This window comes from Theropithecus gelada, chromosome 19, assembly GCF_003255815.1.
Source record: "Theropithecus gelada isolate Dixy chromosome 19, Tgel_1.0, whole genome shotgun sequence".
In the NCBI taxonomy this organism is placed as follows: Eukaryota; Metazoa; Chordata; class Mammalia; order Primates; family Cercopithecidae; genus Theropithecus; species Theropithecus gelada.
In genome coordinates this window covers 10,372,190-10,512,349 of record NC_037687.1, presented here as the reverse complement: position 1 = coordinate 10,512,349, position 140,160 = coordinate 10,372,190, and the positions used below count along the sequence as shown (strand labels likewise).

The 140,160-nt window shown below is 51.3% G+C and overlaps 4 protein-coding genes and 1 pseudogene across 20 annotated transcripts in view; all 5 read right to left on the bottom strand.

Moving 5' to 3' along the window:
- Window positions 1-13,718, bottom strand: part of DNM2 (dynamin 2) — a 106,484-nt gene extending 92,766 nt beyond the window's left edge. For all 8 annotated transcript variants that reach the window (XM_025366076.1, XM_025366068.1, XM_025366070.1 and 5 more), the window contains exon 1: window positions 13,316-13,718. In XM_025366076.1, coding sequence (XP_025221861.1) covers window positions 13,316-13,476 — 161 coding nt within the window. In that variant the 5' untranslated portion in view covers window positions 13,477-13,718. The remainder of the gene's footprint in view (window positions 1-13,315) is intronic.
- Window positions 13,719-18,495: 4,777 nt separating this feature from the next.
- On the bottom strand, window positions 18,496-30,667 carry QTRT1 (queuine tRNA-ribosyltransferase catalytic subunit 1). The gene is made up of 10 exons (XM_025366083.1): window positions 30,406-30,667; window positions 30,098-30,166; window positions 29,861-29,999; window positions 24,927-25,005; window positions 24,692-24,807; window positions 19,567-19,705; window positions 19,231-19,306; window positions 18,992-19,101; window positions 18,819-18,906; window positions 18,496-18,742 (listed from the first exon to the last, which is right to left on the bottom strand). Exons 1-10 carry the CDS (start codon window positions 30,646-30,648, stop codon window positions 18,590-18,592), a joined length of 1,212 nt encoding a protein of 403 aa, XP_025221868.1. The 5' UTR covers window positions 30,649-30,667; the 3' UTR covers window positions 18,496-18,589.
- Window positions 30,668-41,645: 10,978 nt separating this feature from the next.
- LOC112612047 lies at window positions 41,646-42,975 on the bottom strand (annotated as a pseudogene). The gene has a single exon (XR_003116801.1). The product of XR_003116801.1 is annotated as an uncharacterized LOC112612047 (transcript).
- ILF3 (interleukin enhancer binding factor 3) lies at window positions 41,646-82,566 on the bottom strand. Of its 5 annotated transcripts, none has more exons than XM_025366063.1 (20): window positions 81,066-82,566; window positions 64,346-64,435; window positions 63,784-64,013; window positions 62,573-62,750; window positions 56,717-56,864; window positions 55,320-55,411; window positions 54,838-54,933; window positions 54,107-54,218; window positions 53,592-53,689; window positions 52,908-53,019; window positions 52,709-52,819; window positions 51,849-52,048; window positions 51,320-51,487; window positions 50,763-50,900; window positions 50,484-50,660; window positions 50,238-50,391; window positions 50,057-50,110; window positions 46,324-46,686; window positions 45,347-45,475; window positions 41,646-44,843 (listed from the first exon to the last, which is right to left on the bottom strand). In XM_025366063.1, the coding sequence occupies exons 2-20, from the start codon at window positions 64,346-64,348 to the stop codon at window positions 44,710-44,712; spliced, it is 2,697 nt and encodes an 898-aa protein (XP_025221848.1). In that variant the 5' UTR covers window positions 64,349-64,435; window positions 81,066-82,566; the 3' UTR covers window positions 41,646-44,709. The 5 variants fall into 5 exon arrangements, with proteins under 5 accessions (XP_025221848.1, XP_025221849.1, XP_025221850.1 ...); XM_025366064.1 differs by having other exon boundaries at window positions 44,177-44,843; window positions 50,763-50,888; XM_025366065.1 differs by lacking the exons at window positions 41,646-44,843; window positions 45,347-45,475; window positions 46,324-46,686 and adding an exon at window positions 48,274-49,620 and having other exon boundaries at window positions 81,066-81,292.
- Window positions 82,567-90,478: 7,912 nt separating this feature from the next.
- Window positions 90,479-139,348, bottom strand: SLC44A2 (solute carrier family 44 member 2). Of its 5 annotated transcripts, XM_025366077.1 has the most exons (23): window positions 114,062-114,474; window positions 113,435-113,483; window positions 111,947-112,020; window positions 111,737-111,821; window positions 108,019-108,103; window positions 107,776-107,886; window positions 107,626-107,686; window positions 107,412-107,535; window positions 107,211-107,294; window positions 107,006-107,118; window positions 101,334-101,465; window positions 101,148-101,247; window positions 100,968-101,060; window positions 100,708-100,792; window positions 99,649-99,911; window positions 99,478-99,572; window positions 98,484-98,587; window positions 98,302-98,375; window positions 98,138-98,208; window positions 97,589-97,677; window positions 92,599-92,683; window positions 92,028-92,152; window positions 90,479-91,768 (listed from the first exon to the last, which is right to left on the bottom strand). In XM_025366077.1, the coding sequence occupies exons 1-22, from the start codon at window positions 114,096-114,098 to the stop codon at window positions 92,031-92,033; spliced, it is 2,136 nt and encodes a 711-aa protein (XP_025221862.1). In that variant the 5' UTR covers window positions 114,099-114,474; the 3' UTR covers window positions 90,479-91,768; window positions 92,028-92,030. The 5 variants fall into 5 exon arrangements, with proteins under 5 accessions (XP_025221862.1, XP_025221864.1, XP_025221865.1 ...); XM_025366079.1 differs by lacking the exons at window positions 92,028-92,152; window positions 114,062-114,474 and adding an exon at window positions 139,227-139,348; XM_025366080.1 differs by lacking the exon at window positions 92,028-92,152 and having other exon boundaries at window positions 92,595-92,683.
- Between the last annotated feature and the right edge of the window lie 812 nt (window positions 139,349-140,160).

Here is a 140,160-nt window from a genome sequence, read left to right as displayed (position 1 = left end):
GAAACCCCATCTCTACTAAAAATAAAAAAAATTAGCCAGGCATGGTGTAGATGCCTGTAATCCTAGCTACTCGGGAGGCTGAGGCAGGAGAATCGCTTGAACCCAAGAGGCAAGGTTGCAGTGAGCTGAGATCGCGCCATTGCACTCCAGCTTGGAGGACAAGAGCAAGACTTGGTCTCAAAAAAAAAAAAAAAAAAAAAAGAGAAAACAAAAGCCAAACACCCTTGGAGGCACTAAATATAGCAGGGACTTGGTGCAAGACTGTCACATTCTGTTGAGACTTTGGACTGTGGAGTGGGAGTGTTTGTTGCTAGACTTACAGGCTCACTGGTTGGATGAGTAGGGGGTAGTCACACCTAGAAATATTAAAAAAAAAAAAAAAATCTGGCAAGAGCCACACACTGCTAGAGGTTGTTCCCCTGCAAAGGACAGCCTTACTCTGTGCAATTCCAGACAGGGTGAACTGTTTTGTTTTTTTTGTGTTTTTTTTTTTTACAACGAGTAAACAGTTGAATAACTCCTTTAACAGAAAAGAGTTTAAAAATCAAGCTGGTGCAGGCCGGGTGTGGTGGCTCATGCCTGTAATCCCAGCACTCTGGGAGGCCGAGGCGGGTGGATCACCTGAGGTCAGGAGTTCAAGACCAGCCTGGCTATGGTGAAAACTCGTCTCTACTAAAAATACAAAAAATTAGCCAGGCGTGGTGGTGCGCACCTACAATCCTAGCTACTCGGGAGGTTGAGGCAGGAGAATCGCTTGAACCCAGGAGACGGAGGTTGCAGTGAGCCGAGATTGCACCATTGCACTCCAGCCTGGGCAACAAGAGTGAAACTCTGTCTCAAAAAAAAAAAAAAAATCAAGGCTGTGCATCAATTTTCACCCAGTGCTAGGAACACATTCCAGGTGGGACCTTCCCACCTCAGAAAGCAGCCTGCCCTGAGCTTCCCAGCACCCTGTGTCAGGCCACCAGGGCAGGCACTGCAGACGCTGGGCTTCCGTCCGACTGGCTTCCGCCCAGACGACGGGGAACTCAGTGTTGCAAGACAGAGAGATACATCAACCCAAACCACAGGAAGTCTTCCTCAAGCTGAGCCAGTGGCTTGTGGCCTCTCTCAGTCACTGTCCCCTGATGTTGATGTAGAAAAGAACAAGCTGGGGGTCAGGCACGGTGGCTCACGCCTGTAATCCCAGCACTTTGGGAGGCCGAGGCAGGTGGATCACCTGAGGCCAGGAGTTCGAGACCAGCCTGGCCAAGATGGTGAAACCCCGTCTCTACTAAAAATACAAAAAATTAGCCAGGCATGGTGATGCACACCTGTAATCCCAGCTACTCAGGAGGCTGAGGCAGAAGAATCGCTTGAACCTGGGAGGTGGAGGTTGCAGTGAGCTGAGATCATACCATTGTACTCCAGCCTGGGCAACACGGCAAGACTCCGTCTCAAAAAAAAGAAAAAAAAGAAAAAAAGAAAAGAACCTGGAAAGGCAGTATCCTGGTGGCTGCAGGATCCTGGCTGCGCAGCCAGCTGGGAGGCCTCCCGGGGGTGGAGGCTGCGACCCTCTAGAAGGACCCTGTGTATCCATACAAAAGACAGAGGTCTCATGGCCAGGACAGCTGTGTCCCTCCCTGATCCGCCCTGGGGGCTTCCCCCAGGGCTGGCCTGGTTGTGCCAGGGCGTATCACCCGGCAGGCGGGGTCACCCTGGCTGGGGCTGCTCCTGCCCGCTTGACTGGCCCGCCAGGATCGCAGCCCTAAAAGGCTCTCATCACTGCGAAAGTGTGTCACAGGGCAGGCTCCAAGTAGCTTGCTCCTCCTTCGTCTGGGCGTGGAGGTGTCACCAGGGCCTGGGACAGCGCTGCTGGCCTCTTGTCTACCACCCCATATGTCTGCAGTGGGAGTGGGTTCAGATTTATCCAAAGCAGATCTCTTGTAACAGAAAGAGCAGTGGTGCTTGCCCCTGCCAGGGCCACTGAGCAGCCAGGCAGGAAGCAAAAGTCAGAGGGGGCACCCCGCAGGTTGCCATGCAGGGCCTTACACCCTGGAAGGGACGCTGCTGGCCCCACCTTACGGCCCTCAAAGCCAACCCAGAGAGACACCCACGCAGCCCAGCCTCAGGGTCTCAGCCTATTACTGTTATTACTCTTTGTACAGATGGAGCAAATCTCCACTTGCCACCCTCCTCCAAAGGACGATGTCCTTGCTTCAGGGTCCCGGCATCCACAGGCAGGCTGTAAGTCTCCAAAACCAAGACCCAGGGCTGCCCTCTGCCCAGCCCCCTCCGTGACTGTGCACTGAAATTCACTCAATTCTGGTTTTTAGCTTTTTTTTTTTTTTTTTTTTTTTTTTTTTTTGAGACAGGGTCTTGCTCTGTCACCCACGCTGGAGTACAATGGTGCAATCTGGGCTCACTACAACTTCCACCGCTACCCCAGCTCAAGGGATCCTCCCACCTCGGCCTTCCGAGTAGCTGGGAGTACAGGCATATACCACCATGCCCGCTAATTTTTGTATTTTTGGTAGAGACGAGGTCTCATCATGTTGCCCAGGCTGGTTCAAACTCCTGAGCTCAAGCCATGTTGCCTCAGCCTCCCATAGTGCTGGGATTACAGGCGTGAGTCACCACTTCCGGTCTTTAGCTACCTTCATTCAACAAATATATGCACATGGCTGGGTGAAGTGGTTCATGTCTGCAATCCCAGCACTTTGGGGGGCCAACGTGAAAGGATCGCATGAGCCCAGGAGTTTGAGACCAGCCTTGGCAACGTAAAGAAACCCCATCTGTACAAAATATTATAAACATTAGTTGGGCATGGTGGCATGTGGTTGTTGTCCCAGGTACTCAGGAGCCTGAGGCAGGAGGATGGCTTGAACCCAGGATGTTGAGGCAGTGGGCTATGACTGTGCCATTGCACTCCAGCCTGGGTGACAGAGTAAGACCTGTTTCAAAAAAAAAAAAAAGCACCACCCATAATAGTGCCACGTATTCTCTATAGGTACCAGCATGTACCTAAGTACAGAAGCACCAGAGGGGTCTGGCTAGATATACCCTGAAGTGACCGTGGTGCTCCCAGGTGGAGCTGGAGGAAGGGATGGGCTGGGCAGTGTGCTCTTCCTCACCTGTAATGGTTCCCCTTTTCCCAAGAACACTGTCTCCACGTTCTACTTGTGTAATTCAAATTTAGAAAAGTCAGCATTCCACGGGCAGTGTCCTAACTCTCATGTGCCTACTGGTCCTTTGCAGTCTGCAGTGGGCACTCAGCTGGTCGGGCCTCTGCACCTGCTGTTTCCCTGGCTTTCGATGCTGTTCCCCCAAGTCCTGGTGGGGCTATTCCACTGCAGGACACCCATCCCAACAAGCCCCACGTGAAGCAGCCCCCTACAGTCATTCCCCCACCCAATGTAGTACAGGGCAAACCGCTTCTCACGCTTCAGAATATTTTTGTTTTTGTTCTTTTTGAGATGGAGCTTTGCTCTCGTTGCTCAGGCTGGAGGGCAGTGGCGTGATCTCGGCTCACTGCAACCTCTGCCTCCCGGGTTCAAGAGATTCTCCTACCTCAGCCTCCTGAGTAGCTGGCATTACAGGCGCCCGCCACCACGCTCGGCTAATTTTTTGTATTTTTAGTAGAGACGGGGTTTCATCATGTTGGCCAGGCTGGTCTCAAACTCCCACCTCAGCCTCCCAAAGTGTTGGGATTACAGGTGTGAGCCACCATGTACAGCCTTTTTTTTTTTTTTTTTTTGTCACCGGGTCTTGCTGTTACCCAGGCTGGAGTGCAGTGATGCAATCATAGCTCAATGTAACCGTGAATTCCTGAGCTCAGGAGATCCTCCCACTTCAGCCTGCTAAGTAGCTGGGACAAGAGACACGTACCACCCTGCTCAGCTAATTTTTGTATTTTGGTAGAGATGGGGTTTCGCCATGCTGGTCAGGCTGGTCTCAGACTCCTGGCTTCAAGTGATCTGCCTGCCTTGGCCTCCCAAAGTGCTGGAATTACAGGCGTGAGCCCCTGCGCCTGCCCCAGAATGTTCTTGCTCATTTAACTGTTCACCTGTCCTGTCCGTACCAGTCCCTGTTGGTTCCCCATCAACTGGTGTAGAGTGGTTGCTGCTTACAACACGCCGGTTGGACACACAACCAACAACCTCGATGCATCCCCAAAGCCACAAGTTGCTTGCTCCCTCTGTAATCTCGGCCCAACCCTCAGATACAAATGCCATGGTGTTCACCATAGCCCTGCTCTCAAGAGCCAGGCCCACACCTTCCCACCCCTGAGGCCCCCAGATGTTTGGCTCTAGGGGACCTACATCCAGTTCAATTTCCAGCTCCTGTGTCCTCCCCACTGTGTGACTTCAGGCCAGTCTCCCTCTCTGGCCTCAGTTTCTCTACCTATAAAGCAGGGATGCTAAGAGCAGCAGCTGCCACCCCTGGGCAGAGAGGACACTGGTCAGATTTTGCACATGTAGCACATGGTGATTCTCCATAAACATTGGCTCTTAAATGTCCAGCAGCAGATGAAACTGAAAACAGTCATCCAGCTCCTGGTTCAAGCTACGGGTGACGCCACAGGGGAAAATTTCCCACCGCCCAGCAGGGACCTAGTTACCAACATTCACAGAAACCCAAAATGCACCCGGAAACAGGCGTCTTTCCTCTCTTTGCCGTCCTGCTTCAGACGCAGGACCACATCTTCCCTTTATTCAGATGGTAGCTAATGCCCTATAAATATCTCATTATTGGCTTGGATTTTTCCAAAGCTTTAACACAATAAGGGCTTAATTACAGCATGTAGTTGGCAACCCCAGTAAATTACGGTTTACATGATGTTCTCACTTTTTTTCAGCAGTCGAGGAGCCTATAATTTCAGCATTTTCATTCAAATCGGGCAGAAGTTTGCCAGATGTGGCTCTGAGCCAAATACAAATGCTGAGAGAGAGCGAGAGCGAGACAGGGTTCCATTCAAAGGCCAGCCTCTACCCACTAAGGCAACTCTGAAAACTCTAAATCTAATCTAGGCCGGGTGCCATGGCTCATGCCTGTAATCCCAGCACTTTGGGAAGCTGAGGCAGGAGAATCACTTGCGCCCAGGGGTTTGAGACTAGCCTGGGCAAAATATAACGAGACTCCACCTCTACAAAAAAATTATTATTATTATTTTTTTTTTTTTTTTTGAGACGGAGTCTTGCTCTGTCGCCCAGGCTGGAGTGCAGTGGCCAGATCTCAGCTCACTGCAAGCTCCGCCTCCTGGGTTCACACCATTCTCCTGCCTCAGCCTCCAGAGTAGCTGGGACTACAGGCGCCCGCCACCTCGCCTGGCTAGTTTTTTTTGTATTTTTTAGTAGAGACGGGGTTTCACCATGTTAGCCAGGATGGTCTCGATCTCCTGACCTCGTAATCCGCCCGTCTCGGCCTCCCAAAGTGCTGAGACAAAAAAATTATTAAAATTAGCTGGGGGCAGTGGCGCACACCTGTGGTCCCAGCTACTTGGGAGGTTGAGTGGGAAGATCACTTGAGCCCGGGAAGTTGAGGTTGCTGTGAGCTATGATCAAGCCACTGTATTTCAGCCTGGGCAACAGAGTGAGACCCTGTCTTGAAAAGAAAAGAAAAGAAAAAAAAAGAGAAAGGGAAAAAAAAAAGAAAAGAAAACCTCCTCTAAATCTAGAACTGTCCCCAAGGCCATCTTCCGTCCACAACCAGAAACAATCCAGGTTATTACCAGGGGATTTCAATGTTATGAACCTATCAAGGGCCGTTATCCGTCAATAAGTAGCTCTGAGAAAGCACTTGGACAGCCTAGAGCGAAGCTTTGGAGAAATCTGTCTTCCTGATTATAAACCTAATCCCCAAACCAGCAAAAACAGACCAAGAATCACATGGGGAGACAATTCACATGTGGGGTTAGGGCAGAGTATGTCTTTCCGGTCTTTTCACTGAGCAAATACAAACAATTGTTTTAAACAAGACAGGATCCCACAGCCCATTTCATCTGGTACCTAACAGGTCTTGTGCAGCTTTCTGGGTCACTAAAGATTCTTCTAGATCCCTCTGAGTAGCGAGTTGATAGTCGGTTGTCTGGACAAGCTTACCTGGCCAAATCCTCTATCACTGGGCTTTTCTTTTTTTGAGACAGTCTCGCTCTGTTGCCCAGGCTGGAGTGCAGCGGCGCAATCTCGGCTCACCGCCACCTCCATCCCCCAGGTTCAAGCAATTCTCCTGCCTCAGCCTCCCGAATAGCTGGGATTACAGGTGCCTGCCACCACGCCCAGCTAATTTTTGTATTCTTAGTAGAGATGAGGTTTCACCATGTTGGCCAGGCTGGTCTTGAACTCCTGAACTCAAGTCATCCGATGCTGGGCATTTTTTCTCCCAATTTCTCACCACCATACACAAAATGGGTGTAAATAATTCTCACAGCCAATTATTTGTTTGCAGCCATGATTCCCACTTAGAAAGGAACCAGGAACAACCTCTGGTCGATATTTCAGGATCTGGGGAACAGGGCGTGCCTGCGTGTCCTGGTCCTGGCTCTATCCCCAGAGCTAGAACACTGCCTGCACTGATAGGCGCTCCATTTATATCAACAGAGTAATGATGAGTTCCTTCTCTTTAAGGAAAAAGAAACTAAGGCCAGGTTCGGTGGCTCACACCTGTAATCCCACCACTTTGGGAGGACAAGGCAGGAGGATTGCTTGGGCCCAGTAGTTTGACACCAGATTGAGCAACAAATTAAGACCCTGTCTCTGCAAAACAAAAACAAAAAAAAAATTTTCCTTTTTTTTTTTTTTTGAGACAGAGTCTCACTCTATCTCCAAGCTGGAGTGCAGTGGCGCGATTTCGGCTCGCTGCAACCTCCGCCTCCTGGGTTCAAGCAATTCTCCTGCCTCAGCCTCCCGAGCAGCTGGGACTACAGGTGAGCGCCACCACGCTCTGCTAATTTTTGGAGTTTTAGTAGTGACAGGGTTCCACCATGTTGGCCAGGATGGTCTCGATCTTCTGACTTCGTGATCCGCTCACCTCGGCCTCCCAAAGTGCTGGGATTACAGGTGTGAGCCACCGCACCCGGCCAGAGGGGGTACATTTTAAATAGGGAAATTGGTGACATTTGAGCAGAGCCTTGAAGGAGGCAACGAAGCAACCCCTGGAGACTGGGGAAGAGAATCCAGTGCAAAGGTCCTGATGTGGGAGGATGCCCGGAGGCCAGTTTAGCAGCCAGTGGAGGGAGATCAGATCTGGGAGGTATTAGGGTGGAACCAGGACTCTAGGAACACTGGGGGCAAGGGAGGCTGTCTGAGCAGAGGGAAGGAAAGCTGGTGGCGCTGCTACTGTCCCTCTGGACCTGGTCAAGCTGAGGGCTCTCTCCTTGGATTTCCAGCTTTAACTCAATTTTCTCAGTGAGCAGACTCCAAAGGCATGTAGGCACCCCGTGCCATTTTTCTTTTAATAAGAAGCAGCTATGCTGGGGATACTAGCATTTCCAGCTGCGTTTTTATTTGGCCTTTGGTGATGTATCCCTCCAGGGAGAAGTGGACGAGCCGCGGGGACACTGTCTGTGCCTCAGTGGGTGCCGCACCCGTGCACATCGGATGCCCGTTGGCTCCTGTCCCTGACAGATGGAGGGGCACGTGATGTGCTCCTTGGGCTGATTTTAACGGATCTTATTAGTTTAGAGTCACCTGGAAATGACGTCTTCTGTTTCCAGTGACTTTCCTTTTGGGTAAAGATAAATTGCTTCTTAAAAAGGCCACACATGGCCGGGTGCGGTGGCTCACACCTGTAATCCCAGCATTTTGGGAGGCTGAGGCAGGCAGACCAAAAGGCTGGGAGTTGGAGACCAGCCTGGCCAACATAGTGAATCCCCATCTCTACTAAAAATACAAAAATTAGCCGGGTGTGGTGGCGCATGCCTTTAGTCCCAGCTACTTGGGAGGCTGAGGCAGGAGAATCACTTGAACCCAGGAGGCGGAGTTTGCAGTAAGCGGAGATCACGCCATTGCACTCCAGCCTGGGCGACAGAGTGAGACTCTGTCTCAAAAAAGAAAAAAGAAAAAAGGACCATGCAAGGCTCGGTCAGGGTGGTCTGCAGTGCTGGGCCTGCTGGAATTGGTACAGTCCAGGGGCATCTTTGGGAATATGCAAGGCTTGGTGCTGCCACACACTAAAAGAGTGATCTCACTTCTCTGGGCCTCAGTTCGCTCATGTGGAAAATGGGAACGTGGTGGTCTCTGCCTCCTGAGAGTGGACTGAGAATCACACAGCAAATCGTTGTGAAACAGGCAGCATTTGTGATCTCACTGGTTGGCTCTTGTCTCCTTTTATCTGGGATCAGGACTCTGATGACAGTTGTAGGTTTCTTTTCTCTTGCTCTGTCCCCCAGACTGGAGTACAGTGGCATAATCATGGCTCACTGCAGCCTCCAACTCCTGGGCTCAAGTGATCCTCTCACCTGAGTCTCCTGAGTAGCTGGGACCACAGGCGTGAGCCACCACACCCTGCTAATTACAAAAATATTTTTTCAGCAGGGCACGGTGGCTCACACCTGTATCCCAACACTTTGGGAGGCCGAGGCGGGTGGATCACGAGGTCTGGAGATGGAGACCATCCTGGCTAACACGGTAAAACCCCGTCTCTACTAAAAATACAAAAAAATTAGCTGGGCATGGTGGTGGGCGCCTATAGTCCCAGCTACTCAGGAGGCTGAGGCAGGAGAATGGCGTGAACCCGGGAGGCAGAGCTTGCAGTGAGCCGAGATCGCACCACTGCACTCTAGCCTGAGAGACAGAGCGAGACTCTGTCTCAAAAATAATAAAAAAATAAAATAAAAATAAAATGTACCCCCTCCAACTGTGATCTCTCCCTCATCCTGCTCCCTGATCCTTTTTTCCATCATACTTATCACCTTCAACCATGTTTCTCCTTTTTTTTTTGAGAGGGAGTCTCGCTGTGTCACCCAGGCTGGAGTGCAGTGGCCGGATCTCGGCTCACTGCAAGCTCCGCCTCCCAGGTTCACTCCATTCTCCTGCCTCAGCCTCCTGAGTAGCTGGGACTACAGGCGCCTGCCACCTCGCCCGGCTAATTTTTTTGTATTTTTACTAGAGACAAGGTTTCACCATGTTAGCCACGATGGTCTCGATCTTCTGACCTTGTGATCCGCCCGCCTCGGCCTCCCAAAGTGCTGGGATTACAGGCATGAGCCACCGCACCCAGCAATTTTTTTTTTTTTTTTTTTTTTTTGAGACGAGGTCTCGCTCTTTTGCCCAGGCTGGAAGACAGTAGCGTGATCAGAGCTCACTGCGGCCTTTAAATCCCAGGCTCAATCCATCCTCTGGCCTCAGCCTCCTGAGTAGCTGGGACTACAGGTGTCACCATGCCCAGCTAATGTTTTTTAATTTTTGTAGAGACGGGGTCTTACTATGTTGCCCAGGCTGGTCTCCAACGACTGGGCTCAAGTGATCCTCCCGCCTGGATCCCAAAGAGCTGAGATTGTGGGCCTCAGCCACTGAGCGGCCCATGTTTCTCCTTTATCTGCTTCCTGCTGAAAGGCCAGCTCCTCCAGGGCAGGAGTACTGGTAACTTGCTCAGGGCCATGTCCAGGCACCCAGCAAAAGTGCTCAGGAAACATTTTTCAATGAAGAAACAACACCTAATGTTGTAAGCACTTCTTTCTTCTATGCCACACATGCCTGTAGTCCTAGCTACTTAGGAGGCTGGGAGGTAGGAGAATCGCTTGAGCCCAGGAGGTCAAGGCTGCAGTGAGCAGAGATCGTGCCACTGCACTCTAGCCTGGGCGACGGTGTAAGACCCTATCTCAAAAAATAAAAATAAAGTGGAGGGACTGAGTCCCCTGCCCAAGGTTTCACAGGTATGCAATGACTGGCACCAGGTGACTTTACCTGCCCTGTGAGTTGAAACAGATCAATCAGATCTGTCAGCAGCCCTATTTCCTAGCTGAGGAAACTGAGGCTCGCAGAGGTAAACCTCACAGGACCAGGCCCATCCCTATGCAATTGGAGCTGGAGGCCTCGGCCTCTTCCTGCCCTTCTCTGGCTCAGGTGTGGTGGCTCGTGACTGTAGTCCCAGCCCCTGAGGCTAAATGACAAGGGTCCCTCCTTTCTCCTTAGGGTCAAAGTTCTATCTGCTGGTGCAGGGCAGACAAGCCAGGGGTCTCAAACTCAAAGGTTCTAGGGTCAGGAGGCTCCAAGCAAATACGAACTAGGCCTGGGTAAGTGCTAGGGAGTAGTGGGGACTGTGGCAGCTCGAGTGGCCACTCTTAGTCTTATGGGACAGTGACTGCTGCTTCTGAAATCGAAGTCATTAGTGCCACAAAGGTCAAAGGCTCAGCAAGGCCAGGTAATACTGATTACAACAACAGCAACCATGCCTATAAGACCCATGCACTCGACATGCATCACCCATCCAGGCCCCAGGGTACCAGTTACCACCCTCAGCTTACGGAAAAGGAATCTGAGGCCCAGAACACCAAATCCACGTGGCCGAGTCGCACAGCCAAACGTGGTGGAACCAGGCCTTAGGCCCACAGCCTGTGCACCACAACTCCAAACTCTATAGATCTGAGTGTCTCAGCACCACAAGAAATCCAGATATTGACTAGAAATCTAACATTGGAAAACCTTATGAAAAACAAAAGCTATGCAGGTAAAACAAAAGACCCAGCAGGCAGGCCTTGGCCCCCAGAGCCAGTGATGTGGACCTCCAGCTACAGGGCTGAACTAACTGGGCTGTTCCCACTCGGACCACATCCTTAGAAAATCCAGGCTCGGCGCAATGGCTCACACCTGTAACCCTAGTGCTTTTAGAGGCAGAGGCGGGAGGATCGCTTGAGCCTAGGAGTTCGAGGCTGCAGTGAGCTAGGACTGCACCCCTCCACTCCAACCTCGGCAACAAAGAGAGACCCTATCTCTCACCAAAAAAAAAAAAAAAAAGTAAGCCTTGTTTGAGCCCGTCATAACCAAAGAGAAGCCTTTTTTTATGCCGCCCTCATAAGGCTTAAGTGTGTAACATGAAAGCACTTTCATTCTGGTTAGCTTTTGTCACTGACAGCAAAGGAACCAGCCAGATAAACAACAACAGCCCTATCCATGTAGACTTACTATGTGCCAGGCACTGCATTAGGTCAGCACTTCCTTTTCTTTTCTTTTTTTTGAAACAGGATCTGGTTCTGTCACCCAGACTGGAGGGTAATGGTGCGATCACAGCTCACTGCAGTCTGGACATCCTGGGCTCAAGCAATCCTCCCAGGGCTAGCCTCGTGAGTTGCTCGGACTACAGGTGTGGGACTACTACCCTACCTGGCTACTTGTTTTATTTTTTGTAGAATGGTGTCTTGTCATGTTACCCAGGCTGGTCTTGAACTCCTGGGGCCCGACCTGGTGGCTCACGCCTGTAATCCCAGCACTTTGGGAGGCCAAGGCGAGAGGATCACTTGAGGTAAGGAGTTCGAGACCAGCCTGGCCAACATGGTGAAACCCCGTCTCTACTAAAAATACAAAAATTAGTTGGGCATGGTAGTGGACGCCTGTAATCCCAGCTACTCGGGAGGCTGAGGCAGGAGAATCGCCTGAACTCGGGAGGCAGAGGTTGCAGTGAGCCAAGATCATGCCACTGCACTCCAGCCTGGGAGACAGAGCGAGACTCTGTCTCAAAAAAAAAAAAAAAAAAAAAACTTGTTTAGGAGGGTCAACCAAGACTCAGAGAAGCCAAGACAACCTGTGCAAGGTCACAAGGCATGTGAAAGAGACAGAGCTTTGCAAACACTGTGGTAAGACAGAAGGCAATGAGCCAGAGACAAGGTAGCAAAGGAGGAAAGCCCCAAGGCTCTGGGATAGCAGACACAAGGCTTTACGCCAGCCTGGTGGCCTTGGGAGAACACAGTCCCTTCTAAGCCTCCCAGCTCAGCTAAGGTGGGGATGATAACACAGCCTCCACCCCACTCCTTACTTGGGATTCAAGATGTTGAATCAAGAAAAACATTATCCCTTGACACTGATAAAAACAATAACAATGACAATAATGACAGGAGGAGGATGTTATCATTTGGCAGCCACACCACTACAAATGAGTAGTTCCTGGAATGGAGAAGTGGCCGCCCATCTGGGAGACAAGAAAGGCAAGAGGGGTTGGTGGGAGGGAGAGGTGGCTGCACGGGCTGTTCTCATTCATTTGCTTCCTGAATCCTGGAAACAGCCCAGAGAGTGGAGTCTGCCCACTGGACAGATGGGCACACCGCGGCTTCTCAGGGCTGTCCAGAGAAGGCTACATCCCAGGGCTAGCCACTGAGGCCTGGTCACGCAAGAAGCCCCTTCCCAGGCTCCAAAGGAGGGCCCCCAATTGGCAGGCTGTAGCTGGGAGGCGGGCCCTGTGTTCTAGCACCCTGAAAGGAATCCTGAAGTAAGGTACTCCCAGGGTCCTCCTTCTAGCTGACAGGGGAAGTAGGGTTCAAACCTCATCGTTCAGCTGTATTCTCCCCTCTACCCTCCTGCCACCCACTTCCAGAGGCGCTGGGCCAGACACTCAGGGGTAGTCATGCGCAGAACAGGAGATGGCCAGACAGACAGAAGAATGACGGAAGAGAGGACCAGCGCTAGGCAGGGACTAAGCTCTAAGAGTCAGCCTGAGAGAATCAAACAGGGTCCCCTAGGAGTCAGCTAGCCAGTCAGACAGTGGAGGCCAGCTGGTGTCACCCAACAGAGGGACTGCTCAGTGTTAAAGTCTGTGAGGGGCACGGATGGGCGGCCAGACAGCAGAGGTCACCCTTTACAGCTAGCCAGACAGCAGGGGGCTGCCAGGTGGGACTGGACAGATGGACAACCAAATGGTTGTGGCAGGGAGGCTTGCCCAGGACAGAGAGACAGCCAACCAGATGGCGGGGGCAGCCCCAGATACAAGAACAAGCCAGCCAGACCGCAGGGGTCGCCCCAGTAGATATCTAGATGGCCGGTTTCACCTCTGATAAACAGCCCGAAAGAGCGGAAGAGGGATCTACCCCAAACCCACGGGCAACCAGACGGCAGAGTTCACCCACGAAAGCTGGGACCAGATGGACCGCAGGATTCCAGCACACCTCCGGTCCTACGGCCCCCCGGCCCATGACGCCGCCCCTGGGGCCCAGGCCCGCTCCCGAGCCCCTGCAGGGAGTCCTCTGCCCAGGGCGTCCCACAGGGCCCGCCTCCCCGACCCCGTCCGGTTCCCCGCCGCCGGCACGCAAGCGCCGCAGTTACGCCGGCGGCGCAGGGAGCGCCATTCCCGGTCCGCCCTCCGCGCCCTAGGCCGCCGCCCGCCCGCGATCCCTGCCGCGCCCGCTTACCGGCCCACGAAGTTCTCCAGCACCGAGCTCTTGCCGGCGCTCTGGCCGCCCACCACAGCGATCTGCGGCAGGTCCAGGTGGCAGCTCTGGCCGATGGAGCTGAAGGCGTCCTGCAGCTTGTTGACCAGCGGGATCAGCTCTTCCATCCCGCGGTTGCCCATGGCGCCGGCCGCCCCCGGCCCGAGCGCCCTGCGCTCCCCGCCGCCGCCGACCCTCAACGACCTGGCCCCGCGGCGTCTGTAGCCGTTGCTCCCCGCCCGCCCGGGCCTCGGCAAGACGCCCGCTCCCGGCTCGGCCTCACGGTCGCCGCCTCATCCGGTTCTCAGGCTACACCCGACCCAAGCGACCTCCCGCCCCGGCCCCAGGGCTGCGCACAAATCACTCGCGCCGCACGCGATTGGCCTGCTGCGCCGCCACTCGGGCACACTAGCCAATAAAAACGAGGCACAAGCCAATGGTTGAGTAAACCTTCCCCCTGAGGACCGTCTTGCTGGTTTATTGGACAAAAGAACCGTCACCGTTGTGCAAAAGCCAATAGCGGCAGAAAGCAAGTTGTCAAGAGAGGAAGGAGGTGTTTCAGAAAAATGCACGTTGGCTCCGCCCATTGGCGAGGTTACACCATCTTATTGGCAGACAGACGTGCCAGTCGACAATGTGGACCAATGATGTTAGGGATTGAGCGACTACCTAGTTCCCTAAGAATTTCCCATTGGTTCATATAAATATCACTTCGTTGCTCCAGCCAACCAGGCAAAAGAGGGCGGGGTGTAACATCCGAATCTTCACTATGATTGAGAACCATATCTGTCAATCAGAAAAACTCGCGTTCTTCCCCTGTGATTGTTGGATGTCTGCAACAGTCTTCTGAAGTACAGGATAGGTCCCACCGTACTCGCTCAAGGGCGACACCTCGTGGTGGGATCCGATGTCTCGATTTTTGAGTTTCCTGGCTCTGAGGAAAACTACAAGTCCCAGAACGCATCTCAGTGCCCAGAATGCAAACCAACTCTGGGACCAGGGTCCCAATGCACTCTGTAAATGGGTAAGGCCAAGTCATTGCTTCCTAGAGACAGAACGCAGTAAAATCACTCCTCCTCCACGCCTTTGCAAATACTGTGCCCTTTCTGCTCACGCCCGATCTTGACGCCGCTAACGCTCCAAAGTTTTTTCCCCGGCTTCTTCAACTTTAGCAGAGCATGAATCTTTTTTTCTTTTCTCTTTTTGAGACGGGGTTTCACTCTGTCACCCAGGCTAGAGTGCAGTGGCGCGATCTTGGCTCACTGCAACCTCCGCCTCCCCAGTTCAAGCAATTCTCCTGCCTCAGCCTCCCGAATAGCTGGGATTACAGGTGCAGGCCACCACACCCAGCTAATTTTGTATTTTTAGTAGACAGACAGGGTTTCACCATATTGGCCAGGCTCATCTCGAACGCCTGGCCTCAAGTGATCTGCCCATCTTGGCCTCCCAAAGTGTTGGGATTACAGGCGTGAGCCACCGCGTCTAGCCAATGAATCTTCCTTTCCTAGAGACTGGGTCTCGCTCTGTTGCCCAGGCTGGAGTGCAGTAGTGGACTCATAGCTCAATTCAACAAGCACTCGGGCTCAAACGATCCTCCCGCCTCAGCGTCCCAAGTAGCTGGAACCACAGGCATGCCCTGAGTCAACTATGCCCAGCTAATTATTTTTATTTTATTTTTTATAGAGACAGGGTCTTGCTGTGTTGTCCAGGCTGGTCTCAAACTCCTGGGCCCAAACGACTGTCACAGACCAGCCTCCCAAAAGTGCTGGGATTACAGGTGTGAACCCCCCAACTGGCTTTGGATCTTTTTGAATACCCACTAAAACTCAACGAATCCTCTCCCCGTGAAAAGATACACTATTTTGTAGGCAAAATTGGGGTTCTGGGAACTGGAACTCCTGACAATGGACAGAGACAAATAGGATTTGAAGTGTTTTGATCCCTCTGGAGACAAATAGGCCAGAGACCAGGAAACCCAGTGAGGAAGCAGGAGCAGGTAAGTGCTCTGACCTGAGGCAGCACAAGAAGTTGGAGAAAGAGGAGGAGAGTGGTTCATGGCATTTGCCTGTTTTGTGACCCAAAACCCCAGGTCTCAAAGAAATAGACAAAAAGGGCCAGGTGCGGTGGCTCATGCCTGTAATCCTAGCACTTTGGGAGGCTGAGGCGGGTAAATCGCCTGAGGTCAGGTGTTTGAAACCAGCTTGGCTAATATGGTGAAACCCCATTTCTACTAAAAATACAAAAAATTAGCCAGGCGTGGTGGTGCGTGCCTGTAATCCCAGCTACTCCAGAGGCTGAGGCAGGAGAATCGCTTGAACACAGGAGGTGGAAGTTGCGGTGAGCTGAGATCACACCACTGCACTCCAGCCTGGGCAACAAGAGCAAAATTCCGTCTCAAAAACAAATAAACAAACAAACAAAAAATGTTGAGGAAACTCTTCATGTACTGAAGTATAAATAATTTGAGATATACTAAGAGGAAAAAACAAGCAAGGTACAGAATTGTGTGTGAAGGATGCTGACATGCATGAAAACCATATGTACACATGGAAAATTCCTGGAAAATACACAAATTGATAAAAGCAGTTGCACTTTTGATGTGATTTGAATTGTGGATTATATACATGTATTACTTTTTCACTTTTTTTTTTTTTTTGAAACAGAGTCTTGCTCTATTGCCCAGGCTGGAGTGCAGTGACACAATCTCAGTTTACTGCAACCTCTGCCTCCCAGGTTCAGATGATTCTCCTGCCTCAGCCTCTCAAGTAGCTGGGACTACAGGTGCATGCCACCATACCCGGCTAATTTTTGTGTTTTTAGTAGAGACGGGGTTTCACCATGTTGGCCAGGCAGGTCTCAAACTCCTAACCTCAGATGATCCACCCTCTTGGCCTCCCACAGTGCTGGGATTGCAGGTGTGAGCCACCGCGCTTGGACTTTTTTTTCTTTTCTTTTTTTGAGATGGAGTCTTGCTCTGTCACCCAGGCTAGAGTATAGTAGTGCGATCACGGCTCACTGCGACCTCTGAGTCCTGGCTTCAAGCGATTTTCCTGCCTCAGCCTCCAGAGTAGCTGGGATTACAGGCATGTGCCATCACGCCCAGCTACTTTTTATATTTTTAGTAGAGATGGGGTTTCACCATGTTGGCCAGGCTGGTCTTGAACTCCTGACCTCATGATCTGCCCTCCTTGGCCTCCCAAAGTGCTGGGATTACAGGTGTGAGCCACCACGCCCGACCTTTTTTTTTTTTTTTTTTGAGATGGAGTCTCGCTGTCTCTCAGGGTGGAGTACAGTGGTGCAATCTTGGCTCACTGCAACATCCATGTCCTGGGTTCAAGTGATTCTCCTGCCTCAGCCTCCAGAGTAGCTGGGACTACAAGCACGTGCCGCTACACCCAGCAAATTTTTGTATTTTTAGTAGAGATGGGATTTCACCGTGTTGGCCAGGCTGGTCTCAAACTCTTTGACTTCAAGTGATCCGCCCGCCCACTTGGCCTCCCAAAGTGCTGGGATTATAGGTGTAAGCCACTGCGCCTGGCCTACTTTTTCCATTTCAAAAACTTCATTTTTGAAGAGCACTGGTTTTTGTTTTTGAGACAGAGTCTCACTCCGTTGCCCAGCCTGGAGTGCAGTGGTGCAATTGCGGCTCATTACAGCCTCAACCTCCTGAGCTTCAGCGATCCTCCCACCTCAGCTTCCTCAGTAGCTGGGAACACAGATGCACACCACCTGTATTTTTTGTAAAGATGGAGTTTTGTCATGTTGCCCGGGCTGGTGAAGATCACTAGTTCTGTAACTGATCATATCTGGCTTAGATCCTGGACCTGTTTATCTACTGATTACCATGGTCTGAATGTCTATAGACCAGCCCCTACCCGCTCACCCACCACACCAAGATTAATGTGTGGAAACATAATTCCCCAACATGATGGTAATTGGAGGTGGGGCCTTTGGAAGGCGATTAGGTGATTAGGTGAATGGGATTTGTGCCCTTATGTATTTTTTTTCTTTTCACAAACCTGCTCAGTGTCTCTGTGTGCCCTTATAAAAGAGACCCCAGAGAGCTGCCTTCCGCTACATGAGATTAGAGAAAAGATCGCCATCTAGGAAGTTTGCCATCAACAGACACTGAATCTGCTGGTACCTTGATCTTGAATTTCCCAACCTCTAGAACTGTGATAAATCAATTTCTGTTGTTTACAGCCACCCAGTTGATGGTATTTTGTTATATATAGCAGCCAGAACGGACTAAGAAAGTGACAGTGACCATGTAACTTCATTCCTCTGCACCTCAGTGTCCTCCTCTGTAAAATGGAATACGACTGACTGTACATGCAACATTAAGTTGCAAGAATAATCAACTTGATGATTATAGACCTGGCGTGGCAGCTCCAGATCGAGGCTACAGTGAGCCATGTTTGAACCAATGCACTCCAGCCTGGATGACAAAGCGAGACAGTCTCAAAAAAAAAAAGAGGCTGGGCACTGTGGTTCACGCCTGTAATCACGCTTTGGGAGGCTGAGGCAGGCAGATCACTTGAGGTCAGGAGTTTAAGACCAGTCTGGCCAACATGGTGAAATCCCATCTCTATTAAAAATACAAAAATTAGCTGGGCATGGTGGCACACACCTGTAGTCTCAGCTACTGGGGAGGCTGAGGCAGGAGAATCGTTTGAACCTGGGAGGCAGAGGTTGCAGTGAGCAGAGATCCCACCATGGCACTCCAGTCTGGGTGACAGAGCGAGACTCAGTCTCAGAAAAAAAAAAATAAGAAAAAAAAAAAATAAGAGATTAAGCCTCATATCCATGAGTCAGACTAGGAGTGTATGCCTTAAAGTCAAGATACCATTTCTTTGATGGTGATGATCTTGGGCAAGTTCCCTCCCTTCTCTGGGCCTGCTTCCTCAGCTGCGAAAAAGGAGAGGCCAACAGTACCTCCCTCCAAGGTGGTTGGGGGGCCTGGGCCCCAGGAAGCAGGTGGCAGCTCTCACTCTAGGGGCATGCCCCACACACTGGGCACTGGCAGGTGGTTTCCAGCTATCCGCTGCTGCCACAGTGATGTGTTATGATTGGTGACAAGGGGAGATATTCCACTGCAGTGACGCTCAGACCGAGAGGGGGACCCAGACAGGCCACCTCCCCAAAAAGACACAGACACACTCTGTAAGTTACAATAAAAAAAAACCTTCCAAAAAGAAATCCTCCAATATCTTCCGGCCCCTCCCTCCCTCTCTCCCTCCCTCTCCCAATGCCAGGTCAGCCCAGTGTGATTCCCACAGAGGCCAGAGCATCGGTGGCCCAGGTGGGACAGAGGGTGGGATCCCCGTACATGGTGCCCATGAAGTCCCGCACGAAGTCCGGAAAGCGCTTCTCCACAATGCTGGTGCGGACGGCGCTCATGAGCTGCAGCTGCGGGGAGGGGCGGTCAGCGTGGGGCATATGCACCTAGGACACCCCACCCGCCCTGCCCCAGGCGCTGGCTCACCTGGTAGGCGATATTATGGACCGTGAGGTGGTGCAGTGCGGCCGTGTTGTCGCTGTGCAGCAGTGCGTGCAGGAAGGCGCGGCTGTGCCTGTCGAGCGGCAGGGGACAGCTCAGCACAGCCGGGCCCTGTCCCCTCCATGCCCTGCCCCAGCTCCCAGTACCATCCTGCCTACTTTTGGCACGTGGGGCAGGTGCACTCCGGGTTTATGGGGCCGAAGTCCTTCTCGAACACCTTCCTCCTCAACTGCAGGTTCCCAGTAGGCACCAGGGCAGAGCCAAAGCGCTGCGGAAGAGGAAGAGCGGGAAAGGGGGTCACCCAGGGCTTCATTCTCCCCATCCCCCCAACCCCTAACTTTGCCTCCCTAGTCCCCCACCCATCTCCCACCCTGACTTCCTTCTGCCAGAGCCTCACCGCTGTCCGTGTGGGGAAGACGCAGTCGAACATGTCACATCCAAGAGCCACGCAGACTACCAGATCAGTGGCATAGCTGGGGTTGCAGCCATGGCGGGAGGGGGCAAAGAACCTCAGGGGCTTCCCAGGACCCCTCCCAACCCTCACACTGCCCCAGACTGGGCCATATTCCCTCAGAATGGGACATATTCCCCAAGGGACAGCCATGTCTTCCTAGTCTCCTCAGATCAGAGCTGTGTCCGTTTCCCCCAAATGCCACCCCCCCAAGCAGGGCAGGGGGTCCCCAGGAATCCACTCCCCACAGGTAGGTCTCCGGCTCCCCTATCCACAACATACCCGACCCCCATCAGGTATCGGGGCTTATCCTTTGGCAGCCGAGAGGTGCTCAGCGCCACCATCCGCCAGAACTGCGACTTGCTCTCACCCCCACTCAGGCCCCCGATGGCGAAGCCAGGCACGTCCCGCTTGGTCATCTCTGAGGGTACAGGGTAAAGTGAGGGCTACAGAAAAGGAAATGTGCCTGGTCTACAATCCCAGAACAGACCCTGCCCAGACTTCCAGAGTCGCTCAGGGAGAGAGTCAGAGAAACAGACAGACAGAGAGACAGATAGAGGCAGAGGCAGAGACGGAGACGGAGAGGGAGATGGAGGAGAGGGTCCATCAGTCTGTCTGTCTGTCTAGGGGCTGGGACTGCTGCTGATCTCAGCTAACATTTATTGAGTGCCTGCTGTATGCAAGACCCTTTTCTTCAGTCCTCAGAAGAGGCACAGCCCACAGTCCCTCAGCTAAAACTGTTGGAAGCAGATGTGTTTCGGAATTCGGAATTTTCCGGATTTGAGAACAGTAAATGTCCCACATGCTGAGTAACAACAGCTGTCAGGTCAGGCACAGTGGCTCACACCTGTAATCTCAGCACTGTGGGAGGCCGAGGCAAGCAGATCACTTGAAGTCTGGTGTTCAAGACCAATCTGGCCAACATGGTGAAACCCTGCCTCTACTAAAAACACGAGAAGTAGCCAGGCATGGTGGTGCATGCCTGTGGTCCCAGTTACTCAGAAGGCTGAGGCAGGAGAATCGCTTGAACCTGGGAGGCGGAGGTTGCAGTGAGCCAAGATCTCGCCACTGCACTCCAGCCTGGGCAACAGAGCGAGATTCTGTCTCAAAAAAGAAAGAAAGAAAAAGGACCGGGTGCAGTGGCTCACGCCTGTAATCCCAGCACTTTGGGAGGCCAAAGCAGACAGATTAGAAGGTCAGGAGTTCGAAAGCAGGCTGACCAAGGTGGTGAAACCCTGTCTCTACTAAAAATATAAAAATTAGCTGGGCATGGCCGGGCACGGTGGCTCACGCCTGTAATCCCAGCACTTTGGGAGGCCGAGGAGGGCGGATCACAAGGTCAGGAGATCAAGACCGTTCTGGCTCACACGGTGAAACCCCATCTCTACTAAAAACACAAAAAATTAGCCAGGCATGGTCGCGGGCACCTGTAGTCCCAGCTACTCGGGAGGCTGAGGCAGGAGAATGGTGTGAACCCGGGAGGCGGAGCTCGCAGTGAGCCAAGATCGCGCCACTGCACTCCAGCCAGGGCGACAGAGCGAAACTCCGTCTCAAAAAAAAAATTAGTCCAGCGTGGTGATGGGTACCTGTAGTCCCAGCTACGCAGGAGACTGAGGCAGGATAATCGCTTGAACCCGGGAGGTGGAGGTTGCGGTGAGCTGACATCACCCCACTGCACTCCAGCCTGGGCGACAGAGCGAGACTCCATCTCAAAAACAAAACAAAACAACAACAAAAAAACACCCCCCAAAAACACCCAATAGCCTGTCATCAAACACTGTAATATTTGTGCAACAAGATATGTGAAGACTTGGTGGGGGAAGGGGAGTGAGAGCATTAGGACAAATACATAACACATGCAGGGCTTAAAACCTAGATGACGGGTTGATGTGTACAGGAAACCACCATGGCACATATACAGCTATGTAACAAACCTGCACGTTCTGTACATGTATTCCAGAACTTAAATTTGTTTTTTTGAGACAGAGTCTTGCTCTGTCGCCCAGGCTGGAGTGCAGTGGCCGGATCTCAGCTCACTGCAAGCTCTGCCTCCCAGGTTTACGCCATTCTCCTGCCTCAGCCTCCTGAGTAGCTGGGACTACAGGCTCCCGCCACCTTGCCCGGCTAGTTTTTTGTATTTTTTAGTAGAGACGGGGTTTCACCGTGTTAGCCAGGATGGTCTCGATCTCCTGACCTCGTGATCCGCCCGTCTCGGCCTCCCAAAGTGCTGGGATTACAGGCTTGAGCCACCGCGCCCGGCCTTTTTTTTTTTTTTTGAGATGGAGTTTTACTCTTGTTGCCCAGGCTGGAGTGCAGTGGCGCAATCTTGGCTCACTTCAACCTTCGCCTCCCGGATTCACGTGATTCTCCTGCCTCAGCCCCCTGAGTAGCTGGGATTACAGTCGCCTGCCACCATGCCCGGCTAATTTTCTGTATTTTTAATAGAGACAGGGTTCTGCCATGTTGGGCAGGTTGGTCTCGAACTTCTGACCTCAGGGGATCCGCCCACCTTGGCCTCCCAAAGTGCCGGGATTACAGGCATGAGCCACCACACCCGGCCAAAGTAAAATTTAAAAAATAAAAATAGGGCCGGGTGCGGTGGCTCAAGCCTGTAATCCCAGCACTTTGGGAGGCCGAGACGGGCGGATCACGAGGTCAGGAGATCGAGACCATCCTGGCTAACCCGGTGAAACCCCGTCTCTACTAAAAAATACAAAAAACTAGCCGGGCGAGGTGGCGGGCGCCTGTAGTCCCAGCTACTCTGGAGGCTGAGGCAGGAGAATGGCGTGAACCCGGGAGGCGGAGCTTGCAGTGAGCTGAGATCCGGCCACTGCACTCCAGCCTGGGTGACAGAGCGAGACTCCGTCTCAAAAAAAAAAATAAATAAATAAAAATAAAAATAAAAATAAAAATAGGCTGGGAGCGTGGCTCACGTCTGTAATCCTAGCACTTTGGGAGGCCACGGCGGGTGGATCATGAGGTCAGTAGTTAGAGACCAGTCTGGCCAACATGGTGAAACCCCGTCTCTACTAAAAATACAAAAATTAGCCAGGCATGGTGGTGGGTGCCTGTAATCCCAGCTACTCGGGAGGCTGAAGCAGGAGAATTGCTTGAAACCAGAAGGCAGAGGTTGCAGTGAGCCGAGATGGCGCCACTGCACTCCAGCCTAGACAACAAGAACGAAATTCCATCTTGAAAAGTAAAAAATAGGCCGGGTGCGGTGGCTCAAGCCTGTAATCCCAGCACTTTAGGAGGCTGAGATGGGCGGATCATGAGGTCAGGAGATCAAGATCATCCTGGCTAACACGGTGAAACCCTGTCCCTGCTAAAAAATACAAAAAACTGGCCGGGTGAGGTGATGTGCGCCTGTAGTCCCAGCTACTCGGGAGGCTGAGGCAGGAGAATGATGTGAACCCGGGAGGTAGAGCTCGCAGTGAGCTGAGATCCGGCCACTGCACTCCAGCCTGGGTGACAGAGCGAGAATCCGTCTCAAAAAAAAAAGGAAAAAATAAATAAAAATAAAAATATGTGAAGACTTATAACAACTGGGATAAAAAAATGAGAGATCCAGGTTAGCGATGAAATGAGTTGCAAATTTTTTAGGGCATTCTAAGTTTTTTCTTTTTTCTTTTTTTTTTTTTTTGAGACAGGGTCTCACTGTGTTGCCCAGACTGCAGTACAGTGGTGTCATCATAGCTCACTGCAGCCACCAACCTCTGGGCTCAAGTGATCCTCCCTCCTCAGCCTCCCAAGTATCTAGGATCACAGGCATGCACTCCCATGCTTGCGTGCTAATTTTCTTTTTTTCTTTTTTTTTTGAGATAGATTCTTGCTCTGTCGCCCAGGCTGGAGTGCAGTGACATGATCTCAGCTCACTGTAACCTCCACCTCCTGGGTTCAAGCTCTCAGCCTCCTGAGTAGCTAGGATTATAGGTACCCAGCACCATGCCTGGCGAATTTTTATATTTTTAGTAGAGACAGGGTTTCACCATGCTGGTCAGGCTGGTCTCGAACTCCTGGCCTCGTGATCTGCCTGCCTTGGCCTCAAAGTACTGGGATTACAGGCGTGAGCCAGCGCACCTGGCCCAATTCTCTTTTTTTAGAGACAGGATCTCGCTATGTCACCCAGACTGGTCTCAAACGCCTGGCCGTAAGCAATCCGCTTGCCATGGCCTCCTAAAGTGCTGGGATTCCAGTGTGAGCTATGGCACCAGGCCAATGTTCTGGATTTTTTTTTTTTTTTTTTGAGACGGAGTCTCGCTCTGCCACCCAGGCTGGAGTGCAGTGGCCAGATCTCGGCTCACTGCAAACTCCGCCTCCCGGGTTTATGCCATTCTCCTGCCTCAGCCTCCCGAGTAGCGGGGACTACAGGCGCCCGCCACCTCGCCCGGCTAGTTTTTTGTATTTTTTAGTAGAGACAGGGTTTCACCGTGTCAGCCAGGATGGTCTCGATCTCCTGACCTCGTGATCCGCCTGTCTCGGCCTCCCAAAGTGCTGGGATTACAGGCTTGAGCCACCGCGCCCGGCCTGTTCTGGATTTTAGACTTTCGCTCTGAGGACCTGGATGACAGAGAAGGGGCTGCAGAATTGTACTATTGTTCAACTTGCCTGAAACAAGAAGAAATTGGGGTCTGCAGGGCTTAAACCACTAGTCCAAGGCCACATATGCCAAAGGCTGGACTCAAACCTGGGTCTGGCCTCCAGGCCAGACTGCACTCCAGCTCACTGCACTCCAGCATGAGCAACAGAGTAAGACCCTGTCTCAAAAATAAATAAATAGGACGGGCACGGTGGCTCACGCCTGTAATCCCAGCACTTTGGGAAGCCAAGGTGGGTGGATCACAAGGTCCGGAGTTTGAGACCAGCCTGGCCAATATGGTGAAACCCCGTCTCTACTAAAAATACAAAAACTAGCCGGGCGAGGTGGCGGGCGCCTGTAGTCCCAGCTACTCAGGAGGCTAGGGCAGGAGAATAGCTTAAACCCGGGAGGCGGAGGTTGCAGTGAGCCGAGATCGCGCCACTGCACTCCAGCCTGGGCGACGGTGGAAGACTCCATCTTAAAAAAAAAAAAAAGGAAAATAAATAAATAAATAAATAGGCTGGGCGAGGTAGCTCATGACTATAATCCCAGCACTTTGGGAGGCCGAGGAGGGTGGATCACCTGAGACTCCATCTCAAAAATAAAACAAAAACAAACAAACAAAAAAACCAGAAGACTATTAACTACTGGAATCACGGCCATTCTCTCAATACATTCTACTGCACGTGGCCTGAGAGCCTTCGCTTCAGCTATTTTTTCTAGCACAGTGCCCTTCCACCCATTAGCCATCCAGTTCCACCATGTGCCAAGCCCATGTGGGGACCTCCTCGATGGCCAAGCCCTGGGTCTGCCAGCGCACGGCTCTACCTTCAAGGCAGGTGGCCCGGAGATCTGCGTCCAGCCCACCCTGGATAATGGCGAAGAGGTTCTGCTTGTCCGGCTGCTGATGGGCTGCAATGCACCGGTCCAGCCAGCGGATTGACCTGCAACAGGGCCCCAGTCACAAGCCCCAGGGGCCTGGTGAGGGGGTAGGAGACAAGGCTACAGGGACCAGGATCCCCTCCCCCCACACATCGCCCACATGCACACAGCATGTACACACCTGTACATGGCCTCCTCCACACGTGGCCCAGTCACGGTGCTGCTGACCACGTCATCCAGCTGCATGATGATGTCCGAGCCTGATGGTGAGATGGGGGCAACATCACTGGGAAAGCCCGCAGTGCTTGGGGAAAGCCTCCTATCACATGGGTTCAAGTTGGACTTCCCCAAGAGCATCCCCCCATTCCCCGTCTTGCTAACTCCCACGTGGCTTTCCCAGTCTGTTCATACAACAGCCAGAAGGAGCTTTACAAAATGTGCCTTTGTTCCTGTCTCTCCCCAGCTTACAATCCTATCCTGTTACACAAAATAAAATCCTAAAATGTACAAAGGGATTCCTTGCTATGTGGCGTGCCACAGCAAGACCAGGAAACCAAACTTCCATCAGCAGGGCTCTGCTGGCTGGGCGCGGTGACTAGGCCTATAATTCCAGCACTTGGGACACCGAGGCAGGCAGACTATCTGAGGTCAGCAGTTCAAGACCAGCCTGGCCAACATGGTGAAACCCCATCTCTCCTAAAAACACAAAAATTAGCCAGGTGTGATGGTACGTGCCTGTAGTCCCAGGGCTTGGAAGGCAGAGACAGAAGAATCGCATGAATCTGGGAGACGGAGGTTGTAGTGACCCAAGACTGTGCCACTACACTTCAGCCTGGATGACAGATCAAGGCTGTGTCAAAAAAAAAAAAAAAAAAAAAGATTAAAAAAAAAAGCCGGGTGCAGTGGCTCACGCCTGTCATCCCAGCACTTTGGAAGGCTGACCCAGGTGGATCATTTGAGGTCAGGAGTTCGAGACCAGCCTGGCCAACGTGGTGAAACCCCATCTCTACCAAAAATACAAAAATTAGCAGGACGTGGTGGTATATGCCTGTAATCCCAGGTACTCAAGAGGCTGAGGCAGGATAATCGCTTGAACCCAGGAGGCGGAGGTTGCAGTGAGCTGAAATCACACCACTGTACTCCAGCCTGGGCAACAGAGCGAGACGCAGTCTCAAAAAGAAAAATAAAATAAAGTGCTAAGATTATAGGCATGAGTCACTGCGCACAGCATAGTGGTTTAGTGACATAAAATGAAACCTGATGACCTATAATCCACACACTTTGGAAGGCCCAGGCAGAAGGATCACTTGAGCCCAGGAGTTCGAGACCGGCCTGGGCAACACAGAGAGACCCTATCTCCATTATTAAGAAAATAAACAGGCCGGGCGCGGTGGCTCAAGCCTGTAATCCCAGCACTTTGGGAGGCCGAGACGGGTGGATCACGAGGTCAGGAGATCGAGACCATCCTGGCAAACACGGTGAAACCCCATCTCTACTAAAACTACAAAAAACTAGCCGGGCGAGGTGGCGGGCGCCTGTAGTCCCAGCTACTCGGGAGGCTGAGGCAGGAGAATGGCGTAAACCCGGGAGGGGGAGCTTGCAGTGAGCTGAGATCCGGCCACTGCATCCAGCCCGGGCGACACGGCGAGACTCCGTCTCAAAAAAAAAAAAAAAAAAAGAAAATAAACAGGCCAGGCACAGTGGCTCAAGCCTGTAATCCCAGCACTTTGGGAGGCCAAGACGGGCGGATCACGAGGTCAGGAGATCAAGACCATCCTGGCTAACACGGTGAAACCCCGTCTCTACTAAAAAATACAAAAAACTAGCAGGGCAAGGTGGCAGGCGCCTATAGTCCCAGCTACTCGGGAGGCTGAGGCAGGAGAATGGCGTGAATCCGGGAGGCGGAGCTTGCAGTGAGCCGAGATCCGGCCACTGCACTCCAGCCTGGGTGACGGAGCGAGACTCCATCTCAAAAAAAAGAAAAAAAAAGAAAAGAAACAGATGAAACAAATTAAAATAAAAAAGAACAGGCCAGGCGTGGTGGCTCGCGCCTGTAATCCCAGCGCTTTGGGAGGCCAAGGCGGGCCAATCACTTGAGATCAGGAGTTCGAGACCACCCTGGCCAACATGGTAAAACTCTGTCTCTATGACAAACGCAAAAATTAGCCGGACATGGTGGCGTGCACCTGAAGTCCCAGCTACTCAGGAGGCTGAGGCAGGAGAATTGCTTGAACCTGGGAAGCAGAGGTTGCAATGAGCCGAGATCACGCCACAGTACTCTAGTCTGGGTGACAGCAAGATTCGGTCTCAAAAAAGAAAAAAAGGGGCCAGGCACGGTGGCTCACACCTGTAATTCCAGCACTTTGGGAGGCCAAGGACCAGCCTGGCCAACATGGTGAAACCCCATCTCTACTAAAAATATAAAAACTAGCCGGGTGTGGTGGTGGGCGCCTGTAATCCCAGCTACTCAGGAGGCTGAGGCAGGAGAATTGCTTGAACCCAGAAGACAAAGGCTGCAGCCAACACAGTGCCACTGCACTCCGGCCTTGGCAAAAGAGACTCTGTCTCAAAAAAAAAAAGAAACAAGAAAAAATGGGCGGGGCGTGGCGGCTCATGCCTGTAATCCCAGCACTTTGAGAGGCCGAGGTGGGTGGATCACGAGGTCAGCAGATCGAGACCATCCTGGCAAACATGGTGAAACCCCGTCTCTACTAAAAATACAAAAAAAATTAGCCGGGTGTGGTGGCGGGCACCTGTAGTCCCAGCTACTCGGGAGGCTGAGGCAGGAGAATGGCGTGAACCCAGAAGGCGGAGCTTACAGTTAGCTGAAATGGTGCCACTGCACTCCAGCCTGGGCAACAGAGCAAGACGCCATCTCAAAAAAAAAAAAAAAGAAAGAAAGAAAAAATGGGGGCCGGGTGTGTTGGCTCACGCCTGTAATCCCAGCACTTTGGGAGGCCGAGGCAGGCAGATAGCTTGAGGTCAGGATTGAGACCAGCCTGGCCAACATGGTGAAACCCTGTCTCTACTAAAAATACAAAAAACTAGCTGGGTGTGGTGGCGTGCACCTGTAATCCCAGCTACTTAGGGGGCTGAGGAGAATTGCTTGAGGCCAGGAGGCAGAGGTTGCAGTGACCTGAGATTGTGCCACTGTACTCTAGCCAGGGTGACAGAGTGACACTCTGTCTTAAAATAATAAATAAAAAGGCCGGGCGCGGTGGCTCACGCCTGTAATCCCAGCACTTTGGGAGGCCGAGGCGGGCAGATCACAAGGTCAGGAGATCGAGACCACGGTGAAACCCCGTCTCTACTAAAAATACAAAAAATTAGCCGGGCGCGGTTGTGGGCGCCTGTAGTCCCAGCTACTCGGGAGGCTGAGCCAGGAGAATGGCCGGAACCCGGGAGGCGGAGCTTGCAGTGAGCCGAGATCGCGACACTGCACTCCAGCCTGGGCGACAGCGGGAGACTCCGTCTCCAAAAAACAAAAAAATAAATAAATAAAATAATAATAATTAATAAAAATAAATAAACATAAAAAAATAAACTTACAGGCCAGGCACGGTGGCTCACGCCTGTAATCCCAGCACTTTGGGGGGCCAAGATGGGTAGATCACTTGAGGTCAGGAGTTTGTAACCAGCCTGGTCAACATGGTGAAACCCCATCTCTACAGAAAATACAAAAATTAGCTGGGTGTGGTAGCGGGCACTTGTAATCCCAGCTACTTGGGAGGCTAAGGCAGGAGAATTACTTGAACCAGGAGGCAGCTGTTGCAGTGAGTCGTGATTGCACCTAGGCCTCCCAAAGTGCTGGGATTACAGGCAAGAGCCACTGCACCCAGTCCGGGGCTTCTTTTCTAATAGGGGCTTTTGTTATAGGGGCGTCAGTCATGAATCTAAGAAGAAAAAATATTTCTTCCTCCCTACAGCATCAATTTATTAGAATGATGAGGGGAAGAGAGGTGTTGACCCTATGTTGCCGTGGTTCTTTACAAGGTTGAGAAAATGTTAACCGTCTTTATCAAGAAATGGGGATACTGGGCCGGGTGTAGTGGCTCACATCTATAATCCCAGAACTCTGGGAGGCTGAAGCAGGTGAATCACCTGAGGTTAGGAGTTTGAGACCAGCCTGGCCAACATAGTGAAACCCCGTCTCTACGAAAAATACAAAAACTAGCTGGGCATAGTGGCAAGCAGTTGTAATTCCAGCTACTCAGCAGGCTGAGGCAGGAGAATCACTCAAACCCAGGAGGTGGGGGTTGCAGTGAGCAGAGATCACACCATTGCACTCCAGCCTGTGTGACTCTGTCTCAAAAAAAAAAAAAAGGCCAGGCGTGGTGGCTCACGCCTGTAATCCCAGCACTTTGGGAGGCCGAGGCAGGTGGATCACCTGAGCTCAGGAGTTCGAGACTAGCCTGACCAACATGGAGAAACCCCATCTCTACTAAAAATACAAAATTAGCCGAGCGTTGTGGCGCACGCCTGTAATCCCAGCTATTTGGGAGGTTGAGTCAGGAGAATCGCTTGAACCTGGGAGGCAGAGGTTGCGGTGAGCCGAGATCGCACCACTGTACTCCAGCCTGGGCAACAAGAGCGAAACTCCTCCTCAAAAAAAAAAAAAAAGGAAGGATATTGAGGATATGGGAGGAGCCTAATGCCTCCCCAATCCTCTTGTTGCCACCATTATTTCAACAGGTATTTGTACAATTAATTTGTTTTTTTAATTTATTTTTTTGGTAGAGACAGGGTCTCCCTGTATTGCCCAAGCTGGTCTCCAACTCCCGGCCTCCAGTGATCTTCCCACCTCAGTTTCCCAAATTGCTGGGATTACAGGCATGAGCTTCTACATCCGGTCTTAATTTGCTGAGAGAAAAATTGCAATAATAATACTTAAGCTACTACATGGCTGGCATGGAGATTTACGACATCATCTCATATGTACTTGTCAACAATTCTACCAAAGACCTGCTACTATTTACCCCCGCTTTGAGTTGGTTCAACTGAAGCTCAGCGAGGAGTGACCTGCTCAAAGCCACACAACACCTAAAGAACAGGCCCTGTGTCACCTTCACCCCCTGACAGACAGGGTAAGGGGGCGGCTCCCCAGGGTCCTCTCACCCAGCGCGTTCTGGATCTGCACGGATTTCTCCGGGCTCAGCAGGGTCTCACTGCCGTCGTAGGGAGAGCGGAAGCGGACGCCCTCCTCCGTCACCTCGGACAGAGACACCAGTGACACCATCTGGAAACCGCCGCTGTCCTAAGGGAAACCCCACCGCAAGGCTGTCAGGGGGTGGAGATGGGGGACCCCTCACTCCAGAGAAGCGCCGTAGGACGCCGGCTCTCTCCTCAGCTCACCGTTAGCAGATTATGTGGCCAATTCATGAAGCCGTGGAGACCGTTGGCTTTCTGGATCAGTTCGGGTCCCTGGGTTGATAGAAGAAAGTGTCAGGTTAGGAGTGACAGCGTCCCTGGGGGCCCTTCTTGAGAGACAGAGCTGGCCACCTTTAGTCCCCGCTGCTCTTTCACGCCCAGCACAAGGCCTGGTCATGGGGGGGCGCTCAATACGGCTGGTCGATTGACTTTGGGAGGAGTGTCCGGGCCTGGAGGACGCTCCATGGCTCCCCACGCCTCGCCGCCTCCCCGCGCGGGCAGAGCCCACCCACCGGCCTTAGACCCAGATGGTAGGTATTGCCCAGGCAGATGCGGCAACCCAGAGCGTCCAGCTGCTCTGTCGTGATGCCCTTCATGGTGGCCTGCGTGCCCACTGGCATGAACACAGGAGTTGCCACTGTCCCATGAGGCAGCCGCAGCTCGCCTGCCCGGGCCCTGGAGCGGCTGCATTCGGCCACCAGCCGCATGATCCGTGGGGCCGACTCCAGGGAAGCCTGGGTGGCTACTCCCGCCATCTTGACTGTCGGGACCACGTGGGCCATACCACACAGTGGGCGGCGCCATGTTGGCTGCTGTCACGTGACAGCGCGACCCCGTTCTGGAGCCCGGGAAAGCGTCGGGGGACCATGGCAACGGATTTGAACCCCTGGTCCTGGCTGGGCGCCCACTTAACTCCTACCCGCAACACGCTAAAGCGAAGAATCAAAATTGCGCTGGGAACGAATCCCATCCCTAGCACTTTCGAGCTACAATCAGAGAATCTCTTAGCCATAATTTTCTCTTGCATAAAATGTGGCGAATTACAGCATCTCGGCATAAAGACGTTTTAAGGATTGAATAAAGATGATGTATAGATCTTTACACAGTGCTTGGCCCAGGCTGCAGTGAGTTATTCGTGGCGCTTTTGTTGCATCTTGTTCATTGCTTTGTACCAAGAGATTAGTACAGGACCTAGCACATATTAAAGGTTCAGTTAGCATTAGTTTATTCAATAAAAGAAGGAGGCTGGGTGCAGTGGCTCACGCCTGTAATCCCATCAATTTGGGAGGCCAAGGCGGTAAATCAGTTGAGCCCAGAGCTTCGGGACCAGCCTGGGCAAAATAATGAGACTTCGTCTCTACCAACGAAACAAACAAAAAATTTAGCCCGGCACGCTGGCGCCCTCTGTAGTCTCAGCTACTTGGGAGGCTGAAGCGAAAAGATCACTTGAACCCAGGAGACAGATGAGGCCGTGAGCTGTGATCATGCCAGTGCACTACAGCCTGGGCGACACAGTGAGACCTCCTCTCAAAAAATATAAAAATTAAATAAGGAATCCCAGATTTATAGAAGAGGCTAAGGCTCAGAACCTGGCCACAATTATTATTTCATTCATTCAGTGTATACCTATATATACATACCCGACTAGCGCCAGACTCTATGCAGCAAGGGGAGGAAGGGTCGCAGATTTATTGACTGGTGGTTGTGTTCCATTTATAATAATAATAAATAAAGCCGGGCACAGTGGTTTTCTCCAATAATCCCAGCATTTTGGGAGGCTGAGGAGGGTGGGTCACTTAAGGCAAGGAGTTTGAGACCAGCCTGGGAAACATAAGAGACCCCGTCTCTACAAAAGTAACAAAATACTAGACCAGTGTAGTGATGTGAGCCTGTAGTCCCAGCTACTTGGGAGGCTGAGACAGGAAGATCACTTAGGCCTGGAAGGTTGAGGCTCATGAGGCTGCAGGGAGCTGTAATCTTGCCACTGCACTCCAGCTTGGGTGACGGAGTGAGACTTTGTCTCAAAAACAAAACAAAACAAAACATAATATATAACTATATAACCCCCGGCAGGGGCAGTGGCTCAAATCTGCATTACCAGCACTTTGAGAGGCCAAGGCAGGAAGTGCACTTAAGGCCAGGAGATTGAGACCAGCTTGAGTAATATAGCGAGACCCCATCCATACAAAAAATTTAAAAATTGGCTGGGTGCAGTGGCTCACGCCTGTAATCCCAGCACTTTGGTAGGCCAAAGCAGGCAGATCATGAGGTTAGGAGTTCGAGACCAGCCTGGCCAGCAGGGTGAAACTCTGTCTCTACTAAAAAAACAAAAATTGGTTGGGTGAGATGGCGAGTGCCTGTAATCCCAGCTACTCGGGAGGCTGAGATAGGAGAATCACTTGAACCGGAGAGGCCGAGGTTGCAGTGAGCTGAGATTGCACCACTGCACTCCAGCCTAGGTGACAGAGCAAGATTCTGTCTTGAAAAAAAAAAAAATAAAAAATTAACCAGGTGTGGCTGGGTGCAGTGGCTCTCGCCTGTAATCCCAGCACTTTGGAAGGCCAAGGGGGGCAGATCATGAGGTCAGGAGATCAAGAGCATCCTGGCTAACACTGTGAAACCCTGTCTCTACTTAAAAATACAAAAAATTAGCCGGGCGTGGTGGTGGGAGCCTGTAGCCCCAGCTATTTGGGAGGCTGAGGCAGGAGAATGGCATGAACCCCGGAGGTGGAGCTTGCAGTGAGCGGAGATCGCGCCACTGCACTCCAGCCTGGGTGACAGAGTGAGACTCCGTCTAAAAAAAAAAAAAAAAAAAAAATTAACCGGGTGTGGCTGGGTGCGGTAGCTCACACCTGTAATTCCAGCACTTTGGAGGGCTGAGGCGGGCGGATCACCTGAGGTTGGGAGTTCAAGACCAGCCTGACCAACATGGAGAAACCCTGTCTCTAGTAAAAATACAAAATTAGCCGGGCATGGTGGCACATGCCTGTAATCCCAGCTACTCAGAAGGCTGAGGTAGGAGAATTGCTTGAACCCAGGAGGCAGAGGTTGCAGTGGGCCACTATCACGCCATTGCACTCCAGTCTGGGTAACAAGAGCAAAACTCCATCTAAAAAAAAAAAAAAAAAAAATTAAAAATATTAACAGAGTATGGGCCAGGCACTCACACCTGTAATCCCAACACTTTGGGAGGCCAAGGTGGGTGGATCACTCGAGGTCAGGCGTTCAAGTCCAGCCTGGCCGATATGGTGAAACCTCCCCTTCACTAAAAAAATTAAAAAATTAGCCAGGCGCGGTGGCTCAAGCCTGTAATCCCAGCACTTTGGGAGGCTGAGACGGGCGGATCACGAGGTCAGGAGATCGAGCCCATCCTGGCTAACACGGTGAAACCCCGTCTCTATACAATACAAAAAACTAGCCGGGCGAGGTGGCGGTGACTGTAGTCCCAGCTACTTGGGAGGCTGAGGCCAGAGAATGGTGTAAACCCGGGAGGCGGAGCTTGCAGTGAGCTGAGATCCGGCCACTGCACTCCAGCCTGGGCGACAAAGCAAGACTCCGTTTCAAAAATATAAATAAATAAATAAATAATTAAAAAAATTAAAAAATTAGCCAGACATGGGGGTGCATGCCTGTAGTCCCAGCTACTCGAGAGGCTGAGACAGGCGAATCGCTTGAACCCGGGAGGCAGAGTTGAGTTGAGATCGCGCCACTGCACTCCAGCCTCAGGCAACAGAGCGAGACTTCATCTCAAAAATCAAAAACAAAAGCAAAAAAAAACCAAAAACATTAACATGGTGTGGTGGCATGCCCCTGTAGTCTCAGCTACTCGAGAAGCTGAGACAGGAGGATCACTTGAGAAGAAGAGTTGGAGGCTGCAGTGAGCTATGATCGGGCTACTGTACACCAGGCTGGGCAACAGAGTGAGACTCAAACCCTAAAAAAAGATAATAATAATATACAATATTATACAGTAATTGTTATCATTACAACTGGATCTGATATCTATCCTGGCCAGCAGAGAGCGCTATTGTACCAGAAGACGTCCTTTCAATTGTCAAACTGGGTTACTCTGGCAAAGAGGGTGTCTCCGAGAGCCTCAAGCCTCCTATCCTGTAAGAAAGGCTAAGGATGCCAGTTGCCCAGAGGGTGGGGCATCCTTAGTAAGGCCACACCTGGAAAACACCCCTGACCACCAGCAAGGCAACCTCAGGGCCTTTGCACCTGCTTTTGTCTACAACACTCATCCTTTCTTTACTTTTTCTTTTCTTTTTCTTTTTTTTGAGACAGAGTCTCACTCTGTTGCTCAGGATACAGTGTAGTGGCACAGTCTCAGCTCACTGCAACCTCCACCTCCCGCGTTCAAGTGGTTCTCCTACCTCAGCCTCCCACGCAGCTGGGATTACAGGTGCCTGCTGCCATGCCTGGCTAATTTTTTTTTTTTTTTTTTTTTTTTTGAGACGGAGTCTCGCTCTGCCGCCTAGGCTGGAGTGCAGTGGCACGATCTCAGCTCACTGAAAGCTCTGCCTCCCAGGTTCATGCCATTCTCTGGCCTCAGCCTCCCAAGGAGATGGGACTACAGGCGCCCGCCACCACGCCCTGCTAACTTTTTGTATTTTTAGTAGAGATGGGGTTTCACCGTGTCAGCCAGGATGGTCTTGATCGCCTGACCTCGTGATCTGCCCGCCTTGGCCTCCCAAAGTGCTGGGATTACAGGCGTGAGCCACCGCACCCAGCCTTTTTTTTTTTTTTTTTTTTTTGAGATGGAGTCTTTATCTGGTTGGCATGCAGTGGCACCATCTCGGCTCACTGCAACCTCTGCCTCCTCAGCTCAAGGAGTCTCATGCCTCAGCCACCTGAGTAGCTGGGATTACAGGCAGGCATACATGCCACTATGCCTGGCTAATTTTTGTTTTATGTATTTTTTTTCTTTATAAAAAGGGGGTTGTGCCATGTTGGCCAGGCTGGTCTTGAACTCCTGCCCTCAACTTCCAAAGCGCTGGGATTTAAAATATACTTTTAAGGCAAGGCATGGTGGCTCACACCTGTAATCCCAGGACTTTGGGAGGTCGAGACGGATGGATCACAAGCTCAGGAGTTCGAGACCAGCCTGGCCAATATAGTGAAACCCCGTCTACTAAAAAAATACAAAAGGCCGGGCACGGTGGCTCATGCCTGTAATCCCACGGCTTTGGGAGGCCAAGGCAGGTGGATTACGAGGTCAGAAGATCGAGACCATCCTGGCTAACACGGTGAAACCCCATCTCTACTAAAAGTACAAAAAATTAGCCAGGTGTGGTGGCGGGCGCCTGTAGTCCCAGCTACTCGGGAGGCTGNCTTTTTTTTTTTTTTTTTTTTTTGAGATGGAGTTTTGCTCTTGTTGCCCAGGCTGGAGTGCAATAGCGCGATCTCGGCTCACTACAACCTCTGCCTCCCAGGTTCAAGTGATTCTCCTGCCTCAGCCTCCTGAGTAGCTGGGATTACAGGCATGTGCCACCACACTCAGCTAATTTTTTTGTATTTTTAGTAGAGACAGGGTGTCTCCATATTGGCCAGGCTGATCTTGAACTCCTGACCTCAGGTGATCCACCCGCCTTGGCCTCCCAAAGTGCTGGGATTACAGGTGTGAGCCACCACGTCCGGCTATTTCTTGTTTTTAGTACAGATGAGGTTTCACCATGATGGCCAGGCTGGTCTTGAACTCCTGACCTCAACTGCTGGGATACAGGTGTGAGCCACCGTGCCCAGCTAATATTTTTATTTTTCAAAAACGTTTACCAGGCGCAGTGACTCATGCCTGTAATCCCAGCACTTTGGGAGGCCAAGGTGGGTGGATCATATGACCCCAGGAGTTAGAAACCAGCCTGGGCAACATGGCAAAAAAAAAAAAAAAAAAAAAATTTAAAAAGTTACCCATAATTCCAGCTACTTGGGAGACTGAGGCAGGAAGATTGCAACAGCGCCTGGCCAATATGTGTTTAAATCTGCTTCTTGCCAAGCCTTCTATCTCATTCTGATGCCCACTCAAGTTTCAGAACCACTGTTTTTCACTCTTGGCTGCACATGGAATTACCTGTGGAGTTTTTTTTGTTTTTGTTTTTGTTTTTTGAGACAGAGTTTCGCTCTTGTTGCCCAGGCTAGAGTGCAATAACGTGATCTTGCCCCAGGTTCAAGCGATTCTCCTGACTCAGCCTCCCTAGTAGCTGGGACTACAGACAAGGGCCACCACGCCCGGCTAATTTTGTATTTTTAGAGTATTAGTAGAGACGGAGTTTCTCCATGTTGGTCAGGCTGGTCTCAAACTCCTGACCTCAGGTGATCCACCCGCCTCGGCCTCCCAAAGTGCTGGGATTACAGGCGTGAGCCACTGCACCTGGCCGATCATCTCTTTAAAAAAGAAAGAAAAAAAAAAAAAATCTATGGGGATGACTCAGTCATCAGTTTTCTTTTGTGTTTTGTTTCAAGCCTCAAGGAATTTCTGTGTGCAGCCAATGTTGCCGCTCTGTGGTTTAGGTTTCAAAAACTGCATTTCATTATCTTATCCAATGTGAGCCTCTTTCCTTTCTGGGTGAACTTCTCTTGGAGCTCTGACCTGCTTGCCATTCTTGGTTATCGGAAGCTTCCGGAATGTTGGAGGGAATCCTCTGCATTTTAGAATGCAATCACCATGATTGGATGAATGGCTGATTGGATTAAGGGTTGCCTGGATTTGCTGTTCTGAAGCTAGTATAACCCCTGCTTTTCTTGGCCACCTAACACCTGACCCCCATCATACTCCCCTGCATTGAGAGAATGTCGTGTCTGTTAAGGCTAAGTCTGCCTTTCCATAGAAGTTATAATTGACAGTTACTTTCCCAGCCTGCCCTGCCGCCAGGCTGCACAAGCTCAGGTTCTGTCATTCACAATTTGGATCAAAAGCCAGTGGTAAGTAGAAACAGGCCCTTGGGCTAGAAAACACTAGGGACAGGGATTGGAGGCAGCTACATCCATGCTACAGAGATTCATGAAAATAAGAACAGTTTATCTCAAAACTGAAGCTACACTCAGGAAATTTATAGGTGGTTGCACATCTGGTGTCCAGCCACAGTAATCCTTGTGGCATCAACTACACTCTCTGTACTTAGTCATTGTGACAGAGGCTTCTTCACTGGGCTATGTCTGGGGTGGGCGTTGGGGTACCATCACTGGCTGTGTAGCCCCCAATGCTGGTTCTCTGCCCTTCCTGGAGATCACGGTGCCCCCTGACATTCTTTATTACACACTTTTCAAGCATAGACAAACGTACAGAGAATTGCATAGTTATCACCTTGTAACCAATGACCCGGCTTCAACAATAATCAACAAGAGGCTTAATCCACCCACTTAAAAATATATATATTCTAGTCCGCATGCAGTGGTTCACGCCTATAATTCCAGCACTTTGGGAGGCTGAGGCAGGTGGATTGCCTGAGCCCAAGAATTGGAGACCACCCTGGGCAACACGGCGAAAACCCCGTCTGTACTAAAAATAAAAAATTATACGGGCGCAGTGCTGCACACATGTAATCCCAGCTACTCGGGAGGCTGAGGCAGGAGGATAGCTTGAGCCCGGGAGGTGGAGGCTGCAGTGAACTATGATCGCACCACTGCACTCCAGCCTGGGCGACAGAGCAAGACCCTGTCTCGAAAACACTAAAAATAAAATTATATACATACATACATATATAGAGAGGTCAATGTGTTCAGTAGGACAGGATAGTCAGGGCTGGGCTCACTGAGAAGGTGGGATTTAAGGCCTGAAAGTAGGATGGAGGAGTCATGCCGAATCGGAGAGAGCATTCCAGGTCTTGGGAAAAGTTAACAGCAAAGGCCTGGAGGTGGGAATGTGTCTGGATTGTCAGCTGTGCAGCACAGAGGTCAGTGTGGTTGGAGGCGAGCAGATGAGGGTGTGGAGGTGAGGGCACAAAATCGTGGGATGCCTCGGGTTTCCCTCTGAGCTGGATGAGACAGTAGGGCTTTGTCAGTCAGCGTGGAAGGAAGTGGGTTCTAACTATCACCAACAGATAAACTGGGGATAGGGCGCAGCGGAGGCTTAGTGGCCCCTGTTGGGAGAGCTGGGGGCGCCGTGAGCCTGCAGCTAGAGGCGGTGCTTGGTGTGCGGCTTCAGCACGGTGGACAGCGCCATAGGCGTTGCCTGGAGACCAGGAAAGCGGCCGATCAGGGGGCGGAGCCTGCGTAAACGTCCTATGAGAAGCGGCGCGCTCCACGCAGTGGCACACTCTGTGAGGGCGGGGCCGGCGAGTGCGGCCAATTAGAAGAGTTTGTTGCCGGGCGTGGTGGCTCTTGTCTGTAATCCCAGCTACTCAGGAGGCTGAGGCGGGGGAATTGTTTGAACCAGGCAGTCGGAGGTTGCACTGAGTGAGCGGAGATGGCGCCACTGCACTCCAGCCTGGGCGACAAAAGGAGACTCCGTCTCCAAAAAAAAGGTTGTTGACAACCCCAGGACGAAGAGAATTTATACACAGGGCGGGGCCTGCGAAATCCCATCTGGAGTCGGAGCTTGTTAATTGCGCAAGGAAGGAAGGAAGGCGCGGTGGGCACCCGGAGCCTAGGGACCAGCGGGAAGTTTGGAAGCGGTGGTTTGCAGCTGCTGGGCCTGGGGCGGTTTCCGTGCTCTTCACATGGAGGCTTGCGCAGCATCCCAGGTGCGTGACCGGGGCTGTCAGATCCCCAACCTTGCCTTCTCTGGGATCGCCCGCGACTGCTCAGGGGAGCCCCCAAATAGGGGACTATGTGGTTGGCCTTAGGGAGCGGGTGCTGAGGTCCTGGGTCCAGAATACGGACTTCTGAGCACTGACTGAGGAATACAGAACATTTGGGAGAGGGGAGTTAGGGGTTTTGCTGAATGAAATAAGGGTCCTTGGAGCTCTGAGTTTGGGTGGTCATTTCGGTAACCTGGAGGATTTCTCCAGTTTATTCATCGGACGTGTGTGAACTGTCCTTCTGTGACATTGCCACCCACCTACTGCCCCGTTGCCAAGCAAGATGACCTTAGGCGTCAGATCTTTTGAGAAGACAAACGCACTGGCCCAAGAGTTGGGAGTTCACGGACTTCTTGGTTACTCCGTGGAGAATGATCGTCTCCCTGAGAATGAGATGGGCCCCTTTTCTTTGACATACCGTTTTTAACCCTCGAGTCTGGGAGCGCTTCCCTTATCAAAACCAGTGTACTCGGCCGCAAAAATCACTGTAAACCTCAGCTCTGATGTTCCAGAACTCAAGCCTCTTGTGGTCTCCAGGGCCCCTATTCTCACCTCTCCCACACACCCACTCAGCTAAGCAACCAAAACAACTGTACTGAGGCGCAGTGGCTCACAACTGTTAATTCTAACACTTTGTGAGGCCGAAGAGAGGAAGCTTTGAGGCAGGAATTGGACACCAACCTGAGACCCTGAATCTATGAAGAAAAACATTAGCCAGGCAGTGTGGCCTGTAGTCCTAGATACTCAGGAGGATGAGTGAGCCATGATGGCACTACTGCACACCAGACCAAGACCCTGTCTAAAAAATACTGTTTCAGCTGGGTGCGGTGGCTCACGCCTGTAATCCCAGCACTTGGGGAGGCTGAGGCAGGCGAATCACAAGGTCAGGAGTTCAAGACCAGCCTGGCCAACATGGTGAAACCCTGTCTCTACTAAAAATCCAAAAATTAGCCAAGTGTAGTGGCAGGTGCCTGTAATCTCACTCAACTACTCGGGAGGCTGCGGCTGAATAGCTTGAACCTGGGATGCTGAGGTTGCAGTAAGCTGAGATCACTCCACTGCACTCCAGCCTGGGCAATAGAGCCAGACTCCGCCTCAAAAAAAAAAAAAAAAAGTTTCGTTGGCCAGGCACAGTGTGGCTCACGCCTGTAATCTCAGCACTTTGGGAGGCCAAGGCGGGTGGATCATGAGGTCAGGAGATCGAGACCATCCTGGCTAACACGGTGAAACCCCGTCTCTACTAAAAAAAAATACAAAAAACTAGCTGGGCGTGGTGGCGGGTGCCTGTAGTCCCAGCTACTGGGGAGGCTGAGGCGGGAGAATGGCGTAAACCCGGGAGGCGGAGCTTGCAGTGAGCCGAGATCGCGCCAGCACTCCAGCCTGGGCAACAGAGCGAGACGCTGTCTCAAAAAAAAAAAAAAAGAAAACCAAAAATTAGCTGGGCATGATGGCACACACCTGTAGTTACTGCTTCTCGGGCGGCTGAGGCAGAATTGCTTGAACCTGGGAAGCTGAGGTTGCAGTGAGCCGAGATCGCTCCACTGCACTCCAGCCTGGCGACAGAGCAAGACTCCATCTTAAAAAACAAAGCCTGGGCGACAGAGCCAGACTCCATCTCAAAAAAAAAAAAAAAAACAAACAAACAAAAACAAAAACAAACCAAAGCCTGGCGACAGAGCAAGACTCTATCTCAAAAAATAAATAGCCGGGTGTGGTGGCTCACACCTGTCATCCCAGAACTTTGGGAGGCCGAGGCAGGTGGATCACCTGAGGCCAGGAGTTCGAGACCAGCCTGCCTAACATGGAGAAAACTTGTCTCTACTAAAAATACACTATTAGCCAGGCGTGGTGGCACATGCCTGTAATCCCAGCTACTCAGGAGGCTGAGGCAGGAGAATCGCTTGAACCCGGGAGACGGAGGTTGTGGTTAGCTGAGATCACGCCATTGCACTCCAGCCTGGCCAACAAAATAAATAAATAATATTCTTGGGAAGCCTGAAAGGGCCTGAGGTCTTCCCAGGTCAGAATCCATCCATGGCTCCCCACTGCCCTTAGAAAGCACTCCTGTGCCTGGCCCTCCACTTGGGGGCCCTCAAGATCCCACTGACCTCCAGTCTCATTTCCCAGCATTCCTTTGTTTTGCATCCAAAATGCTCTACCCATCTGACTTCAGCTTCTTCAAGCCCATCCTCATACCCCAGCTGTATTTTTGCTCAAGCTATTCCCTCTGCCTGGCCTCCCCTTCCCTTCCTAACACTCCTGGGTCCAACCCACCCATCCTTTCTCACCTGAGGGGAAACCCTTGACAAGGCACTCCCTGTCCCACTGTGACACAGCCCTCTTTGTGCCTGGAAAAGCCATGTGGGTTGAGAGCAGGTTCCCAGCAACCAGCACCAGACTTGACATGTAATCATCACCCAATAATAAACAGGACAGCAGGGCACAGTGGCACTGTCATCCCAGCCACTATGGGGAAGCTGAGTTGCTTAAGGTCCAGGAGTTTGCGACTAGGCTGGGCGACCCACCTCTATAAGAAAAGTAGTCAGGTATGGAAGAACAGCCCTGTAGTTCCAGCTACTCCAGAGGCTGTGACAGGAGGATCGCTTGAGCTCTCAGGAGTTCAAGACTGCAGTGAGCTATAATGACGCCACTGCACTTCAGCCTGGATGACAGAGCAATATCCTCTTTTTATGTTTTTGAGATGGAGACTTGCTCTGTTACCCAGGCTGGAGTCCAGTGGCATGATCTTGGCTCACTGCAAGCTCCGCCTCCTGGGCTCACGCCATTCTCCGGCCTCAGCCTCCTGAGTAGCTGGAACTACAGGCGCCCATCACCATGCCCAGCTAATTTTTTTTTGAATTTTTTGTATTTTTAGTAGAGACATGGTTTCACCATGTTAGCCAGGACGGTCTTGATCTCCTGACCTCGTGATCTGCCCACCTCGGCCTCCCAAAGTGCTGGGATTACAGGTCTATCCTGTCTCTCTTAAAAAAAATGAACGAACGCATGTTGAGTGAATGAAACAATGAACACATGAAGTCTCCATTTATTCTGGGATGGGTTAGAGTGAGCCTCTGAGCCTGCCATCAGGCTGGCTGAGTTGTTGCCCAACATTGTATCCAGCGGTCTCAGGCCCGTGCAGTGCACAGCCAGCAAGGGGCTCACAGCTACAGCTGGAATCCAGAAGCTGCCACCTCTGCTGCAAAGGCCAGGCCTAGGGGTCCGGGTACATGCAGTGAGTCCTTGGGGCAGGGCCAGCCCTACTGACTACACAAGCAAAGTCTGTGGTGAGACAAGGGGTGTATGTTTCCCTGCCAGTACAGAGGACAACAAACAGGTGGGTGGCAACCCTCAGGGCTGACAGCATCCCTGCCCAGAGTGACATACCAGGGCCTACTGGCTCTACTAAATCCAGGGTGGCGGAAATCCTGGATGTGCCCCTTGTTATGGCTCAGAGGCCTCCTTTCATCATAGTTCATCAAGCCCCAATACTTCCTCCCTGGAATCAGTACCAATCCCCCGGCCCTGCCTCCAACTTCATCCCAGCCAATCACACATGTCCAATCGTGTAGTCTGTTGCCCTTCTTTCCCTCCTGGGGCATCCTGAGCCCTCTGGGATGGTGTGTGCCCAGTTCCCGCTCACGGACCTCCATGGCCCATCCACCAAGCACCCCATCCTATCAACTCATGTAGGACACCGTCCACCCAAAGCGTTGAGGTGTCTCATCACAAGCCAACTGTTGCCTAGCTCTTACAGGGCCCATTTGTAGGCCCTCCTGCAGGTCAGCTTCCTGGGTTTGGAAGGCAACTGGCCCGGAAGGCCACTGTCAGTGCTCAAGGTGATAGCCACATCTTCCTGAACCCAGCGTCCTGTTGTAGCTGGGATACTGTCACAGACAAGCGGCATGACGGCATAATCAGCACCGGTGAGGCCCCTGAGCGGACTGAGGGCTCCAAGGATGCTGTGCTCAGAGCTGTTCTCTCCAAGACACGTGCCTGCTATGCGGCAGATCTGCAGCAGGGCGGGCAGATGGAATCCGTCCCTCGTGGTGGGTCTACATTCAGAAACGACCCTGGTAGCGATCACTGAGCGGGAAACTGCAAGGAGAGTCCTGTGTTGAGAATGCAGGCACCTGCCCGGAGTTTGGAGGTATTTGGCAGGTGGGGCCAGGAGGCATCCCTTCCATGGGTGTTACAGGCTGGTATTCTCTCCTCAAATACAAGGTCTGCTGATCTCACAGGAGTCTCTTCTTGTCCCAACCCCTTAATATGTCCAAGAGAGGAGACAGGACATGAACACATCCCATCAAAATTGGGGGTAGGACTCATCCATCCTCATCCCTCCACTGTGTGCACTGCTAGGATCTCAGGGTACTTCAGGTCCTCTTCTCCCACCTTTTCCTGGGAGGGGCCACTTGGTATCTGGGACCTCCTCTGCTCTAACACAAATGAGAATTCCTCAACAGTTTTCTAGCACACAACTTGTTCTTTCACCTCTCCAAGAAAGCAAATCTTCATCCTTTGAAAGCACACTTGATATTCTACATTAGCTGAATGATTCTGAGTCAAAAATGGTCCTCACTTTTCCCAGTGGCCATGGTTACCCAAGCACAGGAGGCCAAGGCCTGGGGCTCAGGTCAGCAAAGCAGGATCTCTGTAGATGTTTGGTCCCAGGCTTGGCAAGTACAGTTCTTCCCGGATGGCCGACAGGGATCCTGGGGAAAGGCAATCCCAGCAATGCCCTGAAACCAGAGCTCCTCCTCCCTCCCCAGGCAAGGTGGAGCTAGAAGGGCTGCTCTAGCGTAGGGTCTCCACCTCCACACACCTGATATTTCGATAAGGCAGGTCCCCGCTGTGGGCCACTCTTCTGGGCAGCATAGTATGCTTGACAGCATCCTTGGCCTGTATCCACTAGATCCCAGAGCACCTGCTAGCTGTGACAACATCCTCCAAACATTGCAAAATTTCCCCTGGGAGGCGAGATTGCCTCAGATGGGAGAATCACGCTCTAGGGAAATCTGCTGGTGTGAGAACCCCAACTCCCCACTCTGCTGAGCCTCCAGATGGCGAGCAGGCTGCAGCTCCAGCACAGACATGAAGCTCCCTCCAGCCACTGACGATCCGTGGCTGGGGTTACCCAGGCCTCACCTGCCCTTTCTTTTTCTAACTGGGTTGTGTGTTCCACCACAGGCATGCCCCTACAGAGGACATCACTGGTGTACTTAGAACCACACCAAAATCAGGGAGCAGAAAAAGCCTGCCTGTTTTGTGATGGGTTCCCCAAGACCAGAATGGGCACTGTGAGCCCCTCTACGGACGGTGGGAGCCTGGAGCCTGGTGGTACACTGGGTCTACACAGCCCAGGAGACCAGCAACCAGCCTTCGCTGAGCATGAGTAAAATGTCTGGAAGGTCAGAACTGGACCCTCTCTAAGGACCAGGGAGCATCCTGCTGGCCCGCCCTGCTTTCCCCGAGCAGGGACAGAGCGGGGAAACCTGCTCATTGCGCTGCTGGTGGGTCAGACACCCAGGCCTAAGACGGGCGCAGTTTTGTTTTTCTTTATTTGTCTACATTCAGCTTAATTCAGATGTACTGCCTGAATGACCCAGACATAAAAAGAAACCCCCCACTCTTTCCCACTGGTTTTTAAAATAAAATCTTCACTTATAAAACTGAAACACTAAAGCATTAAAATACAGAAAGCTCGTTTAACTCACTTCACAAAAGCATTAACAAATGACGTATCCCTTCCGTAACTATTTAAAGACAAACTGAGTTACCACTAACACCAAGTGTGAATAGACAGAGGGATACTGAACTGCAAGAACTCAAAAACTCTACCCAGACAAAGTTGTAATGGCAACTAACAAACCATTGAAGACACGGAGTCCCAAACACGGCTAAATATGGGTCACAGGACGGGCCACAGGGTGACCCGCTGCACCTCACGACACAGCAACGTGGACGGGGTGGGGGCGGGGGCCTGGAGGGCCAGCTGACATGTTAACTGTGATGCATAAACTCGATCTTCTGATGGGGAGTAAGTGCAGAAGGTAGAAATCTCCGCCCCGCGGGGGCTTATCTGTACTGGTAGTTCATGCTGTGGTCTGCGTTTCTGCCATAGCCGCCTTGTGAGGACTGGTAGGAGCTGGGAGGGCCACTGTAGTTCTGGCCGGACCCCGGGGAGTTGTAGTTCGACTGTGAGTAGCCTCCTAGGAGAGAGAGTGGTGGATTAGAGCCGAGGGGCCCAGCCAGCGGGGCTCAGGTTAGGCAGCCCACACCCAAGACTTGGCCAGGATGCAGGTGGGCAAGACTCGTGGCCTCCTATGCAGCTCTGCCTGCCTACCACACATTACTGGACAAGGCTGACACCAAGACTCCGAGAGGTGGGACCACTGTGACCCTTGTTTCTGGGGGAAGCTACCTGAGCCCACAGCTGAGCTACTGGCCAGAACCAGGGGAACCGCTGTTTGGCCTCCATGTCACCCACATTTCACACAGGTACCAGGGGTTAAGAGTGGGGACACTGCTGGCTCTCCAGCCACTCCCGAAAGCCTTAGCAGCTGCCAGTGCACCGAAGTGTGTATTCTCTGTCACAGGGCCCACCTGCCACTGCAGCCCTGCCCACGCTGCCGTCTGCTCCCACCAGGTCCACATCCCGCTTCATAGCAGGTGCCGGGCCCCCATGCTGTGCCACCAGGGGCTCCAGGCCCACCTTGTTTGCCTTGGTATGAGGAGCCGCCCCCAGAACCTCCGCCGTAGCCCCCGTGTGACCCTGGGTTGTAGGATGCCCCGCCTGAGCCGTAGCTGTTCCCGCTGCTTCGGCCTCCACTACCACTGTAGTCTAGGGGAAAGAAGACAGGGTGGTTAAGGGGCCCCAGGAAACACACAACTGGGGTGGCCCAGGGGCCTTGTGGTGCGCCTCAGACGCGGCCGGCCCCTGGCCCAGACCCTGGGCCTCTAACTCTTCTCCCTGCCTGCTTCAATGTCACACATCAGCCCAACAGATAAGCGCCAGGAGCCAGCTGCAGCCCTGCAAGGTCACCTGGCCCTGGGCTGGGCTGGTCACCAAGCTCCAAAGCCCTGCTGTGGGGTGCCTTCTCAACTGCTCCTGCAGCCCAAACTTCCCAGCAGCAGCTGAGGAAGTGCACGAGACCCCAGCAGCTGTCTCTCCTCAGCCAGTAGCACCAGACAAACAGCACCCCCTTCTGACCCACACACCCAGTGCAGCCTCTGTCAAGTCCCTGGCCTGCTGCTGAGAGCTGCTGGGTCCCAAGGACACACCTACTCAGCCCCACCGGGCCACTGGTGCAGCCTGGGCCTGCTGGGTCTGTGCATGAGGAAGCGGGAGAGGCGGTGGCGGAGAGATCAGGCTCTTGCAGGGGCTGGATGCAAAACTCTCTAGATCAAGTCCCAGGAAGTCACCTTGCAGCCTCACCCACAGCCAGGGCCTAGAAACAGAGGCCTCAGCTACCCCTGCCTTCGGAGAACATACCAGAGAAAGTGGCGAAGACGGCACCAAGGGGCCCCACGCCCCATCTTCCTAGCACCCGCCCACAGCCAACACCACGTGTCCTCCTCCTAAGGCCCTCGGCCAGTGGTCTGGGCAGTGCCGAGCTTCCGCCACTCCATGGGCTGCACTGCTGGGGCCTGGACCCTGGCCCAGCCAAGGAGCTCTGGAAGCCAACTCACTGAATTTGCTCTCGTAGTTGTAGTCGGATCCGCCCCCGCCCCCGGGAGAGTTGTAGGAGTTCGAGTAGGAGTAGCTGCCTTGTCCATGGTTATAGCCTTTCTGCTTGCCCTGTGGGGGGCCATAGTTGCTGTAGGGGCTCTGGTTGTAGGACTGCTGCTGGCCCTGGTGGGACTGGTAGCCCGAGCCGTAGGAGGGCTTCTGCTGGCCCCCGTGCGGCTGCTTCTTCCCAGCGTGTTTTGGGGGCACCGGTGAGTTGTAGTTGTCACCTTGGTAGTAGGAGCCATAGCCGGAGGAGCCACCACCGCCCCCGCCGCCACCGCCACCGGCATTCCCAGAATGCCCTCCGTTGCTGTAGAACTGACCTAAACAGGGAGGCAGTGGGTCAGGCGGAGGACGGGAAAGGGCAGGGGGAAGGGAGGGAAGGGCAGGCAGCAGCCATGGGTCCTGAAGGCTGACCCACAAGCCCGGGTCAGAGGCAGCAGAAAAAGGAGGGAGAGGAGCAGTGGCTCCGGTCCTTAGCGCAGCCATTCAGGCTGGCCCAGCCTTCAGCTCCACTCACCCAGCAGCTGATGACAACAATGGGGCTTTGCCAAGCAGCACGCGCCAGCAGCTTTTGCAGCGGATGTCAACATTACAATGAGATGGACTCCGAGCGCGGGACGACATTCACAGCTAGCTGACGGCTACCCAGAGATCCCCAATGGTGACAGGAAAAGCAAAGCCCCAGAGAAGCAGCGGCCACCCCCCTCCTCCCTGCTGTGCTGGAAACAGGCTCCACAGGCACAGGCCTGGAGATCCCCAAGAGATACTGTTTAAAGAGGCCCCTGGACCGTCATCATCCTGAGACCAACTGGTCTGAGCTGGTTTGGTTCATGGAAGACAAATTGAGACTTAGTCAATGATGCAGGCACCTCCCTTGTGATACTCGTGCAAGCATGTGACTCAGGATGTGAGCAAGCCCCAGCCTGGTTGGTGGGGGAAGACTGGCCACAGCTGGGGCCAGGACAGCCAGGTGAGGCCTAGACCTACTGCCCTGATGTCCCCGACGCCCCTTCCTTGTACCCAGCACAGCTGCTGGGTGCACGTGGGACTGAGCAGCAGGGCTGAGAGCGTGCAGTGCAGCCACCACATTCTCAGCTGCAAGCTGAAAATGTAGCAGCGAGACCCCACTTCTGGTCAACTAGGTTTGTCAATACACAGCCCCACCAGAGGCTTGAGTGGAACAAAGTGGATGGCACTGGCTGAGGGAATGCTGCACCCCAAGCCTTGCAAGGGAGCCCCACAGAGGGGGTCTCCACGAACGGGCGTGGGAAGGCTGAGAGGGTGGGTGAGGCGGGAGGCCAGGTCATGGTGGTAGCTCTCCAGCCAAGCTGGGCAATGCCCAAGCTGATCAGCAGGTGCAGCTGAGTTCCTGGGCTCTCAGAGCGGGTGGGCTTGTGAATGCAGCCACCTTTGCCCAGTTAAGCTGCCCAGACCGCCAGGCCCAGGGTGGGTGGGATGGAAGGGGAGGCTCCCACACTGCCTGTCCTTCCTTCCCAGATTGAGGACACCAAGGGCCCACCGCCTCCTGGGTGGGGTAACTGGGAGTCCTCATGTGCCTCCACCCACTGGAGATGTATACCCCACGCTGGTGTGGTGGGCTGCCTACACGACAATGTGGACAGAACTATCTGCAACCTTCAGTTTGTGTTCTTCAGGCAGGCCTCCTCCCTCGCCCCCCATCACAAAGCCAAGACACCAAGGGGGAGGACGTGTCCCACAATGCCAGAAAGCGAACATGCGGCAGCTCAGCGAGGAGACTGGGAGGATGGGATCTTCAGAACACCCCGACCAGGACCCAGGACCCACACCCCACAGCCCCACTGCCCCAGCTTCCCCAGTGTCCTGCACTGAGCACACCACCTCGCCCCGCCTGAAGCCGGGAATGAATGAAGACGCAAGGGCCGAGGGCTTGTTACTTTCACATGTATTGATTAAAAAAAAATAAAGGGGAGGGGGAGTTTTCAACGTCATTCAGGATAACTATTTTCCTGGTATAAAAAGACATTATTCTCAAACAATAACTTTCTAAAAAAAAAATACATCATGCAATCAAAGTTTTAAAAAGTTTCACTGAATGTTTCAAACCTCTGGGAACAAATCACGTAGTAACCATTTTGACCAGTTTTTGCCTGAATAAACGTAAAATCTTGCAAGTCAACACAGACGCAGGCTTTGCTGCAAAAAATAACCGCTGATCAGAGCCAAAACCAGTTTCCAAGGAGGACACCTGCCAGAAAACAGGGGCCTCAGTAAAGAGCCAGAATGACTCTGTGTTTGTAGACAGAAACTTCTATGCCTTCGGAGTCTGTGGCAGCTGCACATGCAGCAGCACCACCTCTGCCCAAGGAAAAGCCAGCCCTTTACTGAAGAAGCAGGGAACATCGCGGTTCTTTCTCCTTGATTACTTTAAAGTCCCAATAAACTAAAAACAAAAAAATCCAGAATCCCATGCATCTGCAGCTGTAATGAAGACTTGCAAAATTTCACGTCATCTACCCCTTAAAGCCTGTCTGTTTCTTGCACTAATAATGGAAGCACAGTTTTGATACCTTTGAGAGTTCACTCTCTAGCTAAACCAGCCACAAAACATTGCATTCCCAAACAAGAACCCACCAGAGCATTACAAGAGGCGGGAGAAGCTAATTCAGCGCAATACACAATTCCCCACGTTCCCAACGTTTTCACATGCTCGTAATAAGAAAAAAGCCGGTTTCTCTGGATTCAGATGTGGTGAAATCGTTTTCATCACTGTCAAAGGCATCAACCAGATTTGGGAGTTTGTTAAAAGGTTAAAAATTCATACAAAACCTGCTGTAAATTAAGACAAAGGTAGATTAAAATGCGTCAATGTCTGTCTCTTTAAATAAAGTAATGCTTTCCATAAAAAGCAAAGGTGGGCTTTTGCCTTGATGCCGAACAACGCTGTCTCTAGAATTCTGTGCAATTCTGCACAAAAATACATTCTCTGAAAAAATTGTTTTCCACTTAGTGTGAACTTCAATAGGACCAAGTTCAAAGGCAAATCACGATAAAAACTGCCATTGTCTTAAATTCTGCAGGCTAAGAGTTTCAGACAAGCTGCGGTGAAAAGCCACGGTTGAGAAACCCAGTGAAGCACAGGGACACAGCACGGACACTTTGGGTTTTGGAGTTGGAGGAAATTGGAGTAAAAAGTTGATTTTGTGTGCAATACTTTTAGACGCTCTAGGAAGACCCAAAATCATGATAGCCGTAGCAGTCTGTGAAAAAGTCACCTACAAAAGGGGGAGACAGAGCAGAGAGAAGAAATTAGAATTCTTTTGAAAAAGGGCACAGAGCGCCACATTTGAAATTCATGTTTTAGATTTCTCTGCTCCTGTAACCCCCCAATGAAGGCTCCTTCTCAAGACAAGAGCTGTGCACTGGCTGGAAAAGCGTATTCACAAGATTGGTGCTTCGCATGGCTTAAAGCAGAGAAATTTAAAATTCTAACTTTTAAGGAACTTTGCAGTTACACGAGTTTGTGTGTTAACACAATCAATCCCACTGCAGGACGGGGGGGGGTCGAGGGCCATATGACCTATTCACCGCAAAAAGGTGTGTGCCCCTTCTACAGCCTCCTCGAGGCTGCTCTGGCCGCCCTTTGCTAACTCAGGCCCAGAAGCTACACTGTGGCTGCTTCCCAGGTCAGACAGAGAGAAACGCACTTACTGTAGCCTGCTGTCGCCGAGTTGCCTCCGTACCCGTAGCTTCCATATCCAGCGCCTGGAAGGGGAAAGATAGGGTTACCAGGGACCAGCAGTGTCTCAGGCCCACCCCAGGAGCCCCGCATACTTGTTCCCAGAGCATGCACATGGGGAAGATGGGGACAGTGCAGTACAAGGGCCCTTACCAGCATTCATGTAGCCTCCGTGGTTGGCGCCACCAAATCCTCGCCCGCGCCCTCGTCCCCGGATGTTCCCGCCTCTTCCCCGCCCTCGAAGGTTGGGGGGTGGGGGCACTTCATTGTGCATGGGGCCTCCCATGCCGAAGCCAGGGTTATGTGGCTAGAAGAGAACACAGGAAGTGACATTCCCTTTGTGCTCACATTGCAGGAGAACCCATGCCTGAGCCAGGAGATTCAAGGGTCACTGCTCACCTTAGCAGCAAATTTCGGTCCCCCTCTGACGGGTACTGGGGCTCTCTTCTTTTTGTTGGCATCAAGGGCGAGAGGGGTGTCAGGGAAAAGCTTTTCTAGGGCAGCAAGGGCAGCGTACGCCTTCGCCACCTTTTTGTTGGAACCAGCACCTTGGAACTTCTGTCCATCCACTTCAACCTGGAAAGTGCAGACAGAGGTGACCTAGTGCCTCCCTCTAGGGGCAGGGGGACCCCAGGCTTCCCTATGGGATGCCCCAGCAGGCAGCTCCAGGCCGCGCACCTCCATGACGAAGCGCTTATCGTGGCTGCCACCGGTCTCGGAGATGAGCTCGTACTTGAGCCCCCGCCTTTTCTCGTTCAGCTCCATGACTGGGTTCTTGCCGTGTTTTGTCAGGATTGGCCCCTGCTGTTTTACGTTCTCAGGGAAAACAGAAAGAACGACCGATAAACTCAGCTATGGGCTTTCCAGCCACACAGGAGGAGCAGCAGGACTGAGGCCGGGCGTCTGCTGCTCATACACTGCCAGTCCTTGCCAGACAGTCTCCACCCACTCTCGTGAAGGCCTTCCAGCAATGTGCCCCTTCCCTGTGCCTCCCCTCTGAACAGCATGTTCTCAACCCAGGGCCACCCCAATGTAGCCTAGGATGCTGAGACAACATCCACAAGGCCCTCCCCCACACGGCTTGTAGGGCAGCACCCAGCTTCCTGTGTGGGCTTCTGGCCTGAAAGGTCAGCTTTTTGGGGCAAATCATCAAGGACCAGTAACCACCTCACTGACAGGACACATGGCTGCCTGCTCTGTCTGGCAGTGACTCCCAGCACCCACCACGTGCTCACCTCGGCAGTGGCATCTGAGGGAAAGGCCGCACTAGGGGTTGAGACAGCTTCTACCACTGGGGCAGGGGCCACCACCGCTGGCTTCGCCTCAGTCTCCTCAGCCGAGTCCTCCCCCTTGCTAGAGTCCCTGCCTTCGGCACCCGTCGGCAAGCCCATGTCCTGTAACACCTGCAGAGGTAGCGAGATCCCCAAGGTCCCACTGAAGCAGGGCTCAGCCCGGGAGCCATGCATGCAGGGCCTCCCCATGGCCTACAGGCACCCACCCAGAAAGTCATCTGGAGGAGGGCTGTTTCCTTTCAGCTTCTGCTCCCAGGAGGCCCTAATGTCCAACTATGTTTGGGGACCCCTCTGCCTGCCAGCCACAGTGGGAAGGCGTTCTTGGCACATGTGACCTGCAAATACCCGCCCCATCTAACTATGTGTGTTTTTAGGATCTACATGCCTTCCCTGAGAGACAATGGCTCATATGGGGCCCAAAACAAAGATCATGGTTCTGCTATTAGAAGATAGTGACGCTGGCCACACTTACCTTAACGGCCACGTGCAGCTTGGCCGTCTTTTTGGAGGGCCCAGAGGCCTCGAATGAATTGCCATCAACCTCCACAGACATGGTAAAGATGGGGGCATGGACAGGCCCAGTCTGGGACACCAGCTTGTACTGCAGCCCTGGCTTCAGCTGGTTCAGCCGCATCAGGGCATTCATAGCTTGGGGGGGCTCTGCCTTCTCCTCTACAGAGAGAACACCAAGGTGGCTCTGGATCAGCACGATGGCAGGTCTCCATGAGAGCTCTGCCAATCCTAGCCCCCGGGCCTGCCTCTGTGGCGTAACACAGTGGGTGGGGCAGCCACACAAACTGAATCCAGTTTGCACCTCTCCTGTGGCCTCCAGCTGTGGCACCATCATCCTACTCATCTTCTACATCCCCAATCATGCCTCATTATTGTTAAAGGACTCAGAAATCACAAGTAAGAAAAATGAAACAAAAGCAGGCACTCCCTATAGCTTCAGGGTGAGCCTTCATAGGACCAGATGGATAAAGCAGCAGCACGAGGGGAGGTCTGCACCTTCCTGCTTTTTTATCTACTTAGTTTTTTAAATCTTTCAACACTGATTTTAAGCAAGGTCTCGCTCTGTTGCCCAGGCTGGAATACAGTTGCTCACTGCAACCTCCGCCTCCCAGGCTCAAGTCATCCTCCCATCTCAGCCTCCCAAGTAGCTGGCACTACAGGTGTGCCACCACACCCAGCTAATTTTTGTGTTTTTTGTAGAGACGGGGTTTCGCCATGTTGCCCAGGCTAGTCTCAAACTCCTGAGCTCAAGCGATTCTCCCGCCTCGGCCTCCCACAGTGCTGGGATTACAGGCGTGAGCCACCGCGCCCGGCCTGTACCTTTCTTCTGAATCTTCTTCTTCTTTTTGCTGGGAGACTTCTCTTCCCCGTCCTCCTCCATTGGGCGTTTCATGGGCGTAATGGCATAGGTGGTGCTGGGTGGGATCTGAACTGCAAGGAGAGAGCAGGGCATGGCTGAGAGATGCAGATGGCCACTCTTCCTGGAGCCCAAGCCATCAGGCAACCGCCGTGGGCTTACCGGTGTAGTCCACTGGGTTTTCATTCTTTGGTTTCTTGGGCATCTTGGAAGGCAGAGGGTCCATGCCCAGGACTTTATGGAGCTGGCCGAAGGCAGCGAGTCGCAGTGCGTGCTGGAGAAGGGGAAGAGGCTCTGACTCAGCTGCCCTGTGCTCCCGGTCATGGAGTGTGCGCTCACTACTGCCTTCTGAGGAGGGGCAGAGCTGAAGGGCTGCTAATGGTCTCCTCTACGACAGCAAGGGGTCCCCCACCAGCCAGGGGAGAGCCTGAATGCTCAAGTCCAGCCTTGCTGTGGGGGAAGGCCAGCCTGTGACCACCCCCCTTCCAGAGGAATACAGGAGACCCCAACCTGGGGACTGGTTGCCACACGGAGCCATGTGGTAGCCTGCAGGGGAAGGTCCCCCGGAGCAGTCCGCACAGCAAAGACATCTCCCAGCACCACTCAGTGTCCGAAAATGGCACTCGAGCAAGCCACGGGAGGGGGCAGACGACAACCAGGCATGGCACCAGGGGAAAGAAGCAGCCCAGATTGGGGCGCCCTGTATCAGACACGATCCCTTTGCCTTCAGTCCCCGACCTGAGCCTACGAGTCCAGGGGCTACCCTGGGAATACCCAGTAATGGAACTGGAAGCCAGTGATTACAGACTGGGTCAGGGCGCACGTTGGCAATGGCGATGACTATACCTGCGCACTCTGTGTGATATCTTCCCGTTGCTGTCTGTCTAGATGCCCAATAGCATCAGTGGCTTCTTTTTCACAAGGGTCATAAATGCCAGAACCATCTGAAGGCAGGAAACAAGGAAGATATGCAGAGGATTATCTTTTAGCATCTCTGAAGAGGTGTGCTGGCTGAGGGAACTAGGTGTGTTACCCCCCGCGCCCCATCCACACCCAGCTCTGGAAAACATGCCTAGCTCGGTGACCCACTCGGCGTCCAGCCCTTGACAGAAATAATTCACAAGTGTCTCAGAGCAAGAAAGTCACGTGGGAGTGGGTCACCATTGCCCCGGATCCGCCCTCTGAATGACAGCTGCGGACCCGGTCAGGGCTGGATATGATGGTGCCAGAGGGTAGTCACATGCTTCAGCTCTAGGGAGTGGACACGGGGCTGCTCCTGTCCTAACCCAGTCAGTGTACCCGCCAGGAGGCGGCCTGGAACCCTGTCTTTCCCTGCAACCTGCGAAGCACAAGGCCCCAACCTGGCATCACGATGCCCGACGCCAGGCACTCCAGCACTCTTCGCAGGGCCTCGCCAGCACCCATCGGTCTGTTGGCTGTCCCAATGGATTTCTCACACAGGAGCTCGAGGGGCTGAAAGGGAAGAGGAACAGTGAGCCAAGAACCTACAGGATGAGGCCGGCCGCCACTAGGGAGCTGTTACTAGATGAGTGGGTCAGGGCACACGTGGGACTCATAGCCATCCAGTCAGGTAAAGTCAAAGCCTCAGGGCTAAGCCTGAGCCAGTGCACCTAGGACAGGGAGGACCAGACATGACATCCTGCAGGCTCTGTGAGCTCAGAGACCAAGCTGAGGTTATAATGTAGTATCTCATACTTAAAATCTAACCATTTATTTACAAATATAAAAACCACCCCAACAGGGGGCTGAAAAAAAATAGCAACAGCTGGTAAGAACTGGTCCCGCGTGAGAGCATCTGCAAACCTTCCCAGAGGGATCATTCCCACCTCCTTGCCAGCCTCCTGCTGGGATTGAGCTGTGCGACCCCTGCAAAGGGCCCTGACCCACACTGTCCCAACCCCAACCCCAACCCCAGGTGTGGCAAGCAGTAGCAGCTCCACAGGCAGCTCTGGAGAGTACACACCAGCCACACATCAAGGGGCCACTCCTGCCCCGTGATCATCAAGTGTTCCTGGGATATCCTAGAGACTCTGAATACACCACCCCCTAGTAGCCATAGCAACATCCTTACCCAGCCTCGGAGGGGACCCCAGGTGGGCACGCGAGTGCACAGGTCCCTCAGGACCCGGATCACAATGACACAGGACTTCAGTCCGTTGGCTCGAGCCTAGGGGAACAAAACACAGGCTCTTCAGTCTGAGGCACCGCCCAGGGCACAGGTCAACATGAACAACACAAGTGTCACGGTGCTGCTTTGCCAAGGGTAAACAGTCAATGATGGCGACCACCAAGGGTGTGGCCAGCCGCAATCTCACTACGTGTACAAGAAAGTATTACTCTTAACACAAAGCAGCAGCAGCAGCCCACCAATTCAGTCTCAGCCTCTTTTGGGGTCGAATTTGTTGAGGTGCACTCCTTTAGGACCTGCGGAACCGCAGGTGCTAAGCTCGGCACGGCTATCGTCAATGTTAAGGAATCTTTATGGTGACAGTTAGCCAAGTTAAAACTTAGGAATTCTCTACCAAAAGACAAAGAGAAGAACAAAATGCAAACCTGGAACCACTTGGCGTGTCGGAGGGACGCCAAGGCAGCAAGGCATTTCTGCCTGTCCAGAACGTCCGGGGGGTCGTTGACTGATAGCGTTTCTATTCATGGATGGAATAAGAAGACAAGGCACAGTTTGACCAAGGGGTTTCTGTCAGGTGGAAAGGGGATGTGGCAGCTTTCTAAAGGGCAGCTGAGTTTCCCAGAAGCTGAATTCATCTCCACCCTGGACCAGGGAAGGAGAAACTAGAGCACATTGAACTCTGCCCTGTGAGGAAATTGTAAAAATTGGAGGCCCCATCCAAAAATAAAAAAGAAAAAGAAAAAAGAAAGAAAAAGAAAAAATAAAACAAACATAAAAACAAAAGTGGGGAGTTATTCTAAAAGGAATAATCTCATGAGGGAGGGGAGAGATAGGTGGAGCCTATCTTCTAATCCTCTTCCCTTGCCTCCTCCCCATGTTCTCCCAATAAATTAGCTATGCTAAAATGTTCAATAGGAAAAAAATTAAAAAGGCCGGGGGAGAGGAAAGGAACTCCCTCTCTGCATCCCACAACAGCCATCCCAAGGCATATGCGGCAAAGGGGACCAACTCCGCCCACCAGGCGGGACTGCCCTAGCCCCAGCCCTTGACAGAGAGAGTCCTGTTGGTCAAAGGTCCAGCGTCCCTACGTTGATCAACTAGAAGGGCTTTGGTAGTTGGAATCAGCTATGAGAACCAAAGGTAAACAGCAACAGCGCTATGCCAGCCTATGCTGTGGCCAAGCCGAGCGTCTGTCTTCTCTGCCATCTGCACGCCAGGGGTTTGGATAAGGCCTGAAGACAGGCACACGAGGGGCGGGCCATGGACTGTGAGCACATTATTAGTGCGAGGTCCAATCAGGTAGTCTGAAAAATTGGACAACTGTTTAAACTTTATCCAAAACTCTGTATTAGCTCTTTGTGCTTCTGTCACTTTAGATGATAAGAGCCATGGCAGAGGACAAACGAAGAGGCCCTCAGCTCAGCTGCAGCACAGGCTGTTGGTAAACTCCAACGTGGTGCTCATGCAGAAACCGTCTGGTTGTCTCATCTTTAAAACCATAGAATCACCAGGGACACACTTCTCCACAGCCAGAGAATGGCTCCACGGAAAAGCAACTACCACATTCACGTTTGAGAATGTTCAAGGATGAAGTTAAAGGAAAATGGTGCAGTCCCCTACGAAAAGTGCTACTCACTTTTAGTGTGACCGTTTTGTCAAACTCCCAAGTACTCAAAGCCAACGGGAGATGTGATCTCAGAGTAAAGGTGGTCAATCTACAACGTAGCCTTTTACCAAAGCAGTCTAAAACTGAATAGCACATTTGAATAGTGAGGGAACACCACGTTTTCAAAGCCCTGCCGGCCTGTCTCGGCCTCCCTACCTCCAGCTAATACTTTTTCCATTTCTTCTCTGACAACAGGGGATGTCAGGTGGATGGTCAGGGACAATGGAGGCTCTTTTGTGTTTTTTATCACAATCGCAGCATCGTCGACAGATTGCAGTATTTCGTACTTGTCTTCTGTTACAGCCTAAAAAATAAAATGCAACTTTCAAAACACTTTCTCCTCAAAGCAATCAACAATTTTATCTGGCTCCACCTATTCCTGCAGCAGAAAGGCCAACTTCTTGGGTATGATGTCCCAGAAGTGACTTCACCTGGGATGTCAGGATCTCTCTAACTGTCCAGGTTTTCGGCCACGTTTTGGGTACTAGAGGGGGTAACTAGTGAAATAAGCAATTTCCAAAAGGGGCTTAAAAATGCAATGGTAAGGCCAGGCACGGTGGCTCATGCCTGTAATCCTAGCAATTTGGGAGGCCAAGGTGGACAGATCGTGAGGTCAGGAGATCGAGACCATCCTGGCTAACCCAGTGAAACTCCATCTCTACTAAAAATACAAAAAACTAGCTGGGTGTGGTGGCAGGCGCCTGTAGTCCCAGCTACTCGGGAGGCTGAGGACAGGAGAATGGCGTGAACCCGGGAGGCGGAGCTTGCAGTGAGCCGAGATCACGCCACTGCAGTCCAGCCTGGGCAATGCAGCGAAACTGTCTCAAAAAAACCAAAAACAAACAAACAAAAAAGCATTGTTAGGCCAAGTGTGGTGGCTCACACCTGTAATCCCAGAACTTTGGGAGGTTGAGGCAGGCAGAATCACCCGAGGTCAGGAGTTCAAGACCAACCTGGCCAACATGGTGAAACCCTATCCCTACTGAAAATACAAAAATTAACTGGGTGCAATGGCTGACACGTGTAGTCACAGCTACTCAGAAGACTGAGGCAGAAGACTCACTTGAACCTGGGAGGCAGAGGCTGCAGTAAGCTGAGATCGTGCCACTGCACTCCAGCCTGGGTGACAAGAGTAAGACTCCATCTCAAAAAAAAAAAAAAAAAAAAAAGCAATGGCAAAGAGTTTAGGATCCAGGAGGAGGAGACCCTCCTTTCCTGCTTTTGCCCTTTAGTAGGTAATTAACTTTGGATAAATCTCTCATTCAGACTTACGGCTCTAATCTGTAAAATGGACTTAATGACATGAACTACACCACAAGGCTGCTGGAAGCCTCAACCAGACACTGCGCGGAAAGCGGAGGACACTGCAGAGTGGGCATCCAGCCACTGCTACTTCCATGCTGGGATGAGCAGCCAGACAATGTGGAATAAAACCTGTGTGCAGTATCCTACGATGCATCTAAAAGTATGTACTTGCTGCAAATGCACATCTACAACGACCCGCACAACTATCTTTATTCTTGATACCACCGTGTATGACGTGACAAAATTCAAGCTTTTGGCTGAGGGCAGTGGCTCACACCTGTAATCCCAGCACTTCTGAGAGGCCGAGGCGGGCGGGTTACTTGAAGTCAGGAGTTCAAGACCAGCCTGGCCAATATTATGAAATCCCGTCTCTACTAAAAATACAAAAAAATAGCCACGTGTGGTGGCAGGCGCCTGTAATCCCACCTACTTGGGAGGCTGAGGCAGGGAGGCAGAGGGTGCAGTGAGCTGAGACTGTGCCAATGCACTCCAGCCCAGGGGACAGAGCAAGACACCGTCTCAAAAAAAAGAAAAGAAAATTCAAGTTTTTTAATATTTTTGCGAAGGAAGCTAAGTATGTTGGGAGGAGAATAAATACACTGAAAAAATCTGAAACAGGATTTCTCAACTTCAGCACAACTTAACTTCTGGGCTGGAAAATTCTTGGGGGAGCTACTCTGCACATGACAGGGTGTTGAGTAGCATCTCTGATTTTCACCCATCAGGTGCTGAGAGCACCACAGCACCCCATCACCAAGCTGTCAACAGACACTGCCAAATGTTATCAGGGCAGGGGGGTGATTCACCCCTCTTAAGGAACCACTAGAAATGATTTTTAAAACCCCTATTATTTTCATTTTTAAGGAATAATTATTGGCCAGGCTCAATGGCTCATGCCTGTAATCCCAGCACTTTGGGAGGCTGAGGCAAGCAAATAGCTTGAGGCCAGGAGCTCAAAACCAGCCAGAACAACATAGTGAAACCTTGTATCTACAAAAAATTTAAAAAATTTGCCAGACATGGTGGCACATGCTTGTGGTCCCAGTTACTTAGGAGGCTGAGGTGGGAGGATTGCTTAAGGCCAGAAAATCAACTCTGTAGTGAACTGAGATTGCACCACTGTACCCGAGCTTGGGCAACAGAGCAAGAGACCCTGTCTTCTTTTTAAAAAAAAAAAACCAACGGGGGGGCGGGGGCCGGGCACGGTGGCTCACGCCTGTAATCCCAGCACTTTGGGAGGCCGAGGTGGGCGGATCACGAGGTTCAGGCCATCAACACCACAGTGAAACCCCGTCTCTACTAAAAAAAATACAAAAGAATTAGCTGGGCCGGGCGCGGTGGCTCAAGCCTGTAATCCCAGCACTTTGGGAGGCCGAGACGGGCGGATCATGAGGTCAGGAGATCGAGACCATCCTGGCTAACACGGTGAAACCCCGTCTCTACTAAAAAATACAAAAAACTAGCCGGGCGAGGTGGCGGGCACCTGTAGTCCCAGCTACTCGGGAGGCTGAGGCAGGAGAATGGCGTAAACCCGGGAGGCGGAGCTTACAGTGAGCTGAGATCCGGCCACTGCACTCCAGGCTGGGCGACAGAGCCAGACTCCGTCTCAAAAAAAAAAAAAGAAAACAAAAGAATTAGCTGGGCGCGGTGGTGGACGCATATAGTCCCAGCTACTCGGGACGCTGAGGCAGGAGAATGGCGTGAACTCGGGAGGCAGAGCTTGCAGTGAGCTGAGATCACGCCACTGCACTCCAGCCTGGGTGACAGAGCGACCAGCCTGACCAACGTGGAGAAATCCCATCTCTACTAAAAATACGAAATTAGCCAGGCATAGTGGCGCATGCCTGCAATCCCAACTACTCAGGAGGCTGAGGCAGGAGAATTGCCTGAATCCAGGAGGCGGGGTCTGTGGTGAGCTGAGATCACCCCATTGTACTCCAGCCTGGGCAACAAGAGTGAAACTCCCGTCCCGCCGCCCACCCCCGACCCCTGATTACCACTATGGGCCGGACATAGTGGCTCACGCCTGTAATCCCAGAACTTTAAGGAGGCAGAGGCAGGCAGAATACTGAGGTCAGGAGTTCAAGACCAGCCTGGCCCATAGGGTCTCTACTAAAAATACAAAAATTAGCTGGGCATGGTGGAGGGCACCCGTAATTCAGCAACTCAGGAGGCTGAGGCAGGAGAATCGCTTGAACCCAGGAGGCGGAGGTTGTAGTAAGCCAACATCACACACCACTGCACTCCAGCCTGGGGGACAGAGCGAGGCTATCTCAAAAAAGAAAAAGAATTACCACTATGCAGGCCGGGCGCGGTCGCTCAAGCCTGTAATCCCAGCACTTTGGGAGGCCGAGACGGGCGGATCACGAGGTCAGGAGATCGAGACCATCCTGGCTAACACGGTGAAACCCCGTCTCTACTAAAAAAAAAAATACAAAAAACTAGCCGGGCGAAGTGGCGGGCGCCTGTGGTCCCAGCTACTTGGGAGGCTGAGGCAGGAGAATGGCGTGAACCCGGGAGGCGGAGCTTGCAGTGAGCTGAGATCCGGCCACCGCACTCCAGCCTGGGCGACAGAGCCAGACTCAGTCTCAAAAAAAAAAAAAAAAAAAAAAAAAAGAATTACCACTATGCTGATGTACTTTCAAAAGAAAAAAGAAAATTATCACTAGAAAAATTTCACAGCTTCATCTTCAATGGCTCCTCAGAAGTATCTAATGCATTTACATTAGCTCCATATTTTAATTTTTGTCCTGAACCTAAAATTGTCAGTCCCATGTGAGAGAATACAAATCTGCATTGTGTAAGTAAATCAGGTTTTTCTAAAGAATAAGACTAAAACATTCAAAGGCTATGGTGGCTCAGGCCCGTGATCAAGAGTTCAAGAACAGCCTAGGCAACGCAGCAAAAGCTCATCTACACACACACATACACACAAAACAGCTGGGTGTGGTGGCGCACGCCTGTAGTCCCAGCTACTCAGGAAGATGAGGTGGGAGGAACACTTGAGCCAGGGAGGCAGAGGTTGCAGTGACCCAAGTTCACGTCACTGCACTCCAGCCTGGATGACACAGCAAGACTCTGTCAAAGATTCAAAGATGCTTGTATACTTCTTTTTTGCTTATCCTATACATAAATACAGGGGGACTGTATCCTGAGGAGGCAACACCTGGCAGAGGTTCTGATGCCTCCAAAAAACCCAGCCGTAGGTCTTGGGATCCATTCCTCAGCTGCCCTGCAGCTCTGTCACATCATCTGTCCCACTTAGAGGAAGATGAAATAACACACATCAAGAGCACATCTGTTTGAGAGCCTGACTTTAGCAAACACTCAATAAACAGAGACCATTATTTATGCAATCGTTTCACAATGAAACAAATACGTTGTTTTTTTTTTTTTTTTAAAGATATTTTAGCTGGGAGTGGTAGTACATGCCGGTAGTCCTAGTTACTCAGGGCGCTGCAATGGGAGGATCACCTGAGACCTGGAAGTGGAGGTTGCAGTGAACTATAATTGTGCCGCCACACTCCAGCCTGGGCTACAGAGCAAGACCTTCCTTATCTTAAAAAAAAACAAAAAACAAAAAACAAAACATTGGCCAGGCGCGGTGGCTCATGCCTGTAATCCCAGCTCTTCGGGAGGCTGAGGTGGACAGACGGCTTGAGGTCAGGAGTTCGAGACCACCGTGGCCAACATGGCGAAACCCCATCTCTACTAAAAATACAAAAATTAGCTGGACGTAGCGGCACGTGCCTGTAGTACCAGCTACTCGGGAGGCTAAGGCAGAAGAATCGCTTGAACTCAGGAGGCAGAGGTTGCAGTGAGCCGAGATTGCACCACTGCACTCCAACCTAGGCAACAGAGTAAGACTCCATCTCAGAAAAAAAAAAAAAAAAAAAAAAGTGTGTGGTGGCTCACACTTCTAATCCCAGCACTGTGGGAGGCTGGGGACGAGAGGACTGCTTGAGGGCAAAAGTTTGAATCCAGCCAGGGCAATACAGCAAGAACCCATCTCTATTTATAAAAATAAACATATAGAAAAGATTTTCAGCTGGGTGCTGTGGCTCACGGCTGTGATCCCAGCACTTTGGGAGACTGAGGTGGATGAATAATCACCTGAAGTCGGGAGTTAGAGGCCAGCCTGGCCAACATAGTGAAACCCCGTCTATACTAAAAATATAAAAATTAGCTGGGTGTGGCAGTGCACGCCTGTAATCCTAGCTACTCGGGAGTCTGAGGTAGGAGAATTGTCTACCTCAGAGGTAGAGGTTGCAGTGATCTGAGATCGAGCCACTGTACTCTAGCCTGGGCAACCGAGCAAGACTCCATCTCAAAAGGAAAAGAACAATTCTTTACATTTAGCTTTGGATCCAACGGAAGAGGTAACAACTCTGCTATCTATCTAGCCATCCATCCAATGGAGCCTAGATGTGAAGTTTATGCCCAATGACCTTGGGCTTGTGTGCAGCCTGGCACAAAATAGGCACAGGGTCCTTATGACCCCTGCAGTCAGGTTCCACAGAAGCTCAGTGGCTTGTTGGTGTCCTGCTCGTCACCTACTGAGAAGACACATGCACAGCAAGTGCCAGGGCAAGTCTGGCATGTGCTTCTTGGAGCATGGCCTAGCTGGACACTTCTTCCTGGGCCCCACATCCTCAACCAGCACGCCTACCAACCACCCACCTACCCGGCAGTGACCGCCACACTTACAGCAAGCTGGATGGCCAGGTTGTCGGCCACCTTGTCTAGGAGGGCAGTTGTGGGCTTCTCCTTACACAGCAGCACCAGCTCCAGATCCAAGTCCCCCTTGAGTAGGAGGCCCTTTGCCACCAGGCCCACCCGCATCACTCCCCGCAGGGTTCTGGTCATGTGCTCCGTCTTCTGTTCCCTGAGGGACAGACCAACACTCAGCTCAGTGAAGAATTCAGTCTGACCACGACCCAGAGGTCCCAAGACAGGCTGAAGTTTCTTAGAAAACAGGAGCCAACCCCTACCCTACGAGGTCAGACCGAGACCATTCTGGCTAAGAGGGTGAAACCCCGTCTCTACTAAAAATACAAAAAAATTGGCCGGGCGCGGTGGCTCAAGCCTGTAATCCCAGCACTTTGGGAGGCCAAGACAGGCGGATCACAAGGTGAGGAGATCGAGACCATCCTGGCTAACACGGTGAAACCCCGTCTCTACTAAAAAATACAAAAAACTAGCCGGGCGAGGTGGCGGGCGCCTGTAGTCCCAGCTACTCGGGAGCCTGAGGCAGGAGAATGGCGTGAACCCAGGAGGCGGAGCTTGCAGTGAGCTGAGATCCAGCCACTGCACTCCAGTCTGGGTGACAGAGAGAGACTCCGTCTCAAAAAAAACAAAAACAAAAACAAAAACAAAATTAGCTGGGCATGGTGGCAGGCGCCTGTAGTTCCAGCTAAACTTGGGAGGCTGAGGCAGGAGAATGGCGTGAACCCGGGAGGCGGAGCTTACAGTGAGCCAAGATCACACCACTGCACTCCAGTCTGGGCCACAAAGCGAGACTCCGTCTCAAAAAGAAAAAAAAGGCCGGGCGCGGTGGCTCAAGCCTGTAATCCCAGCACTTTGGGAGGCCGAGACGGGTGGATCACGAGGTCAGGAGATCGAGACCATCCTGGCTAACACGGTGAAACCCCGTCTCTACTAAAAAAAAAATACAAAAAACTAGCCGGGCGAGGTGGCGGGCGCCTGTAGTCCCAGCTACTGGGGAGGCTGAGGCAGGAGAATGGCGTAAACCCGGGAGGCGGAGCTTGCAGTGAGCTGAGATCCGGCCACTGCACTCCAGCCTGGGCAACAGAGCCAGACTCCGTCTCAAAAAAAAAAAAAAAAGAAAACAAGTACCAACCCCTACCCTGGCTACCCTCTCTACAAGAAAGAAAACGACGACAGAAAACTTCACTTACCCAGCCCCTTCTTTACTGTCGTCCTCTGGGGGCACATCCATGTTATCGGACTCTGCCTGCTCGCTGCTACCCTTTTCCTGCTCGTCTATCCAGTCGGACACAGCTTTGAGTGCCCGCTCCGTGTGGGACACCATGTTCTGGACTGCCTCCAGCTCCTCTTGCGTTGGATAAACGGAAGAATGCTTTGCCATTACATGGCGGTCATCATTCACAAAAATTCGCATTGGACGCTAGGGATGTGAGAATTAAGTTAAAAATGATGTAAAGAGAGCAAGCAGCCCAACGTCCATCTTTTAAGCTGCACAATTCAGAATGATGCTATATCGCTTGTGTGTAAAAACCAAGCCTGCAGGAGCACAACTGAAGGACCAAGGAGGAACAAGCAAACTGAAACAGCTGTTGTGTCTGGGCAGTGGGAGACAGAATGGAATACAGAATAGATAATATTACTTTATAATCCAAAAGGGCTAATAAAAATGGTAATGGAATCAAATGCTTTGGAAAAGGTTACAAACATTTCTGTATGTGAGTGAAGAAATAGTATCTGTGATCAAAAACTTACCATTTTTACTTCTGTAGTGTCTGGAAATCAAACTTTTGCTTATCTTTTCAAATCGTGATAGATTTCCTTGGTGTTATCAATACTTCAGCTCTATAAGATCAGAAAATCTTTTTAGTTTCATATAACTTATAGTAGGATTCATTTTAGCAGCCACGTACACAGTAGCAAGAATGACATGTGTGCTGCCTCATGAAGGGCCTGTCAACACAGCAGAACACATCTTTATTTCCAAGTAACCACTGCTAAGCCAAGGCATTAACTACGTAACACCCTAAAAATGAAAACAGATGGTTTCAAGAAATCTGATCTGACTTCAGGCCTACAGACACTCAGATGGTATTTTACTTTCTTTTTTATCTTCCTTTACATAAATATGCCCATTTTTACAAGTATGAAAATATTAACAGGTCTCCAAAAAACACTACAGGTAGAAATGCTCACATCAGGCTAGGCACAGTGGCTCACGCCTGTAATCCCGCCACTTCGGGAGGCCGAGGAGGGTGGATCACTTGAGGTCAGGAGTTTGAGACCAGCCTGGCCAACATGACAAAACCGTATCTCTACCAAAAATACAAAAATTGGCTGGGCATGGTGGGTGCCTGTAGTCCCAGCTACTTGGGAGGCTGAGGCACAAGTATCGCTTGAGCCCAGGAAATGGAGGCTGCAGTGAGCGGAGATCACACCACTGCACTCCAGCACGGGTGGCAGAGCAAGACTTCATCTCAAAAAAAAAAAAAGTTCACATCAAAATCTTGGTGCTTGGAGAAGGAAAAGAGAGGGAAGGAGCTCTAATCCCTGACAGTAATGAAGAGATGGAAGAAAGACATGTGGCAAAGGGTCCCAAAAGGTTTCTGTAAAATGAGAAAGAACGAACCTCCCGAAAAGTGAGTTATCTGAAATATCAGGTGGACGACGACAACCACAGCAGCTTCAACTCTGAAGAGGCTAAGACAACTGAAGCGCACAACAGAATCTTTCAGGACAAACTAAGCCATAATTACTATTTCAGTCTCAGTATCATGTAGACTCCAACCTACTCAATTCCCACTCTACACAAACAGTCTGGTCCATACTGAAATCTTCCAAATGAGTAAACAACCAAAGAACCCCACCAGCACAATACACACAAGATGAATCTACCCCCACAGGCAACTACCAGCCCCTTCCGACTAAACTAGTTCCCAGCCAGCAGAGCAGGGTCAAACCTGAAAAGGCCCAAGCATCAAGGATAAATTCTGACATGCTGGCCAAAACAAGAACTTCCCAAAATACCCAAGACTACCTAGCAAAATCTAACTGCAAAATCTAAACATCCCAAACTTAAAAACCTAAGGGTGCTTGAGTGAGGTGGCTCATGCCTGTAATCCCAGCACTTTGGGAGGCCAAGGCAGGCGGATCACGAGGTCAGGAGATCGAGACCACCCTGGCTAACACGGTGAAACCCCGTCTCTACTACAAATACAAAAAATTAGCCGGGTGCAGTGGCAGGCGCCTGTAGACCCAGCTACACGGGAGGCTGAGGCTGGAGAATGGCGTGAACCCGGGAGGCAGGGCTTGCAGTGAGCCGAGAATGCACCACTGCACTCCAGCCTGGGCGACAGAGCGACACTTTGTCTCAAAAAACAAAAAAAAAAGAAGTCAGGAATTCGAGACCACCTTGGGCAACATGGTAAACCGCGTCTCTCCCAAAATTACAAAAATTAGATGGATGTGGTGGCGCACACCTGTCATCCCAGCTACTAGGGAGGCTGAGGCAGGAGAATAGCTTTAACCCAGGAGGCAGACATTGCAGCGAGCTGAGATTGTGCCACTGCACTCCAGCCTGGCCAATAGAGAGTCCACCTCAAAATAAATAAATGAATAAATAAAACCTAGGGGTAACTGGGCACGGTGGCTCATGCCTGTAATCCCAGTACTTAGGGGGGCCGAGGCAGGGGCATCACCTGAGGTCACGAGTTCAAGATCAGCCTGGCCAACATGGTGAAACCCTGTCTCTACTAAATATACAAAAAATTACTCAGGCATGATAGCACATGCTTGTAATCCTAGCTACTCAGGAGGCTGAAGCCCGAAAATTGCTTGAACCGGGGAGGCGGAGGTTACACTGAGTCAAGATCACCCCACTGCACCCCAGCCTGGGTAACGAGAGCAAAACTCTGTCTCATTAAAACAAACAAACAAACAAAAAACCTAGGGGTCAAATGATACGCCTGCAGAGCCCAGCAACAGGACGTGGTGGGGTCAAAGACTCCATGACAGGGGAGGGATGCAAGAGAGGAGGAGTGTGAGGGGGGCATGGGATGAAAAGGGCAGAAAGCCAGTCCCTGGGCTCAGTGACTCAACGCGCCTGAGACTCACACCATGGGGTGAGCCACTCGATCAATCGTCCAGGGAAAGCTTCCGCACAGACTTGGACCTGAAACTCCACTTGCCCAGCCCACTAGCTTCCTTCTTGCATCAGCAACATGGAAGCGGCCCCTCTACCCTTGGCAGGACTATGAAAATGAAACAAGTCAACCTACTTGAAGCATGCAGCACATATCCCACAGACCTAACAACTAGTACCAGATCCTACTGCTGAAAAAATCTGCCTCCCGAGGCTGTAGCATGAGTGCGTGAGTGATCTGTGTGCAAAGGGCATCCTCTCTTCCACCTCCCATGTCTCTTCACCAAGCCAGAGTCAAGCTCCAAAGGGCCTTCATTCCCCAATGATTCTGCCAAGCCAGTTCCCTTGGCTGTGGTTTCCCTGGATAGTCGCAAGGACACTGGGAATCTTGTTTATGAAGTGAATCCTTATGAAGAAATTAGTTACTTCAGTTAGGGGAATAATACTGTGGTTGTGCTGTGAAGAACCACCTTTAACTGTTCCACACATATTTAAGACAAATTTATGGCTGAAATTATATACCTGGTATTTGCTCTGAAATATACCAGGGAGCAGATAGTAGAGAAGGATGAAACAAGACTGCAGAACACTGACCGCTGCTGAAGCTGGGTGATGGATACTGTAACTCTTTTGTGCATGTTTTAAAAATTCGATAATACGGCCGGGCGCGGTGGCTCAAGCCTGTAATCCCAGCACTTTGGGAGGCCGAGACGGGCGGATCACGAGTTCAGGAGATCGAGACCATCCTGGCTAACACGGTGAAACCCCGTCTCTACTTTAAAAATACAAAAAAAAACTAGCCGGGCGAGGTGGCGGGCGCCTGTAGTCTCAGCTACTCGGGAGGCTGAGGCAGGAGAATGGCATGAACCTGGGAGGCGGAGCTTGCAGTGAGCTGAGATCCGGCCACTGCACTCCAGCCCGGGCGACAGAGCGAGACTCCGCCTCAAAAAAAAAAAAAAAAAAAATTCGATAATACATTTTTAAAAACGATTTGTAGAAATGGGGTGTCGCCATGTTGTGTGGGCTGGTCTCAAGTGATCCTCCCACCTCAGCCTCCCAAAGTGCTGGGGTTACAGGTGTGAGCCACCATGCATGGCAAACTATTTTCGTCTTTTTGAGAGAGTCTCGCTCTGTCACCCAGGCTGGAGTGCAGTGGTGCGATCTTGGCTCACTGTAATCTCCATCTGCCAGTTGCGGGCAATTCTCCTGTCTCAGCCTCCCAAGTAGCTGGGACTAAAGGTGTGTGCCACCACGCCCGGCTAATTTTTGTATTTTTAGTAGGGACAGGGTTTCACTATGTTGGCCAAGCTGGTCTTGAACTCCTCAATCTCCTTGAACTGGGGAGGTGGAGAATGCCATGAGCCGAGATTGCGCCACTGTACTCCAGCCTATGTGACACACAGAAAGAACGTCTCAAAATAAGTAAATAAAAATATACCACCACCACCACCACAACAAAAATCTACTGAAAGCAGCTCCTGGGAGAGGTGGATCGTAATCTGCAGCAGGGGATATACCAGGTGAGCCTGGATCCTACTGGAGCACCAGAAAGCAACGAAGTGCTGGTGATTAGAGCAGTCTTGTCCTGAGGACATGGGAGCTGACTTATGAGGTATCTCACTGGCTACATTTGAGACAAATTCAAAAAGAATCATGCTTCCACCTATGTGAAGTTCTAGAATAAGCAAAACTAGTCAGTGATGGGATAGCCTCTAGGGGACAGTGGCAGGGATCACATGGGAAGGGGCCCTCCCAAGCTTTCTGAGGTGATGGTTACACTCTCCCTCCTGACAAGGGTTGGGTATATGCAGTGGCCAGAATTCACTGACTGGTATGCTAAAGATCTGTGCATTATTTAAAAAGAAGAAAGAGACTGTGCATGGTGGCTCACCATGTTGGGAGGAGCATTTGTCAGGAGTCCCAAGACCAGCCTGAGTGAATCTACAAAAAAATTTTTTAAAGAAAAAAATAAAAATCCAACTGAAAATAAATACTAAATTCTTGTTAATATGTAAGAGGGAAGATTACAACTTCCTGCTATTTAGTTGGAAATGCCTCACAAAAATAAAGTGAGGCAGGAGCAGTGGCTCATGCCTGTAATCACAGCACTTTGGGAGGCCGAGGCAGGCAGATCACTTAAGCACAGTAGTTCAAGGCCAACCTTGGCAATATGAGACCTTGTCTCTAAAAAAATTTTAAAAATTAGCCAGATAGGGCCGGGCACAGTGGCTCAAGACTGTAATCCCAGCACTCTGGGGGGCCGAGACGGGCAGATCACGAGGTCAGGAGATTGAGACCATCCTGGCTAACACGGTGAAACCCTGTCTCTAATAAAAAATACAAAAAACTAGCCAGGCGAGGTGGTGGGCGTCTGTAGTACCAGCTACTAGGGAGGCTGAGGCGGGAGAATGGCGTAAACCCGGGAGGCGGAGCTTGCAGTGGGCTGAGATCCAGCCACTGCACTCCAGCCTGGGCGACAGAGCGAGACTCTGCCTCAAAAAAAAAAAAAAAAAAAAAATTAGCCAGATAGGCTGCGTGTGGTGGTTCACCCCTGTAATCCCAGCACTTTGGGAGGCTGTGGTGGGTGGATCACCTGAGGTTGCGAGTTTGAGACCAGCCTCGCCAACATGGCGAAATAGAAACCTGTCTCTATTAAAAACACAAAATTAGCCGGACATTGGTGGTGCATGCTTGGAATCCCAGCTACTCGGGAGGCTGAGAAAATAGAATCGCTTGAACCCAGGGAGCAGAGGCTACAGTGAGCCAGTCACGCCACTGCACTCCAGCCTTGGCAACAAGAGCGAAATTCCGTCTCAAGAAAAGAAAAAAAGAAGGAAAGAAAAAAATTAGCCAGGCGTGGTGGCACCTGCCCGTTAATTTCAGCTACTCAGGAGGCTGAGGGAGGAGGATCACTTGAGCCCGGTAGATGGGAGGCTGGAGTGAGTCAAGATTGTGCCACTGTACTCTAGCTTGGGCAACAGTGTGTGAGACCCTGTACCCCACCACCCAAATAAAAAAAAAAACCTATAAATACAGTTAATATGTAAAGGGAAGACTTGCAACTTTCTGCTACTTAGTTTGAAATGTATCACCAAAATAAAGTGGCCAGGCATAGTGGCTCATGCCTGTAACTCCAACACTTCCAGAGGCTGAGGCAGGTGGATCATCTGAGGTCAAGAGTTCGAGACCAGCCTGACTAACATGGTGAAACCCTGTCTCTACTAAAAATATATAAATTAGCTGGGCATGGTGGCATGCACCCGTAATCCCAGCTACCCGGGAGGCTAAGGCAGGAGAATTGCTGGAATCAGGAAGGCAGAGGCTGCAGTGAGCCAAGATCTCACCACTGCACTCCAGCCTGGGCAACTCCATCTCAAAAAAAAAAAAAAAAAATGAGGCCAGGCATAGTGGTTCATGCCTATAACCCCAACACTCTGGGAGGCTGAGACGCGAGGACTGCTTGAGCCCAGGAGTTTGAGATAGCACTGAGCTATGACTGTATCACTGCACTCCAGCCTGGACAACAAAGTATAACCCTGTCTCTGATCAATCAATAAAGTGAAGAGTGAAGAGAACTATAAGTGGATGGACAAATACGTAAAACACAAGCAGTTAAATGCCCACAGCACAACCTAGGCTGTGTATATAGATAGGTATTCATTAAATCTATTTTATTATTATCGTATCTTGAGACAGTTTCACTCTTGCTGCCCAGGCTGGAGTGCAATAGCATGATCTCGGTTCACTGCAACCTCTGCCTCCCAGGTTTAAGCGACTGTCCTGCCTCAGCCTCCCAAGTATCTGGGATTACAGACATGCGCCACCACACCTGGATTTTTTTTTCTTTTTTTTGAGAAGGAGTTTTGCTCTGTCGCCCAGGCTGGAGTGCAGTGGCATGACCTCAGCTCACTGCAAGCTCCGCCTCCCGGGTTCACACCATTCTGCTGCCTCAGCCTCCGGAGTAACTGGGACCACAGGCATGTGTCACCACACCCGGCTAATTTTTTGTTTTTTAGGAGAGACAGGATTTCACCATGTTGGCTAGGATGGTCTCCATCTCCTGACCTCGTGATCCTCCCGCCTCAGCCTCCCAAAGTGCTGGGATTACAGGCGTGAGCCACCGCGCCCAGCCACACCTGGCAATTTCTTTTTTGTATTTTTAGTAGAGACGGGGTTTCATCACATTTGTCAGGCTGGTCTCGAACTCCGGACCTCAAGTGATCCGCCTGCCTCGGCCTCCCAAAGTGCTGGAATTACAAAAGTGTGAGCCACTGCACCCAGCTTAAATTCTTTATTATTATTTTTTGAAATGGACTCTCACTCTGTTCCCCAGGCTGGAATGGAGGGCAGTAGCGCGATCTTGACTCACTGTGACCTCCACCTTCCAGGCTCAAGTAATTCTCCTGCTTCAGCTTTCCGGGTAGCTGGGATTACAGGCACCTACCACCATGCCAGGTCAACTTCTGTATTTTTAGTAGAGATGGGGGTTTCACCATGTTGGCCAGGCTGGTCTCAAACTCCTGACCTCAAATGATCGGCCCGCCTCGGCCTCCCAAAGTGCTGGGACTACAGGCGTGAGCCACTGCGCCTGGCCTGAGTGTTCACTAAAATTGTATCACCTTTTTTTGTATGTTTGAACATTTTCAAAAGATGTTACTAAAATAAACAGATTTGACACATTAAATTTATATATATCCATAAGTCCATAAACATACTTAAAAAAAACAAAAACAAAACTAATTTCCCACATTAGAGTTCACGTCCAAACTTCATACTCTGAACTGTTAAAAGACGAAAGTTCACCCCCAGTTGATACAATCTATAATAAAAACGCCATGTGACAAACTAGAGTTAGGGGTAGAAAACCACCCCATTGCCAGGCGCAGTGGATCACACCTGTAATCCCAACACTTTGGGAGGCAGAGGCAGGCGGATCACGAGGTCAGGAGATCGAGACCATCCTGGCTAACACGGTGAAACCCCATCTCTACTAAAAACACAAAAAAATTAGCCGAGTGTGGTGGCGGGCACCTGTAGTCCCAGCTACTTAGGAGGCTGAGGCAGGAGAATGGCGTGAACCCGAGAGGCGGAGCTTGCAGTGAGCCGAGATCACGCCACTGCAGTCCAGTCTGGGCGACAGAGCAAGACTCTGTCTCGAAAAAAAGAAAAAAAGCCACCCATCAACCATTGAAGCACTGAAGCACAAGGTATCATTTGGTCAAAATATCATCCCATCCAAAATGCCTCAGAGGACACACACACGCCCCCAACACACCTGTCTTCAGCAAATGCCCTGCATGTGGCTTTCCATCTGCTCTCTTCACTGTTCAAAACGAGAAACGTGGGTGTGCCCTTGCTATAATGAGTGCCTCACTTCATCTTTCTCCGCTCCCTGAGGCAGACCCTTGAAAAGACCCCTGAAGGGCCTCGCTGGCCTCCAGTTGGCTCTGACCACAACTGGCCGGCATGCAGTCCATTACATGCCTGGGTCCTCCTCCCTTAGACCAGGCAACGGGAGCAATGCTTTCCGACTCACGTGGACAAAATGAATAAAAGTAGTAATTATCTGAACTAAAACAAATGTTTAAAAACTACAGTTATTGCTCCTTTTCAGGGCAACAAACCATTTCTCTCTGTGAGCCCAAGACAAATTTGACATCCAAGCCAGCTTCTTGGAATTTGTCTCATTAACTGATCCAGGAATCTTCAGGGTGAGCAGAAACTTTCCTTTCCTTTTTGTTTTTTTTGGGAGGCAGAGGCAGGCGGATCACGAGGTCAGGAGATCGAGACCATCCTGGCTAACACGGTGAAACCCCATCTCTACTAAAAATACAAAAAAATTAGCCGATTTTTTTTTTTTTTTACAAAAAAATTTGTTTTTGGAGACAAAGTCTCCCTCTGTCGCCGAGGCTGGAGTGCAGTGGTGCCATCTCGGCTCACTGCAAGCTCCGCCTCCCGGGTTCACGCCATTCTCCTGCCTCAGCCTCTCGAGTAGCTGGGACTACAGGCGCCTGCCACTGCACCTGGCTAATTTTTTCTGTTTTTAGTAGAGACGGGGTTTCACCGTGTTAGCCAGGACAGTCCCGACCTCCTGACCTTGTGATCCACCTGCCTCGGCCTCCCAAAAGTGCTGGGATTACAGGCGTGAGCCACTGCGCCTGGTCAGAAACTTCCCTTTCAAGATGATTTTTAGTGAGGCACACTGCTGGCAAGAAGCCTACAGCACCCACTCACAAGCAACACTCCGCTGCCCCTACCAATCTAACTTTAAACGAAAGCTGCGAAACGATGAACAATGCTGCTCTTGCAACCACATTTATTCAAACCTGGCACCAGCAATGACTATTCTTACAATTTTTATGATTCAATCCTGGGCACCAGCAACATGCAGCTTCTCTGAAAACAAACTCAAGGCAGGATCAAGTGGTAAGTGAAGTATCGCGATTTTAAACATGACTTCTTGGTGGTTTGGGATGGTTTAACACACAGGGATTTGTTTTTCTTTTGTTCCTGAATCCAGCCAACCCACAGCATGCAGTTACAGAAGCTTCAACCACAGAACATTGTTTGTGGTGCAACGGTCATCTTTCAGACCTCTCACTAATTACACTGTGAGGTTCATGGCACTTGTTGTTGGAAAAGAAACATGCCCAAGTTAGTTGAGCATGAGTGGATTAACAGATGTTTGTGGAATGGACAGGTACAGTGGCAACACCCTCACAGGTATGGCCCGACCTGTCTTCGGGGTATTTCATAAATCTTACAGCCTTCCCAGCAACTCTAGCGAATAGTCCTGAAGTGGATATTCGCCTTAGAGAGGCCAAATTAGGCTTTGAAATTTACATAGACTCAACCCACCTCCTAGTTTCCTGAATTCTGGAGCTGGCCCATCCTGGGCTGTGAGCTGAAATGATACACTCGAGCTAGGAGTCTTGGTGACTCCTTAAACTTTGACAGATTCACGCCATCAAGGGCACAATAAAAATTATTCTCAGAAAGCAACTGGCTGGACGCAGTGGCTCACACCTGTAATCCCACCATTTGGGAGGCGAAGGCGGGCGGATCACCTGAGGTTGGGAGCTCAAGACCAGCCTGACCAACATGGAGAAACCCCAACACTACTAAAAATACAAAATTAGCCCGGTGTGCGCGCTTGTAATCCCAGCAATGCCAGTCTAAAATCTTGCTATCGATGCCATTCTGAAATATTTAACAACGTGAAGTCCAGTGCAATGGTTCATCATTCAGACTGCAACAGTGTTACTACATCAAAGTTAGGAATAAAGTGGTTTTTTTTTTTTTTTTTTTTTTTTTTGAGACAGTCTTGCTCTGTCACCCAGGCTGGAGTGCAGTGGTGTGATCTCAGCTCATCTACAACCTCCACCTTCTGGGTTCAAGCAATTCTCCTGCCTCAGTCTACCAAGTAGTTGGGATTACAGCCACAGACCACCATTCCTGACTAATTTTTGTATTTTTAGTGCAGATGGGATTTCACCATGTTGGCCAGGATGGTCTTGAACTCCTGACCTCAAGTGATCCTCCACCCTCAGCCTCCCAAAGTGCTGGGATTATAGGCGTGAGCCACCGTGCCCAGCCAGAAATAAAGATTTTAATAAATATTTTCAACTTAAAGGACTGTCCTTTATCTTATTCCTATAGTTTTGGTGATAAAGACAATCTTGTTACTTATGAAAAATGGAAATGGTGAATGATCACTAATTTAAATATATTTTCCTTGACAAAATAAAAACCTAGCAAATACAGCTGGGCGCGGTGGCTCATGACTGTAATCGCAGCACTTTGGGAAGCCAGGGCGGGCAAATCATGAGGTCAGGAGTTTGAGACCAGCCTGGCCAACATGGTAAAACCCAATCTCTACTAAAAATGCAAAAATTAGCTGGGTGCAATGGCGCGCGCCTGTAATCCCAGCTACTCAGGAAGCTGAGGCAGGAGAATCGCTTGAAGCCAGGAGGCGGAGGTTGCAGTGAGCCAAGAGCGTGCTGTTGCACTCCAGCCTAGGCGACAGAGCTAGACTCCATCTCAAAAAAAAAAAAAAAAAAAGTTGGCAAATACAAGTTGTTCCTCAAGGCTGGGCGCGGAGGCTCAAGCCTGTAATCCCAGCACTTTGGGAGGCCAAGACTGGTGGATCACGAAGTCAGGAGATCGAGACCATCCTGGCTAACATGGTGAAACCCCGGCTCTACTAAAAAATACAAAAAACTAGCTGGGCGAGGTGGCGGGCGCCTATAGTCCCAGTTACTTGGGAGGCTGAGGCAGAATGGCTGAGGCAGGAGAACGGCGTGAACCAGGGAGGCGGAGCTTGCTGTGAGCTGAGATCCAGCCACTGAACTCCAGCCTGGGCGACAGAGCAAGACTCCGTCTCAAAAAAACAAAAAAAAACCAAGTTGTTCCTCAAATGTTTCTGGAGACCCAGGACTCCAGGCTCATTAGTGTTGTGCAGTGCCCACAGTCCTAGAGTTAGAAGCCTGAGATTTGCCCCTGGGCTCTCCAACCTGGCAGCTTTGGGACCTACAGCAAATCACTTACCTTTCTGGTGCTGGGTGAAAAATGAGGATGAAAATACCACCTGCCTTGGGCTGCAGACAGCAAGGATTAAAGGTGGCATTATGGGGAAATGTTTTGTGAACATACTACTACAAATGCAACATATGAAGAGGATTAAATTGGGTACAGTTGTGCATGCCTGTAGTACCAGTTACTCGGGAGGCCGAGGCAGGAAGATTCGTTGAGCCCAGAAGTTCAAGACCAGCCTGGGCAACATAGTGAGGGCCAGTCCTTAAGAAAAAAAAAAGAAAAACATTAACTGCTCTTGGATGAACTAACAGAAATGCTTTAAAATCTGCCACCACAGAAAAACATTCAACATGACTTCACGTGGGAATTATCAAACCCTCTTTCCAGCATGCTCTCAGGCAGCAAGGGGGTGAGGGAAGCATGGTTGAGAGATCCTCCCATATCTGGCTGGAGGCAGAGGCAATCCTTCCCCATGTATTCCCAGAGTGAAGCCTTGGTTTTTTTTTTTTCTTTAACTCAGTGTATACTTCAATGTTTACTTTCCCCAGAACTGTATTTTTCCAGTTAAGATTTTTTTTTTAAAAAAAAGGCCATCTCTCACATGGACATTAAATATTAACATTCAAACATATGAACTGTTTAGTAGCAAAGGATGAAGTAAAACCTTTTTACTTTGAAATAACTGCAGGCCAGGTGTAGTGGCTCACATCTGTAATCCCAACACTTTGAGAGGCCGAGGCGGGCAGATCACTTGAGTGAGGCCAGTTCAAGATCACCCTAGTCAACACGGCGAAACTCAGTCTTTATTAAAAATACAAAAATTAAAAAAAAAAAAAATACAAAAATTAGGCTGGGTGCTGTGGCTCACACCTGTAATCCCTGCACTTTGGCAGACTGAGGCAGCGGATCACTTGAGATCAGGAGTTTGAGACCAGCCTAGGCAAAATGATGAAACCTCATCTCTACTAAAAATACAAAAAATTAGCTGCGCGTGATGGTGGGCGCCTGTTATCCCAGCTACTTGGGAGGCTGAGGCAAGAAAAATGAGGCAAGAGAAACACTTGAACCCAGGAGGCAGAGGTTGCAGTGAGCCGAGATCGTCCCACTGCACTCCAGCCTGGATGACAGACTCCGTCTCCAAAACAACAAAAAAAAACCCACTCTGATATGAGAAAGTAGTTTTATAGACAAGTAACAGGAAAAAAAGTGGCCTGGAAGACTAATTCATCTCCAAGACCTTTTATCTTTATCTAAGTAAGACCTTAACCTTCAGCTTGAAGCAAAATCCTCAAAAAGGTAAGGACAGCTGTCGCACATGTTCACGGAAAATTACGTACTTCACACTGCCAAGTAGAACTTCTCACTATCACTTAAAATTATAAAAATAATTTGGAGCAAATTGGCCAGGCGCGGTGGCTCACACCTGAAATCCCAGCACTTTGGGAGGCTGAGGCAGGCGGATCACAAGGTCAGGAGACGGAGACCATCCCGGCTAACATGGTGAAACCCCGTCTCTACTAAAAACACAATTAGCTGGGTGTGATGGCGGGCGCCTGTAGTCCCAAGCTACTCGAAAGGCTCAGGCTGGAGAATGGCGTGAACCCGGGAGGCGGAGCTTACACTGAGCCGGGATGGCGCCACTGCACTCCAGCCTGGGCGACAGAGCAGACTCCGGCACAAAAATAATAATTTGGAGCAAATTTACATACTGTAATACACATTCAACTTTGTGACTAAATGATCCATGGTGATCACATATTCCACAAGAGAATGGCCCTCAGACAATAAACATATTTTTGTCTTAAAATGAGTGCCACTGGGCAAGGCGGCTCACATCTGTAATCCCAGCACTTTCAGAGGCTGCGGCAGGAGGATCACTTGAGCCCAGGAATTTGAGACCAGCCTGGGCTACATAGTAAGACCCCGTCTCTACAAAAAAAATAAAATTGGTTTAAAAGTTTAAAAATAATAATAAACTAGTAGCTACATTTCAATTTCTTCACTACGTAAACATTTAATGAGAAGAAAAAAAAAATTAAATTCTGGCCAGGAGCGATGGCTCACTCCTGTAATTCCAGCTTTTTGGGAGGCCAAGGTGGGCAGACTGCTTGAGCACAAGAGTTTTGAGGCCAGCCTGGGCAACGTGGAAAGACCCTGTCTCTACAAAAAATTCAAAAAATTAGCCGGGTGTGGTGGCATGTGCCTGTGATCCCAGCTACTTGGGAGGCTGAGGTGGGAGGATTGCTTCTTGAGCCTGGGAGGCGGAGGTTGCAGTGAGTGCAGATCACGCAATTGCACTCCAGCCTGGGTGACAGAGCAAGACCCTGTCTCAAAAAAAAAATTAAATTTTAACTGGACATCACTTTTACAAAACGCCTAAACACAGCTGATGCTAAATGTATCTGAATTTCCAATTGCTATTTTTTATTTTTTTGAGACGGAGTCTTGCTCCATCACACAGGCTGGAGTGCAGTGGCACCTTCTCAGCTCACTGCAACCTCCGCCTCCTAGGTACAAGCGATTCTCCTTCCTCAGCCTCCCGAGTAGCTGGGACTGCAGGTGTGTGCCACCGTACCCAGAAAATTTTGTTGTTTTTTTTTTTCTTTTTTTTAGTAGAGATGGAGACGGGGTTTCACCATGTTGGCCAAGATTGTCTCAAACTCCTGACCTCATGATCCGCCCACCTCAGCCTCCCAAAGTGCTGGGATTACAGGTGTGAGCCACCGCACCTGGCTATTATTGCTATTTATAATGGAATCACCTGTGAAGTGTTCTCAGGGAAAAGTTTCACAAGGATTTTGAGATCATAAATATCATAAAAATTTCTTAAAAATCAGCACGCCAATGAGGCCTCCAACCACCACCCACCTGCCTACCCTACTTTCACAATTATTTCCACACCAGCTTACTCTGTATAATCATACAGACGGGAAACCTACTTGTTTCAGATAAAATGGACATATGCTTCAGCAGTAAACTAAAGTTTGCCTCATGCCTCCCAGGCCCCAAATCTCTTTACTCATTCATTGTGCAAAGATGCCACTCAAACCACTATCTGCCTCAGATTCCAAACTTCCTGATGGAAACAAATCAAATCTTTCTCTGCTAGAACTTAGTTAACATAAAAAGCATCCAATAAATAGAACCTAGGAGGCTGGGAGTGGCGGCTCACACCTGTAATCCCACCACTTTGGGAGGCGGGTGGTAGATCACCTGAGGTCGGGAGTTCCAGACCAGCCTGATCAACATGGAGAAGCCCCGTCTTACCAAAAACACAAAATTAGCTGGGTGTAGTGGAGCATGCCTGTAATCCCAGCTACTCAGGAGGCTGAGGCAGGAGGATCGCTTTAACTCGGGAGGTGGAGGTTGCGGTGAGCCGAGATCGCACCACTGCACTCCAGCCTGGGCAACAAGAGCTAAACTCTGACTCAAAACAAAACAAACAAACAAACAAACACAAACCCTAGAAAATCCTAGTTCCGGCAAAGGTTCAATCACAGCAAGATTCAAATAAAAGGTCACAATTTCCTGGGCTAATACTAAACGTTAACACTTACACAATACTAAATGTTAACACTTTCGTATCTTTCAAAACTGCACAAGGTGAATTAACTTGCTGACAAAATGTAGCAGGATGGCAAGTCCAAGAGGTATAAATGGGGAAAGCAATCACTCCTCTGGAGCCATGAAAGGTAATCAAAAGAAACCGACAAAGAGGGTGAAAACAGTCCATAAGAGAAGAGGCCCCAGCGCAAAGAAAACGACTAAAGTCTTTTCCCAGAAGACTTCTAACCCCCACATCTTGCTAAAGCCTGAAGAAGAAAAGGGTAGTCTACTGTGTACCCAAAGGAAAGGGACTTAGGGAAGGCTTCTTCCCCATCACTGACTCTACCTGTCCCCTACCTGGAGGCCTTAACCAGGGAGCACCGTATATGTCTGTGTGATCAAAGTATTAGTAGCTGTCCTTTGTCAATGTGGTATTTAACATGAAGAATTTAGGAAAAATAAGAAACAGACTTAGATTCCTCATGCTCAGGAATATGGGCCTTCAAGACTCTGCAAATACTAGAAGGAGCCAAAGGAATTTTTGCCTAGAGGCACCAAACAAGTTCAATCAGAAAAACCACAAACAATTAGGCACCTCTCAGCTCCAGGAACAGGCGGCTGAGCTCCAGGAAGATAGGGAGACAGATAAATAGCGCCCAGTGGGGACAAGGCCAAGCCTGGCACTCATGGCCAGCCTCCAATCTGAACTAAAGAATATTCCAAACACTGGGGCCTGCAGATTCCATTCACAAATCCCAGGGACCACGAGCCACTCACATAGGCAAGGGGCCCCCGCACCACAGAACAGGGAGAGGAGCACCTGCAAGTGTCCTGCGGCCTCCCCCTGCTTTCCAGCTGTGAATGAGGCCCTGGTTCCCATACTTCATTCACAGTCTGGGCGGCTGCTGTAACTACATCCCACGAGACCACACACAAAGCATCAAACACAAGGCATAGTGGCAGCACTTTGAGCAATCCATGGAGATTCCCAACTACAAATACCTGAGGAAAAGAGAGCTTAAAAAGTCCTAAATTTCAATCCTAACTTCGGATGGCACCTCGCGATTCCATGTGGACCACAAATATGCCATCACACCGCTCATTTTAAAGTGAGCAAAATCTTGAAAGAGATTCAGCATCATTGAATTACCGGAGTCCAGAAAAGGATGTCACTGAAACTGATGCTTCGTTGCTGATCCATGTCACCTAAGCAGCAACTGGCAATCAATGTTGGATATGTGAAGAAGAGATCCCTTACTCTCCTCAAATTTGGTCACGGAACTGGGGGAGAGCATGCAGACCGCCGTACACCCCAAATAATTCATCCAGGCGGTAGATTAACTGGGGCAGAACCTCCTGCGTAACCTCGAGAATCTCAATCGCTCAACTACGAGGGAAAATAAAGGTAGAAAGGGGTTTTAAGCATCCACGTTTCGGGGCCCAAGCTTGCACTCAAACAGACTGCCGTTCTAGGGAAGGCAAATACAATCTGGAAAAACATTCAAAAATGAAAACAAATGAACTAAAGAAAAAGAAAGCTGAAACCCTTCCAAATTTGGACCCTGATCTGAGAGAGGCCTGGCTGACTAGAGATTTGGAAACCCGACGAACCCACAAAAGCTTCCTCTGCAGTCCGCGTGGAAAGGGGCTTCCAAGGAGGGGTCCGCCTCTCCGCGCCCCGTGAGGACAAAGGAGGCAACGTTTCCCGCCTCAGGAACCTGGGACTCTCCTGGAACCGGGGGCGGGACTGGGACAAAGAGGAGGAGGGAATAGGAAAGGAGTAAGGAGTGAGGAAGGAGGGTCGCCCCGCCGCGAAGCTCGGGACCCGAGGGGGTGTGTGCTCCAGACACGTGCGCGCGTCCCCAGGAGGCCGCAACAGACAAAGCCCGGCCCCGGGGAAGCGGCGGCCGGGGGCCCGGTGCGCGCGCACCCCCCGCGCGTGGCGCCGCCGCCGGCCGAGGGGCCGCGTGTGGGGGGGAGCGGCTGCGCGCGCACCGAGTCCTCGCCGCCGCCGTCGCCGCCATTTTGTTTCCTCCGCACAATGGAGGAGAGTTAACGGCCGAGCGCGGGAGCGAGGCCGGCAAGGGAGGAACCGATCAGCCGCCGGGATGAGGGGACCGGGGGGAGGCGGCGAGCGCGGGACCCCTCCAGCCTTGTCACCGCGAACCCTCGGTAGGGACCTCGGTGAGGAAGGCGGGCGGGGGGAGGGGCAGAGGCGGGAGCGGGCCCGGCCGCCGCCACATTGACGCTTACCTTGTCGGCGTCCCCTTCTTCGACCGCAGCCGCCGCCGCCGCCCTCCTGCCACAGCCCGCCGGGGTCTCCCCCAAAAAGCCACGCGGTGCGCGCCGGGCTGCTGGGTCCAACTGCAATGGCGAGAAGAGGAGGAGGAGGAGTCCGGACCGGGGGCGAGCGGGCGGGCGGGCAGGCGCGCGCCGGGGAGGTGCGGGAACACGTGATCAGCTGAAGCCCCGCCCCCTTTGACGCCGCGTTGCGCCTCGACGCAGGCCCAACCCAAATGGGAGGGAGGAGCGAAAAGACATAGGGGGGTCTTGGGGCGGGCGTGCGTTATCACGTGGGACAAGCCTGAGTGTTTGCTTGCATAGTCACGTGACTTCGGCACCTTTCCCTCCGCTTTCGATAGGTTACTCTATCATGTGACAATGGCGAATTTCGCAGTTTTCTTCGCCATCTGACAAGAACTTTTGGCGCCTTCCCTTTGCCGTATTGGGAGTCCTCCATCACGTGACGAGGTCACGCTCTGGTTTTTGCTAAGGCGGTTTTTGAGCGGCCATTACCACGTGATGCAATGCAAGCATGAGAGGCGGAGCCTCCCCACGGCTGCGGCATTTCGCGCCTGCGCGTCCGCCATCTTACGCCCGTTGCCCTGAGTACGTTAGCGGAAATGGCTCTGAGAGGCTTTGACGCATGTGTACCTTCTTAGTGGTGGTATGTTGGCCGGAGACTCGTGCTACAGTGGAGGTGGCTATGCTTCCCGCATCTCTCTTGAGAGGCACAGAAGGTCAGAGATGCGTGCGAGGAACGGCCAGGTCCAGTGTCTCCTCGTTGCTGTCCCTTCATCCCGGGACCGGCGCCAACGAGCGCGCGCGTTCTTTCGTCCCACGGACCTTCCTTGGTGTAGCCTCCCCGGGCCGTAGCTTCCGAAGGCTATAGCCGACCTGGTCGGGATTCTCCAGCCCGCTTTCCCCTTTCCCGATTGACAGATGGAGAAACTGAGGCCCAGGCCAAAAAGTATCACACTAGAGGGCTCACGGCCAGTTCCTGGGAAAGTTGGGGCTGGGACTCTACGTACGCTCGGCCAGCAACAGCGCGGAGCTCCGAAGTAAAGGCGCCCGTGACCGAGTGCCTTGTCCTTAAAAGCGTGGTGTCCTTGGATGCTCCCAGGCGCCTTATGAGGTCCCCGATGTGCAGTCTGTGCTTAAACTAAACCCCACGCTCTGCCAGGGTCGGGTTGGCCATCCGCAGGCGTAGTTGCTAGGGAGGTTTGACAGATGCCCGCCTGTTGATTCAAATGTTCCCAGGATTTGGAGCAAGAAGAGCAAGGAAGGCCGGGCGCGGTGGCTCACCCTTGTAATCCCAGCACTTTGGGAGGCGGAGGCAGGCGGATCACGACGTCAGGAGATCAAGACCGTCCTGGCTAACACGGTGAAACCCTGTCTACTGAAAACACAAAAAATTAGCCGGGCATGGTGGCGGGCGCCATTAGTCCGAGCTACCCGGGAGGCTGAGGCAGCAGAATGGCGTGAACCAGGGACGCGGAGCTTGCAGTGAGTGCACGCCAGCCTGGGCAACAGAGCGAGACTCTGTCTGAAAAAAAAGAAGAGCAAGGAGGTGTTGAAAGTGGGTTTCCTGGCTGGGCGTGGTGGCTCACGCTTGTAATCCCAGCACTTTGGGAGGCAGAGGTGGGCGGATCACTTGAGGTCAGAAGTTCAAGACCAGCCTGGCCAACATTGTGAAACACCGTCTCCACTAAAAATACGAAAATTAACTGAGTGTGGTGGCAGGCGCCTGTAATCCCAGTAATTGGGAGGCTGAGGCAGGAGAATCGCTTGAACCCAGGAGGCAGAGGTTGCAGTGAGCTGAGAGTGTACCATTACACTCCAGCCTGGGCAATAGAGTGAGACTCAGCCTCAAAAAAAAATAAATAAATTAGCCCGGTGTGGTGGTGTGCGCCTACAATCCCAGCTACTCAGGAGGCAGAGGCACAAGAATGGCTTGAATCACTTTGAACCTGGGAGGCAGAGGTTACAGTGAGCTGAGATGGCACCACTGCACTCCAGCCTGGGCAATAGAGCGAGACTCCAACTCCCTATCTCCAAAAAAAAAAAAATAAGGCCGGGCGTGGTGGCTCAAGCCTGTAATCCCAGCACTTTGGGAGGCCGAGACGGGCGGATCACGAGGTCAGGAGATCGAGACCATCCTGGCTAACACGGTGAAACCCTGTCTCTACTAAAAAATACAAAAAACTAGCCGGGTGAGGTCACGGGCGCCTGTAGTCCCAGCTACTCAGGAGACTGAGGCAGGAGAATGGCGTGAACCCGGGAGGCGGAGCTTGCAGTGAGTTGAGATCTGGCCACAGCACTCCAGCCTGGGTGACAGAGCGAGACTCCGTCTCAAAAAAAAAAAAAAAAAAAAAAACTGAAGTGTAAAGATGTAATTATGTGGCAAGGCAAGGGTTAAAAAGAAAAGCAGAACAAGTTTTCCTCTGCTTAGCCAGCTCACATCAGTAAAGGCGCCCGTGACCGAGTGCCTTGTCCTTAAAAGCGTGGTGTCCTTGAATGCTTATAAGATAGCACTGAAAAGTCGAGGCCAAAGGAATGGGCTCCAGACACCCTCCTCCGGAGCAAAGTTGAAAAGAAAAACAAATTCCTTTACTGTCTCTCCTTCTGTGAACCATTAGTTATTACTGTGTTTGCCAATGCTTGTATTTAGTAAGATTTGTAGATTCTGTTTTCCTTTCGATGCAGCTGCAAGGCCAACAGCTGTGCAAAGCCACAAGTTGTGCTAAGTCAACAGTTATGCTGTAGATTACATGACCTGTCACTGTATCATTAACTACTTTTGTTTTGCTTCTGTAAGTTTGCCTATAAAAACCACACTCAGTTTTTGTTCAATGCTCAGCTTTTCAGACATGAATCCACTGAGCTGGTGTACACCTAAATAAATCCTCCTGTTTCCCACGTTGGTCTCTCTGGTCCTGTGTTTCCCGCAACAATTACAAAAATGAGTGCCTGGCCGGGCATGGTGGCTCACGCCTGTAATCCCTGCACTTTGGGAGGCTGAGGCTGGAGGATCCCTTAAGCCCAGGAGTTTGAGGCCAGCTTGAGCAACATGGCAAAACCCAGTTTCTACAAAAATTAGCAGAGCGTGATGGCCTGTGCCCATAGTCCCATCTACTTGGAAGGAGGAGGTGGGAGGATCGCATGAGCTGTGGAAGTCCAGGCTGCAGTGAGCCATGATGGAGTCACTGCACTTCAGCCTGGATGGCACAGCTAGACCCTGTCTCAAAAAAGAGTGCATACTGTACCCTCTGCTATTTTATTTACATTTTACTGTGGATTTTTAATAGGTAGCATAGTCACATGATATGTCAAATGTGCCAAAGACATGAGAGCACAAAGTCTTCCTCAGACACCCAGTTCCCTCCCTCTTAGCAGCCATTGTACAGTTTTTTGTGTAACTCTACAGAGTTTTTTTTTTTTGAGACCGAGTTTTGCTCTTGTTGCCCAGGCTAGAGTGTAATAGCACGATGTTGGTTCACTGCAACCTCTGCCTCCCAGGTTCAAGCGATTCTCCTGCCTCAGCCTCTCGAGTAGCTGGGATTACAGGCATGCGCCACCACGTCCGGCTAATTTTGTATTTTTAGTAGAGATGGGTTTCTCCATGTTGGTCAGGCTGGTCTCGAACTCCCAACCTCAGGTGGTCTGTCCGCCTTGGCCTCCCAAAGTGCTGGAATTACAAGTGTGAGCCACTGCACCTGGCCAACTCTACAAAGTTTTATTTTCAGAGATGCATAATTGTATTCTTGTTTTTCATATAAATTGATAAATTATTCGCACAAGGCTTTTTAATTTCGTTTCCTATGCCTCAGATCTGTCTCACAAATAGAGCTAAAAACTGAAGAAAGGTTTGGTAAGATGATTGGGGCATGCATTAAGATAAAATTGGTTAAAATGCCTGGGCATGGTGGTACACACCGGTAGTCCCAGCTGCTCAGGAGGCTGAGGTGGGAGGATCATATGAGCCCAAGAGGTTGAGACTGCAGTGAACTGAGATTGGGCCACTGCTCTCTAGCCTAGGCGACAGAAACCCTGTCTCAAAAAAACAAAAACGAAACCAAAAAAATGATTAAAGTAAGTTTAAATTGTTCAAGGTCACTGTGATAATGAATGTTAATAACAAAGCCTAGACTGACTTTTTTCGGAACAGGTCAATGCGGGTAGTGACTTGTTTGAACTAACAGCGCTGCCAAGTGGCAGAATGAGGATGGTTACTAGTTTTCTGACTCCGAACTCCAGAGAGCCCAAGGTTACTTAAAATGCTTTTGAAGATCTCATTCCGCTAAGGCGTTTCTTGCCCCAGGGTCCCCAAACACAGTAAAGGGTGGAAAGGATCATGATGACAAGCACAGTCTTTGGGTCAAACCCAAACCTAGGGTTTGGTTTGGAGGAGGACTGATTTGGAGTTAATTCAACATCAAGGGGTTGCTTAAGTACCTGGCATGGAGTTGAAGCTTCAAAAACAGTAATGGTTGTGATCGTTGCCTCTTGAACTGGTGCCCCATCCAACCAGAACTTCCTTAAAAGTGCTGTCTTCGCCAGGCACGGTGACTCACACCTGTAATCTTATACTTTGGGAGGCTGAGGCAGGGGGATTGCTTGAGCCCAGGAGTTCAAGGCCAGTCTGGGCAACATAGTGAGACCCCATCTCCTATTTTGTTCTGTTCTGTTCTATTCATTTATGAGATGGAGTCTTGTTCTGTAGCCCCAGCTGGAGTGCAATGATAGGATCTCAGCTTACTGCAACCTCCACTTCCTGGGTTTAAGCAATTCTGCCTCAGCCTCCCAAGTCACTGGAATTGCAGGCGTACAATACCATGCCCAGCTAGTTTTTGTATTTTTAGTAGAGACTGGGTTTCATGTTGGCCAGGCTGGTCTCAAACTCCTGACCTCAAGTTATCCACCCACCTTGGTCTCCCAACGTGCCGGGATTACAGGTGTGAGCTACCCGCACCCAGCCCCATCTCTACATTTAAAAAAAAAAGTTTTCAAGAATAAAAACAAAAAGAAGGCCGGGTGCCGTGGCTCATACTTGTAATCCCAGCACTTTGGGAGGCTAAGACTGGTGGATCACTTGAGGTCAGGAGTTCAAGACCACCCTGGCCAACATGATAAAACTCTGTCTCCACTAAAAGTACAAAAATTAGCTGGGCATGATGGCCAGCGCCTGTAATTCCAGCTACTCGGTAGGCCGAGGCATGAGAATTGCTTGAACCTGGGAGGTAGAGGTTGCAGTGAGCCGAGATTGAGCCACCCCCCATTCCAGCCTGGGTGACATCAAGACTGTGTCTAAGAAAAAAAAAAGAAAAAAAAATTTTTTTAAGTAAAAAGTTTTCAGGCCAACCTTCCAATAAACCCCATCCATCAGGCTCCTAGTCCTTGGTCACCATAAAGGATGGAAGACGCAAGATGCCATCTGCCCTGTCTTACTGAACTGCTATCCTGACCCAACCTCCCACCTCTGCCCTTGCCCTTCCACCACTCAGTGGTCACAAACCCTATATACAACACCATTCTCCCCTCCTTGCCTTAGTGACATCATCTGTCAACTGGCTGTTCCTTCTTCTCTCTTCCCTCCCTCCCGCTCATTGGTTGAAGATTGAGGTCATCCCCCTCTTGCAATCCCTCTGTCTAGACAGGTCCTGTCACTCTCAGTGACTCTGCTGTCCTTACAGCCTCTCTATTCATTGTCTTCCTCATCTTGAAAGATTCCACCGGCCCTCCCAATCACATCCAGTTAACTTCCCTCTTGAAAGTTTTTTGTCATATGCCTGTTCCCTTCTTACTCCCCCCAGGGTGGACATTGGTTACCACTCTGGGATGGACACTGGGATGACCATAGTCGTTGGGGAACCATTCCTCTCCCTTCATCAAACTGTTGTCCAGATGGCAGGTCCCCACTGCCTGACTCCCAAACTAGACCCATACTTTGACCAGAATGATTGACTCAATGATTTACAATGAGTAAATGATCATAATCAGGTTGGTCAGAGTCAGTGAGCTCCAGGCCTGAGACTTAGGAGGAAGACTTCTATGGCCCTGTAATCCCAGCACTTATGGGAGGCAGAGGTGGGTGGCAACAGTTCAAGAGTTCAAGACCAGCCTGGCCAAGATGGTGAAACCCCATCTCTACTAAAAATACAAAAATTAGCCGGGCATAGTGGCGGGCGCCTGTAATCCCAGCTATTCGGGAGGCTGAGGCGGGAGAATCACTTAAATCTGAGAGGCAGAGGTTGCAGTCAGCTGAGATCATGCCACTGCACTCCAGCCTGGGTGACAGAGCAAGACTTTTGTCTCAAAAAAAGAGAAGACTTCTCATCTTAAAGCCAGGAAAATGTGGCTGGACGCGGTGGCTCATGACTGTAATCCCAGTACTTTGGGAGGCCAAGGCAGGCAGATCACGAGGTCAGGAGATCAAGACCATCCTGGCTAACACAGTGAAACCCTGTCTCTACTAAAAATACAAAAAAAAAAAAAAATTAGCTGGAGATGGTGGCTGGCACCTGTGGTCGCAGCTACTCAGGAGGCTGAGGCAGGAGAATGGTGTGAGCCTGGGAGGCAGAGTTTGCAGTGAGCTGAGATCGCACCACTGCACTCTAGCCTGGGCGACAGAGGGAGACTCCATCTCAAAAAAAAAAAAAAAGAGAGAGAGAGCCAGGAAAACGTATGATGTGTGTATTATTAGGTTTCTCCAAAGAAAGCTAATAGGAGGCAGGTAGATGAGAGGGGATTTATTAGGATAATTGGCTCATGTGATCATGGAGGCTGAGATGTCCTACCACACACATTGCAGACCCTAAAGCCAGTAGCTCCAGTAGCTGGAGACCCTGGAAAACCAGTAGCGAGGTTTCGTCTGAATCCTAAAGCTTCAGAGCCAGGGACACCAATGGTGTAATTCCAAGTCCAAGGTCGAAGGCCTGAGAACCAGGGATCACTAGTATAAGTCTTGTCAAGACAGGAGGAGGAGGGTGTCCCAGCTCTGGGGAGGAAAATCCTTTCTCTCCTTTTTCTGTTCTATCGGAGCCCTGCAGATTGGATGACGCTCACCCAGAAGTAATGCTTTATCAGAGAAGGTGTTGCTCTGTCACCCAGGCTGGAGCACAGTAGTGTGATCTAAGCTCACTGCCCCTCTTGGGCTAAAGTGACCCTCTCACTTCATCCTCCTGAGTAGCTGGGACAACATGTGCGTGACCACCACACCCTGCTAATTTTCATATTTTTGGTTGAGACAAGCTTTCCACATGTTGCCCAGGCTTGTCTCGATCAAACTCAAGCTCAAGCCATCTGCCCACCTCGGCCTCCCAAAATGCTGATTGTAGGTGCGAGCCACTGAGCCCAGCCACTGTTTTTTTTTTTTTTTCTTTGTCTTATTTTTACATCACAGCTCAAATCTGGGTATTTTCTAATCCAGCCAAGTTCACACCTAAAATTAACTATCACAGCACAGTGTGGTTGGAGGCAGGGAATATACCCAGATAAAGGAACTTGGCAGAGAGTGGAGCCAACCTAGAAGAAAGTGGAGCCAAAGCATGAAGCCAGAAAACACTATGGTGGTTCCTCGAAAAATTAAACAGAAACCAGGCACAGTGGTGAGTGCCTGTCATCCCAGCTACTCGGAAGGCTGAGGCGGGATGATCCCTTCAGTCCAGAAGTTCAAGGCCAGCCTAGGTAACAGTGAGACCCAGTTGCTTAATAAAAAAGAGATGGAGATGGCAAATTTTGTGCTATATGTATCGTACCACCATTCTTTTTTTTTTTTTTTCTGAGACAGTTTCACTCTGTTGCCCAGGCTGGAGTTCTATAGTGTCATCTTGGTTCACCATAAACTCTGCCTCCTGGGTTCAAGCAATTCTCTTGCTTCAGCCTCCCAAGTAGCTGGGATTACAGGTGTGTGCCACTATGCCTGGCTAATTTTTGTATTTTTAGTAGCGGCAGGTTTTCACCGTGTTGGCCAGGCTGGTCTTGAACTCCTGACCTCGTGATTCGCCCTCCTCAGCCTCCCAAAGTGCTGGGATTATAGGTGTGAGCCACTGCGCCTGGCCGCCAGGAGCTTTTTTTTTTTTTTTTTTTTTGAGACGGAGTCTCGCCCTATCGCCCAGGCTGAGGCAGGAGAGTGGCGTGAACCCAGGAGGCGGAGCTTGCAGTGAGCTGAGATCACGCCACTGCACTCCAGCCTGGGCAACAGAGCAAGACTCCGTCTCAAAAAGAAACAAACAAACAAACAAATTAGTTGGATGTGGTGGTGAGTGCCTGTAATACCAGCTACTCGGGAGGCTAAAGCACGAGAATCACTTGAACCCGGGAGGTTTAGTGAGCTGAGACTGTGCCACTGCACTCCAGCCTGGGCCACAAAGGGAGACTCTGTCTCAAAAACAAACAAACAAAAAAAGCATGGGCAATATGGTAAAACCCAATCTCTACAAAAAATACAAAACTTAGGTGTGGTGTGTACCTGCCATCCCAGCTACTCAGGAGGCTAAGGTGGGAGGATCACCTGAGGCTGCAGTGAGCCATGATTGCACCACTGCACTTAAGCTTCGTCCACAGAGTGAGACCCTGTCTCAAAAAAAAAAAAAAAAAAAAGGCTGGGCGAGGTGGCTCTCACACCTGTAATCCCAGCACTTTGGGAGGCCGAGGCGAGCAGATCACCTGAAGTAAGGAATTCGAGACCAACCTGCCCAACATGGCGAAACCCCGTCTCTACTTAAAACACAAAAAATTAGCCAGGCGTGGTGGCATGCACCTGTAATCCCAACTACTTGGGAGGCTGAGGCAGGAGAGTCGCTTGAACCCGGGAGGCGGAGGTTGCAGTGAGCTGAGATTGCACCATTGCACTCCAGCCTGGGTGACAGGGCAAGACTGTCTGGGAAAAAAAAAAAAAAAGTGGATATTGAAGAAAAATTCCCCAAGAAAGGGGAGTGGAGAGCAAAGACAGTTGAAATATTGGGGCGGATTGTCTGGAGGTGGCTGACACAGGCAGCTGGCACGAGGGGGCAGCAGTGAGCTTCCAGGCAGCAGGGCCCACCCCAAGGGCGGTCCCTTCGCAGACCCAAAGTAGCAGGGGAGCATAGACTGCACGACCTCAGGTGCCTGGGCCCTGGGGGCACGTGTCCAGGATGGGTGATAGGGGAGGTGGACAGGCTGCCTCTGCCTTCTGGAATCCAGGGATTAGAGCCTAATCAGGGGAAATCTGAGCTGCCTGAAGGTTGGAAATTCAGGCAGAGCCAGCAGCCAGTGGGTTTCCGGCCCCCTCCTCCTGCGTGTTGAGAGAATCGCCACAGCTCAGAGACTCCTAGGGCCTTGGAAGTGGGGGTTCCCCCTACCAGCCGCCCACTGGCTCACTGCCCCCCACAAACACACCAGGCCTGGACCTGTACAATAGGCACTTTATTAGTGGTTGGAATGCAGTTACACGCAGGGGTGTGCAGACGCAATGGGGGCAGGGCTGGCGCAGACACAGGAAAGGGGAGACCCCCCCCTTCTTTCCCCTGGGGTCGGGGGTTCTCCCTCTCCAGGATCCTGGGACAGTGCTGATGAGCAGAGACGTGAAGTCTGAGGGGGCCTTGGAATATGGCAGAGGGGCAACCGGGAAGCCAGGTCCCCTGAGTTCGACAAGTTTGGCAAAAGGATCATCAAGTGAGGTGTGTGGGCAGAGGGGCCGGGTTTGCCCAGGGCATCTGCCCTCCACCTCTCCCCCTGAAATCATCCCTTGGGTGGGTTCAGTTTCTTTCCTCTCTTACAAAGAGAGCTGTGTCAATAACTGGCAGAGGAAGTCGGGAAATTCAGCCTAACTCCCTCCAGCCCAGCAGGTTTCCATTAAACAGCTATTAGCGATCTCCTCTCCAGCCCGCTCTCCACTGCCAACCCCTGCAAGCAAAAGTCTCCCTCCCACTCCCTCCTTCCCAGCCAGGAGATACCCCCACCTGGGCACACACACCCCCACCCCAGTCACTCCCAGCTAGGAGGGAGCAAAAGGAAGGCACTCCTTGGCGGCCCCATCTCAGCTGTTGAGACAGATGGAAAGAAAAGCTAATAGACCCTTTAATGCATGTCCAGGTTAAAAAATAATAATAATAAAGAAATGCTTCTGGTGGCCCTGGAGCCAACTGTTCAGGTATGGAGAAGGGGTTCAGTCCTGGCCAGAGCAGGCAGGAATAAACGTGGGTGTTCACTGCGGCCAGCAGCTCCCTCAGACACAAACACCGTCCTTCCTGTGGTCTGGCCCGTTGTCGTGTAAGCGGGGGCAGGAAGCATGAGGGAGCTTGCGGAGGTCGGGCCACATGCCGTCCCAGACAGCAAGAGGCCCCACTGGGTTTTTACTCATTTCTCGTAGTCTTGAGGGGCAACCATGAAAACTCCAAGCGCCCCTTGGCATAAGAAGGAGATACCCCGGACTCTCCAGGTCCAGAAACTGGTGGGATCTGGCTCATGGGGAGGGGGCGGAGCGGCAGTGATAGGACTTCGGGTGAGCCCAAGGGGCTGAGGGAACAGACCCAGCTACTGAGCACCCTGCGGCGTGAGGCTCCTTGAGAGGTGGGGAGCGCGGGGCCTTCAGGACTCCGCTGCCTTCTTGTTGGTCTTGTTCAAGAGTTTCTTGAGGGTGGAAGACATGAAGTAAGGCCTCTCGGCCGAGCCGTCATTCCTCTCCAGGTCCTCCACTGCGGAGAGAGGTCCCAGAGCAGGAGGCATGAGGGGAGCCCATGGGCAGGGGCCTCCGGGGACAGGGTGGGTGGACAAGGGTCACAGAGAAGCCTCAGAGGGTTAGAAAGCAGACACACTGGGACCAGAGAGGGGCAGACTGTAGTGGGCTCCAAGGAACACACAGGATCCCCACACTCCCAGGCCAGGAAGCCCCCCCGCTTCATGCACCCCCAGTCTACATGGAGGAAACCTGGCCCCCACGCCAGCCTCCCTCACTCTCTACTCCTCGGCTTCCGCCCGCTTCCCCTCCTCCGCACTCCCCTTCAACAGGATGTCTCTCAGCTCGGGCGACATGAAGTAGGGTCGCTCCTGAGAGCCGTCATTCCTTTCCAGGTCCTCACCTGGGCTCCCCCCGGGAACCGGCAGGGGGAAAATGGGGTGGTCAGGAAGGGAGGGAAAGAGGGAGGCAGGGAAGAACAGGGAAGCCAGCAGGCATGGAGGAGAGGAAGAGAGACGAAAAAAACAAACAAACAAAAAAAACAGTTGGAGAAACCAGAGTTAGTGGCAGCCACAGATCCCCCCCCCATCAAAGCCAGAAACTGCGAAGCGCGGGTGGGCTCCAGGGCAGCGTCCAGGCTGCAGCCTGGGCAAGTGGACAGGAGGTTGGAGTTGCTTCTAAGCGCAAAAGGAAACCAGGAAGACAGGCTGGGGACCCAGGACGAGGGACAGCCAAGCCCCGGGGAAGCTGGGGGCAGGCGGCCGTGGTGCCCCGTTGGAGGGTGATGTGATGCCCAGTGGGAAGAAGGGATTTGGGGCCCAGCAAGGTTTGGGGTGAGGGGTCACTCACAGAAGCAGAGGAACAGTGTGTCCACACACATGCCATAGACGCTGAAGAAACCATGTGCAATCAGGTAGGAGCCAACGATCACCGTCTGGGCAAGGAGAAACAAGCCGTCCCTGCTCCACGTCCTTCCCAGAGCAGCCCCCACCCACTGTGTCTCTCCTATGCTGGGACCACGTCCTTCCCCTGCTGAGAAACCCTCTTTGGATTAATGACATCCCAACCCCTCACCCCCGCTGGCGGGGCCCCGCGATCCACACGAAGCCCTCTTTCTCTCTCTTTTTTTTTTTTTTGAGACGGAGTCTCACTCTGTCGCCTAGGCTGGAGTGCCATGGCGTGATCTCGGCTCACTGCAACCTCCATCGCCAGAGTTTAAGCCGTTCTGCCTCAGCTTCCCGAGGAGCTGAGACTACAGGCATGCGCCACCACGCCAGGCTCATTTTTGTATTTTTAGTAGAGATGGGGTTTCACCACGTTGGCCAGGCTGGTCTCAAACTCCTGACCTCAGGTGATCCACCTGCCTTGGCCTCCCAAAGGGCTGGGATTACAGGCGTGAGCCACCGCACCTGGCCTTTTTTTTTTTTTGAGACAGGGTCTCACGATCTCACTCTGTAGCCCAGGCTGGAGTGTAGTGGCGTGATCTCGGCTCACTGCAAACTCTGCCTCCTGGGCTCAAGTGATCCTCCCACCTCAGCCTCCGGAGTAGCTGGGATTACAGATGTGCACCACCATGCCTGGCTAACCTTTGTATTTTTTGTAGAGATGGGTTTTTGCCACGTTATCCATTACCCTTCCTGGGCTTAAGAGATTCACCCACCTTGGCCTCCCAAAGTGCTGGGACTACAGGTATGAGCCACCGCACCCAGTCTCATCCTTGCTTTATTTAACCCCTGGGCCTCTGCATGTGCTATTGCCCTGACTTAAATCTAATTTATGCCTCATCAACCTTCTGCTTTCAGCTCAAAGAGCAAATTCTCAAGTCCCACCTCCTCCGGGAAACCACCTATGACACATAGAGTGGGCTTTTCTATTTTTATTTTTATTTTTTTTGAGACAGGGTCTCACTGTGTTGCTCAGGCTGGAGTGCAGTGGCACCATCTCAGCTCACTGCAGCCTTGATACACCTCAGGCTTACAAGTAGCTCAAGTGATACTCACACCTCAGGCTTACAAGTAGCTGGGACTATAGGCATGTGCCACCATACCCAGCTAATTTTTGTATTTTTTTTTTTTGTAGAGATGAAGTTTTGCCATGTTGCCCAGGCTGGTTTCAAACTCCTGAGCTCAAGCGATCTGCCTGCCTTGGCCTCCCAAAGTGCTGGGATTATACATGTGAGCCCCTGCGTCTGGCTGAGAGCCTTTTTTTTTTTTTTTTTCCTGAGATGGAATCTTGCTGTGTCATCCAGGCTGGAGTGCAGTGGTATGATCTCGGCTCACTGCAACCTCCACCTCCCGGGTTCAAGTGATTCTCTTGCCTCAGCCTCCTGAGTAGCTGGGACTACAAGTACGTGCCAGCACACCTGACTAATTTTTTTTTTTTTTTTGAGACGGAGTCTTGCTCTGTCGCCCAGGCTGGAGTGCAGTGGCCGGATCTCAGCTCACTGCAAGCTCCGCCTCCCGGGTTCACGCCATTCTCCTGCCTCAGCCTCCCAAGTAGCTGGGACTACAGGTGCTTGCCAACTTGCCCAGCTAGTTTTTTTGTATTATTAGTAGAGACGGGGTTTCACTGTGTTAGCCAGGATGGTCTCGATCTCGCGACGTTCATGATCTGCCCACCTTGGCCTCCCAAAGTGCTGGATTACAGGTGTAGGCCACCATGCCCGGCCTCTAGAGCCTATTTTATGTCCTCCTAGCACTGGGCACCCCTCCTGAGCTCTTGGTGTAGCTGCAATTTTATGCATGTTTAGGGCTTTCCAGGTTTAATGCCCACATCCTCACTAGACCCAGTCCCATTTACTACTACATCCATAGCAATCTGAAGACTCACAGGGCCTAAGTAGCTGCTAGATAAACATTTGTTGACTGAAGTCAGTAGACATGGCTGGGTGTGATGGCTCATACATGTAGTCCTTGCACTTCGGGAGGCTGAGGCAGGAGGATCCCTTGAGCCCAGAGCTCGAGACCAGCCTGGGCAATAGAGGGAGACCCTGCCTCTATTATTATTATCATTATTATTATTATAGTAGAGTGTGAGCTACCACACCTGGCCTATCTCTATTATATTAAAATAAAAATTCGCCAGGCGTGGTGGGTCACGCCTGTAATCCCAGCACTTTGGGAGGCTGAGGCAGGTGGATCACGCGGTCAGGAGTTCAAGACCATCCTGGCTAACACAGTGAAACTCTGTCTCTATTAAAAATGCAAAAAAATGGCCGGGCGCGGTGGCTCAAGCCTGTAATCGCAGCACTTTGGGAGGCCGAGATGGGCGGATCACGAGGTCAGGAGATCGAGACCATGCTGGCTAACACGGTGAAACCCCGTCTCTACTAAAAAATACAAAAAATTAGCCGGGCGAAGTGGCGGGCGCCTGTGGTCCCAGCTACTCGGGAGGCTGAGGCGGGAGAATGGCGTGAACCCGGGAGGCGGAGCTTGCAGTGAGCTGAGATCCGGCCACTGCACTCCAGCCTGGGCGACAGAGCGAGACTCCGTCTCCAAAAAAAAAAAAAAAGCAAAAAAATTAGCCAGGCATGGTGGCAGGCACCTGTGGTCCCAGCTACTCGGGAGGCTAAGGCAGGAGAATGGTGTGAACCCAGGAGGCGGAGCTTGCAGTGAGCCAAGATTGCGCTACAGCACTCCAGCCTGGGCAACACAGCGAGACTCCGTCTCAAAAAATAAATAAATAAATAAATAAAAATAAAATAAAATACAAATTCAATACAATGAAATCATGGCCAGGCATAAGGGGTCATGCCTGTAATCCCAACACTTTGGAAGTCCGAGGTGGGTGGATCACCTGAAGTCAGGAGTTCGAGACCAGCCTGACCAACAGGGTGAAACCCCATCTCTACTAAAAATAAAAAAATTAGCCAGGCACAGTGGCATTTGCCTGTAATCCCAGCTACTAGGGGAACTGAGGCAGGAGAATCGCTTGAACCTGGGAGGTGGAGGTTGTGGTAAGCAGAGATCACTCCATTGCACTCTAGCCTGGGCGACAAAGCAAGGCTCCATCTCAAAAAAAAAAAAAAAAAAGTCAGTGGACCTTAGAGGGATTAAATAACTTGCCCAAGATTACTCTTCCTCATCTTAGAACTAGCAAATAGAGGATCTAAGATAAGAAACTAGGTCACTGGGCTTCAAGACCTACACTGAGATACAATACTGCCCTTGCAATGAAGGCTCAATCACTCCACAGCCTTATTACCTCTTTGGCCATATCTCCCCCTTTTTTTTTTTTTTTTTGAGACAGAGTCTCACTCTGTCACCGAGGCTGGAATGCAGTGTCGTGATCTCGGCTCACTGCCACCTCTGCCTCCCAGGTTCAAGCAATTCTCCTGCCTCAGCCTCCCGAGTAGCTGGGATTACAGGCGCCCGCAACCACACCCGGCTAATTTTTGTATTTTTTTGTAGAGATGGGGTTTCGCCATGCTGGCCAGGCTAGTCTCAAACTCCTGACCTCAAGTGATCCACCTGTCTCAGCCTCCCAAAGTGCTGGGATTACAGGTGTGAGCCACCGCACCCAGTCCCTATCTCCACTTCTTTACTCCTTCCACATCAGCCCCACTGCTTTCCTTACTGTTCCTGGCACACTCGCACCTCAGGGCCACTGTACTTGCCGTTCCCTCTGCCTGGATATTGCCTACAGCTTCAGATCTCGGATCCAACATCACCTGCATGGCACCACCTGGACCCCCACACCTGCCCAGATCCCCCACCACAGGTTCAAACGGTTCCCTGTGCTATACATACTAGTGATGTATCCCAGTCTGCAATCATACATTCACCAATATCATTATGGAGGAATATCTGTTTACCCCCAAACTCTAAGGCCTTTAGAGGGAAGCACTCCACCTCAATGCTGAATACACAGTAGGTGCTCAATAATGTCTGTGGTCCGAGGTCGGGGGTGGTGGGTCACACCCGCAATCCTAGCACTCTGCGAGCCCGAGGCAGGCGGATCACTTGAGATCAGGAGTTTGAGACCATCCCAGCCAACATGGTGAAACCCCATCTCTATTAAATATACAAAAATTAGCCAGGTGTGATGGCTCACGCCCATAATCCCAGCACTGTGGGGGGCCGAGGCGGGCGGATCACCTGAGGTTGGGAGTACGAGACCAGCCTGACCAACATGGAGAAACTCCGTCTCTACTAAAAATATAAAATTAGTCACACATGATGGCGCATGCCTGTAATCCCAGCTACTCAGGAGGCTGAGGCAGGAGAATTGCTTGAACCCGGGAGGTGGAGGTTGCAGTGAGCCGAGATCACCCCATTGCACTCCAGCCTGGGCAACAAGAGTGAAACTCTGTCTCAAAAAAACAAAAAAAATTAGCCAGGTGTGGTGGCGTGTGCTTGTAATCCCAGCTAATCAGCAGGCTGAGGCACAAGAATTACTTGAACTAGGGAGGTAGAGGTTTCAGTGAGCCAAGATCGTTTCACTGCACTCCAACCTGGGCAACAGAGTGAGTCTGTCTCAAAAAAGAAAAAAAAAAAAAAAAATTAAATTAAATTAAATTAAAATTAAAAAATAAATATACAAAAATTAGCCAGGTGTGGGGGCAGGCGCCCGTAATCCCAGCTACTCGGGAGGCAGAAGCTTGAGAATTCGCTTGAACCCAGCAGGCAAAGGTTGCAGTGAGCCAACATTGCACAACTGCACTCCAGCCAGGGCAACAGGGCAAGACTCTGATGCAAAAACAAACAAAGAGTTTGTGGTCCGAATAAATAATCAATTCCCCACCTCTGACCTCTAGCCACATTTATCTAGTCAAAGAAGACCAAGCAAATCCCAACACCTCTTTCTTCCCAAACCCCCATCTCTCCCCAGAGGTCCATACCAGTATAGGAACCCAGTAATAATTGAGGGGTGGTGCTGTATCCTGCACGATCCTGATACGGTGGGTGAAGAAGAAGAAAGCCAGGATCCCTGGAGAAGGAGAAGAAAGTGATGAAGATGGTGAAGGGTTCTGGATATAGGAAATAGCCTCCTAAGAAGATGACACCCGCCGGGCGCGGTGGCTCAAGCCTGTAATCCCAGCACTTTGGGAGGCCGAGACGGGCGGATCACGAGGTCAGGAGATCAAGACCATCCTGGCTAACACGGTGAAACCCCGTCTCTACTAAAAATACAAAAAACTAGCCGGGCGAGGTGGCGGGCGCTTGTAGTCCCAGCTACTCGGGAGGCTGAGGCAGGAGAATGGCGTAAACCCAGGAGGCGGAGCTTGCAGTGAGCTGAGATCTGGCCACTGCACTCCAGCCTGGGCGACAGAGCGAGACTCCGCCTCAAAAAAAAAAAAAAAAAAAAAAAAAAAAAAGAAGATGACACCCATCACAGAAGACAGAAATCAGGCTCCCACACCCTGAGAGGCGAGGTGGGCGGCACTCACCCACACTGCCTACGATCAAAAGTTTGCCCAACAGGAAGAGGAAGTCGGTAACTTTGTCCAGGACAGCCACTCTGCAGGGGACAGTGAGGGGCAGGTGTTAATGCTGGCTTCAGGGACTAGGGGAAGAGGGAGGTGGCAGGAGGAAGATGGTGCTGATTCCTGACCTGATGATGTTTCTCATGAGCAGGAAGAAGGCATTCCTGGCCGAGGTGCAGAAATTGGTGCCGTAGATGGCAATCTGGAGGAAAGTGGGAGGGAGAGATCAGACCCAATGGGTGGGCATGTGGGGTGGTCCTCTCACCCAGCAGGAGCTGGTGGGTTGGTTGGGGGTCCCAGGCCCACTCACCATGATGTAGGCATTCCTATTGAGGAATTTGATGAACTTCTCCAGGCACCAGAAGCAGCATTTGAGACAGGTCATGAGGCACTTGGCAAACTTGTTCTCTGCGGCTGGAAGAGAAGGGAAGGGATGCAGAAGTGAGGGGACACCGCCTGACGTGGAAGGGATCCCCTCTTCCCTATCACACACACTTGCCAATGTCCAGGTCTCCTGAGTCCATGCTGTCAAAGAGACAGGGACTTGAGCCCAGGAGTTTGAGACCACAGTAAGCCATGATGGTGCCACAGCACTCCAGCCTGGACGACAGAGAAAGATCCTGTCTCTAAAGCAAAGTACAATCAATCGCAGCCCCACAGCCCTTCCTCTAAGAAAAATAAACCAGTTTTTTTTTTTTTTCTTTTTTTTGAAATGGAGTTTCGCTCTGTTTCCTAGGCTGAAGTGCAGTCGCTCGATCTCGGCTCACTGCAACCTCCACCTCTGGGGTTCAAGTGATTCTCCTCTCTCAGCCTCCCGAGTAGCTGGGGCTACAGACGCGCATACCACCATGGCTGGCTAATTTTTGTATTTGTAGTAGAGATGGGGTTTCATCATGTTGGCCAGGCTGGTCTCCTGACCTCAGGTGATCCGCTCGCCTCAGCCTCCCAAAGTGCTGGGATTATAGGCGTGAGTCACGGCGCTCAGCTAATAAACCAGTTTTATTCGTGCTTCCTTCAGCGCAAATATATCCCACTCCAATTCACTCTAGCAATAATCAATGGTGGGCCAGTCCTCTTGGGCCTGTCCCCTCAACAGCAAGAATTCCACCCAGTAGGTTCTCTGGTTTGCTCCTCCATCGCAGGACCCAATCACGCCAACTCCTGAGCTCCCCCGCGGCATAGACAGAAATCCATCACTGCTCTATGATCTTGGCACCGCCCACCTCCAAGGAAGAACCAATCCTGGTCTGCTATTCAGCCTCGCCCCGCAACAGGAGCTAATGCAAGCGGTGGGTGGGCCGTACCTTTCAGCCGCTGATCCAGGTACTCGAGTATCACACGAATGATCTGCACAATGGCCAGGATGAGCGCGCCAAAGGCCAGGGAGCCCGTGTGGTACCTGCGGGCCGAGGGGGTGGTCGGTGGCTGGGCCAGGCCTCGTCCTCCACCCCATCCTGCCCGCAACGCCAGCCCACCTGAGCGCCCGGCCAAAGGCAGAGAAGAGCGGGAAGGCCGGCAGGTCGTCCGGCTTGCGCAGGGCCCAGTAGTAGGAGGCAAAGGCCCCGGCCAGTGTGACCTGGCCCAGAGCCAGCACGAAGTTGGCCAACCAGAAGAACATGAAGGCATTGAAGATCTGCAGGCCCAGCAGGGCCCGGTGGTAGCCCGACTCACCACCGTAGAAGGCGAACTGGCAACGGGCATTGGGGCATAGGCGGGACTCATTGGAGGAGGGGAAGGTCTGTGGGAGAGAAGGGAGAACCGAGTCCAAAAAGAGGCGCCAGGGGTTCACAGTAGGCTCTAAGCATCAGGTGTGGGGCCAGGAAAACCATGAGGTAGGACAGGAGACATAAGGATCAGAGTTAAGTGAAGGAACTAAGGGTTTGGAACACAGCTTGTGCAAAGGAAGGAATTCTAGAAACAAGAAGTGGCCATCACCAGGGTCAAGAAGAGAGAATGGAGACAGGAAATGAAATGGGGAAAAATGGGCCGGGCAAGGTGGCTCACGCCTGTAATCCCAGCACTTTGGGAGGCAGAGGCGGGTGGATCACGAGGTTAGGAGATCAAGACCATCCTGACCAACATGGTGAAACACTGTCTCTACTAAAAATACAAAAATTTGCCTGGCGTGCTGGTGTGTGCCTGTAATCCCAGCTACTTGGGAGGCTGAGGCAGGAGAATTGCTTGAACCAGGGAGTTGGAAGTTGCAGGGAGCTGAGATCATGCCACTGCACTCCAGCCTGGCGACAGAGTGAGACTCTGTCTCATAAAAAAAAAAAGAAAAGAGGGAAAAATAGGTGATTTAGCACCCAGGGTGAAGGCCAGGGCAAGTTGAAGAGAGGAAGCCAGGTTGTCCTGGGAAGTTGTTCAATCCAGTTAGAGAGTCTCTTCCCCACCGTGCGTCCTCCCCCACACCCAGCACAAGACATGCAACAGGAGCCAATTTCTTGCTGAACCTCCAAGGGGACGTGAGAGGTTTAAAATCATCCGGGGCCTTCTGGGGCAATACCTGCCCTTCCCACCCTGGGGACGCCCACCTCTGGGTTGCAGGTTTTCGCAGTAAGTGAGCAGGAGCTATCATCAAAGATCTTATAGACCGCTTCATTGGAAGTGGACAGGAAGCTGGAGGTTCATTAAGGAAGCAGAGGTCTAGGACTGAGGACCCCAGGGACTTTCGTGGGAAAGAATCCATTATCCCACCAGTTTCCAGCCCTGTCCCTAAGATGCAGGTCACTTCTGGGCAAAGTTGGTCTTTAGCCATCCCTGGGGTCAGAGATTGGTGTCTGGGGGTGGATACACAGCAGTGCTGGCCCAGTAGGCGATGCAGAGGCACAGCAAGAAGAAGGTGACCAGTGGGTAGAGCAAGGAGCACATGACATATCCCACAGCCCTAGGGAGGAGCAGAGACACAGGCATCAGGGCAAAAGACACAACTCTAGGGACAGCTCCATCCTGACCCCCGGCACCTGGCCCCCACCTGCTGGCTTCTTTGATGAGTGCAATCGCGATGAGAATTCTCTTCCGGAGAAAGATGAGCAGCAAGATGATAATGACTTCGAGGATACTCAGAATGATCACTGCAAAGGGCAAAGGCTGAGCCGCCTGGGCTCCCCACTCCCTCCAAGGCCTCATGTCGGGGCAGGATTGGGAGACTGTGACTCACTAAAGGCCAACCAGGTCTGCCGTAAGTGCAGGTACACCCGGAAATCCGTCTGAAAGCCGAGGTCCACCAAAGAGACATCAGAGCCAGCCTCACCACGCAGTCGGGAGTACTCCATGTAGCAGTGAAAGATTCCTGCACGGGGGAAACCACAAGCTCAGTCCACCAATGCCTCCTGCAACTTTGCAAAGCGCTACAACTGCCTGCATTTAACAGAAGCAAACATCGAGGCTGAGAGGCTGCCTCTTCTAGCCCCTGCTTCAGGGACTTTACACTTGCAGTTCCCACCGCCCGGTGCATTCTCTCCCCATGGCTAGATCCCACACATCTGTAGGTCTCTGCTCAAGTGTCACCTTCACAGGAGACCTTCCAGAACCCTTTCCCCCTACTTGGAATCATAATCATGTGCTGCCACGGTCTAACTTCTCTTTTTTTTGAGATGGAGGCTCACTCTGTCACCCAGGCTGGAGTGCAGCGGCATGATCTGGGCTCACTGCAACCTCCACCTCCAGGGTTCAAGAGATTCTCCCTGCCTCAGCCTCCCGAGTAGCTGGGATTACAGGTGCCCGCTACCATGCCCAGCTAATTTTTGTATTTTTTAGTAGAGACAGGGTTTTGCCATGTTGGCCAGGATGGTCTCGAGCTCCTGACCTCAGGTGATCCGCCCACCTCAGCCTCCCAAAGTGCTGAGATTACAGGCGTGAGCCACCACGCCCAGCCAGGATAGCTGTTGAATGAATGAATGAATGAGCAGGTGTCAGGATGCTGCATGGCTAAGACCTCTCTCTGACCCCCTCGCCACCTTATAACAGTGATTCTCGGGAGTGGCCTGGCTATTAATATGTAGAGCAGCATTAGAAATTTTCAGCATTCAGGCCGGGCGCGGTGGCTCAAGCCTGTAATCCCAGCACTTTGGGAGGCCGAGACGGGCGGATCACGAGGTCAGGAGATCGAGACCATCCTGGCTAACACGGTGAAACCCCGTCTCTACTAAAAAATACAAAAAACTAGCCGGGCGAGGTGGCGGGCGCCTGTAGTCCCAGATACTCGGGAGGCTGAGGCAGGAGAATGGCATAAACCTGGGAGGCGGAGCTTGCAGTGAGCTGAGATCCGGCCACTGTACTCCAGCCTGGGCGACAGAGCAAGACTCCGTCTCAAAAAAAAAAAAAAAAAAAAAAAGAAATTTTCAGCATTCTTCTTAGCTTGCAAACTATAATTATAAAATAAAGACAGGCTTGGCCGGGCACAGTGGCTCATGCCTATAATCCCAGTACTTTGGGAGGCCAAGGCAGGTGGATCACAAGGTCAGGAGATCGAGACCATCCTGGCTAACACTGTGAAACCCCATCTCTACTAAAAATACAAAAAATTAGCTGGGCGTGGTGGCACATGCCTGAGTCCCAGCTACTTGGGAGGCTGAGGCAGGAGAATCACTCCAACCCGGGAAGGAGAAGTTGCAGTGAGCCGAGACTGTGCCACTGCACCGCACTCCAGCCTGGGCGACAGGGTGAGACTCCGTTTGAAAAAAAAAAAAAAGACAGGCATGGTGTGGTGGCTCATGCTTGTAATCGCAGCACTTTGGGAGATAAAATAAAAAAAAAAATCAAGCTACCTAAAATGCCAACACCCAGCTAGAAACCACTATTTTTTTGGTTGCATTGAGTATATTACTATTACTTTAAGACAGGGTCTACCTCTGTCATACAGGCTGGACTGCAGTGGTGCCATCGTAGCGCATTGCAGCCTCAGCTTCCTGGGCTCAAGCTATTCTCCCACCTCAGCCTCCCAAGTCACTGAGACTACAGGTGCATACAGCTAATTTTTTTTCTTTTTTTTTTTGAGACGGAGTCTCTCTCTGTCACCCAGGCTGGAGTGCAGTGGCGTGATCTCGGCTCACTGCTACCTCTGCCTCCCAGGTCCAAGTGATTCTCCTGCCTCAGCCTCCCAAGTAACTGGGACTATAGGCACATACCACCAAGCCTGGCCAAGTTTTAGTATTTTTACTAGAGACGGGGTTTCATCCTGTTAGACAGGATGGTCTCAATCTTCCCTGACCTCCTGATCTGCCCGCCTTGACCTCCCAAAGTGCTGGGATGACAGGCGGGAGCCACTGTGCCCGGCCCCCAGATAATTTAAAAATTATTATTATTATTTATTTATTTAATTTTTTTTTTGAGACAGAGTCTCACTCTGTTGCCCAGGCTGGAGTGCAATGGCACGATCTCAGCTCGCTGCAGCCTCTGCCTCTCAGATTCAAGAGATTCTCCCGCCTCAGCCTCCCAAGTAGCTGGGATTACAGGCATGCGCCACCATGCCCATCTAATTTTGTATTTTTATTAGAGATGGGTTTTCACCATGTTGTTCAGGCTGGTCTCGAATTCCACCTTAAGTGATCCACCCACCTCAGCCTCCCAAAGTGCTGGCATTACAGGTGTGAGGCATGGTGCCTGGCCTTAAATTTATTTTTGGCAATGGGATCTCACCGTGTTGCCCGGGGTGGAATGCAGTTGCTTGATCATGGCTCACTGCATCCTCAAACTCCTGGACTCAAGTGAATCTCCTGCTTCAGCCTCCCAAAGTGCTGGGATTACAGGCATAAACCTGCCTAGAAACCACTGTTTTCTTTTTTTTTAAGACGGAGTTTCACTATTGTTGCCCAGGCTAGAGTCCAATGGCAGAATCTCAGCTTACGGCAACCGCCAACTCGCGAGTTCAAGTGATTCTGCCTCAGCTTCCCAAGTAGCTGGGCTTATAGGCATGTGCCACCACGCCCAGCTAATTTTGTATTTTTAATAGAGATGGGGTTGGCCGGTTGTGGTGGCTCACAACTGTAATCCTAGCACTTTGGGAGGCCAAGGTGGGCAGATCATGAAGTCAGGAGTTTGAGACCAGCCTGACCAACATGGCGAAACTCCATCTCTACTAAAAATACAAAAATACAAAAAAAAAAAAAATTAGCTGGGCGTGGTGGTGGGGGCCAGTAATCTCAGCTACTCAGGAGACCGAGGCAGGAGAATTGCTTGAATTCGGGAGGCGGAGGTTGCAGTGAGCTGAGATTGTGCCACTGCACTCCAGCCTGGACAACAGTGCGAGACTCTGTCTCAAAAAAAAAATAATAAGGCCGGGCACAGTGACTCACGCCTGTAATCCCAGCACTTTGGGAGGCTGAGGCAGGCAGATCATGAGGTCAGGAGATCGAGACCATCCTGGCTAACACGGTGAAACCCCATCTCTACTAAAAATACAAAAAATTAGCCGGGTGTGGTGGTGGGCACCTGTAGTCCCAGCTACAAGGGAGGCTGAAGGAGGAGAATGGCGTGAACCTGGGAGACGGAGCTTGCAGTGAGCCGAGATCGCACCACTGCACTCCAGCCTGGGTGACAAAGCGAGACTCTGTCTCAAAAAAAACATTAGCCGGGTATGGTGGCAGGCGTCTGTAGTCCCAGCAACTTGGGAGGCTGAGGCAGGAGAATGGCGTGAACCCAGGAGGCAGAGCTTGCAGTGAGCCGAGATTGCGCCACTGCACTCCAACCTGGGCGACGGAGAGAGACTCTGTCTCAAGAAAAAAAAAATAATAATAATAATAATAATAAAAATAAAATAAAAATAGAGATGGGGTTTCTACATGTTGGTCAGGCTGATCTCCCAAATTGCTGGGATTATAGGCGTGAGCCACCACACCAGGCTAGAAACCACTATTAATATGAATATTTTACTATGAGTGTCCTCAGATTGGATTACCAAGCATTTTTCTTCTAGGAAAGTTCAAGGAATAATCAAAATATGGGCCGGGCACAGTGGCTCATGCCTATAATCCCAACACTTAGGGAGGCCAAGGCGGGAGGATTGCTCAAGCTCAGGGAGTTCAAGACTAGCCTGGGCCACATAGGGAGCGCCTGTCTCTACAAAAATATTTAAAATTTAGCCAGGCATGATGGTGCATGCCTGTGGTTTCAGCTACTTGGGAGGATCACTTTAGCCCAGGAGGTCAAGGCTGCAGTGAGCTGTGATTATGCCACTGAACTCCAGCCTGGGTGACAGAGTGAGACTCTGTCCCAAAAAACAAATCAAGGCTGGGCATGGTGGCTCACATCTGTAATCCCAGCACTTTGGGAGGCCAAGTCAGGCAGATCACAAGGAAGTTAAGACCAGCCTGGCCAACATGGTAAAACCCCGTCTCTACTAAAAATACAAAAAAAATTAGCCAGGCATGGCGTTGGGCACCTGTAAACCCAGATACTCAGGAGGCTGAGGCAGGAAAATTGCTTGAACACGGGAGGCGGAGGTTGCAGTGAGCCGAGGCTGTGCCACTGCACTTCAGCCTGGGCGACCAAGACTCTGTCTCAAAACAAAACAAAACAAAACAAAAACTCAAAAACAACAAAAATCCAAAATATGAAGCATTGTTTTGTTGAGCACAATATTGTGCCTCTGGATTCCATAGGCCTGAACTAAACAGGCCCCTACACATATTTTATCTGCACATTACCTCCTTGTCATTTAGTTTGCCAACTAGAAATATAAATTACCCTCATTTTACAGAGAAAGAAACTGAAGCAGGCCAGGCATGGTGGTTCATGCCTATAATCCTAGCACTTTTGGGGGCTGAAGTGGGCAGATCTCTTGAGGTCGGGAATTCGAGACCAGCCTGACCAACATGGAGAAACCCCATCTCTACTAAAAATACAAAATTAGTTGGGTGTGGAGGTGCATGCCTGTAATCCCAACTACTCAGTAGGCTGAGGCAGGAGAATTGCTTGAACCCAGGAGGTGGAGGTTGCAGTGAACTAAGATCACGCCATTGCACTCCAGCCTGGGCGACAAGAACGAAACTCCATCTCAAAAAAAAAAAGAAAGAGGCCGGGCGCGGTGGCTCATGCCTGTAATCCCAGCACTTTGGGAGGCAGAGGCAGGTGGATCACGAGGTCAGGAGATCGAAACCATCCTGGCTAACACGGTGAAACCCCATCTCTACTAAAAATTCAAAAAATTAGCCGGGCATGGTGGCGGGTGCCTGTAGTCCCAGCTACTTGGGAGGCTGAGGCAGGGGAATGGTGTGAGCCCGGGAGGCAGAGCTTGCAGTGAGCAGAGATCGCGCCACTACACTCCAGCCTGGGTGATAGAGTGAGACTAGGTCTCAAAAATAAAAAAAAAAAGAGAAATTGAAGCACAGTTAGGTTGAGGCACTTGCCCAAGGAATTGGCAAAGCCAGGATTTGAACCTCTGCTATTCTGGTACCATAGTATGCATCCTTAACTACAGCGCTGAGACATTTTTTCTTTTTCTTTTTTTTTGAGACGGAGTTTCGCTCTTGTTGCCCAGGCTGGAGTGCAATGGTGTGAACTCAGCTCACTGCAACCTCCGCCTCCCAGGTTTAAGCGATTCTCCTGCCTCAGCCTCCCTTGTAGCTGGGATTACAGGTATATACCACCATGCCCAGCTAATTTTGTATTTTAAGTAGAGATGGGGTTTCTCCATGTTGGTCAGGCTGGGCTCAAACTCCTGACCTCAGTGATCTGCCCGCTTTGGCCTCCCAAAGTGCTGGGATTACAGGTGTGAGCCACCGCACCCAGCCTGACATTTTCTTTTTTTTCCCTGATGGGCCATTTCCATGGGAAAGGGCAGAGCAGTGTGTAGATTCAGGAAAGAGGAGTCACGGGGAGGGGGTAACGTACCGTAGCCCAGCACCAGAACCACCATAATGATCATCACCCAGACCATAATGCCAGCCAGGAAGCGGAGCAGGATGATGAACAGGAGGCTCATTGCCATAGCAATGACCAGACCTCTGGGGAAAAGAAAATGGTCATGAACAGACTCCACCCCCAGCCAGGCTTAGAAGGGGCAGCCAGGGGAGAGGCCCCTCCCCTCCTGACTTACATGATAATCCAATACCAAGAGACGGTGTAATCTTCAAATATGCGCATGGCGAGTTGCCGCGCCTCTAGGACTCCATTGGCTTTCCTGGGGGAAGGAGACCGAGGCTCAGGTCAGACCCTCTTCTGTGATCAGGTCAACCCCAGGGGATGCCTGTCCCACCCAGGAAAGTGCGACCCCGGTGTGGTGCGCCAATCTCCTCACTTAGCGCCCTCCACCAGGTCCGTGATGTTTTTCCGGGAGCCATGCCCATCCTCATAAGTCGTCTCATTGCCCACCATCAGGACACCCTTGTGGGCGTGGATGGCGGGGAAGCATCTCCGGGCCACTGCATGGAGCAGAGGATGGGACTAGTCAGGCTGAACCTCTGCACAGCCTCCCCGTCCCCACCTGAGTCTCCTGGGATCCCCTGACTCACAGGGTTTGCTGGGGATGAGGACAGCAGGGCAGTCACCATCTCGAAGCACCTCAGCCACTCCCTGCCAAGAGAGATGGAGGGAGGTAAGTCCCCAAGGCTAGTACACTGCCGCTGCCCATACCTGGGCTCTCAGGACAGTCTACAACTCACTTTATTGTCCTTGAAGCCAGGAACACAGAACTGCTTATAGTACTCAAAGTCCCGGGAGCTGCGAGCATTCAGGTACGTGAGGTAGCGGTCGGGGCATTTTTCCACGCAGATCTGGGCGGGGAGAAGGAAGGGATTGGGTGGGGTTGGGACAGACCGCTCAGGACAGAGGTCCCAGCCCACATTCACAGGGGGAAAAGGATGGAAAGTGGGGAGAGGAAAAAGGGAATGGTGGGAACAGGTTACCTGGGGAGTGGGACATTGGAATTCCAGCAGAACCAGGGGACTGGCACATTTCACAATGTTGAAATAAAACAAGTAGGGTTTGTTCCTGGAGTTGGAGAAGGGAGAATGGAAACTGTTAAGACTTCTTCTTTTTTTTTTTTTTGACGAAATCTCGCTCTTGTTGCCCAGGATGGAGTGCAATGGCACGATCTTGGCTCACTACAACCTCCGCATCCTGGGTTCAAACGATTCTCCTGCCTCAGCCTCCCGAGTAGCTGGGATTACAGGTGCCCGCTTCCAAGCCTGGCTAATTCTGTATTTTTAGTAGAGACAGGGTTTCAACCATGTTGGCCAGGCTGGTCTCAAACTCCTGACCTCAAGTGATCCACCTGCCTTCGCCTCCCAAAGTGTTGGGATTATAGGTGTAAGCCACCACACCCAACCTGTTAAGACTTCTTAACCACCCTATAGTAAACTTTATTTTATTTATTTATTTTTTTTAAGACAGAGTCTCGCTCTGTCGCCCAGGCTGGAGTTGCAGTGGCACAATCTCGGCTCACTGCAAGCTCCGCCTCCCGGGTTCAAGCAATTCTCCTGCCTCAGCCTCCTGAGTAGCTGGGACTACAGGTGCCTGCCATGATGCCTGGCTAATTTTTGTATTTTTAGTAGAGACGTGGTATTACTGTGTTAGCCAGGATGGTCTCAAACTCCTGACCTCAGGTGGTCCACCCGCCTCGACCTCCCAAAGTATTGAGTTTATATGCGGGAGCCCCTGTGCCCAGACTCTTTTTTTTTTTTTTTTTTTGAGACAGTCTTTCTCTGTTGCCCAGGCTGGTGAGCAGTGGCACAGTCTTGGCTCACTGCAGCCTCTAGTGATCCTGGGCTCAAGTGATCCTCCACCTCATCCTCCTGAGCACCTGGGACTACAGACGTGTGCAACCACACCTGGCTAATTTTTTGTATTTTTGGTAGCGACAGAGTTTCCCCATGTTGCCCAGGCTGGCATCAAGCAATCCTCCTCCCTAAGTACTGGGATTACAGGCATGAGCCACCATGCCCGGACTGTTGTTTCCTGTAAGATATTTTCTGTGGCTGGGCATGTTAGCTCACGCCTGTAATCCCAGCACTTTGGGAGGCCAAGGCAGGTGGATCACCTGAGGTCAGGAGTTCGAGACCAGCCTGGCCAACATAGAGAAACCACATCTCTGCTAAAAATACAAAAAAATTAGCTGGGTGTGGTGGTGGGCACCTGTAATCCCAGTTACTCAGGAGGCTGAGGCAGGAGAATTGCTTGAACCTGGGTGGCAGAGGTTGCAGTGAGCCAAGATCGCACCATTGCACTCCAGCCTAGGCGACAGAGTTAGACTCTGTCTCAAAAAGAAAAAAAAAAAGATGGGCTGGGCATGGTGGCTCACACCTGTAATCCCAGCACTTTGGGAGGCCAAGGTGGGCGGATCACGAGGTCAGGAGATCGAGATCATCCTGGCTAACACAGTGAAACCCCGTCTCTACAAAAATAAAAAAAATTAGCCGGGTGTGGTGGCGGGCACCTGTAGTCCCAGCTACTCGGGAGGCTGAGGCAGGAGAATGGCACGAACCTGGGAGGCGGAGCTTGCAGTGAGCCGAGATGGTGCCACTGCATTCCAGCCTGGGTGACAGAGCGAGACTCCGTCTCAAAAAAAAAAAAGGTATTTTATATAGGGCCAGGCAGGGTGACTTAGGCCTGTCTTGTGCCAGCACTTTCGAAGGCCCAGGTGGCAAGATTGCTTGAGCCCAGGAGTTCCAGGCTGTAGCGAGCTATGATCCTGCCACTGGCTGACAGAGTGAGATACTGTGTCAAAATAATAATAATAATAATAGTAATAATAATAATAGGCTGGGTGTGGTTGCTCACACCTGTAATCCCAGCAGTTTGGGAAGCCAAGGCAGGCAGATAACCTGAGGTCAGGAGTTCGAGACCAGCCTGACCAATATGCTAAAACCCTATCTCTACTAAAAACACAAAAATTAGCCAGGCGTGGTGGCATGTGCCTGTAATCCCAGCTACTCGGGAGGCTGAGACAGGAGAATCACTTGAACCTGGGAGATGGAGGTTGCAGTGAGCCGAGACTGCGCCATTGCACTCCAGCCTGGGTAATAAGAGCGAAATCCGTTTCACAATAATAATAATAATAACTTAAAAACTGCAGCATCAGCAACTCTATGCCAGGTGCCATTCTTTTTTTTTTTTTTTTTTGAGATGGAGTCTTGCTCTGTTGCCCAGGCTGGAGTGCAGTGGCATGATCTCGGCTTATTACAACCTCTGCCTCCCAGGTTCAAGCAATTCTGCCTCAGCCTCCTGAGTAGCCAGGATTACAGGCACATACCACAATGCCCAGCTAATTTTTTTGTATTTTTAGTAGAGATGGGGTTTCACCATGTTGGCCAGGCTGGTCTTGATCCTCCCACCTCAGCCTCCCAAAGCACTGGGATGATAGGTGTGAGCCACCGTGCCCAGCGATGCCAGGTGGCATTCTAAGCTCTGTACATGTATTGGCACATCTAACCATCAAAATAGCCCGATGAGGGTGGGACCGTTATGATCCTCATTTTAGAGATGAGGAAAATGAGGTTCAGAGAGATTGAGACACCTGCCCTAGGTCACAGAGCCAGGAAGTGACGCCACTCAGGCTGTGTTTGCTCTGCTGTCTCTCCTGTTCATCACCACCTGACGTCTGATCCAGGACTGTCCCCTCTCAGTCTCTCCCGCCCTTAAAATGTGCGCTGCCAGAGAACAGGATGCTTACTATCTCATTTAGAGCTGTGTGTCCCCAAGGACTAGACTAGTGGCTGAGGGTGGTGGAACTTTTATCAGTACTTGTTTTCTTGTTGTTTTGTTGAGACCAGGTCTCGCTCTGTCGTCCAGGCTGGAGTGCAATGGTACAATTAAACCTTACTGCAGCCTTGGCCTCCCAGCTCAAGCGATCCTCCCACCTCAGCCTGCTGGGTAGCTGGGACCAGAGGGGCGCCCCCACCACATCCACCTAATTTTTCTTTTTTTCTTTTTTTTTTTTTAAGACGGAGTCTCACTCTGTCGCCCAGGCTGGAGTGCAGTGGCCGGATCTCAGCCTACTGCAAGCTCCGCCTTCCGGGTTCACGCCATTCTCCTGCCTCAGCCTCCGGAGTAGCTGGGACTACAGGCGCCCGCCACCTCGCCCGGCTAGTTTTTTTTTTTTTGTATTTTTTAGTAGAGACGGGCTTTCACCAGATTAGCCAGGATGGTCTTGATCTCCTGACCTTGTGATCCGCCCGTCTCGGCCTCCCAAAGTGCTGGGATTACAGGCTTGAGCCACCGCGCCCAGCTGTTTGTCTGTTTTGAGACTGAGTCTCGCTCTGTCCCCCAGGCTAAAGTGCAGTGGCGTGATCTCGGCTCACTGCAACCTCTGCCTCCTGGGTTCAAGTGATTCTCCTGCCTCAGCCTCCCAAGTAGCTGGGATTACAGGCGTGTGCCACCATGCTCAGCTAATTTTTGTATTTTTAGTAGAGACAGGGTTTCGCCACGTTGGCCAGGCTGGTCTTGAACTCCTGGCCTAAAGCAATACTCCTGCCCCGGCCTCCCAAAGTGTTGGAATTTCGGGCGTGAGTCACTGCGCCCAGTCTGTAAGCACTTGTTAAGTAGACTTAGGGAGATGGGAAATGCCTAGAACCTTCTGCCCCCTCCTCCCTAGCCCCCCCCCCATGCCCCAAGGAGTCAACTCACTCGTTTTTTGTGCCCTTCTGCCCACAGAACTCGCCCCGGCTATCAGTAGGGTAGATCACCTTTCGAGGGTCTCCATGAGTCCAGGCTGTGGAAAGATCCAGGGATACTGAGACACTACCACTCCTGAGATCCAGCCGTGTTCCCACTCCAGAGGCTATGGCTGCCTCCGCCCACCCTGGAACTCCAAGTCCTGCCCCGTTCTCTACTCACCTATAATGCCCACAGCCACGTAGCCCACAATGGCCAGGAGCAGGAATACACAGCATATGACGTCCGTGCAGCCTCTGGGGAGCAGAGGGGCAGCGTTTGGAGAAGCCTTGGTGCCACGTGCACCATGGGCCCATCTGTCCTCTGCAAACACCCTCATCCATGTATTATCTGGACAAATTTTCCTGAGTGGTTTGAATGCCGTACCAAATGTACATGCATTTTTATTTTTATTTCATTTCATTTTTTAATTTTGTGCAATAGAGTCTCACTCTGTCATCCAGGTTGGAGGACAGTGGCACAATCATAGCTCACTACAGCCTCGAACTCCTGGGCTCAAGCGATCCTCCTGCCTCAGCTTCCCAAGTAGTTGAGACTACAGGTGCACACCACCATACATTTTTTTAAATTTATATATATTCTGTAGAGATAAGGTCTAGCTATGTTGCCCAAGCTAGTCTTTTTTTTTTTTTTTTGAGAGGGAGTCTCACTCTGTTGCCCAGGCTGGAGTGCAGTGGCACGATCTCAGCTTACTGCAACCTCTACCTCCCAGGTTCAAGCAATTCTCCTGCCTCAGTCTCCCAAGTAGCTGGGATTATAGGTCCCCACCACCACGCCCGGCTAATTCTTGTATTTTTAGTAGAGACAGGGTTTCACCATGTTGGTCAGGCTGACCTCAAGTGATCTCCTGACCTCAAGTGATCCACCTACCTTGGCCTCCCAAAGTGCTGGTATTACAGGTGTGAGCCACCGTGCCTGGCTGCATTTTATTTTTTTGTTATTATTTTTTCAAGACAGAGTCTCACTCTTGTCGTCCAGGCCGGAGTACTGTAGAGCAGTCTCAGTTTACTGCAACCTCCACCTCCCAGGTTCAAGCAATTCTCCTGCCTCAGTCTCCTGAGTAGCCTCTGAGTAGTCACAGCTACTTGGGAGGCTGAGACAGGAGAAGCGCTTGAACCGGGAGGGGAAGGTTGCAGTGAGCTGAGTTTGCACCACTCCACCCTGGGTGACAGAGTGAGACTCTATCTCAAAAATAAATAAATAAACAAAAAATACGAACATGGTAAAAATTAAATCCAGGCCAGATGTGGTGACTCACACCTGTAATCCCAGCACTTTGGGAGGCCAAGGCAGGTGGATCGCTTTGAGCTCAAGAGATCGAGAACAGCATGGGCAACACAGCGAAACATCTCTGCTAAAATTACAACAACAACAAAAAATTAGCCGGGCGCACGCCTGTAATCCCAGCTACTCGGGAGAATGAGGTGGTAGAACTGCTTAAACCTGGGAGGTGAAAGTTGCAGTGAGCCGAGATCGCGCCACTGCACTCCAGCCTGGCGACAGAGCAAGACTCCATCTCAAACAAACAAAACAAGTTTCAAATATTTGTCACCAGATTGTTGGAGAACAGATCGGGGGTGGGGGTGTGTGAAGAGACAGGGATTGGGGTAGTATTAGCAGGGAGAACCCTCCAAAACCCAAAGCCCTTACCTGTTGTAAATAGGTCCTTTGAAAGTGGGATCATACTTCTGCGGCGTTCCTGAAAGTCAAAAAGATTGATGGGGTTGGAGACCTGAACCAAGACAGGGCTGGGAGAGCGCCCCCTCCCAAAAGCCCCTAGGGGTGTCTTTGCCTCGGCAAGAATGAATTTCAGAGACCTGTGGAATTTTCTGCCTCACCCACCTCCAGGTGACCACACCCAAGCCCCCAGTTCTGGCAGGCCAGGACAGGGGAGGAAGGAGGAATCACTAATTGTGAACAAATTTATTAACTGGCGGCCACCCACTGGTAAGAGGGCTGAAATGGTGGCCACCAGGGAACTAGGTGGAGACGGGGAAGGTCTGAGATGGGATAGGGGAAAGGGGGCGCTGGCAGCAGTGCCAGGCAGAGGGCTACAGGGGCAGGTCCTTTGGGTGGGGGAGAGTAAGGAGGGTCGTCTGCGAGGCTCCGGGGGAAAAGTGGGGTAAGGGGGGCTGGCTGATGGTAGGGAGGCTCCAGGCGCAGATTTGCAATTGCGCTCCCCCTCCAGCCCCCTTCCCTGCGCCCCATGTCCTCTTGAGGCCCCCACCGAGGGGCCGAGGGGTCGGCCCGGGGCTGTGGGCGGGGGTCGCTGCCTACCGTGTTTCCCGTAGTAGTGGGGCCGCTCGTCCCCCATCCCTGCAGGCGACCAGCCCCGGCGGCCGCCCGCACTCTCTCCCGCGCCCCCTCGGCCCTCCCGAGTCTGGAGGGAGGCACTGACCGCGCGACTGGCGGCGGCTCCTCCCAGCACAGCGCCAGGCGGGGCGGCCCAAACCGGTCAGACCGGCCCAAGCTGGGCAGCTGCCCAGACTGTGGGACCCGGGAGGGCGCGGGCGGGGCGGCAGCTGCTCCCGCCACTCACCGGCCGGCCGGATTTAGCCCTCCCCGCCCCCACCCGAGAACCCTGCGGCTTCACCCCGGGAACACTCCGCCACCGGGCGACACCGCCCAGAACCCCTAACCACCCTGAAAGAGCGTTTCTGTGACTCCGTTTTGCAGGTGTGGAAACTGAGGCACTGGCAGGGAAAACAGCCCACGGCCCAAACCCAGACAACCAACTGTGGAGTGTTGGGGCTGAAAACTTCTCCAACCTGTGCAGGAAATGAGTTTTCTTTTTGTCTGCTTTTTTTTTTTTTTTGAGACAGGATCTCCCTCTGTTGCCCAGGCTGGAGTGCAGTGGTGCAATCACAGCTCATCGCAGTCTAAACCTCCCGTCTCAAGCCATCCTCCTGACTCAGCCTCCCAAGTAGCTGGAGCTACAGGTGCTCTACTGCACTCGGCTAATTTTTAATTCTTTTTGTAGAGATGGGATCTTGCTATGTTGCCCAGGCTCATCTTTAACTCCTGGACTTGTGGGCTCCTCCCACCGTGGCCCCCAGTTGCACTACTGGGCCTGGCCTTAGAACAAGCATTTATTCAGCCCTTAGTGGGTACAGGCCTTGGGCGGGGCACCATGTACAGTGAGGCACCAGAGAGATCCAATCTCCACCCTTCTGAAGCCCACATCCTCCTGGGTCGCCCTTAATTCAAATGTTCCTTCTGCACCCTCTGAACTAGAAGATACTTAAAAAGGCCTTATCTTCCCTAAGCCTCAGTTTCCTCAACTGCAAAATGAGGCTAAAGTATGAAACCAAAACTGACCTCAAAGAGCAGGCATAGGCCAGGCACGGTGGCTCACGCCTGTAATCCCAGCACTCTGGGAGGCTGAGGTGGGTGGATCACCGGCAATCAGGAGTTTGAAACCAGCCCGGCCAACATGGCAAAACCCCTTCTCCACTAAAAATACAAACATTAGCCAGTGTGGTGGCACATGCCTGTAATCCCAGCTACTTGGGAAACTGAGGCAGGATAATCGCTTAAACCCAGGAGGTGGAGGTTGTAATGAGCCAAGATCACCTCACTGCACTCCAACCTGGGGGACAGAGTGAGACTCTGTCTCAAAAAAAAAAAAAGAATAAGGAAAAAAGAAAATAGACTGGGTGTGGAGGCTCACTCCTGTAATCCCAGCAATTTGGGAGGCCAAGGTGGGCAGATCGTGAGGTCAAGAGATCAAGACCATCCTGGCTAACTTGGTGAAACCCCATCTCTACGAAAAACACAAAAATTAGCTGGGCATGGTGGTGCGCACCTGCAGTTCCAGCTACTTGGGAGGCTGAGGCAGCAGAATCACTTGAACCCAGGAGGCGGACGTTGCAATGAGCCAAGATTGCGCCACTGCACTCCAGCCTGGGCGACAGAGCGAGACTCTGTCTCAAAAAATTAATTAATTAATTAAATTTTTAAAAATCTAAAAAAAGAAAAACACTGCATAGATCAGGCATGGCATACCAGGGGTACACACTTAGTATCAGGGTTCACAGTTGGCAATGGGTATACTGTATGATCACTGTAATGGTGTTCAATCAACATAGGGGTACAGAGCAGGTATGGGATGCCGCAAGTATGGGGCATATGGTCAGTGAAGCCACAGGTAACATGGATGTATATAATTATCACAGAGGCACTTAATCTGATTGTGGGTGTATAGTAGGGGTGAAGGGTATACAGTTTGTGTGAGGTATACAGCCATCATGGGTGTATACTATGGGAGTATACCAGCATGGTACAGCTGGCCGCACCCCCCATGCCTACTGTATACCCCCATGCCTACTATATACCCCCACACCAACTATCCACCCACGTGCTGATTATATACTCCTTTGCGTACTAAAACTGGTCTCACTGGTTGGGTGCTATGGCTCATGCCTGTAATCCCAGCACTTAGAGAGGCCAATGTGGACAGACTGCCTGAGGTCAAGAGTTTGAGACCAGTCTGGCCAACATGGTGAAACCCAGTCTCTACTAAAAATACAAAAATATTAGCCTGGCGTAGTGACGTGGGCCTGTAATCCCAGCTACTGGGGAGGACGAGGCAGGGGAATTGCTTGGGCCAGGGAGGTAGAGGTTGAGGGAGCCGAGATTGCACCACCGTACTCCAACCTGTGCTACAGAGTGAGACTCTGTCTCAAAAAACAAATAAAAATTAAAAAATAAAATACAACTGGTCTCACTGTATCTCCCAACTTTTGTGTGTGTGTGTTTTGAGACAGAGTCTTTCACCCAGGCTGAAGTTCAGTAGCGTAATCTTGACTCACTGCAACCTCCACCTCCCGGGTTCAAGCAATTCTCCTGTCTCAGCCTCCGGAGTAGCTGGGATTACAGGCGCGTGCCGTAACACCCGGCTAATTTTTGTATTTTTAGTAGAGACAGTGTTTCACCATGTTGGCCAGAATGGTCTCAAAACTCCTGATCTCAGGTGATCCACCCACCTTGGCCTCCCGAAGTGCTGGGATTACAGGCATGAGCCACTGAGCGCAGCCAGTATCTCCCAACTTTGAGGCCGCTTGTGAATTTATTTATTTTTATTATTATTATTTTTAAAAATAGAGATGGGCTGGGCGTGGTGGCTCACGCCTGTAATCCCAGCACCGTGGGAGGCCAAGGCGGGCAGATCATCTGAGGTCAGGAGTTCAAGACCGGCCTGGCCAACATGGCAAAACCCTGTCTGTAGTAAAAATACAAAAATTAGCCAGGCGTGGTGGTGGGCACCTGTAATCCCGGATACTGGGGAGGCTGAAGTAGGATAATGGTTTGAACCTGGGAGGTGGAGGTTGCAATGAGCCGAGATTATGCCACTGTACTCCAGCCTGGGCGACAGAGCAAGACTCTGTCTCAAAAAACATAAAATACAATACAATAAAAATAGAGACAGGATCTCACTGTGTTACCCAGGCTAGTCTCAAACTCCTGGCCTTAAGCAATCCTCCCACCTCAGCCTCCCAAAGTGCTGGGATTGCAGGCATGAGCCATCATGCCGCAACCTGCCCCTCCTTGAATATTTATAGATATTTATAGTGCAGCTGATTATTTGGTTAACATGCGTTATACAGGAGGCGTGGAGGTATCCTCAGCAGGAATATACATTTAGTGTTGGGAGTACACAGACAGCATGAGGTTATACAGTCAGCATGATCATATACAGTTGGTGTCCAATAATTGTTGCTGCTGCCTTAGACTCTAGGACTCCCAGGCAGGATTCTGGTCACTAACTCAGCTTGTCCTTAAAAAGGCTCCCTCTCTGGCCGGGCGCGGTGGCTCAAGCCTGTAATCCCAGCACTTTGGGAGGCCGAGACGGGCGGATCACGAGGTCAGGAGATCGAGACCATCCTGGCCGACACGGTGAAACCCCGTCTCTACTAAAAAATACAGAAAACTAGCGGGGCGAGGTGGCGGGCGCCTGTAGTCCCAGCTACTCGGGAGGCTGAGGCAGGAGAATGGCGCCAACCCGGGAGGCGGAGCTTGCAGTGAGCTGACATCAGGCCACTGCACTCCAGCCTGGGCGGCAGAGAAAAAAAAAAAAAAAAAAGGCTCCCTCTCAGCCGGGCGTGGTGGCTCACGCCTGTAATTCCAGCACATCCTGGCTAACACGGTGGAACGCTGTCTCTACTAAAAATACAAAAAATTAGCCGGGCGAGGTGGCGGGCGCCTGTAGTCCCAGCTACTGGGGAGGCTGAGGCAGGAGAATGGCGTGAATCCAGGAGGCAGAGCTTGCAGTAAGCCAAGATCGCACTACTGCACTCCAGCCTGGGCGACAGAGTGAGACTCAGTCTCAAAAAAAAAAAAAAACAGGCGCCTTCCTCCTAGTTACCTCCAGCAGAGGGGCCCTGTCTAAACACCTGGACCACAGGCGAGGCCCGAGACACCAAGTCATGCCCTGGGGTGACCCAGACTCCGAAAGAAGCCCTGTGGTTCTCGAAGTCTCTGGCAGCCCAAAGGCTAGCTGGTCCCACCCTACCCATTCCAAGCAGCGGACAAAGAGAGCGAGCCACAGGCCTCTTCCGTTCCCAACTACATGGGGTGCCCTGGGGACATTTTATTCAGGCCCCACCCACCAATTTCACACTGAGGAATCCCAAAAATTGAGCCCTCAGGAAACCCTTGTCTCTGAGCTGCACACCCATATGACATCTGTCTCCCCCCAACACATGTGGGCATCTCATACTCAGTGTGGCGGCATCCAAGCCTTTTTTTTTTTTTCGAGACGCAGTCTCCCTCTGTCACCCAGGCTGGAGTGTAGTGGGGCAATCTCGGCTCACTGCAAGCTCCACCTCCCGGGTTCACGCCATTCTCCTGCCTCAGCCTCCCGTGTAGCTGGGACTACAGGCGCCCGCCACCTCGCCCGGCTAATTTTTTGTATTTTTAGTAGAGACAGCGTTCCACCGTATTAGCCAGGATGGTCTTGATCTCCTGACCTCGTGATCCGCCCGCCTCGGCCTCCCAAAGTGCTGGGATTACAGGCGTGAGCCACCGCACCCGGCCGCTTTTTTGCTTTTGAGACAGGGTCTCACTTTGTCGCCCAGGCTGGAGTGCAATGGCACAATCACAGCTCACTGTGGCTTTGACCTCCTGAGCTCAAGCGATCCTCCCACCTCAGCCTCCTGAGTAGCTGGGACCACAGGCATGCACCACCACACACGGGTAATTTTTTGTATTTTTAGTGGAGACAGGGCCTCACAATGTTGCCCAGGCTGGTCTAGAACTCCTGGCCTCAGGGATCCTTCCAACTGAGCCTCCCAAAGTGCTGTAATTATAAGAGTGAGCCACCGCGCCTGGCCTGCCCAAGCCTCTGATTATCCAGTGACTCAGCTCCATCCTCCCACGTGCTCCGGCCAGGAACCTGGGCTACCTCTCTGCTTGCCTTCAGAGCTATCCAGAATCCAACCTCTTCTCACCTGCTCCTCAAGCACCCACCCTTTCACACAGCCCTGTGATCTCCCGCCTGGACCAACACAGACACTTTCTATTGTCCCTATAGCGGCCAGTCCGTGCACACATAAGTCAGGGCACATCCCTGCTCTGCTCAGAAACCTCCATGGTTCCCACCTCATTCTGAGGAAAAAGCCCAACTCTTTGCCACAGCCCACAAGGCCCTGTGTGATCTGCCCTGTCACCTTCCTGCCCTCACCCGCTTCCTCTCTCTCCATGGCTTACTCTGTTCCAGCCTCACTGGCCTCCTGGGTACATCCCACACTCGGCAAGCATGGTCCGACCTCAGGGCCTTTGCACTAGCTGCTCGGTCCCTCTGCTTAGAATGCTCTTCTCCCAGACGTCCATACAACTCCACTGCCTTCAGGCCTCACCTGAAATACCACCTTGACAGGGCGTGGTAGCTCACACCTGTCATTCCAGCACTTTGGGAGGCTAAGACAAGCAGATCACTGGAGGCCAGTAGCTCAAGACCAGCCTGGGCAACACTGTGAAACCCCATCTCTACTAAAAATACACAAATGAGCCGGGTGAGGCCAGGTGTAGTGGCTCACGCCTATAATCCCAGCACTTTGGGAGGCCGAGGTGGGCAGATCACCTGAGGTCAGGAGTTCGAGACCAGCCTGACCAACATGGAGAAACCCCATTTCCACTAATACAAAAATTAGCGGGGCAAGGTGGCACATGCCTGTAATCCCAGCTACTCGGGAGGCTGAGGCACAAGAATCGCTTGAACCTGGGAGGCGGAGGTTGCAGTGAGCCGAGATCGTGCCATTGCACTCCAGCCTGGGCAACAAGAGCGAAACAATGTCTCAAAAATAAATAAATAAATAAATAAATAAATAGCCCACGCACACACAAAAAACCCACCATCCCTTTCCTCTCAGTCCTATGACCTTTCCCTTTCTTTCATTTTTTTCTTTCTTTTTTTTCTTTTTTGAGACAGAGTCTCGCTCTGTCGCCCCGGCTGGAGTGCAGTGGTGCCATCTAAGCTCACTGCAACCTCTGCCTCCCAGGTTCAAGCGGTTCTCCTGCCTCAGGCTCCCAAGCAGCTGGGACTACAGGCACATACCACCGTGCCCGGCTAATTTTTGTATTTTTAGTAGTAGAGACGGGCTTTCACCACGTTGGCGAGGCTGGTCTTGAACTCCTGACCTCAAGTGATCTGCCCACCTGGGCCTCCCAAAGTGCTGGAATTACAGGCGTGAGCCACTATACCTGGTCCCTATGACTTTCTGCTTGTTGTTATTATCAAATAGAGTCTTGCTTCGTCACTCAGCCTGGAATGCAGTGTAGCAATCATAGCTCACTGAAGCCTAAACCTCCTGGGCTCAAGTGATTTTCTCACCTCAGCCTCCCAAGTAGCTGTGACTATAGGCACGCACCACCATGCCTGCCTAGTTTTAAAATTTGTTGTAGAACAGGGTCTCGCTGTGTTGCCCAAGGCTGGTCTCAAACTCCTGGGCTCAAGCCTTCCTCCCACCTTGGCCTCCCAAAGCCCTGGGATTACAGATGTGATAAATTTTGCTTCTTATCACCATCTGACACGTTACACATTTGCTTATTGATTGTTAATTATCTACCCTCTTGCCTATTGCCTGCATAAGGACAGGGACTTATGTGTCTTTCATTCAGGCTGCGTCCCCAGTATACAGCATAGCATCTGACATAAAACAGACATTTAATAAGTATTTGTTGAATGAATAGCCACAATATATAATCCATGTATATAGAGTGAACACTGAAAATAAAAACTCAGCCTAGAATTTCCCAAGGGCACGTATTTTAAAAATTAATTTGTGTTGTTTTTTTTTTGAGATGGAGTCTTGCTCTGCTGCCCAATCTTGGCTCACCGCAACCTCTGCCTCCCAGGTTCAAGTGATTCTTCTGCCTCAGCTCCCCCGAGTAACTGGGATTACAGGCGCACACCACTATGCCAGGCTAATTTTTGTATTTTTAGTAGAGACAGGGTTTCACTATGTTCAGTAGGCTGGTCTCAAACTCCCGACCTCAGGTGATCTGCCCTCCTCAGCTTCCCAAGGTGCAGGGATTACAGGCACGAGCCACAGTGCCTGGGAATTTTTTTTTTTTTTTTTTTTTTTTGACAAAGCCTCACTCTGTTGCCCAGGCTGGAGTGTGGTGGCACAATCTTGGCTCACTGCAACCTCCACCTCCTGGGCTCAAGTGATCCTCCCACCTCAGCCTCTCAAGTAGCTAGGACTACAGGCACACACTACTGCACCCAGCTAATATTTTTTGGATTTTTCTGTAGAGACAGGATTTCACCATGTTGCCCAGGCTGGAGATTTGCAATTTTTTTTTTTTTTTTTTTTTTTTTGAGATGGAGTCTCGCTCTGTCACCCAGGGCAGAGTAGTGGCGTGATCTCGGCTCACTGCAACCTCTGCCTCCTGGGTTCAAGCGATTCTCCTGCCTCAGCCTCCCAAGTAGCTGGGACGACAGGCGCACACTGCCACGCCCGGCTAATTTTTTGTATTTTAGTAGAGATGAGGTTTCAATGTGTTGCCCAGGCTAGTCGTGAACTCCTGAGCTCAGGCAATCCACCTACCTCGGCCTCCGGAAGTGCTGGGATTACAGGTATGAGCCACTGTGTCCAGTGGAGATTTGCTAATTTTATACTTAAATGAATCTCAGGCCAGGTGTAGTGGCTGACGCCTGTAATCCCAACATTTGGCAAGGGAATTGCTTGGGTCCAGGAGTTCAACACTAGCCTGGGCAATATATTGAGATCTCGTCTCTACAAATTTTTTTTTTTTTGTATTGCAAATCGAGCAGCCTCCCGAGCCAAAGTAGGCTCTGAGGCTCAAAAAAAACAAAACAAAACAAAACAAACAAACAAAAAACACTTTTTTTTTTTAAAAAAAACATGGTCTGGCTCTATTGCCCCCAGGCTGGAGTGCAGTGTCACAATCTCAGCTCACTGCAACCTCTACCCGCTAGGCTCAAGCCAGTCTCCCTCAGCCTCCCAAGTGGCTGAGACTACAGACACATAACACCACACCCGGCTAATTTTTTGTAATTTTTGTAGGGACTGGGCTTTGCCATGTTGCCCAGGCTGGTCTCGAACTCATGAGTTCCAGCGATCCACCCGCCTCAGCTTCCCAAAGTGCTAGGATTACAGGTGTGAGCCACTGTGCCTGGCCAGAATTTTTTAAAATTAGCTGGGTATGATGTGCCTGTAGTCCCAGCTACTGGGGAAGCCTAGGGTGGGAGGATCACTTCAGCCCAGGAGGTTCAGGTTCAGGTTTCAGGGATCTGTGACTGTGCCACTGCCCTCCAGCCCGGGTAACAGAGTGTGACCCTGTCTCAAAAAAAAAAAAAAAAAAAAAAAAAAAAAAGAATTGTATACATGATACATGTAGAATTTGCAGGGAAAGGATAAATTCTTTATTCAGTAGCCCTGAATGTATACTAGGAAGAAAAGGCCGGGCACGTTGGCTCATGCCTGTAGTCCTAGCACTTTGGGAGGCCGAAGAGGGCGGATTGCCTGAGCTCGGGAGTTCGAGACCGGCCTGGGCAACACGGTGAAACCTTGTCTCTACTAAAATACACAAAAAAATTAGCCAGGTGCGGCCAGGCATGGTGGCTCACGCCTGTGATCCCAGCACTTTGGGAGGCCGAGTCAGGTGGCTCACAAGGTCAGGAGATGGAGACCATCCTGGCTAACATGGTGAAAGCCTGTCTCTACTAAAAATACAAAAATTAGCCAGGCGTGGTAGCGGGCGCCTGTAGTCCCAGCTACTCGGGAGACTGAGGCAGAAGAATGGCATGAACCCGGGAGGCAGAGCTTGCAGTGAGCCTAGATCGCACCACTGCACTCCAGTCTGGGCAAGAGAGAGAATCCGTCTCAAAAAAAAAAGAAAAAAAGAAGAACAAGCTGGGCATGGTGGTCCGTGCCTGTAGTCCCAGCTGCCAGGGAGACTGAGGTGGGAGGGTGACTGGAGCCCAGGAGTTACAGGCTGCAGTGAGCTGTGATGGCACCATTGCACTACAGCCTTGGCAACAGAGCAAGACCCGGTCTCTATTTTTTTTTTTTTTTTTTTTTTTTTGAGACAGAGTCTCACTCTGTCTTCCAGGCTGGAGTGCAGTGGCACAATCTTGGCTCACTGCAACCTCTGCCTCCCGGGTTCAAGCGATTCTCCTGCCTCAGCCTCCTGAGTAGCTGGGACTACAGGCGCCCACCGCCATGCCTGACTAGTTTTTGTAGTTTTAGTAGAGATGGGGTTTCACCATATTGGTCAGGCTGATCTTGAACTCCTGACCTCAGGTGATCTGCCCACCTCAGCCTCCCAACGTGCTAGGATTACAGGCGTGAGCTACCGTGCCCGGCCCCGGTCTCTAAAAATAAAAGTAAAAACATGGCCGGGTGCGGTGGCTCAAGCCTGTAATCCCAGCACTTTGGGAGGCCAAGACGGGCGGATCACGGGGTCAGGAGATCGAGACCATCCTGGCTAACACAGTGAAACCCCGTCTCTACTAAAAAATACAAAAAACTAGCCGGGCGAGGTAGCGGGCGCCTGTAGTCCCAGCTACTCGGGAGGCTGAGGCAGGAGAATGGCGTAAACCTGGGAGGCGGAGCTTGCAGTGAGCTGACATCAGGCCACTGCACTCCAGCTTGGGCAACAGAGCGAGACTCCGTCTCAAAAAAAAAAAAAAAAAAGGTAAAAATAGAGACAGGGCATGGTGGCTGAATCCTGTAATTCTAGCACTTTGGGAGGCCAAGGGGGTGGATTACTTGAGTCCAGGAGATCAAGACTAGACTAAGCAACAGGCAAAACTTCGTCTCTACAAAAACAAAACAAAACAACAACAAAAAAAACAAAAATTAACGGGACGTGGTGGCATACCTTTGTAGTCCCAGCCACTTGGGAGGCTGAGGTGAGAGAATCTTTGAGCTTGAGGAGACAGAGGTTGCAGAGGGCTCAGATTGCACCACTGCACTCCAGAGGTTGCAGAGGGCTCAGATTGCACCACTGCACTCCAGCCTGGGAAGCAGAATGAGACCCTGTCTTTTTCACTGTGTATGTTGAAACAGAGTTTCACTCTGTTTCAATCAATTGATCAATCAATAAAATAACAAAATGTTACATGGTTCACCTCATTTCATCCGGTTTTTTTTTTTCTTTGGAGACAGGGTCTCACTGTCACCCAGGCTGGAAAGCAGTGGCACCATCGTAGCTCACTGCAGCCTCAACCTCCCAGGCTCAAGTGATCCTTCATCTCAGCTGGGACTACAGGCACACACCACCATGCCCGGCTAATTTTTGTACTTTTGGTAGAGACAGGGTTTCGCTATGTTGCCCAGGCTGGTCTCTAAATCCTGGGCTCAGGCAATCCCGCTTTGGCTGCCCAAAGTGCTGGGATCACAGGTGTGAACCACCATGTCCAACCCACCTCATTTCATCTTTACAGCAACTTCTATCATTATCCCCATTTGACAGACAGATCAACTGAGGCCTAGAGAGAAAGAAGATGCCCATGGTGCGAAAGATTGCAATCAGCAGACCCAAGCTATCCAGCTCCCAAGTCAATGGACAGTTAACCTTCGAACAACACAGGTTTGAGCTTCACGGATCCCCTTAAACACAATTTTCTTCTGCCTCTGTTATCCCTGAGACAGCAAGACCAACCCCTTCCCTTCCTCTTCCTCCTCAGCTCACTCAATGTGAAGACCATCTTTTTTTTTGAGTCTCTCTCTGTTGCCCAGGCTGGAGTACACTGGTGTGACCTCAGCTCACTGCAACTTCTGCTTCCCGGGCTTCAGCGATTCTTGTGCCTCAGCCTCCTGAGTAGCGGGGACTACAGGTGTGAGCCACCATGCCCAACTAACTTGTATTTTTAGTAGAAATGGGGTTTCACCATGTGGGCCAGGCTGGTCTCAAACTCCTGACCTCAAGTGATCCTCCCACCTTGGCCTCCCAAAGTGCTGGGATTACAGGTGGCATGAGCCACTGCACCTGGCCCCTAATTTTTTTTTTAGTAGAGACAGGGTTTTCAACATGTTGGACAGGCTGGTCTTGAAGTCCTGACCTCAAATGATCCACCTGCCTTGGCCTCCCGAAGTGCTGGGATTACAGGTGTGAGCCACCACGCCTAGCCTCTGAAAACCTTTTTGATGATCCGCTTCCACCTAATGAATAATAAATGTATTTTCTTTTCCTTACATTTTAATATTTTTTCCATTAAAAAGAAAGGCAAGAAATGCAATTACTTTTGCACCAACTTAATAACATTTTCTTTTCTTCTTTTTTTTTTTTTTTGAGACGGAGTCTCATTCTGTTGCCCAGGTTGGAGTGCAGTGGCGCAATCTTGGCTCACTGCAACCTCTACCTCCCAGGTTCAAGCGATTCTCCTGCCTCAGCCTCCCAAGTAGCTGGGATTACAGGTGCGTACCACTATGCTTGGCTAATTTTTGTGATTTTAATAGAGACGTGATTTCACCATGTTGGCCAGGTTGGTCTCAAACTCCTGACCTCCATGTTACCAGTAAGGCTGAGTCAACAGTAGTCTATCACTAATTAAGTTTTTAGGGAGTTATATGCAGGCCGGGCATGGTGGCTCATGCCTGCAACCCCAGCATTTTGGGAGGCTAAGGTGGGAGGATCTCTTGAGGCCAGGAGTTTGAGACCAGCCTGACCAACAGATCACAACCCTGTCTCTACAAAAATTTAAGGCATACACAGATTTCTAATTTCACAGGGGGTCAGTGCCCCTCACACCCATGTGGTTTGAGGGTCAACTGCATTATTTCCTATGGTTGCTGTAACAAGACACCAATGCTTTGGTGGCTTAAAAAACACAAATTGCCGGGCGCGGTGGCTCACGCCTGTAATCCCAGCACTTTGGGAGGCCGAGGCGGGCGGATCACAAGGTCAGGAGATCGAGACCACGGTGAAACCCCGTCTCTACTAAAAATACAAAAAATTAGCCGGGCGCGGTTGTGGGCGCCTGTAGTCCCAGCTACTCGGGAGGCTGAGGCAGGAGAATGGCGTGAACCCGGGAGGCAGAGCTTGCAGTGAGCCGAGATCGCGCCACTGCACTCCAGCCTGGGCGACAGAGCGAGACTCCGTCTCAAAAAAATAAAAAAATAAAAAAATAAAAAACACAAATTTATGGCTGGGCGCGGTGGCTCATGCCTGTAATCCCTGCACTTTGGGAGGCCAAGGCAAGTGGATCACCTAAGGTCAGGAACTTGAGACCAGCCTGACCAACGTGGTGAAACCCCATCTCTACTAAAAATACAAAACATTAGCTGGGCGTGGTGGCGTGTGCCTGTAATCCCAGCTACTCAGGAGGCTGAGGCAGGAGAATCGCTTGAAATCAGGAGGCAGAGGTTGCAGCGAGCCGAGATCGCGCCACTGCACTCCAGCCTGGGCAACAAGAACAAAACTTGTCTTAAAATAATAACAATAATAATAATAATAAATTAAAAACACAAATGTATTATCTCACAGCTCAGGAGGGCAGAAGTACAAAATGCATCTCACTGGGCTACAATCGAGGTATAGGCAGGGCTGTGTTTCTTTCGGAGATTCTAGGGGAAAATCTGTTTCCTTGCCTGTTTCACCTTCTAGAGGCCACCCACATTCCTTGGCTCCTGGCCGCTTCTTCCATTTTTAAAGCCAGCAGTCACATCAAACCCACCTCGCTTCCGTTGTTCCATGTCCTCCTCTGACTCTGCTACCTCCCTCTTCCATTTTTCTTAAAGAGACGGGGTTTCACTATGTTGCCCAGGCTGGTCTCAAACTCCTGGGTTCAAGCAATCCTCCCGCCTTGGCCTCCCAAAGTGCTTGAACTACAGGCATGAGCCACTACACCCAGCCAAAGCCTTCAAGTTGGCCAGGTGCAGTTGCTTACGCCTGTAATCCCAACACTTTGGGAAGCCAAGGCAGGCAGATCATTTGAGGTCAGGAGCTCGAGACCCGCCTGGCCAATGCGGTAAAACCCCGTGTCTACCAAAAATACAAAAAATTATCCAGGCATAGTGGTGGGCGCCTGTAGTCCCAGCTACTCGGGAAACTGAGGCAGGAAAATCACTTGAACCCAGGAGGCAGGTTGTAGCGAGCCAAGATCGCGCCACTGTACTCTAGCCTGGATGACAGAGCGAGACTCCATCTCAAAAAAAAAAAAAAAAGAAAAGAAAAGAAAAAACAAAAAAATAACTATATTAGCTGGGTGTGGTGGTGCGTGCCTGTGGTACGAGCTACTCAGGAGGCTGAGGTGGGAGAATCGCTTGAGCCCGGAGGCAGAGACTGCAGTGAGCTGTGATCATGCCACTGCACTCCAGCCTGGATGACAGAAACCCTGTCTCTAAAAAAAATAAAACCGGCCGGGCGCGGTGGCTCATGCCTGTAATCTCAGCACTTTGGGAGGCCGAGGCAGGTAGATCACGAGGTCAGGAGTTCAAGACCAGCCTGGCCATTGTAGTGAAACCCCATCCCTACTAAAAATACAAAAATTAACTGGGCGTGGTGGCAGGTGCCTGTAATCTCAGCTACTTGGGAGGCTGAGGCAGGAGAATCGCTTGAACCCAGGAGGCAGAGGTTGCAGTGAGCCAAGACTGCGCCACTGCACTCCAGCCTGGCAACAGAGCGAGACTCCTTTCAAAAACAAAACAAAACACAATAAAACAAAAAACTAGCTGGGCGTGGCAGCGGGCGCCTGTAGTCCCAGCTACTCGGGAGGCTGAGGCAGGAGAATGGCGTGAACCCAGGAGGCGCAGCTTACAGTGAGCCGAGATCGTGCCACTGCACTCCAGCCTGGGCGACCGAGCAAGATTCCGTCTCAAAAAAAAAAATAGATAAATAAATAAATAAATTAATTAATTAAATTAAATAAAAATAAATAAAAATAAACCAAACGAATAAAAATAACAAAACAAAAACAACTCCTCCTATCCCCACTAACCAATAGTGTGATCCCATTTCACGACGGGCACGCCGAGGCTGCTTGCTCGGACCACACGGCTGGTGAGGAACACAGCCACGAATCAAACCAACGCCCTGCTGGAGCCCACCCAGGCCTTTTCCTCGGCAGGTACTAGGAGAAGCAGAGATAATCTTGCAGCAATGGTGTGGAAGAAAAAGTGGGAAAACCGAGCTGTTGGACAAGGCCAGGATTGGGGGAGGCAGCCTTCGGGTGCCAGCCTTGCTGGCTGTGACGACTGACCCACCCAGTGCAGTGGGCGTGGGTGATAAGAGGACTGCCGCAGCCTGCCCAGTCACAGTGCTGGTGCCAGGACATCAAATGCCACCCAGCCCCCACAGCTTCCGGACACTGGCCAAGTCCCCAAGGGCTGCAGCAACCCAAAGCCTCACCCACACAGCCAGCCGCTGGCCTCTGCCTTCCCAGAAGTCTGTGCCTGGGGAATGAGCATCACCAGCTGCCCAGACACCTCCTGTTGACAAAGGGTTTGAGGACAGCATCTGGGTGGGGAGGCTTAGAAGGGTTAAGGGCAAAAGATAGGGCCCCTACTGTATACTAGACTGTGCTAGGCACAAAACCAGAGATTTGCTTCTAGAAATATTTAATGTTTTTTATTTTTTTTGAGACAGGGTCTCCTTTGTTGCCCAGGCTGAAGTGCAGGCGCACAATCATAGCTCACTGCAGCCTTGACCGCCTGGGCTCAAGTGATCCTCCCACCTCAGACTCCCTAGCGGATGGGACTACGGGCATGCACCACCACGCCCTGCTAATTTTTAAGTTTTTTTGTAGAGACAGGGTCTCACTATGTTGCCCAGGCTGGTATAAAATTCCTGGGCTCAAGTGATCCTTCCGCCCTGGCATCCCAAAGTCCTGGGATTATAGGAGTGAGCCACCACACCCGGCTCAGTCTAAGAAGCTTAAAAAAGATCCAGATGCCACACACAAACAGAAATTAATAGGTCACAATCTGGAAGGAGACTTCTTGGCTGAGCTACCTCTGAGGTGAAAACAGTTAACCAAAGATTTGTAGAAGATTTTCACGTGGAAAGCTAAAATCTTCCATGGACTTAAGGACTTACTTATAATTAGTTTTTCGTCCCCCTGCCAGAACAGAGGGAATTTATTAATTTTATTATGTAAGAGTTTATTTGTTTACTTGCATATTTGAGACAGGGTCTCATTCTGTTATCTAGGTTGGAGTGCAGTGGCACAATGTTGGTTCACTGCAACCTCTGCCTCCCAGGCTCAAGCAATCCTCCCACCTCACCCTTCAGAGTGGCTCAGACCACAGGCATGAGCCACCATGCCCAGCTAATTTTTTGTATATTTTTGGGAAGAAGGGGTTTTGCAATGTTGCCCAGGCTAGTCTCAAACTCCTGACTCAAGCGATCCACCCACCTTGGCCTCGCAAACAGCTGGGATTACAGGAGTGAACCATTGCACCAGGTCTCTTGTTTGTTTGTTTGTTTATTATTTTTTGAGATGGAGTCTCACTCTCTTACCCAGGCTGGAGTGCAGTGGCGCAATCTCGGCTCACTGCAACCTCTGCTGCCCAGATTCAAGTGATTCTCCTGCTTCAGCCCCCCGAGTAGCTGAGATTACAGGCACCTGCCACCACGCCTGGCTAATTTTTGTAGTTTTAGCAGAGATGGAGTTTCACTATCTTGGCCAGGCTGGTTTTGAACTCCTGACGTCGTGATCCACCCACCTCAGCCTCCCAATGTGTTGAGATTACAGGGGTGAGTCACCGTGCCCGGCCTTGTTTATTTTTATAGTAGAAATGAGGATTTTGCTATGTTGCCCAGGCTGGGCTCCAGCTCGTGGGCCTGACCAAGAGTTTAAAAATCATATTTTATTTCATTTTTATAAAATCATATTTATTTATTTATTTGAAATGGAGTCTCACTCTATTCCCCAGGTTGGAGAACAGTGGCACCATCTCAGCTCACTGCAACCTCCGCCTCCCAGGTTCAAGTGATTCTCCTGCCTCAGCCTCCCAAGTAGCTGGGATAACAGGCACGCGCCACCACGCCCGGCTAATTTTTGTATTTTTAGTAGAGACAGGGTTTCTCCCTGTTGGCCAGGCTGGTTTTGAACTCCTGACCTCATGTGCTCTGCCTGCCTCAGCCTCACAAAGGGCTGGAATTACAGGCGTGAGGCACCGTGCCCAGCCTAAAATCATATTTTAAAATAATACTCTCTAGCCCGGCATAGAGGCACATGCCTATAGTCCCAGCTACTCAGGAGGTTGAAGGGGAAGGATCGCTTGAGCCCAGGAATTCAACCAGTAAGTAAGTAAGTAAGTAAGTAAATAAATAAATAAATAAATAAATCAAATGCTCACTTTGGGGATTGATTGGGAAATGACAAAAGAAAAAAGAAAAGTCTCAGTGGGGTGCGGTGGCTCACAATTGTAATCCCAGCACTTTGGGAGGCCGAGGCGAGCGGATCTCTTGAGAGCAGGAGTTCCCCACCAGCCTGGCCAACATGGTGAAACCCCGTCTCTACTGAAAATACAAAAATGAGCCAGGTGTGGTGGCAGGAGCCTGTAATCGCAGCTACTCAGGAGTCTGAGGCAGGAGAATCACTTGAATCCAGGAGGCAGAGGTTGCAGCGAGCTGAGATCACGCCATTGCACTCCAGCCTGGGCAACAAGAGCGAAACTCCATCTCAAAAAAAAAATAATAATAAGGAAAAGTCTCTAGGGAGAATTCTCTACCAGGTCTCTGCAAATGTTTTCTGTTAAGGACCAGATATCAAAGATTTTAAGCTTTGTGGTTCACATATCATCTCTGTCATATATATATATATTTTTTCTTTTTTTTACAATCATTTAAAAATAAAGGAGCCATTCTTAGCCCACCAGCCTTACAAAAACAGGCCACCACCCAACAATCTAAATATAAGTAACATTAGCCGGGCTCGGTGGCTCACGCCTGTAATTCCAACACTTTGGGAGGCCAAGGTGGGAGAATCATTTGAGGTTGGGAGTTCAAGACCAGCCTGGCCAACATGGTGAAACCCCGTCTCTACTAAAAATACAAAAATTAGCCAGGCATGGTGGTGCGTGCTTATAATCCCAGCTATTCATGAGGCTGAGGCACGAGAATCACTTGAACCCGGGAGGTAGAGGCAGCAGTGAGCCAAGATCGTGCCCTGTCCTTCAGCCTGGGTAACAAAGCGAGACTCTCAATAAATAAATAAATAAATAAATAAATAAATGTAACATCATAGATCTGTACATTGAAAAAGAGTTATGGGCTGGGCACGGTGGCTTATACCTGTATTCTCAGTACTTTAAGAGGCTGAGGTGGGAGGATCACTTGAGCCCAGGAGTTCAAGACCAGCCTGGACAACATAGCGAGACTCCATCTCCACAAAAAAACTAATAATGTGTGATTTTTAGTATGTAAACTATACTTCACCAGGTGCAGTGGTTCATGCCTGTAATCCTAGTACTTTGGGAGGCTGAGGCAGGTGGATCACTTGAGGTCAGGAGTTTGAGACCAGCCTGACCAACATGGCAAAACCCCGTCTCTACTAAAAATACAAAAAGTAGCTGGACGTGGTGAGGTGCACCTGTAATCCCAGCTACTCAGGAGCCTGAGGCAGGAGAATCGCTTGAACCCAGGAGGCGGAGGTTGCAGTGAGCTGAGATCATGCCACTGCACTCCAGCCTGGGCGACAGAGCAAGACTCTGTCTTGAAAAAAAAAAGAAAAAAGGAGCAACAACAACAAAAAACACCAAATTACACTTCAATTTAAAATATAGGCTGGACCGGGCGCAGTTGCTCATGCCTGTAATCTCAGCACTTTGGGAGGCCAAGGCGGGCAGATCATGAGATCAGGAGTTCAAGACCAGCCTGGCCAATATGGTGAAACCCTGTCTCTACCAAAAATACAAAAATTAGCCGGGCATGGTGGCACATGCCTGTAGTCCAGGCTACTGGGAAGGCTGAAGCAGAAGAATCGCTTGAACCCAGGAGGCAGAGGTTGCAGTGAGCCGAGATCGCGCCACTGCACTCCAGCCTGGGCGACAAGGCAAGACTCCATTTCAAAAAAAAAAAAAAAAAAAAAAAAACGGTAGGCTGGGTGCAGTGGCTCAAGCCTCTAGCTCCAGCACTCTGGCAGGCTGAAGCAGGTGGATAGCTTGAGCCCAGGAGTTCCAGACCACCCTGGGCAACATGGCAAAACCCGGTCTCTACAAAAAATACAAAAATTAATCAGGCATGGTAACTTGAACCTTGTAGTCCCAGATCCTTGGGAGGCTGAGGCAGGAGAATTGCTTAAAACCAGGAGGCAGAGGTTTCAGTGAGCTGAGATTGTACCACTGCACTTCACCCTGGGTGACAGAGTGAGCCCTTGTCTCAAATTAAAAAATATATATATATATGTGTATATACTAATAAAATAATAATAATAATACAGATAGACCCTTCTTGCACATGACAGGGCCCTGGAAATGTTCTTTTTTCCTTATCTGGGTGCTGGCCAGATGAGGTGTTCACCTTGTGAAAGCTCCTTCAGCCTCATATATTTAGGATCTATGCCCTTTTATGTATGTATTTCCTACTTCAAAAAAAAGTTTAAAATAAATATTCCCTTTGATTGGCTAAATAAAAGACAGTCCATCCACAAATGTACTATTCTGATACTGTGAAAAAATACTGTGCTGGGAGCATGGCACACACCTGTAATTGGTCCCAGCTACTCGGGAGGCTGAGGTGGGAGGATCCCTTTAACTCAGGAGTTCTAGGCTAGCCAAGGCAACATAGCAAGACCCTGTCTATTTATTTATTTATTTATTTATTTATTTTTTGAGACAGGGTTTCGCTCTGTCACCCAGACTAGAGTGGAGTGGCGCAATCTCGGCTCACTGCAACTTCCACCTCCTGGGTTCAAGTGATTCTCCTGCCTCAGCCTCCCAAGTAGCTGGGACTAGAGGTGCACGCCACCATGCCCGGCTAATTTTTTTATTTTTAGTAGAAACAGGGTGGCTGGGCGCAGTGGCTCACGCCTGTAATCCCAGCACTTTGGGAGGCCGAGGCGGGTAGATCACGAGGTCAGGAGTTTGAGACCATCCTGGCTAACACGGTGAAACTCCATCTCTACTAAAAATACAAAAAATTAGCCGGGCGTGGTGGAGGGTGCCTGTCGTCCCAGCTACTTGGGAGGCTGAGGCAGGAGAATGGCATGAACCCAGGAGGCGGAGCTTGCAGTGAGCTGAGACTGTGCCACTGCACTCCAGCCTGGGTGACAGAGTGAGACTGTGTCTCAAAAAAAAAAGCTTAGATGCTGCCGCACTGAGTATGAGATGCCCACATGTGTTGGGGGGAGACAGATGTCACATGGGTGTGCAGACAGAGCAAGACTCTGTCTCAAAAAAAAAAAAAAAAAAGCGGGGTTTCACCATGTTGGCCAGGATGGTCTTGATCTCCTGACCCCATGATCTGCCCGCCTCGGCCTCCCAAAGTGCTGGGATTACAGGAGTGAGCTACCATGCCAGGCGACCCTGTCTCTTAAAAAAATAAAATAATAATAACAATAAATGATTGAGGAAGCTTTGGAGGTTTTGACACGAGATCATCTCCAATATACATTAGGCAAAACAAATAAACAAATAAAACTCTGAGTGTGGTGACTCATGCCTATAATGCTAGCACTTTGGGAGGCCAATACAAGAGGATTGCTTGAGCCCAGGAGTTCACGACCAGCCTGGGCAACATGGTGAGACCCTGCCTCTTAAAAAAAAAAAAAAAAAATTAATTGAGCATCACGGCACTCACCTATAAGTCTCAACTACACAGGAGGATCACTTGAGCCCAGGAATTTGAGGCTGCAGTAAGCTATGATCGTACCACTGCACTCTAGCCCAGCCTGGGCAACAGAGTGAGACCCTGTGTATAAACAACAACAACAAAGAATAAAGTATGGTCCAGGGTAAGAGAGCAAGAGGGAAACTTTCATCATAAAACCATAGCATCTTTTGTATTTAAAGCAAGTAACTGTATTATCCCTTTCAAAGAAAATAGCGGCAAGTAACAACCTTTTCATATATACATATATATGTGTATGTGTATAGATATATTTTTATATATATATAATTTTTTTTTCAGAGTTTCACTCTTGTCACCCAGGCTGGAGTGCAATGGCACAATCTCAGCTCATTGCAACCACTGCCTCCTGGGTTCAAGCAATTCTCCTGTCTCAGCCTCCCACATAGCTGGGACTACAGGTGCACATCACCACGCCAAGCTAATTTTTGTATTTTTAGTAGAGACAGGGTTTCACCATATTGGTAAGGCTGGTCTCGAACTTCAGACCTCAGGTGATCCACCTGCCTCAGCCTCCCAAAGTTCTAATATTAGAGGCGTGAGCCACTGTGCCTGGCCAATTTTTGTATTTTTAGTAGAGACAGGGTTTCACCATGTTGGTCAGGCTGGTCTTGAACTCCTGACTTCAGGTGATACACCTGCCTCGGACTCCCAAAGTGCTGAGATTACAGGCGTGAGCAACCACACCCAGTCATATGTATATATGTTTAAATCAGGTGCCAGGGCCTCACTGCAGGCTGAATTGTATTCTGGCAAATGGGACAAGGGAATCTGCTTTTTTGTTTTGTTTTGTTTTGTTTTTTGGGGGGGAGGTTTGTTTTTTTTGAGACGGAGTCTCGTTCTGTCGCCCAGGCTGGAGTGCAGTGGCCCGATCTTGGCTCACTGCAAGCTCCGCCTCCTGGGTTCACGCCATTCTCCTGCCTCAGCCTCCCGAGTAGCTGGGACTACAGGTGCCCGCCACCATGCCCAGCTAATTTTTTGTATTTTTAGTAGAGACAGGGTTTCACCGTGTCAGCCAGGATCTCCTGACCTCGATCTCCTGACCTCGTGATCCGCCAGCCTCGGCCTCCCAAGCTGGGATTACAGGCATGAGCCACAGCACCCAGCTGGAATCTTCTTTTTGAGACAGGGCCTTCCTCTGTCATCCAGGCCGGAGTGCAGTGGCACTATCTTTGCTCACTGCAACCTCTGCCTCCTGGGCTCAAGCAATCCTCCCACCTCAGCCTCCCAAGTAGCTGGAACTACAGGTGAGCACTGCCACACTCCGTTAATTTTTAAATTTTTTGTAGAAACAGGGTCTCACTATATTGCCCAGGCTGGTCTCAAACTCATGGGCTCAAGCGATCCTCCCACCTGGGACTCCCAAAGTGCTGGAATTACAGGCATCAGTGACTGTCCAGCCAGAGTCTGGTTTTTGTTGTTTTTTGAGACAGAGTCTCGCTCCATAGCCCAGGCTGGAGTGCAGTGGCACCATCTCAGCTCACTGCAACCTCCGCCTCCCAGGTTCAATCAATTCTCCTGTCTCAGCCTCCCAAGTAGCTAGGATTACAGATGTGCACCACCATGCTTGACTAATTTTTATATTTTTAATAGAGATGGGGTTTCACCATTTTGGCCAGGATGACCTCGATCTCCCGACCTCAAGTGACCCACCCACCTCAGCCTCCCAAAGTGCTGGTATTACAGGCATGAGTCTGTAATCCTCGGCCGGCCAAGAGTCCATTTTTTTATTTTATTTTTTCTTTTGAGATGGAGTTTCACTCTGTCATCCAGGATGGAGTGCAGTGGCGCCATCTTGGCTCACTGCAACCTCTGCCTCCCAGTTTAAAGTGATTCTCCTGCCTCAGCCTCTCAAGTAGCTGGGACTACAGACACGCTAATTTTTTGTGTTTTTCTTATTTATTTATTCATTTCGAGACTGAATTTCACTCTTTTTGCCCAGGCTGTAGTGCAATGGAGCAATCTCGGCTCACCACAACCTCCGCCTCCCAAGTTCAAGCGGTTCTCCTGCCTCAGCCTCCCGAGTAGCTAGGATTACAGGCACGCACCACACCTGGCTAACTTTGTATTTTTAGTAGAGATGGGGATTCACCGTGTTGCTCAGGCTGGTCTCGAATTCCCGGCCTCCGGTGATCTACCCGCCTCGGCCTTCCAAAGTGCTGGGATTACAGCCGTGAGCCACTGCGCCCGGCATTTTTTGTATTTTCTGTAGAGAAGGGGTTTCACCGTGGTAGCCAGGATTGTCTTGATCTCCTGACCTCGTGATCCTCCAGCCTCGGTCTCCTAAAGTGCTGGGATTACAGGTGTGAGCCACCGCACCTGGCAAGAGTCCGTTTTTTTGTTTTTTGTTTTTTTTTTTTTTTGAGACGGAGTCTGGCTCTGTCGCCCAGGCTGGAGTGCAGTGGCCGGATCTCAGCTCACTGCAAGCTCCGCCTCCCGGGTTCCCGCCATTCTCCTGCCTCAGCCTCCCGAGTAGCTGGGACTACAGGGGCCCACAACCGCGCCCGGCTAATTTTTTTTGTATTTTTAGTAGAGACGAGGTTTCACCGTGGTCTCGATCTCCTGACCTTGTGATCCGCCCGCCTTGGCCTCCCAAAGTGCTGGGATTACAGGCGTGAGCCACCGCGCCCGGCCAAGAGTCCGTTTTTTAAATAAGCATCATTACTGACCCCCTGCCGACCCTAGTTTTATTTCTCCATGGTCAGAGTTTATTGTTTTGGATTCTAGAATCTTTTTCTGCACTGCTCTTGCCAAGCTTGGGCTGGATGGGAAGGATGGCAGTGCCCATTGCTGACATCCGCCGGGGCCCAGAGCCATTTCCCCATTTCCCTCGGAACTGCTGCCTTCCTTTAGATATGATCTCTGCTGAGGCATGTACTTCCTGCCCAACCTGGTCTCACCCAACTCAATGCCTTGGGTTGCTTCTCCGTCAGCTCAGCGGAAAGCCATGTCCTCAGTAACACCAGCCCCAGAGGCCTCCTGAGCACATCGAGCTTGCCAGACTATGCAAAATGCTTCCTCTACCAGTGAGTGTGGTCCACCGAGTCCTACAGACAAAGACACAGAGCTTCAGAGAGGTCACGGACTCACCCAGGGCCACATGGCTCCTAAATGTCAGAGCCAGGATTTGAGCCTGGGTTTGTCTGATGTCAGCCCCTAAACTCACGACGGATGGGAAGCCACTGGGGCAGGAGGGTAGGATAAGTGAGTCACTCTTCCACACCATCCCTAGGGGAAAGCTCCCTAAAGCTCCCTTCATCTATCAGGGACTTTATGGGCCAGTGCAAGGCCCCCAGGTTTTTGGTTCTGATGTGAAGGGACTACTCCAAGCTAAGCAAAACCCCTACTTCAAGCAATCAAACCAGATGCCCCCTCTGGCCCCAAGGCAAAATATAATTAAGTAACGATGTGGTTTGTTTGCTGTTCTTTCTGCATGAAACACACTTCCCCTAAATCTTCCCACGGCTGGCTCAACTTCCAACCCTTAGTAACCTAAAATAATCGCTGCTGTTTCTGCCACACAAGATCACACGATGTCCCGTTCTTTGCTTCACAACTTACAACCTAAAATTACACATTCCTTCCCTTGACTACTCCCTGCGGTCAAGGATTTCACTGCTCTATTCACTGCTGGGTTTCCAGTGTCTAGACCCCTGCCTAAATTGTGCTCAACAAATATTTGTTGATTGAAGGTACTCCCTTAAGCCCAGAACAAGCTCTGTCTGGCGGGGTCCCCTGTCTCATGTGTGGGCCTGGGAGGTCTGCCCTGCTCCGTCCACAGCTCAATTCCATCCTTTGGCCAAATTCAAGGCTGGGTGAATCATATCATTGTCCTCTCTGCCCCTCGTCCCTGTCCCAGCCAAACTTCATAGAGACCCAAGACCCCCTCAGATGCTGCCCACAAGCAGGCAAGACCTGGCTGGAACCTCAGGCTGAGACTCTCAGGTGAGAGACAGCCTGCCACACCCAAGGGACACACCGCACCCACAGCCGCTGGGGCTGGGATTTGAGCCCAAATCAAGACCAAGGGGGTCCCTCCAGAGGACTGGGCAGCAGCTTCAATCGAGAAGGGGGTGCTGGGAGGTGGCCAGGTACTGCTGCCTCCCCTTGACTGGGCTCTGCAGGGAAGGTCCCAGCCTCCCTGATCTGTCTCTCCCGGTAGCCTCCTGAGGCCATACAGTCCCTAGGGGCAGGGAGGCACAGCTCTACCCAACTTGTTTTTCTTGAATAATTTCGAGCAGTTTCCGGCCCCCTCCCCAAGGCCCTTCAGTGTCACAGTTTCCAGGAAGTTCTTGTCACACAAAGAGGGGCGCGACAGTGCTTCTTTGCCCCCAGGGTAGTACCACGTGGGGCTGGTACTGAGTTGGGTCTTGGGGACCCAAAATGGAGAAGAGAAAGGAAAAACTAAGGATGGCAACTCCCCCCACCGTGGGAATCCAGGGGAGGGTGGAACCACAGGGCGCTGGTGATAGAGAAGCCCACATCCTGGGCCCATGCCCAGGGCCAAATGCCTGAGGCCGCCCCAAGAGGTTCGCCGGAGGAAGTTCCAGCCGCCAGCACCTCCCGAAGTGGGAGGTGGGGGCCCCTAGCCCCTTGCACAGGGAGGGGAAAGTTTCTCAATTGTTTCCTGCTTCCTTCCTGCCCCCTCACCAAAGATGCCCTTCTTTCCGCCGTTTCCAGGCGGCTAGCCAGACCCGGTGGGCTGTCAGCTGGGTATTCGGTCTGCCCAGTCTTGCCTCAGTTTCCCCATCTGGCTAAAAGCCCTGGACGGCTACTTCTGGCGGAAAGGGGCAGGAGGAAGAAGTGGACAAAGGGGTTTGGAAGAGGAGGGGGATTTGGGGAGGTCAGGGCCCTGTCTCTTTTCCGAGCCCGGATCGCCGCGCCTCCCCTCCCCCGCCCGCCATCTGAGCCACCCAGATAACGGGACCTCCCCGGGCGGAGCATGCGCCATGAGCACCGGCTCATCAGCCGGAGGGGGAGCTGGGGCTCCCGGGGAGGGGACGCGGGGCGACCCGGCTGGAGCAGGGGGCGTGGGATCCGCGCAGTGTGGGATGCGGGGGCCCCAGCGCGGAGGGCCCTCCAGCGGCAGGGCGGGTGCCTAGGGTCTCAGATGTCCCCCTCGCTCAAGGTCCTCCCACCCCCAAGTCAGCAGAGGCGGCCCCTGACCGGAGGCAGCTCCTACCGTAGGCTCCGTTTTTCCGCTCGTCCTCCATGGCCGCGGCGGGGCGGGGAGCGGAGTCCGAGCCAGCGCGACCCCAGCCCGGGCGGGCGGGAGGCTCCGCGGGCTGCAGCGCCCCGCCCCGGGCCCCGGCCCCGCCCCGCCCGCCGGGCCAGCCCCCGCGCGCCTCCTCCAATGGGAGCCTCGAGCGGGCGAGGGCGGGTCCCGGGGGCGGGTCCTGGCCCTGGATGGGTGGGGCCCCAACCTTTGTTTCCAGTCTTGGCTCTCGAGTAACCCTCTTGAGGGTGTGCACGGTGAGCAAAGAGAGGTCTGTCATTCATTCATTCATTCATTCATTCATTCATTCATTCATCTATGCATTTCATCGTCAAGGAGATACTGAGGCTGGGCGTGGTGGCGCGGGCCTGTAATCCCAGCCACTCCGGAGGCTGAGGCGGGAGGATAGCTTGGGCCAAAGAGTTCCAGACCAGCCTGGGCAACATAGGAAGACTCGTCTGTACAAAAAATTTGAAAAATTAGCCGGGCTTAGCCGGGCGCGGTGGCTCACGCCTGTAATCCCAGCACTTTGGGAGGCAGAGGCAGGCGGATCACGAGGTCAGGAGATCAAGATCATCCTGGCTAACACGGTGAAACCCCGTTTCTACTAAAAATACAAAAAAATTAGCCAGGGGTGGCCGGTGCCTGTAGTCCCAGCTACTCGGGAGGCTGAGGCAGGAGAATGGCGTGAACCCGGGAGGCGGAGCTTGCAGTGAGCCAAGACTGCGTCACTACACTCCAGCCTGGGCGACAGAGCGAGACTCCATTTCAAAAAAACAAAATAATAATAATAATAATTACCCGGGTTTGGTAATGCACACTTGTAATTCAGCTACTCGGGAGGCTGAGGTAGGAGGATCACTTGGGTCCAGCAGTTTGAGGCTGCAGTGAGCCATGATTG

Excerpts from the sequence above, each read along its gene's own strand:
- QTRT1 (XM_025366083.1), bottom strand. The coding sequence starts at position 30,648 with ATGGCGGGAGTAGCCACCCAGGCTTCCCTGGAGTCGGCCCCACGGATC. Across the intron at positions 30,167-30,405 it reads ACCATCTGGGTCTAAGGCCG|GGACCCGAACTGATCCAGAA; the intron begins GTGGGTGGGCTC and ends CTATCAACCCAG. Across the intron at positions 19,706-24,691 it reads CCGGGCCACCTGCCTTGAAG|AGATGACCAAGCGGGACGTG; the intron begins GTAGAGCCGTGC and ends CTGTACCCTCAG.
- ILF3 (XM_025366063.1), bottom strand. Across the intron at positions 52,049-52,708 it reads GAAGAAGATTCAGAAGAAAG|AGGAGAAGGCAGAGCCCCCC; the intron begins GTACAGGCCGGG and ends TTCTCTCTGTAG. Across the intron at positions 44,844-45,346 it reads CTCATACCAAGGCAAACAAG|GAGGCTACTCACAGTCGAAC; the intron begins GTGGGCCTGGAG and ends TCTCTCTCCTAG.
- SLC44A2 (XM_025366077.1), bottom strand. The coding sequence starts at position 114,098 with ATGGGGGACGAGCGGCCCCACTACTACGGGAAACACG. Across the intron at positions 111,822-111,946 it reads CGTGGCTGTGGGCATTATAG|CCTGGACTCATGGAGACCCT; the intron begins GTGAGTAGAGAA and ends ATCTTTCCACAG. Across the intron at positions 107,119-107,210 it reads TCTTGGTATTGGATTATCAT|AGGTCTGGTCATTGCTATGG; the intron begins GTAAGTCAGGAG and ends TCTTTTCCCCAG.